At 37.7% G+C, this 114,633-nt stretch overlaps 1 protein-coding gene across 1 annotated transcript; it reads right to left on the bottom strand.

Moving 5' to 3' along the window:
* Positions 1-16,704: 16,704 nt before the first annotated feature.
* LOC117324285 (neuroglobin-like) lies at positions 16,705-108,568 on the bottom strand. Its single transcript, XM_033880066.1, has 3 exons — positions 107,841-108,568; positions 31,301-31,538; positions 16,705-19,552 (listed from the first exon to the last, which is right to left on the bottom strand). Exons 1-3 carry the CDS (start codon positions 107,990-107,992, stop codon positions 19,391-19,393), a joined length of 552 nt encoding a protein of 183 aa, XP_033735957.1. The 5' UTR covers positions 107,993-108,568; the 3' UTR covers positions 16,705-19,390.
* Between the last annotated feature and the right edge of the window lie 6,065 nt (positions 108,569-114,633).

The raw sequence follows: 114,633 nt of genomic DNA, 5'->3' as shown, positions 1-114,633 counted from the left end.
TGCAAATTGCTTGTTACTTGTCATGGAGCTTTTCAATTGAGCTTGGGAGCCTCTGTGAGCCATTTGGTTATAAACAATTGATTCATAATTTTAGATAATATTACAAACTATTCATACCTGATAAAAACTTTTTTTATTTATTTGAATATTATATATTGTGTTTTTAAAGATATATTTGATGAATTCTATTTTTTCTTTAGATATTTTTTTTTCTACAAAATGCACACAAATAACTATATGGGGCCGAAGTTTGTTGTACAAGTCATAAGAGTCCGTAGATCTGTGTCCTATATGATATGTACCTGGCGTGTAGATAACGTACGGGTAGTTGATTACTTACCTGTACAAGGAACCTTAGACAGGTTTGTCATACCAGACCAAATCTCGTCAACAAATCACTTCTCTTGTGAGTGGGGTCAAAATTGACTTTGAATTATAATATACACATTTCAAATAAACTGTGACAGGTATAGCAGTATTTTGTGTTGAATAGAAGAAACTTGTCCACTAGTACACCTATTGACAGGAGTTATGACGTCAGGTCAAAGAAACCAGACCGAAGATCAAATCGGTCATATCCATTCACTACTTTTTTTTTACCCAGAATTGCAAAAAAATGTTTTAGATCGATAGATAGTTTTTTTGTTAATGTGATTCGGTAAGGAGAGAATCGTGCGGTTTTACTGAATACTTTTAGTAGTAACACTGTGGTCCTTCATTAATTCAGGTTCTCAGACATACAAATGTTGGTCTATTTCTGTAAATTGTAGATGTCTGGAATGAAATAACGACGAGGAAATGCTAGGGCCTATAACAAGTAGATACATTATTAAAATGGGATATCGTGTCTCAACCTAACAGCCCGGATGTATTCAAATAATTGAAATAAATCCTATAACAAGTGTTGGACTCCATTATATAACGACTCTTGTTCAGTTCCGATATTTTTATTGATTTTAGATTGTTGGCCATGTGAATAAAGATCTGTCAATGAGTGCCGACTGTTTTGAAGAAAAACGTGCGTTTTACTACCGTTATGTTTTCTTTCTTCTTTATACGCTACAATATCTTTCTTCTTTATTTAAGACATGCAACAGTAAAGTATATGTCAACACACAAATACCATAATAAAGACGGCGTTTACGTTATTAGCGACTACCGATATGTTGGCCATGGTATAAAGACGGCGTTGTTAACGACTACCGATATGTTGGCCATGGTATAAAGACGGCGTTGTTAACGACTACCGATATGTTGGCCATGGTATAAAGACGGCGTTGTTATAACGACTACCGATATGTTGGCCATGGTATAAAGACGCGTGTAAGCTACGTGTGGCATGGTATAACGACGTGTTACGACCCGATATGTTGGCCATGGTATAAAGACGGCGTTGTTAACTTATCACGACTACCGATATGTTGGCCATGGTATAAAGACGGCGTTGTTATAACGACTACCGATATGTTGGCCATGGTATAAAGACGGCGTTGTTATAACGACTACCGATATGTTGGCCATGGTATAAAGACGGCGTTTACGTTGTTAACGACTACCGATATGTTGGCCATGGTATAAAGACGGCGTTGTTATAACGACTACCGATATGTTGGCCATGGTATAAAGACGGCGTTGTTATAACGACTACCGATATGTGGCCATGGTATAAAGACGGCGTTGTTAACGACTACCGATATGTTGGCCATGGTATAAAGACGGCGTTGTTATAACGACTACCGATATGTTGGCCATGGTATAAAGACGGCGTTGTTAACGACTACCGATATGTTGGCCATGGGTATAAAGACGGCGTTGTTAACGACTACCGATATGTTGGCCATGGTATAAAGACGGCGTTGTAAACGACTACCGATATGTTGGCCATGGTATAAAGACGGCGTTGTTAACGACTACCGATATGTTGGCTATGGTATAAAGACGGCGTTGTAGTATTAACGACTACCGATATGTTGGCCATGGTATAAAGACGGCGTTGTTAACGACTACCGATATGTTGGCCATGGTATAAAGACGGCGTTGTTAACGACTACCGATATGTTGGCCATGGTATAAAGACGGCGTTGTTAACGACTACCGATATGTTGGCCATGGTATAAAGACGGCGTTGTTAACGACTACCGATATGTTGGCCATGGTATAAAGACGGCGTTGTTAACGACTACCGATATGTTGGCCATGGTATAAAGACGGCGTTGTTAACGACTACCGATATGTTGGCCATGGTATAAAGACGGCGTTGTTAACGACTACCGATATGTTGGCCATGGTATAAAGACGGCGTTGTTAACGACTACCGATATGTTGGCCATGGTATAAAGACGGCGTTGTTAACGACTACCGATATGTTGGCCATGGTATAAAGACGGCGTTGTTAACGACTACCGATATGTTGGCCATGGTATAAAGACGGCGTTGTTAACGACTACCGATATGTTGGCCATGGTATAAAGACGGCGTTGTTAACGACTACCGATATGTTGGCCATGGTATAAAGACGGCGTTGTTAACGACTACCGATATGTTGGCCATGGTATAAAGACGGCGTTGTTAACGACTACCGATATGTTGGCCATGGTATAAAGACGGCGTTGTTAACGACTACCGATATGTTGGCCATGGTATAAAGACGGCGTTGTTAACGACTACCGATATGTTGGCCATGGTATAAAGACGGCGTTGTTAACGACTACCGATATGTTGGCCATGGTATAAAGACGGCGTTGTTAACGACTACCGATATGTTGGCCATGGTATAAAGACGGCGTTGTTAACGACTACCGATATGTTGGCCATGGTATAAAGACGGCGTTGTTAACGACTACCGATATGTTGGCCATGGTATAAAGACGGCGTTGTTAACGACTACCGATATGTTGGCTCATGGTATAAAGACGGCGTTGTTAACGACTACCGATATGTTGGCCATGGTATAAAGACGGCGTTGTTAACGACTACCGATATGTTGGCCATGGTATAAAGACGGCGTTGTTAACGACTACCGATATGTTGGCCATGGTATAAAGACGGCGTTGTTAACGACTACCGATATGTTGGCCATGGTATAAAGACGGCGTTGTTAACGACTACCGATATGTTGGCCATGGTATAAAGACGGCGTTGTTAACGACTACCGATATGTTGGCCATGGTATAAAGACGGCGTTGTTAACGACTACCGATATGTTGGCCATGGTATAAAGACGGCGTTGTTAACGACTACCGATATGTTGGCCATGGTATAAAGACGGCGTTGTTAACGACTACCGATATGTTGGCCATGGTATAAAGACGGCGTTGTTAACGACTACCGATATGTTGGCCATGGTATAAAGACGGCGTTGTTAACGACTACCGATATGTTGGCCATGGTATAAAGACGGCGTTGTTAACGACTACCGATATGTTGGCCATGGTATAAAGACGGCGTTGTTAACGACTACCGATATGTTGGCCATGGTATAAAGACGGCGTTGTTAACGACTACCGATATGTTGGCCATGGTATAAAGACGGCGTTGTTAACGACTACCGATATGTTGGCCATGGTATAAAGACGGCGTTGTTAACGACTACCGATATGTTGGCCATGGTATAAAGACGGCGTTGTTAACGACTACCGATATGTTGGCCATGGTATAAAGACGGCGTTGTTAACGACTACCGATATGTTGGCCATGGTATAAAGACGGCGTTGTTAACGACTACCGATATGTTGGCCATGGTATAAAGACGGCGTTGTTAACGACTACCGATATGTTGGCCATGGTATAAAGACGGCGTTGTTAACGACTACCGATATGTTGGCCATGGTATAAAGACGGCGTTGTTAACGACTACCGATATGTTGGCCATGGTATAAAGACGGCGTTGTTAACGACTACCGATATGTTGGCCATGGTATAAAGACGGCGTTGTTATAACGACTACCGATATGTTGGCCATGGTATAAAGACGGCGTTGTTAACGACTACCGATATGTTGGCCATGGTATAAAGACGGCGTTGTTAACGACTACCGATATGTTGGCCATGGTATAAAGACGGCGTTGTTAACGACTACCGATATGTTGGCCATGGTATAAGACGGCGTTGTTAACGACTACCGATATGTTGGCCATGGTATAAAGACGGCGTTGTTAACGACTACCGATATGTTGGCCATGGTATAAAGACGGCGTTGTTAACGACTACCGATATGTTGGCCATGGTATAAAGACGGCGTTGTTAACGACTACCGATATGTTGGTCATGGTATAAAGACGGCGTTGTTACCGACTACCGATATGTTGGCCATGGTAACACGTAATTCCACACGGGTACGCTGGCCCTTTGTATCGCTCGTCCTACGTTCTCTAATATAATCTGCCGTCTTGAATTGCCGCGTGTTCATGTCTGAAGAATACTGGTTAGATTTGTTTCTGTTGTTTATATATGTATTATTTACCCGGTATATAATTAACCCAGTTTTCCTGATATGACTTACACATCAATACACAAACAATGAGCATTACTAGTTACGAGCTACGGAGTTTGCGTAATTACATAAACGTAAATACTTCTGTATGACATGTTATCGGGATATGTAGGTTTCGCCCCACTAAGTGATAGTTTCCTACTTTGACTAAAAGCTCGTCTTTTTTTATCTTCTGAAGGAATTGAAAAGAAACCCGAATCATGTCGAAATATTAACAGACTTTTGCCTTTTTCTATGATAAGGTGAATTATACACCAAGGCGAAGTGATTTTTATATTTTTTAGTAATCATGTTGGCATATCTTGTTTCGGAATTGATGTAAAATTCATTAGTGTACAATTACCAACTATGCTAACTCTCTGATATTACATGTACGCATGTCTTCAAAGTGAGCTGATTTAAAATTTCACTTTACAATTTCTTAATTCTCATTTTCAAACAACTTGAATCGTAAACAGAATGTAACTTCACGTAAACGAATCTATATACAGCAAACATTCCATACATACTGTGGTATAGTAAATCTAGCTAGATATATAACTGCCACAGTTATTTTGTTTTAATCGGAACAGATCGGGCGTTATAAATCTATCAAAAGCTACGCCAAGAAGGATACTTGTCGTTTGAATAAACACCTGAACGATTTCTTTTTAGACATCCGTACACACGCACATACATATAGAACATACACAGACTTTGGAGACACGCTGGCCTAGTGGTAGGGCGCAGGGATACGGGATCGAAGGGTCACTGTTTCGAGTACCGCCAAGGGCGCTGTGTTGTATCCTTCAACAAGATATTTTTACTTCGTTGTGTTCCAGTCGACTCAGCTGTACATAAGTACGTGGTAGGTCAGTGCATGTTGCGTGTAAGCTGTTATCCCCGAAATGGCAGCTCCGGCGGTCTCCTCCCCGGGGAATTAAGAAAGGTATTGGCTGGTTTCGCAATGATAATAGCCACTTACAATAATTTGTGAACCGATTTGAGACGACTATTTTGTTATGTTAAGCGGTATATAAAACTACATATTATTAATTATACCATTATAATTATATGTAACTACTCCTAGATGGAACCCATTGAATCTATATCTATCAAAGCAGCCCAGAAAGCAATACTCGCTAGTGACAACCAATCGAGGCAATGGGACTTGACATGATCACGTGAGGTAATTGCGATGATTTGTTTCGTTTACATGTTATGCGTATTAACCAATCAGAAACGCTATTATAGAATTATTGCCCTTGTTCCGGGTGGACATGAATATTTGACCACCCGAGAGGTGTTATGTCACCCGAGCCCGAGGGTGACATGACACCTCAAGGGTGGGCAAATATTCATGTCCACCCGGAACAAGGGCAGTAATTGTTTTATTATACCGAAAAAAACATAAGTGAATCAATTTTGGTATCAATAAGTTTATTTATTACTGTCAACAGTTTTTAAGAAAATTTATTTCATTAATTCATCAACTATTCATAAAATTCTCCCAGTCGAACGTTCATTGTATGGACGTCGAAGTTTTCAAACTCCTTTGGTCTACCTGTTGCAGATAGGAAATGTATAAAGGAATCCACGGCCCCATTGATGAACCTTTTGGTGTTTTTAGAATCCTTTTCTTGCAATAATTTCGCCATTTTCTCCTCTGTTGGCAGACGATAGCGTCCGCCGCCAGCCATTGTTGTTATCAAGCAGAATACTCGGAACTCCTCTGATTCGACTACTTTTGAAGACGTTACGGAAGAGAGTTCCGAGTTGGGGCTCACGAGAGGGTGACATAACGATTTTGGAGGGCTCACGAGAGGGTGACATTATGATATTCAGAGGGTGACATGATGTTTCGAAAGCGACAGCAAGTAAATAGTGAATTATTTGGAAATTTGTGGTTGACATAACGAATGTTTTTAATCACGTGACATGGTTTTCACTAATCAGAAGCTGTGATACAAGTCTGAGGTATAATAAAACATAATGGAGTCTCGTATTAAGATCATGACAATGATCAGTAAGTAAACATGCCATGTCCTGCTGGATTTTAGGTAATATGAACACATTAAGTATAATCTGCTTCCCCCTATCGTCATCATTATGGATGACATATCATATCTGGTACGATCTATTGCTTCCGGAAGTGATAACGATGGATGTGAAATGACAGACTCAGAGATATGTGATTGTTAATTTTATATTTGATTATATTGTAGCGTGTTGCTCTGAAATTAAACCTTTACCGAACTTTGTAGATGGAATAATTACCTCTCCTACTAATAGTTACATTTGTATCTATTATTTACCAGTCCCAAGACCGTCTGAAGCACACCTCAGGGTCATTTCGTCTCCGTCACTGTGTAGTTCTCTGAACATATCAGAAAGAAATAGACTTATCAAGTTTGAAAAAAAGAAACGAAACATCATTATACACAGCCCTATATATCAATATTTCTCGGGCCTCTGCATACCTGTCATGTCTCTGGGTTTGGATTGGACCTCCGCTTTCCCCCCACATCGTTTGATCCAAAGCATCACTGACGCTATCTAGAGGAATGAAACAACTGTATTCTACTCTTTTATCGCGTACCAGACCAGTTATCCAATAGATTCACTGATGATATATATTTTTTACCTGTCACAATAGTAATAAACCCCGGGAGGTCTGTTTTTATTGACTGCGTCGGTAGGAAATCATGATGGTTTCATTTCATATGCGATTTGATTAAACTTGCATCCTAGTTTAACTAGTTTCTAATAATTTCATGTGACATGTTACAGTCATGTGAGTCATTTAAGACCATTGTTGATTACATTAGGATCACAACTATTTATTTCCCTTTCTTATTCATCTTACCATTCCCATACTCTCTCCTCACCATTCCATTTCCTTATCATATCCGGTGTACCCAGACATCCTTAGTCCACAATTCTCTCATTACAGACATGTTTAGGTCATGTACTCTTCCTTGTCACCTGACGCCCATAGAAAGCGGAAACATGCCCGCTTACAAGTGGTAAATGGAGCCGACACATCTTGTTATCTCCGAAGAAAGCTTTATTGCTATCATTTCAATTATTTTGTCTTGGTGTTGTCTTTCATCTCCATAGGATCATGGTGAAAGTGTCATCGTCCAAATAACTGAAACATACTGTCGTAGTGATGACTCTCTTATTTTGTTGTTACAGATGTTTTATTTTAGGGGTTACAAAGTACTTTGTTTTCCAAGAAACTGTACGAATATTAAACTGGCAGTACAAGTCTTGTCCCAACTTCTGTACTGATGTTATTGTTACCCTCCTGTTGTCCTAGTTACTGTACTGATGTTATTGTTACCCTCCTGTTGTCCTAGTTACTGTACTGATGTTATTGTTACACTCCTGTTGTCCTAGTTACTGTACTGTTGTTATTATTACCCTCCTGTTGTCCTAGTTACTGTACTGATGTTATTGTTACCCTCCTGTTGTCCTAGCTACTGTACTGATGTCATTGTTACCCTCCTGTTGTCCTAGTTACTGTACTGATGTTATTGTTACCCTCCTGTTGCCCTAGTTACTGTACTGATGTTGTTGTTACCCCCCTGTTGTCCTAGTTACTGTACTGATGTTATTGTTACACTCCTGTTGTCCTAGTTACTGTACTGATGTTATTGTTACCCTCCTGTTGTCCTAGTTCCTAGTTACTGTACTGATGTTATTGTTACCCTCCTGTTGTCCTAGTTACTGTACTGATGCTATTGTTACCCTCCTGTTGTCCTAGTTACTGTAATGATGTCATTGTTACCGTCCTGTTGTCCTAGTTACTGTACTGATGTTATTGTTACCCTCCTGTTGTCCTAGTTACTGTACTGATGTTATTGTTACACTCCTGTTGTCCTAGTTACTGTACTGTTGTTATTATTACCCTCCCGTTGTCCTAGTTACTGTACTGATGTTATTGTTACCCTCCTGTTGTCCTAGCTACTGTACTGATGTCATTGTTACCCTCCTGTTGTCCTAGTTACTGTACTGATGTTATTGTTACCCTCCTGTTGCCCTAGTTACTGTACTGATGTTATTGTTACCCCCCTGTTGTCCTAGTTACTGTACTGATGTTATTGTTACACTCCTGTTGTCCTAGTTACTGTACTGATGTTATTGTTACCCTCCTGTTGTCCTAGTTCCTAGTTACTGTACTGATGTTATTGTTACCCTCCTGTTGTCCTAGTTACTGTACTGATGCTATTGTTACCCTCCTGTTGTCCTAGTTACTGTAATGATGTCATTGTTACCGTCCTGTTGTCCTAGTTACTGTACTGATGTTATTGTTACCCTCCTGTTGTCCTAGTTACTGTACTGATGTCATTGTTACCCTCCTGTTGTCCTAGTTACTGTACAAGCCTAATGTTATTGTTACCGTCCTGTTGTCCTAGTTACTGTACTGATGTTATTGTTACCCTCCTGTTGTCCTAGTTACTGTACTGATGTTATTGTTACCCTCCTGTTGTCCTAGTTACTGTACTGATGTTATTGTTACCCTCCTGTTGTCCTAGTTACTGTACTGATGTTTTGTTACCCTCCTGTTGTCCTAGTTACTGTACTGATGTTATTGTTACCCTCCTGTTGTCCTAGTTACTGTACTGATGCTACAGTTACCCTCCTGTTGTCCTAGTTACTGTACTGATGTTATTGTTACCCTCCTGTTGTCCTAGTTACTGTACTGATGTTATTATTACCTTCCTGTTGTCCTAGTTACTGTACAAGCCTAATGTTATTGTTACCCTCCTGTTGTCCTAGTTACTGTACTGATGCTATTGTTACCCTCCTGTTGTCCTAGTTACTGTAATGATGTCATTGTTACCGTCCTGTTGTCCTAGTTACTGTACTGATGTTATTGTTACCCTCCTGTTGTCCTAGTTACTGTACTGATGTTATTGTTACACTCCTGTTGTCCTAGTTACTGTACTGTTGTTATTATTACCCTCCTGTTGTCCTAGTTACTGTACTGATGTTATTGTTACCCTCCTGTTGTCCTAGCTACTGTACTGATGTCATTGTTACCCTCCTGTTGTCCTAGTTACTGTACTGATGTTATTGTTACCCTCCTGTTGCCCTAGTTACTGTACTGATGTTATTGTTACCCCCCTGTTGTCCTAGTTACTGTACTGATGTTATTGTTACACTCCTGTTGTCCTAGTTACTGTACTGATGTTATTGTTACCCTCCTGTTGTCCTAGTTCCTAGTTACTGTACTGATGTTATTGTTACCCTCCTGTTGTCCTAGTTACTGTACTGATGCTATTGTTACCCTCCTGTTGTCCTAGTTACTGTAATGATGTCATTGTTACCGTCCTGTTGTCCTAGTTACTGTACTGATGTTATTGTTACCCTCCTGTTGTCCTAGTTACTGTACTGATGTCATTGTTACCCTCCTGTTGTCCTAGTTACTGTACAAGCCTAATGTTATTGTTATCGTCCTGTTGTCCTAGTTACTGTACTGATGTTATTGTTACACTCCTGTTGTCCTAGTTACTGTACTGATGTTATTGTTACCCTCCTGTTGTCCTAGTTACTGTACTGATGTCATTGTTACCCTCCTGTTGTCCTAGTTACTGTACAAGCCTAATGTTATTGTTACCGTCCTGTTGTCCTAGTTACTGTACTGATGTTATTGTTACCCTCCTGTTGTCCTAGCTACTGTACTGATGTTATTGTTACCCTCCTGTTGTCCTAGTTACTGTACTGATGCTACTGTTACCCTCCTGTTGTCCTAGTTACTGTACTGATGTTATTATTACCCTCCTGTTGTCCTAGTTACTGTACTGATGTTATTATTACCTTCCTGTTGTCCTAGTTACTGTACAAGCCTAATGTTATTGTTACCCTCCTGTTGTCCTAGTTACTGTACTGATGTTATTGTTACCCTCCTGTTGTCCTAGTTACTGTACTGATGTTATTATTACCTTCCTGTTGTCCTAGTTACTGTACAAGCCTAATGTTATTGTTACCCTCCTGTTGTCCTAGTTACTGTACTGATGTTATTGTTACCTCCTGTTGTCCTAGTTACTGTACTGATGTTATTGTTACCCTCCTGTTGTCCTAGTTACTGTACCAGACTGATGTTATTGTGACCCTGCTGTTGTCCTAGGTACTGTACTGATGTTATTGTTACCCTCCTGTTGTCCTAGTTACTGTACTGATGTTATTGTTACCCTCCTGTTGTCCTAGTTACTGTACTGATGTTATTGTTACCCTCCTGTTGTCCTAGTTACTGTACTGATGCTACTGTTACCCTCCTGTTGTCCTAGTTACTGTACCAGACTGATGTTATTGTTACCCTCCTGTTGTCCTAGGTACTGTACTGATGTCATTATTACCCTCCTGTTGTCCTAGTTACTGTACTGATGTTATTGTTACCCTCCTGTTGTCCTAGTTACTGTACGGATGTTATTGTTACCCCCCCCCCCCCCCCCCCCCCCCTGTTGTCCTAGTTACTGTACTGATGTTATTGTTACCCCCCTGTTGTCCTAGTTACTGTACTGATGTTATTGTTACCCTCCTCTTGTCCTAGTTACTGTACTGATGTTATTGTTACCCTCCTGTTGTCCTAGTTACTGTACTGATGTTATTGTTACCCTCCTGTTGTCCTAGTTACTGTACTGATGTTATTATTACCCTCCTGTTGTCCTAGTTACTGTACTGATGTCATTGTTACCCCCCTGTTGTCCTAGTTACTGTACTGATGTTATTGTTACCCTCCTGCTGTCCTAGTTACTGTACTGATGTTATTGTTACCCTCCTGTTGTCCTAGATACTGTACTGATGTTATTGTTACCCCCCTGTTGTCCTAGTTACTGTACTGATGTTATTGTTACCCCCCTGTTGTCCTAGTTACTGTTCTGATGTTATTGTTACCCCCCTGTTGTCCTAGTTACTGTACTGATGTTATTGTTACCCTCCTGTTGTCCTAGTTACTGTACTGATGTAATTGTTACCCTCCTGTTGTCCTAGTTACTGTACTGATGTTATTGTTACCCTCCTGTTGTCCTAGTTACTGTACTGATGTTATTGTTACCCTCCTGCTGTCATAGTTACTGTACCAGGAAATTAGCAGAAGTATAAGTTGCTGTGAAATCAAAAAATATTTTGACGTTATGAATTTTAAATAAAATAAGGGAGAGGTAGCGAGAACTGTCATCTAAATTGTTTGTGATATTAATATATAACAGGGTTAGTTCCAGGAGATGTGTATACGCCATTCCCATCTGACAGAATCCGCAGTACAATACGACAATGGTTAATACTGCACTTTATCTCCAGTCCATCAGAAACAAATATTACCTAGAGCCATAGCTGATTAGCAAAAGCTTGTAAAAATCGTTTTCTTGTTCTTAGTTTGTTTGTTTTTTTTGTTATGTATTTAAGCATGCATCTTGTAGTATAAAAATGTGAAGATATTTGCTTTTTTCAAAAGACATGTTGTTACATTATCATTTGATACTAAGTCAGTTGTCTGAAGGTCAATATTGTTTAACAAAAAAGTGTTTTAATAACTGTAAATTGCTCGAGACATGCTATGTATTGACAATGGTCTTCGCGTTTCAACACATATCATACGTTATACGGTTAACCCTGAGAGGGGCAAGGTTAACCTTGTCTCGGCGCCTTCTCTATAACTAGGCCACCTTTCAGTGATGGTAGGTTTAATTGGCAGTCTACATATTCGGGACAATTAGTTTACTACTAAGTCGTTAACGACCTTGTCATATTGGATATTAAATATTTACTATTAAGTATGATACCAACGAGGTGTAACGATAAGGCCACTTTAATTGAGTAATCTGCCATTTCATTCGTGTGATCCCATGACATGCTCAAATAAAAAACAATTCACTTTTTAGGGATGTAATTGTGTTATACAACGTCGCCGATAAATGTGAACCGACACCGAAAAAACGTATTTCAGAAAATAATAATATGGAATGAAAACTGACTGAACTCAAAATTAAACCAAAATATCGCAATATAGAGAGAGAGAGAGAGAGAGAGAGAGAGAGAGAGAGAGAGAGAGAGAGAGAGAGAGAGAGAGAGAGAGAGACACACACACACACACACACACACACACACACACTCACCCGCACACACACACACACACACACACACACACACACACACAAATATTTTGTAATGTTTACATGTAATAAGTATTAGCAGTGCTAGAAGAACAATATCATGTGATAAAATGCCTAAATAGGAACGGGATAGTAACCGGGGAAGGGCAGATCTTTCTTGTTAGCATGATTAGAACTTGAGAAATATCCTCGAATGAGATAATGATGACGACCATTCTATAGTTGTGGAGTATGTTCTTTCGTCAGCTGTTACATGTCTACATTTCATCAGGGCAATTGGCCCACTGCATACTTGAATATCGAATCGTCTATTTAAGCTGTTTGTTCATGATAGGTAAATCAAAATAGTAACGCTAACCATTCAGATTAGTGGTTAGCCGTCGTCGTTGATCAGAGGAAGAGTCTATATTGTGTTAAAAGTTCAAACAAAGGGAAGGTGCAGCGCCTTAGTCATCACATTTTTATTAAAATATCGTTGGTATGTTTGAAAATCAAACTGGATCCTGAAAGTAGGATATCTTTCCTGTTTCTTGGAATTAACTAAAACTTAACATTAATTTGGAAGGAAACAAATCATTTAATATAGCTGTACGCCTAACCATTGCCAAGAGTAGTGATGATGCTAGCCATCATCTTTGAAGTCACCCATGCTGCAAAGATGTATTGCATTGATGAATAAGCATCGTCTTGGTAAGCGTTCCGTTAACTGAGACATCAAAGAATATAAATTTATGACTTGGATGACCAAGCTTCCGAAATGTAGGAAAATAGATGACCAGATATTTGTGAGAATTAGATTCCCGTATGTGATCTATGTGTGTGATGTATTGTTCTCGACACTAAATACTAGACTGTGTTGTGACGTGCTGTCTCCGAAACTAGATTACAGTGTCAGTATATGCCTAGCAGTGCAAACCACTCAGGATAATACATTAGGTTAAAACGTGTTAGAGTTCGCTCCCCTCAGTTGTTGATAGATATATTGAACATGAACCCCGATTGTCTGACATTAATCTTAACGGTTGTCATTTTCTTCTAAAAATGGTTTGTGTTCTTTTGGATTATTTTACATGTTTTAACTGTCTACGCTTGTTTAAATATACACCACACCAACTAGATCAAATAAATCTCAAAATAACAAAATGTATTCTCTAATGCAACATGACGTTTATTCTGCTAGTTTTGTGATTCCTCATCCCAAAAACTCAAAGACCATTCGAGTAAAACGGTTTATAGATCATAATCAAATTGCTACTGTTCTTTTTCTGACGCTGCTTTCCGCCATAATGGAACCGTTTCTGTTTTCGAATGGCCCGTTTGTTTTCTATACCTTTCAATTTGTAACATGTTCTGAATTTGTTGTGCAAATTTTCAATGCAATATGACAAGTTGTTTTGTCTTTGCGTTCACATATTGTAGTGTATATTGAATTACTGTCTCACTTTAAACTCGTAATTTTTACACTATGTCATCATCAGTGCTTGGACGCAATCTGTTTTTGAATAAACAAAAAGAAATTATGTTTAGTTTAACACTTCACACGAATGCGCAGCTACGGATTGCACTTCCCTGTAATTACATTGGCGATGTTTTATTAGTTATATACGGAGGCAATGTTCTCTGGAACAACAATTAACTCAAACAATCGATACAGGTTTGTGTAATGTTTATATGATTTAATCTGTTTTGTTAGATCGTATAACATTTCTTTAAACTTTGTCGCGGCACGTTCGTCCCCAGTCGTGTACAGGTTGTCTTCCCTGGTATTATAGAGTTGTAAGTTACTTAATTTACAGACGGATAGTGAAATAGGAATTGTAAAACGGAGGATATGTGAATAACTCTTATGTCTGAAATCTCAGACCTAATACTCTACACTCTATCCTCAAATGAGGGTTGGGCATTAAAAAGTATCTGAGGGTTGGAGATTTTCCTGTCATGCCTAGTATGGAAACCCCCGATAGTAATCCTCCTAGGCCAATTCTTCTCTAGTGTAGACTTTACTACGTATTCTAACAAAATGTGCATCAGACTTTTATTTATTTACATGCCTAACATTAAACAGTGAGACACATTCTTTATTTATTTGTTAATTTATTCATTCATTCATTCATTCATTCATCTATCGACATCTCCGTCTGTCTGTAGCTTATTTGCTTGCTTGCTTAATATTTGGTTATTGTTTTTGTTTTTTTTGTACTAACATGAATACGCAAAGATTGTGTCTTGTAAATATAAATAAGCATTCCTGTGTGTAGCTTTTCCATTGCTAATTTGACAAAAAAAATGTAATGAGATAATGAGACGTTATGCCCGTTCTTTATATCTGTATTTAATGAATAATTTTTGTTTTGTTTCCTGGTGTGAACACTGCATTTTTTCACACATTCAGTGCGTCATGTTGAAATAGCTGTTAAAATGGAGTTTTCACACCAGTAATCGTAATATTACAACTATTATTCCGTATATTTACATTTTAACCTATGTTTTTTATTAAATTTTATCAAAAACAAATTTATTAATGGAATCGCTAAACAGCTTATTTAAATTTGGCGGGAAAGGTTGTCAAATACAGGAAGAAACAAAATATAGTTCCACAGAAACATCGTGTTTTTTATCGATTCTAGTAAGATATTTTATTTTTCATCATTATATCTAAGCTTATTCTGCCATATTCCATTCATATTTAATTGGAAAAAACATAAACGAAAATAGTAATTGCGCATTACCATTAATTGCGGATGTGTGCCGGTTCGGCTATAAACAATGAATTCCTTCGCGTCTAATATGTTGCTTACACTCTTGTAAACGATGTTTTCGTTAGTAAGGTGATATAACGAAAATACACCGGAAATGTAAAGTAACATCTTAACCGATTATTTTTGAATGAAGGTACTATTTATAAATTGTCAAATTGCATGTGCATTACTTATAATACCCTGACGTAATACAAAATGTACCCTATTTACATCATTCTAATTTTCTATTAAACATATTTTACATCTTTCCCGAGGTTACCTTTTCTTATCTGTTTTACAATTCCGTAGATTCATCTTCACTATGGAGCTTCAAAGTGTTATAATAGTAATATTGACGAAGTACCCCGTGCAGGCTTCTAAGTGCCAATACTGAAAAAAATTATTTTAGTGGCTTCACTATGATTAAAATTTAAAAAGATAAATAGAACACCGTATATACATGTAGCTGATGTCTAATTGCAATCCCGAAAGGGAAAATACCATGGAGCAGGTTTAGAAGTTTTCGTTTCCATTAAAATCTTGCATTGGATGTCTCAGTTTTATACATTTGTTGACTTGACGGTCACCGTGGATTATGATGTATTCGAGTTAGTGTACATACATTTGTTGACTTGACGGTCACTGTGAATTATGACGTATTCGAGTAAGTGTACATACATTTGTTGACCTGACAGTGGTTGTGAAGTATGATGCCTCTCAGTTATTTAATATGTTTACCCGACGAGACTGTGAAGCATGATGTCTCCTAATTAACCTGACGATCACTGTGAAGCATGATGTCTCTTGTCCACCTGACGATTGTTGTGAATTATGATGTCTCTCTGTTTTATACATTTGTTGACCTGACGATTACTGTGAAATATTATGATGTTAAAATCGACGTTTCCCAACTTCGATTTTTTGGTATATATACAACAGAAGTAATTTCTTGTGCGATTTTCTCAGATAGAATATTGTAACTAAAGTAGGCCGTATAGGATATAATTATTTGCATCCTAAATCATACAGAAGGCAAAGGTGATCTCTGATTAGCGCTAAAGGAGACTCGTGTTAAAGAGAAGAACATTTTATATCAGAAACACTATTACATACCATTAAAGCTACTTCTAATGCCACGTAAGGACATTCTAGAATTCTAGAATAATTAATCTAGCCCAAAGTGTACAATTTATGTTGTTCACCGTTTGTCTCGATATAAACTGCGTATAAAAAACAGAATGCTCTGTCTAATGCTCTATACCCACCTTCAACAATAAACGACATTACTAAGGTCTTTAAAGGTGATAATGAAATAGTGGATGTCCTTTGACATGCTTATTTCTAATTACATTAAACAAATACTACTAAACGTCAATGAGTGTTGATATCAATTTTATTTCATTTCCTGTAGACATCTTGTTAAATGTAAAGGTCGAGAGTAGATCCACAAACAGATCATGAGCCTATCACGTAATTCTTTACACTTATATAATACTAACGCATAATTCAATTTACTTGGAGGCGAATAACCAATCTGATTTATGCACAGATCATCAGTATATGATGCATTTAAACCAGATTAATTATTGACACCAAACCTGTTACGTATACAGTTTGTTTTTGTGTCATATATAAACTATTGTTTCAGCAAAACAACTATGTTATGAAATTGGTCGAGCTCAAATGTACTAAATAATGCACACCACTGCCTAGGTATCTGGTAGATGTAATTACATATTCTTAATATTGGAATAGTAAAATGAAGTAGATTCGAGTGTCGAATGTCCTATTGGATTCACTACATTTAAAAAATGGAGAAATGTAACCATAGATACTTAACCCTGGATCTGACAGGTGCTTTTAATTAACATAGCCTTCATATTTTGATACTCAGGATATTGTCACATTTCATAGTGAATTGAAGTGTTAATAATTAATTAGAAATGAAGTATTTTTAGATTTGAAAAAAATATATTAGTAGTCGAAATGTCCATCTTTTTTATAGGTAGTTAAATGTTTTTGTAGTTCATCACAATAAAGTCATTATTTACATTTTTTCGTTATGTAGTTCTGGTTTGACTACAACACAATGGTAGCATGTTGTGGTAGAATAAAAACAATAAAGTATTAACCTCTTGTGCAATTGTCTGATGATAACTTATTCAACAATAATGAAGTGTGATTCACTGTTAATAGTGCGATAAGTGTATTGACAATTAAACGAATAACATGAATTCTGTTTTGAACGTTAATAGTACACCCAATAGCATACGGTATTTGTAGATCCCATAGTCAATTGTAAGCATGTCATATTGCTTTCCAAATGCATGTCGAATTTCATTTTCTAACATAAAAAATATTAACTAATGAAATGACATGTTACGAAACAAGTTCAAACCATGTATCGGGTTGTGTACATGGCATAGGATATTACAATTTGCAGACAGTGTCTGTTGTAAAAATGATATTTTGATTGATAAAATATTGTGAAATGAAATATTGTTTCGACTAAAAGATATTACAAATGTTTAAATGATTTTAAATTGATACAAATATTACTCACAACAGTTATTGAAGCATAAATATAACTAAGTTACCAAACTGTTATTGAACCATAACGTATTTCTATTATTAACATTACACGTGGGTCAAAGCTTATCATAAAGATATGGATGAATATGGCTCGAAAAACCAAATATTGACAATAATACCAAACTGGCCAGGTTAGTTCAACACGACATCATACACATGTGTCATCCATTAAGACATATCACATAAGGTAGCAGACAATAGTTATATCAAATCTTACAAGTCAACCCTCTGATTGTGACCTCAAACCAAGCCATCGTAAAGTCTCAAAGCTTACAACGGGACGTTATAACCAATACATGAAAGACGGTCATGCCCTAACACACTTTCTAACCCGTTTGTATGGCTCTAACATACATGTACAACCAATAGTGGGCGATACAGGAAAGACGATCAGTTCATTACATTTTTTTTATAAAACATACAACAGCAACTTTATACAAAGTTCATGAAAACCTTAACCCCCGAAATCATTCCAATGATCTCGGCATTATTCCATGACCTTAAACTGTAAACATACACTGTTTTTGTGCGGTCAATGATGAATTAACACACGCAGAATCCTTGCCGTTTAATGTAAAGAAAGTGTAGTCAGCTCAATCATAAATGAGAGGCATACGTTTAAAATAAGATTACCGCTTAAATGTGTACTTTTACAGTAATAAAAACGCGGATCGTCCACGTGATCGATTCTGACTTCGAGAGATATACAAATGGTTTGGTACATTATGATCATTGATCTTGCTTATGTTATACATATATCAAGATATACCCACAGACAATGTAACCCAATAAGCACTAATATAATGCACGAGCGGAATACAATGAAGACAAACAATGTATTGTAGCAGACACTTGACGACCACTACGCGGGACACATATGATTCAATGATAATCTCGCTTTCTTAGTCGATGCTTTTCTGTACTAAAACATTCACATATACAATAACGTTTACCCAATACGACGATAGGACAATCTCTGGAAGCTAAGGGAGACAATATCTGGAAACTGACGGAGTTTATTATGATCCAGTTCCACGTTGTTTATATTGTTATGATGTTTTGAGCATAATTAGTATCCAGATGATAAACTAGAATGCTTTGCCTGAACACAGAGGTATTATTTTCTATAGGATCATATATCGATGGTGTCCGATATACAAGTTAATCTCCGCATACAATCTCATGCAATGGAATTCAAAATTCATTGTATTAATGTACATATAAACGACACCTTTGAAAACAATAGCCATTTTTAACTAACAATACTCATCGAATTTCATTGTCACTATATCTAACATCAAATGCTCTACGTCATTGTACGATTCTGTCTATGATGCTTCATAACGTTTGCCCGAGATCACGAGTCACGTAGCAGTCTTCTTTTACTCAAACCATACATACAAAACGTCATAAAACCTGTGACGATTTAAGTTCGATGATAGTTACACTAGGAGGTGCGCTGGGCCCCCTCATCTGGGGTCGTAGTCCATTTCGAGATCAGGATTCTCCATACCACGTTTCATATGCGCTATGATGTAAAGGTAGACCTTTTTCCAGGCCTCGTTCACCTCTTTATTGTATTTAGACTGCAAAACCTGTTTTAGACCGTAGTTCAGGGAAGGCCAAAGTCTCTGGAAAATTCAAAAGTATTCAAATATAATACAGACGTACAATAAGGCTACAGGTCAACATTAACCCTAATATATAAAACTGATTTAGGATGTACGACTATCATAAATACCAACCCAATACAATATCGGTATATACTTCTACCAGGGCATTGGTAAAACTAGTACCTAGGTGGTGGGCTGGAGGGTTCCCTGTACTGAAACTAATGTTGTAATGGGCCACAACAAATGCCAATATAAATATCATATCCCAACTATTTTATCTGATTCTATTTAGAAGAGAATGAACAGAGAGTCAATAATTTGTCCTATGCAATATCCTTTATTGTAAAACCAACTTGTTAACAGTACGCTGTTCAATATGTCTTATATACGATAACAGAATGCCATTCTTTAAACTCGGTTCCATGGTTCATTTCGTAAATGTACAATGGTAAGGAATGTTGAATAACATAATTGGGATGGGCACCGGTTTATTGTTGGCATTCAAATTGTCTTGGCACACGAGCACGACAGGGGATGGACTATAGGAATACCACGTGCTTTACGCTGATCCGGCTAAAAGGCATTTTATAACGCCTCGTTTATTTGCCTATGCAGGCATATTGTTTCTTATCTAAATCCCAGATATAATTTGCATATTGCAGCCTTATGAATTATTCATGATTAGACAGGGTTACAACGCACTATTGTCTATGTTCCTGTTTTATTCTACCACGAGAATCACATCTTTGATATGTAGTCTCCGAATCTTCCACATCGAATCTATTTGTGACGTCCCATATTTCAGACTAGTCTAGTTAAGGTTTGATTTCGATCTAGATAGCTTGGCTAGACAAATAGCCCGCATCGCTTCCAGGGGGACTACTACCAAAATCGTATTCTCATTACATCATTTAAAACACGAGGACGAAATACATACATGAGATAAGCAAACATAGAGGTTCGACACAGTGATGGCGATTCGGGTCCAAATCAGTCCCTGCTTACTGATGTCTTGAACCACAGCAAACAAAACATAAAGTCTGCAGTACGTATATTGTAAAACTTGTGTAGTATAAAAAGAGCAGAATTGTATTTGTTAACATGAATGACGTTTGTACGTGTGTACGTTTGTAGATAAGCCCATGTAGTTCTATAGACAACAAGAAGAAAGTATGTAAACTAAACCATAATTTTATCTCAAAATTGACAAAGCAAGGGCAAGATATGTAACAATGCAAATCATTTCTAGGGTTGTAATGATGATAAAACTCCGGAAGGGCATGTGTCGTCTGCTTTATAAACGATACCTGTCAGTCTCTAAAATAAACTCAATGCACATTCTCAAACTAAAAAATCGTGGTGGTGATCCACGGGGTTGTTGAAATTTGTAAACTGGGCTTACCAATTTGATTGTGTGTTTGTTTGCAGTCAGGGTCATAGGTCTCATTGTAGTAGTTTGTGACTACCCGACTGAACAACATACGGGAGGCCCGTCGCATGCCATTCAGAGCAAAATTAGGACAAAGTGTCTTACCCAAGGACATAGCCATGGCAGCACAGACCGGTCCGTTTCTCAGCTTCACGGGAAACACAAACCGACACTGGTTTGGAGTATCGAACCACCCATCTCGGATTTTTACCTGAGATTACGGGGGTTATAGAAAAATGTCAACAGGCCTACCAACCAGCGGACCAAAGGAATGTTAGAAATTTGTCAACAAGGCTAACCAACCAGCTGACCAAGGGGGCTATAGAAATCAGTAAACAGGGCTCACCAACCAGTGGAACAAAGGGGTTATAGAAATCTGTAAACAGGGCTCACCAACCAGTGGAACAAAGGGGTTATAGAAATCTGTAAACAGGGCTCACCAACCAGTGGCCAAAGAGATCAAAGAAATCTGGCAACAGGGCTCACCAACTAGTGGACCCCGGGGTTATAGAAATTTGTCAACATGGCTAACCAACCAGTGGACCAAAGGGGTTATAGAAATCTGTAAACAGGGCTAACCAACCAGCGGACCAAAGGGGTTATAGAAATCTGTCAACAGGGCTAACCAACCAGTGGACCAAAGGGGTTATAGAAATCTGTAAACAGGGCTAACCAACCAGCGGACCAAAGGGGTTATATAAATCTGTCAACAGGGCTAGCCAACCAGTGGACCAAAGGGGTTATAGAAATCTGTCAACAGGGCTAACCAACCAGTGGACCTCGGGGTTATAGAAATCTGTCAACAAGGCTAACCAACCAGTAGACCTCGGGGTTATAGAAATCTGTCAACAGGGCTAACCAACCAGTGGACCAAGGGGTTATATAAATCTGTCAACAGGGCTTACCAACCAGTGGACCAAAGGGGTTATAGAAATCTGTGAACAGGGCTTACCAATCAGCGGACCAAAGGGGTTATAGAAATCTGTCAACAGGGCTAATCAACTAGTGGACCAAAGGGGTTATAGAAATCTGCCAACAGGGCTAACCAACCAGTGGACCAAAGGGGTTATAAAAATCTGTCAACAGGGCTAACCAACCAGTGGACCAAGGGGTTATAGAAATCTGTCAACAGGGCTAACCAACCAGTGGACCAATGGGGTTATAGAAATCTGTAAACGGGGCTAACCAACCAGCGGACCAAAGGGGTTATAGAAATCTGTCAACAGGGCTAACCAACAAGTGGACCAAAGGGGTTATAGAAATATGTACGCAGGGCTCACCAACTAGTGGACCAAAGGAGTTATAGAAATCTGTCAACAGGCCTAACCAACCAGTGGACCAAAGGGGTTATAGAAATCTGTCAACAGGGCTAACCAACCAGTGGACCAAAGGGGTTATAGAAATCTGTCAACAGGGCTAACCAACCAGTGGACCAAAGGGGTTATAGAAATCTGTAAACAGGGCTCACCAACCAGTGGACCAAAGGGGTTATAGAAATATGTAAGCAGGGCTCACCAACCAGTGGCCAAAGAGATCAAAGAAATCTGTCATCAGGACTCACCAACTAGTGGACCGCGGGGTTATAGAAATTTGTCAACATGGCTAACCAACCAGTGGACCAAAGGGTTTATAGAAATCTGTAAACAGGGCTAACCAACCAGCGGACCAAAGGGGTTATAGAAATCTGTCAACAGGGCAAACCAACCAGTGCACCAAAGGAGTTATAGAAATCTGTAAACAGGGCATACCAACCAGTGGACCAAAGGGTTTAAAGAAATCTGTCAACAGGGCTCACCAACCAGTGGACCGCGGGGTTATAGAAATCTGTCAACAGGGCTTACCAACCAGCGGACCAAAGGGGTTATAGAAATCTGTCAACAGGGCTAACCAACCAGTGGACCAAAGGGGTTATAAAAATCTGTAAACAAGGCTAACCAACCATTGGACCAAAGGGGTTATAGAAATCTGTCAACAAGGCTAACCAACCAGTAGACCTCGGGGTTATAGAAATCTGTCAACAGGGCTAACCAACCAGTGGACCAAGGGGTTATAGAAATCTGTCAACAGGGCTAACCAACCAGTGAACCAAAGGGGTTATAGAAATCTGTAAACAGGGCTTACCAATCAGCGGACCAAAGGGGTTATAGAAATCTGTAAACAGGGCTTACCAATCAGCGGACCAAAGGGATTATAGAAATCTTTCAACAGGGCTTACCAACCAGTAGACCAAAGGGTTTATAGAAATCTGTCAACAGGGCTTACCAACCAGTAGACCAAAGGGGTTATAGAAATCTGTCGACAGGGTTTACCAACCAGAAGACCAAAGGGGTTATAGAAATCTGTCGACAGGGTTTACCATATGGCGAACCAAACGCTTGTATAAAAGAAGCACCATTTATCAAATTTTAAAAATATAGATACGCGGTTCAAGAATACAACCTAATATCTCAATCAATGCCTTTTGGGACTGATAAGTCACATTTACTTTGTTTTATTTTGTTCAATCCAGTATTTCAGCGAATGGCTTTGTTTAATCTCATTTGTCCTGGTTTTTATGGCAGTTGCTTTTCTGTATTTCTTTCGTAGATAGTGGCTACCACATATAGTCACATTTCAGCTGTCGGATCACTGTTCTGGCAAAACGCTAATCATTATTTATGAACAAATCAATTCTCGAAAGAAAATTGCAGTACATGAATAACGTTACCTCGTATGAGGTTTCATCGAAGAAACACTGCAAAATAACTACTTCAGATATTCCTAGAAGCGGAAGAGAACTTTGTTTCAACTCCATTATAACAACAGTATAAGCGAGGGGCCAATAGTGACTTTATTTACGCCTTTCAACGTTTTCTAGGATGTTGCCTACAAATTTTTTTTCGTTGGTAATATCCTTCTCAAAATCCCGCTTAAGCTTCAGATTATGCTGGTATGGGGACATTAAAATTCTATCCTCGTCTTTGGAATCGGATTTAAAACCTCTGTAATCATTTGATCTGGCCTAGATTTGAGATCTCGAGCAGAACTTTAAATTTTACATACCCACCTTACATACATATGATCGGCTGTATTAATCTATCATGAGTATTATCGTATTAGGGACTGAACATGCTCTGTGCAATAGCGCTGCTGTCTTTATTTAATATTTCCTCTCGTTATTCAGATATCGTGGCAAATTGCAAACGAAAAAAATGGTTTGTACATTGATTTTTAGATTAATGATGTTACGCAAAGGAAACACATTCAATACAGGGGATTTGGTAGCCGAAATATTTGCTATAATGTTAAATGATGTTTAAACCCCTTTAACGCAATAATGCCACCGTTGTCAGTTGCATGTAAAACAAACAAATACACAGATAATACAGCCCACGCTAGATCTGCCATCTGATTCAAAGACGGCATGCTTATTACCAACAGAAACGAAATGTTATCAAATCCTTAAAAATGCATGACATTATTGGCATCAGACAGAGGGGAGTTGAAGTTATATCATTGGTAAAGCAAATCTATTTAATTAACTGTCAAGGTCTGGCATAGCAGTGCGTTACTGAAATAGAATTCACCATTACTATATACAACATCCGTCAACATGGTACCCATTGAAGGCCAATACTTGCTGAATCACGCCATACTTTGACACCTTACTGTGTTCCCCATAAATACGACGGAAGTGTGTTGGTATCATTAGCAGGTATTGCTGTACTAATTTATAGTCAAATACATTTAATGTAATCCTTGTGTTCTCTTACAACGCATACGATTATATTTAACTTGTTCTTCGGTTGTCCGATGTGTTTCCTGTTCGTGACTAGCAAAGGAAGGTTGTACATAAACTGGAAAAATGGAATTTCCCTCTTCTTTGTGTTCAATGGTCGCCTTACATGTATCTTATCAAGTCTTAATTTACGAGGGAGTTCGTAGGACATATTTATTTGGTTTAGTACATTTTGTCCTTGGACAATTGTTGTTTTTATGTATACAACCCTATCCTGCGCGTGACATTATCTTTGTGTAGTTTATCTCAATGCATTTAACACCACTACTGAACATAAACGGTTGCAGGTTTTATGTAAACATGCACATGATTTAAATTTATAACGTCGTGAAAACTGTTAACTTTACACGTGGTATATATTGATACGTATGTTACACGTGAAGTAGATCTTAACGTGTTGCATACCATTATTTGTCACGTGCTAACTATTTCTCCTTACACGCTATGTGTGATGATAAAGCTATTTATTTTACACGTACATTTTATAACTACACGTCCTCCGATATCATGACAATGCACATATCATTAAAAACAAGAACAATGCATTATTTTATCTATCAAATCCCTCTTTGGCGCGTACATCACGCCAACACGAGATGGCTGTAATCAGCCACCATAGTTTCGCGTTATACCGCCGTCTCCCAATACACAAGGACAAACACTACATGCATATTTCTCGCACACAAGGGAAAACGATAGGACGTTAAACAATTATATATGCTACTGCTCGTGCTGAAATGTTCCAATATTTTAATGATTTAAATATACATGTAAATTTAAATTTGTTATTATATGGTAATGAAAACTTGGCTTTGGAAGTAAATAGTTATGTATTTGGATATGTGCAGTCTTTCATAAAGTCCAGCAGAAGATTTTGAATATATATACTTGTATCTCTTTATTATGTAAATGTATATTGTATGTTAAATTATCCATTTTTCCTCCTAATTGTTACATGATTTACTATATATTATACCTATGTCATTACTTGTAAATATTAACATGTTGAGTGGAGAAGGCTTCATAAGTTGTAATAACTTGTGCCTAATCCTATTGTTCTTGTTTAGACAATAAAATATGTTTAAAGTCAAACAATTCAAAATCAAACCAAACCTCTTTCCACTAGTGGCCAGTACTGGATGTATTACCAACCTCGATCAAGTGAGCATACAAGTGAAAACCTGTAAAAGGACAATTTACTTGGGTCTAGTATCCCAACATCCCTAGAAGTAACAAATAAACTGAAGATTAAGAATACACCATAAATCATCAATCCGGGTTTACTCGCGTACTGTTTCTGGTCATTTCTTATAGTATTTACACGGTCTTAATGAGTGGGTAATAACTCGATGTGTATGCTACAAACTATATATCAGATGGACACGCCGGCACACAATGTGTGTACATTTCACCTCTCAGCTTGTGGACATCAACAAATCAATACCCTATAACAAGATATTTATACTACACTGGTCAGTTCTGGTCACGACACAAAAAGGAAATTCGAGTAAAATTCAAAGACGTTTAGCAGGAAAGACAGCTCCCGTAAAATGTCTCGGTTGATTTCGCCCGATAGGAGAACATATCGATTTGCCCTGCTTATTTAGCAGAAGAAAAATCGGTATGTTTTGTGTCACTGGTGTTAAGGTATTTAGTCAGATACACCCAGGATTGTGACTAATCAGCGAGGTCTCATATCAAATAATCAAAGCGGTGTTATATACATTTCATGTGTCCAGGTAAGCATTATTTATTGTGACGTATGCTAAAGGAGATTGGCCATTATGGATGGAATTGAATATGAGTGACAGTTAATGCACGTGTAATGTATATACAGAAATGCTATTGGATTGGCAGAGTATGCAGTATATGTATTTATGCTATTTATGATACATACACATTGAAGGAAGGATAACGAAACCAATTTTCTAACGCTTTCCATATCTTATTTTTACATTATTATTAATAACAGCTACATTCAATTTATTTTTAAAATTGAAAACTAATTAAGAAGCAGAAAATTATTACATTTTATAAAAAATAACTGAAGTTTAATTATTTCTATTTAATTACATAGAATTTACCGACATGACATGCGTGAATGTTGGCGCATAACGTGTAATTATGTATTATAGAAGCAGCGTCACATTCCTTTCAATCTAGTCGACTGCATGGTCGCCATCTATCACAAACATACATAAAAAAAAGGCCATTGTAGTCCTGTACTGCCGCGCGCAGTAATCACTAGTTCTAGGAGTACATCTCTGGTCACTAACCACCAAAATATCTATTAATATTATTTAGCTTATTCTGGTATTGGATTTCTTTATCGAGTTCTATCAGGCTATTTTTGTAAAGCTGGTTAGTGTCGAGACATTTACATGTACCTCGCTGACCATTTAGAAATAAGGACTCCTTTAACAATATATATACCTACCATTCATTATGGAGTCATATTTTCTATCGTATCTATTCATATTCTGTCGGTTTGAGTTTCTCGGGAAGTTGGGAAACGGGCCGGTCTGTGTAGTCGTGGCTGGGCAAGACACCTTACCCTAATTGACAGGACGGCATGCGACGGATCACCGAGTTGTTGTTCAGTGAGTTAGTCACGAACTACTACAAGGATTCCCAAAAATGGCCTGGCTGTTCACTGGGCTATAAACCATGGCCAGCGTTCATATTCTCCACTTACAAGAGATTCGTAGGTGGTTTACATGTAGTGAAATTCGCTCAGACACTCTGGTCAATCCATGTCAATGACTGGCGAATTCAGCACTTTAATAGGACCATGGGTAAAAAACATCTGTAATGAACGTTACGGTCCCAACGGCATAACATTATTTTAATGTATGTACATTACTTTTTCTGATACGTATGGCACATCTCCTGACACGTTCATAACGTTTTCTGATACGTATGTCACATCTTCTGACACGTTCATCACGTTTTCCAATACGTATGTCACATATTCTGACACGTTCATCACGTTTTCCAATACGTATGTCACATATTCTGACACGTTCATCACGTTTTCCAATACGTTTGTCACATCTTCTGACACCTTCATCACGTTTTCTGATGCGTATTTCACATCTTCTTACACGTTCATCACGTTTTCTGATGCGTATTTCACATCTTCTAACACGTTCATCACGTTTTCTGATACGTTTGTCACATATTCTGATACGTGTATCATGTTTTCTGACACGTACCCCACATCTGACATGTACAACACATCCCAATAAGGATATATCTAAAATCCTTATAACGATATCCTTCCTTTTGACCATCTTTAGGTTGGTGTTCATAACAACATGCCATTGAGAATGATTTTGCTAACAGAAAATAGTCATTGGATTTAGGTATATTCATTAGAGAGACACTGGGATTAATCTAAGTTGATAGGGAAAAGCAGGATTTTCTGGTCAAGATGAAGTATGTGATTGGTCAATGTACCGGTAAATGCAAAATGCAGATATGCAGTTAAAGACGAAACAAAATTAAGATTGAATGCAAGCTGAATAAGTGGATGTATCTATTCAAATGAAACATTAATAAAATTATATTCTTGATTCAAATGCAGTCTTATTGTCACCAAAAATGATTCAAACTGATACAATGTTGTTATCCGTGCTGAAATGCATTTATTGATTAGTTTGTTAATTTATTTCACCAGCAGTTTTACACTATAACCACCAGCATTAAAACTATGCCGTTTATCTTTTTTGAATGATATTTCTTTTTATTGACATTTTGACGTTTGGATTCAAATAACAATTCCACTGCAGCAGTGCATTGGGGATTCAGTAACATCTAAGTCTTTTTCTTATAATATGTTATTGGGAAGCGGATTCTTTATTCGAATCCCCAATAACGAATAACGAATCCGTTGCTAACTTCAGCCCGCTTAAGATATAAGTCCTTTCCTAAAACTTAACGCTTGGGTAATCAGCAATTTAGTTTTTTTTTTTATTTCCAGCAGTATCCGTAGCATTTCTCTAACCTTTGCTATTTATGTAGCTTTCAGAGAGTAAAAATGAGGGAATAAATTCACATTAAGACATCCGCTAGTAACTTAATCATTAGGTAAACCGATCGTAATTTAATTGAATCCTAAGTAAAACAGGAAAGGATGTTCGCCTATTGGTAATGTGTTAGAAAGTCGTAAATACCTGTACTTTGTCAATTGAAAGTCCTGGGTGATAAACTTTGCTGTTTTTTTTTAGGCCTAGAGATAGGCCTTAATCCTGCATACATGTACATGTCCAAAAGCAGGTTCAGAATACACTCTGTCTTTTGTGTTCTTTATGGGGTTCTGTAATTTTACTTTTGTTTTTATCGATCTAATCACTAGATAACTTATCGTCGTACTATTTCGCGCACTCAATCTTAACTTTAGAGAATGTGACATGCATGCATTTGCATGTATTAATTGTTACATTTACTTGTAAACATATTGGGGTGGAAATGACTATCTTATCGTTGCTTCAGTGTATATTTAGTTTATTATAATTTATCCTATTGTTTCAATTATTGTTTGTTGGTTACACAGCAGTATCTTTGGGTTATTATGAATAATTATACCATAATTATCATATAAGACAGAGTAACTTTGGTTTTGTAGCTATTTAAGATGATATCTGTTATTGTAGTTAGATCCGGTCATGGTGACCAGATAGTCTGTCATGCTGAAGATTGTGTACCTTGACCAGTCATGCCTCTGATCGACTGTTTGCGTCAGGACACGTGGTGATGGGGGCGGGTCATGGTGTGATAGGACATGTGGTGGTGGAGGCGGATTAACGCGTGACAGGACACGTGATGATGGAGGCGGGACATGGAGTGACAGGACACGTGGTGATGAAGGCCGGTAATGGTGTGACACGACACGTGGTGATGGGGGCGGGACATGGTGTGACATGACACGTGGTGATGGGGGCGGTTCATGATCAATGTGACGGGACAAATGCTGATGGGGGCGGGCCATGGAGTGACAGGACACGTGGTGATGGAGGCGGGTCATGGTATGATAGGACACGCGGTGATGGAGGCCGGTCATGGTGTGACACGACACGTGGTGATGGGGGCGGGACATGGTGTGACAGGACACGTAGTGATGGGGACGGGTCATGTTTTGACAGGACACGTGGTTATAGGGGCGGGCCATGGTGTGACAGGACACGTGGTTATAGGGGCGGGCCATGGTGTGACAGGACACGTAGTGGTGGGGACGGGTCATGGTGTGATAGGACACGTGGTGATGGGATCAGGTCATGGTGTGACAGGACACGTGGTGATGGGGCGGGACATGGTGTGACAGGACGCGTAGAGATGGGACTGGTCATGTTGTGACACGACACGTGGTGATGGAGGCGGGACATGATGTGACATGATACGTGGTGATGGGGGCGGGCCATGATCTGACATGACACGTGGTGATGGGGGCGGGCCATGATGTAACAGGACACGTGGTGATGGGGCGGGCCATGGTGTGACAGGACACGTAGTGATGGGGACGGGTCATGGTGTGATAGGACACGTGGTGATGGGATCAGGTCATGGTGTGACAGGACACGTTGTGATGGGGGCGGGACATGGTGTGACAGGACACGTAGTGATGGGGGTGGGTCATGGTGTGACAGGACACGTAGTGATGGGGGCGGGCCATGGTGTGACTGGACGCGTAGAGATGGGACGGGTCATGTTGTGACACGACACGTGGTGATGGGGGCGGGACATGATGTGACATGACACGTGGTGATGGGGGCGGGACATGATCTGACATGACACGTGGTGATGGGGCGGGTCATGGTGTGACAGGACACGTGGTGATGGGGGCGGGTCAAGGTGTGACAGACACGTGGTGATGGGGGCGGGTCATGGTGTGACACGACACGTGGTGATGGGGGCGGGTCATGGTGTGACACGACACGTGGTGATGGGGGCGGGACATGGTTTGATACGACACGTGGTGATGGGGGCGGGACATGGTGTGACACGACACGTGGTGATGGGAGCGGGTCATTTTGTGAGTGGAAGGTTGACTCAGTCTCAGTTATGACTTCTTGAAAGATAGTGGATGGCAGACCACAATAGTAGGAACGTTTATGAAAGGTTTTTGTCATTCAACAATTCCATTGCGCTAGTATCGTATATGATAGAAGCTTACACGGCGACTTTGGGTATTGAAATTTCACTGAGTAGAACACTAAATACTCTGTGATTATTTACTTTAATAAACAGTGGTGGAGTACAGTCTTACGTAATACAATTGTGTATGGTCGTGTAATCCATGTGTATTGTTGTAAAGATTGTAAATGTGTGAGATTGATATGTCTTCTATTGTTTGTTTTTCTGAGAATCAGCAATTTGCTCCTCCCGTTACAATTGACAACTGTCACTAAGTAAATACCAACAACTAGTAACGGGTGAGGCAGCGCTACCCTCTAGGGGTACTCAGCTTTAACAATCTTGACTTTCACATGTTAGTCTGTCATTTAGAGATACTGCCCCCTCCTCACATCATAGACTTCCCTCTAGAAATGGTGAGAATTACCTTTAACATCTGGGGCTTTACTTGTCGCTTAACATGTGTCTGTCCTATAGAGATGAGGACACTGTTGAGGAACTCGGACTCGTCCAAGCTCTCCACGGCCGCGCCAAGTCCCTCCATCACAGAGACTGCGTGCTTTGTAAGCATTTCCCGGTCAATGTCCCACTCTAGCTTATTCTGCTCGTTCATTTGGACGATCTTCGGGAAAAGGTGCTTCAGGTCCGGCTCCGTCTCAAACAGCCTAAAACATAGAACATAGAGAGCTATATTAGTCCGCTTTAGGTACGGCGATATAGTATCTCGACTCAGCATACGCAGATCTAATACAAGATGAAATGTCTCAGTTTATCCAGGAAACCATATAGGAAGAAACTGATATACCGGGAGGGGGTATATTAAACATTTTCGGGGGTGGGGGGTGGGGGTGGGGGTGTACTATTAAATATGTATTTTATTTAGTTAGCTACTGCACCTAAAGTTATATGGATGATATGTATATCATTATTTGGGATAAACACTCTAGATTATACATACATATTCGTACACCATAATTGATATTTTGTACCTTTACTACAGGTACATATAATTACCTCTTATCGGGAAATGTTTAGAAATAAGAGTGCGTCGGCAAGGTTGTAAACAATACATCCCGTTCTATATATATATATATGTATATAAAAGGAATTATAAGACCAGCAATTTTATCCAACAAAATGACCGATTGTTTGAATATACACAATATACGGGGTACAGAAGTCGAATAATAAGTTACAAAAATCCACCACATACACATATAAAATGTAGCCTATTTTATGATAATCCACAGACTAGGTAATACATGAGTCGGCTTCGGGATCGTCTTCATGACATCTTTAAAACGAAACTTCTTATTGGTACGTTGTTTTATTTTGACAGCATACATTAATTGGAGACTAAAAGTTTATAAAAATAGTATTTAATAATGTATATACTTGTTTTTTGTGTTTTTTTGTGTTTTTTTTTTTTTTTTTTTGTTTAACGTCCTATTAACAGCCAGGGTCATTTAAGGACGTGCCAGGTTTGGAGGTGGAGGAAAGCCGGAGTACCCGGAGAAAAACCACCGGCCTACGGTCAGTACCTGGCAACTGCCCCACGTAGGTTTCGAACTCGCAACCCAGTGGTGGAGGGCTAGTGTTAAAGTGTCGATACAATGTATATACACAAGCACAAATGATGCTATATACTTTATCTGACCGTATTATATATTTTTTTAAACTACAAAAGACAATATGTTCAACTAGAAAAAAAGTGACTAATAGCTGCCATTTGTCTTCTCATTGGAGTTTTGGAAAACTATTGCAGCACTTTGGTCGCCATCCCTGAACCTAGAACTTTCTGTGTTCAGTGTTAAATCCGATTACATAAGAATAAGTTCTTATTCTCTGATTTTGCCATTTTTGGACAAAATGACTGGTTTAATGGTAAAGTTCTGACTGTGATATCGGTGTGACCCGGATATAGCACTGTGGTTACAAAGGGGTGTCAGTGTAGTGTAATTAGAGATGTATGAACAGGTGTTGATTGGAGCAGGGAGTGCTGAGGTATATATGATGTGTGGCTAAGAAGGTGTGAGCTGAAATGTTTTATCGGCGGCCTATCTTCCGGTCGCTGCTCAAGAGTACAAAACACTACGTACACAGTCATTAAATATATTCCGTAAATTCTCCGGGCTTTCCGCAGACATCGTCATTTAATTATCTCCGGATCCGGATCCAAATCACGACTTCCACTTCCTTTAGTGGAGACACGGAAAATTGACAAGATGCAATTTCTCCCGAACAAATTCTTGGTGGGAGACAATAACGGTGTCCGAAAGTTATAATATCCCTGGATTTAATTTGAACCAAAAAACTAATCAAAAAGGCGCCAAAACGAAGCTTATTGGCGCGATTAATCTGGTGGTGAGTTCAGGTGACTCCGACCTAACCGCTGCGGTTTGGTAGATAGGCATGCAATGTGATGTTTATTTAGTTATATTCGTCATCGCTATGACAGGACCGAAGGGCATGCGGTCAGTTCGCTACTATAACTAGACCTACACGCGCCGAGGCTTCACTAGACCGAGTATTTATTCCCCGATCACGTCCATCATTCACCTATCTTTCATACTGAACACAACTTCACTTTGGTCCATTCCGGTCAGAAACTGCTGATAATCATAACATAATCGATCCTTCAGTATTCAATATGTGTCAGTTATTATTTTAATCTCTTACAAAATGCATCTTAGACTTTAAAAATATGTGTATCGAAGACAGCAATCCCTCATCCTTATTCAGCACACGAATGAATCACTTCAAATTAGGCGAGGGGATTATCATTACATAAAATCTTCATTTCCTTCGAATTAAAAGTATATATACAGTAAGTAAACATCTACTTGTAAATAGCAAAACAAAAGCTTTTTACTGTTTTTACGTGTTAATGAAATAATGATTGTGTATTATATGCATAAAAAGAATATTCGTAATAACATTGTTTGTACTTCTCAATTGTTTAATTTAATATCACGGTAAAGATGCTGTTCACTTAGGTGTCTTTTGTACACTGAGGGGGCGGTCAGGACGTCATCTATATAGTAAAACAAACGAAACTACATTCTAACATTATACAGTCACCGATAAAATAAAATTATATTCCAACAGTATATACAATCATTGATATAATGATTTTTGACTCACTGCCGTAATGCAGACATATAGTTGGTCCGTCCGTAATGTCGCCGATCACGTGGTGCAGTAGACGATATAATTGATTGGGACGTTTGTGTACGCATCATTGCACCTGGTATGATTAAGTACCTAACAGACATACGGTAAGCTATCTTTTTGTGTTCATACCTGAGGGTAACGCCGTCATGTCCCCGTTGCGATTGATAGCTTGAGTGTATAATATCACCAAAATCAGCCATGAATTCTGGTCTTAATCGAATCTCACTCGAACGTCTACGAGTTAATCGGAGTGGAAAGCGTGGGTGATGTAATTAAGGTCTGCAATATGAGGGAAAACAACACTGGTCACCATACCGTACAATATCCGGTTTTCTCGTCTGGTGCTTCCGCCAAACATGTTGCACTCCATAGCGGCACTGATAAAACATGGCACCCGTATTAGGCATGCGCTAGGAGTGATGTTCAAAGATCTTCGACATTGGGAATCTGACTACTTTACGCTAGCTTAATCGGACATTCACACCTGTATGTGAAGATAACAACTGACGTATGAAACTGTGTGATATCGGCTTACATTGTTCAAGCAGTATATCATTATGCCTCTTTATGTTCCTCAAACTTAAGAATAACACAATACATACATACATTGAAAATGGTCATCATAGGTGACATTTGATTATAATTATAGACAAATAAAAAAAGTCTGACACAACAAAGCATTTTTTAAAGTAAAGATTTTCCACAAGTAAGATAAAAAAAAAAACCCACATTAGTTTGATGTAAAAATTCGCCAATAACTAAAACACAAATCAAAGCATTAATAAAACAATGTTCAATGTAATGTAAAGTAGTTTGCAAGGGAAAGGTTTATACAATTGAGTTTGACCAATCAGATTAGCCAGAATTATATATATCTATGTTTATAACTAATCTCATGTTAAAGATGCTTACCTCTTACTTAGAATCGCAACGCAAGAACAAAAATTAGAACTGGTGAAACTGGGGAAACGTTATAAGATGGAACAATAATAAAAGTACACTAAATTATTATTATTATTCTCGAGTTTTTTTATTAGTCATTATTCGTAAGTTTTCATAAGCTTAAATTAAATAAATTAATTAGCTGCCTTTTATGTATTCTCTACGATGTAGTAACACGGGTAATGATATACCATAGAACTGGTATCAAGGAGGATACATCAATTTATTTATCATGGTCTCCCAGTTTACCGTATTTGTCTAAGTGTGTGATATATCCACTGATTGTACAATGGAAAGTCGTCGCCTGTGTTTTATATCGTATACGTGTACATCCTAAGAAGGACACCTTCCCAAACGTTTTGTTGCTGTAGTTCTCACCAATCCACACTACTTAATCAGAACCTAGTATTGGAGGGGGAAAATTGGAAAGTCAGTGTCTTAGGATTGCTCTTACACTGTGACATACATCATGACATACACTATAGTGAATCCGTGATGAGGTTAAAAGGTCATACTCAGTGATTTACATCGCCCCGAGCATCGGAAGTAAGTTAAGGGGACGTAATCGATTGTGTCACTCATTCTCGAACAATGGAAATCGAGAAAGATCCCCAGCCTTCTTTAAGATCCCAAACCACTGATATCAACTATCTATAACTTTATTCCACATAGATGATACAGAGAAAATGTAACTTTCCTGCGTTCCGCAGTATAGCAAGCAATATATGCCCGAGAGTTTCGTAAGTAAGTTGAAAATGGCATGCATGAATAGTCACCGATATGTCGGATGACGGAAACGGTAGGTATGTGGTTGAGAAAGGAAATTAGACATGGTAGATCCAATGGTCAAAAATCGAAAAAGAGAAGAGTTCCGGTCGGAGTATCATACAGAAGGGCAGCACGTGAGCTGATTTACACGGAAAGACCATCGCGATATAGCAATAGGTGCTATATAAATCCGGTATGGATGAGCAGAGACAGAAATATAAATTCAGATGGTCTGAGCAGGTGTTCAGACAGCGATGACTGTTGCTTAAATTACAAAACGTTTAAAACACTGGATTATAATTGGGGTAAGCAAATTTGACAGGTTTTCAAATTACAATATTAATTGTGAAAAGCTTAATTCAAGATGTTGGTGTTCAGACACACCTGCATTTGTGGGTTCCACCTCCTCGTTTGATTTTCAAAATAATTAATAACATAAGGAAAGATAAATACAATGGGAATGTTAATCTCTTTGCAACAGTCAGCTCCTTTTTGGGTAAAAGTACACTGTTAGACTGGTGATGTTGACTTTGTAAAAAATTTCCTGGTATTGGATTCTGAAGTATCAAAGAAGGGAAAAGGCAACGACGGAAGTTATGGCCATATCAAATTGAAATTCAATTGCGTGGTTTTCTGTATTAAAACCTATAATTTCATTACGATTTCAGACTGAAACCCGAAGGAAGCTGTTAAACGGACATATCTAAACCTTGCGTGGTCACAGATAACTTGATTGGCCAGCAGCATGTCCAAACACATGAAATCGAGGAGCGTTTCATAAATACTGAAGGAGGTAAAGCTATACCAGCTAACCCTGTGCATGTGGCCTTGTATCGGACAGATTTGACAGACAAGAAGTGTTCAGTAAGTGTTATACAGTCAGCGGTTTATGGCAGTATTAAGTAGGCTGACAAAGTCAGAGAGATGTGTCAATCATTAGATAACCAATTTACTGGAATCATGTAAAAGAAAGAACAGTGTGCTTGTAGTGAGAAGAGATATTGTGACGTCTAGGTCGATTGTAAATTTATGTGAGAAATATGAAAACTGGAGTGATATTTTAGTCTTGAGAGATTTAACCATGAACTTCTTAAGTTTCATTTGGTTTTTATTTCTAGATTTGATGAGGTGAGCAGTTGCATTGATGTTTCCCTTTACGAATATATTTTGTTACTGTTTCCTATCAAGTTAAAAACTGAAGGAATAACAACATCAGCATCCGATCAGTATTCCGAAGCGATATATTTCAGTAGAAAATGTAGATTGATTTGAAGTCGGGGGACTTTTCCTTATTGAAACCAGCTTATAGGTCTAAGGATTAGTATGATTTAGTACTAACGATAAACCGATTATACACACAAGGACCAGAGAAATAATTTTGTACAGGGGTTGTGTGGAAATGTAAATATGAGCTTGCAGTCATTGAGAACATTAGGTGCAGTAATGGCGGCAAGGTTCACAGTGATTGAGCGATGTTGGAAGAGGCATGGACTTTGGAGAGACAACAAATCTTATTTTTAACCCCCTTTTTTTTTTATAAAACAAGTCATATTTTTAAATGTCAGGATGAATCTCAGAATACCACCCTTTCCTTGTTGTATTCTGTCAAGTCTATCGGGTAGGTCACCCTCAAAAAGTATTTTGGTGTTCGAGTTATGTATTGTCCGACGAGAAAAGAGGTTTCTTCATTAAGCATTTCACAGACTGTAACTTTCCTGCGTTAAGCAGTATAGCAGGATAGATATGTCAGAGAGTTTCGTAAGTTGAGGTTATCGACAAGGTAGATGGACTTTGTGTGAATGTACACGTGATGTATAGGAATGCAGGTGTGATGAAGGGTCATTATTGCGACAGATCGGCATGGTAGAACATCGTTTGTTTTTTATCAATAGTAAAGGGAAAAGTATTGTCTGTAAAAGATAGTCGAGGTAGAAACAACAAAAGTGTTCTTGTTATAATTGTCCTTGTGACAGGTTTCCACAAGGTCTAGTCTTATCGAGTTTCATCTCTCGTTTTTAACTCTGGATGTTGTATAAACATAGGCTGTATGCATGTGTTTATTAAAGATAAATAGATAATGTGTTATACTAATAGCGCGATATGAGAGAGGAGTTGATCTATACATTTGTGAATGTATACATCACATTCACATGCATCAAAACTAGGCTGAAAATAAAACTCGGTCCATCAACTATGCCGGGCAGGCTACTTCCAAAAGTATTTTGGTGTTCTAGTTATATATTGGTCGAGAAAAGAAGTTTTCCTCATTAAGTATATCACAGACCTTGTAGTATTTGTCTGTAATAATTATGTATTCCTGTGATCACCTAGGTCACTCATACAAGAACCTACAGTGCGAAACACACTGACTACAAATGGATCAGAAAAGCGATGACTAGAATGTATATTAATGGCATCAGTTCCCGTGGGACGCACTTATCAGCTTAATGCTGTTATATATTCACAACCAAAGCCCTCTGTCAGAAGATTCGCGTCTTGAAGAGCTAATTGAAAAGATCATCTTGATCATAATACATGTACCGGCGCAAATCCCTGTCGAAAATAAACCCGCCTTTGATATCTACGTATATATAAACGGTGACTTTATATGCTATTTTTATTACCAGTGTGATGATACATGCCCATGCTCTGCTCTTTGAAGAAATACAGCCTGAATGAAAGGAACAATGATATGAAACATCTACCTGATATCAGACAAAGTTAGTGTTTTCATCCATCTGTTGGTATACTGTTCTTGTTTTTATAAGGACTTATAAGAACAGGAATAAGACATATGCTAGTAGCATATCGACCACTGTGAACAGAAGGAACGGCTAAACTGAATGGGTCTTCATTGGTCCAATCAGAGACATATATACAGAGAGATTGGCAGCTCTCTATTTGCCCTTGTGTTTACATAGTGGCCCCTGACCTTCCCACAATCCTTTACGGTCGCTCGGTTCAGTCTTCACTAGACGCCATATTGGAGAAAACTTGAAAACCAGACACATAATTATCGATTATTTCTATTTGAAATCATCACCAAGATCCAATTATGTGCTTTAATTTTATTAATATCAAAGTGCAGAAGTGTCATCAATATGAAATATATCACAATTTGCTGTCCAAGTGTTTGTATTTTGAGTATGAAAGTCAAGCACAACGCAGGAAAGATCGGCGGGAATCTCCAATTTTCGAAAAGTCCCTATGGGGTTTTGGAGAATACGGATAAATGACAACAATGTGCATGATAATCAAGACTATATCCCATAAGTATGATAGTTTTTGGTTAATGTGGTAACTTTTGTAGTGGCCTAAATAAAACAATGTGTTTTTTGTGTGCGTTTAAAATTGACGATGTTTTGGTCTGACGTAATGGCGGCTATTTACAAACTTGGACATGTCGAAAGGACCCAATGGATTTTAGAAAATACGGATAAATGGCAACAATGTGCATGACCAATAAGAGTATATCCCATAAGTTAGATAGTTTTTGGTTAATGTGGTAACTTTTGTAGTGGCCAAAATAAAACGATGTGCTTTTTGTGTGCGTTTAAAATTGACGATGTTTTGGTCTGACGGAATGGCGGCTATTTACAAACTTGGACATGTCGAACAGGACCCAATGGATTTTAGAAAATACGGATAAATGGCAACTATGTGCATGATCAATAAGACTATATCCCATAAGTATGATAGTTTTTGGTTAATGTGGTAACTTTTGTAGTGGCCTAAATAAAACGATGTGCTTTTTGTGTGCGTTTAAAATTGACGATGTTTTGGTCTGACGTAATGTCGGCTATTTACAAACTTGGACATGTCGAAAGGACCCAATGGATTTTAGAAAATACGGATAAATGGCAACAATGTGCATGACCAATAAGACTATATCCCATAAGTTAGATAGTTTTTGGTTAATGTGGTAACTTTTGTAGTGGCCAAAATAAAACGATGTGCTTTCTGTGTGTATTTAAAATGACGATGTTTTGGTCTGACGTAATGGCGGATTAACAAGAACATGTCGAATAAGTTCCAATACTACGATACACACATGCGCATAGCCCGATTTACCTGCGCTCGCGTGTGTTTGATAGGAGACAGGACGCTCTCGATAAGGGATATGCTTGAGTGGTCACGAATAAAGGGAGCCACTACGTGTACGGGGAAATAGCGATGTTACTAATCTCTCTGTATATATGTCTCTGGTCCAATATCAAACCCAAATAATGTGACATTAACACATTTAGAAGTATAGTTATGTTCTTAATGAAATGATAAAAGTTTCAATCTAGAGTATCAAACCGCATCAACACCATTTATATAGTAAGCATGTCGACTTTAGTATATATACATTAACATTTTAATGTATAATGAGATTCCTGTATCAGGATATAATGGGTATAGATCCTGTCACCGGGCTATCATTGGTGTGTGGAATATTGATATCATCTAGGCGGTAAAATGATATTTGTCATGGCCATATACATTTTTCTAACATTGTTAGTTCACGCTTTATGAAGTCCCACGTGTTTGATTTTTGTGAATATGCTTGTTGGTGCCATTGTAACCAATTTTATTTTCATTTTGAGAACGTTGTTTGAATTCAAGCTAAATTTCCATGTCGAGTTATCTAATCGAAACACATTGTCTTATTTAAAGTGAGCTGACTCTTACACCATTATATGTTCATAATTTCTATTGCTCCATCGATTTTCAGTTGTAATTTTGATTTTGTTTACAATTTGATAACCTTTTATTGCTTTAATATGACATCGCGACATGTTAATAACAAACCCATCCATTGGTGCCTGATTGTCATCTAAAGAGAACCCAAACTATAATGATTTCAATATGAACAAACATATATGTAACGAGCACCAGGTTGACAGCCGGTAACAGATTAATCTAGTCAACGTACATCTGCACATATATTGACATTGTAAGGGCGGAGTGAATTAAACTGATGATCTATGGAACTCGGATGATGAGTTAGTGAGATCGTAATGTCGCCATGAAAATCGAGATGAATTCCAAATTAAGTATGGTAGCGTTACATATTTGCCATACAATGATGTCATTCAATGATATTATCATCGCAACTTATTTCGGATCTGTTATGAAATCATCATCGGATATCATTTAAATAACGACATGCGCTAATAGATAGGGCATTCTTTACCGACACATCCACTGTTGTCCATATCGTTCTGTAAATATGTAATGTTTCCCTACTGGCTTTGTCTATTTGTTTCTACGATTGTGGCAACCGAGATAATTTACATGCACAGCAAACAGCAAGAGCTTGTGCAAGCAAATCGAAATATAGATTCAGTTCAATTGTCGAAAGTTTCTCTATTCATTGTATGCGTCAAAAAGATATCAAAACCCGTCCTAATTCAGTACACCTGAAAAAGGTATCAAGCCCCGTCCTAATTCAATACACCTGAACAAAGATGATCCTATATTCATCATCGAAGAGTTATCACACATCAATTGTTTGATAACAGATGTTGTGTTTACTGTTATGTTAAAACAAAGATTCCCCTGTATCTGTTGTTCTGCTTGTATTAAGATTTCTTATAGACTTGTTACTCTGTCCATTATTGAAATATTAATGTACAAAATCAAATTCGAAAATCTCTTATTGATCGTAAAATATTCTGAAAAATAACATACTTTATTTGGTTATCTTCCTCGCTGGTTTTACAGTAATTCGTATTAGCTGTACGCTATTTTGCCATATGTGCATGTACAGTTAATACCGGCAGTGTAATAGCTAATGATGGAAATACTCCTGATATTCAACGGGGAACTCATATTGACATTGCCATAAATTCTAATCATACTTCTACAAGGAATCCTCACTTAATATTGACACAGCCAACGAAAAAACGAAATTCAATTTGAAAGAGAGTTATGAACGTCTTCAATATGAAAACGCCCGAGGCAAGTATTGCATCAGTATAAATAGGGAAAGTTGGCCAAACTACTTCATAAATGACGGATATTGAAGACCCTCTGATCAAAGATTTACCACTCGGCAGGACTATAATGAATATACATTACTCTGAGCTCTGGAATAGTAAATTTAATTTGTCCGCCGCAGCACACGGTTGTCGACAAAAACATACAAATGAAACATTTTCACTGCATAGACTAAGAGTGTCATTTTTTTAGCAGAAGTGCAGGTTTGTAAAGCAGGATCTGAATCACATAAATTGCCTCTGACACGTAATGTGCATATTGATCTATACTCAGTCAAAAGTCTATCTGACCAGCGATAACGGCTACATTATCAGTATCAGAGGGAGCAAACCAATATAGCCATATGTCTCCGATTTGTTCTGAAGTAGGTATCATCTGTTTTAGTGATAACTTAAAGACATTACAGAACAATGGGAAGTCAGGTATTGATGGTAGTTAAATATTACAAATTCCTCAGTCATATAACAGGGTTACAGTCCACAAAATTATCAATATGAATTACAGAATCACATCTACACGGTACAGCAACTCCAAACAATTTAATATACGGCGGAGGTTGCTTCTATTTTACGCAAACATGCGAGAACAGAGAACACCGACATACAATGTAATAACGAAACTGTAGTTCAAAATAGATAAAACAAGGGTAAAATATTAACAGAACATATCAAATTACATGGAGGCAATTGCAAACGGACTAAGGGAATAAGACCAGGTATATCTATGTCAAATCCGGATTACGCTGAATTCTAAAAATGAGAAATACGGCCGTGAAAAGAGAACCACTTGGCATATCGACAAGCATAAAAGAGAGCAAGATAGACATTAAAAATGAAATACATCGCTAAAATTATTGCCCATCTCATAACTTCCGTTAATGTTTAGTATACCGACGAACATTTGAACAGAATTTAGAAGATGCAAATGAAACCAACCCAGGGAATATTTTATTACGTGTAAACTAGAATCGTTGTTGAGGGAAGCAAGAAAGAGAAGGAGTGGCATTAAGTCATCTATACAGGCAATCTGTCACTGGGGTAAAAATAGCGAGGCGGTTTGTTGAGAGATTAATGCAGTAATACTTCCGGATATCTGTTGGACGTTGACGTATCTTTTTGAACTTCCTCTTCTTTGCTCTTCGTGAGGTTATATAACTGATCTCGATAGGAACATCGATTTATAGAATCTGTATAGCCCACAATGTCACATACTGCATAAACAAGGTAAGTGGTGGTAGTCTTGGCAAACAGGGCTGAAAATAAGCGCTATAAAAATTGATGATTGATCAGGGAATAAGGAATATGTCAATAGAAATAGATGGAAGGCGTGTATATCGATGCAGACCTAAATCTCTGATCGTATTCGAATGACTAGTACAACGCCAGCAAAATGGTTCAGACAATCTAATACCTAGGAAGGGCGCCTAAACAATCTCCGCGTTTGTAAAAGGAATGCTTAACTTCACCATAAAAAACTGTTGGTAATCGGACAGTCATGCAATTTATAACCAAAAAAATCATCAGGATTTTCTGCAAAAGGGAAATGGATTTGTAAACAGTTACCAAATTGTCATTCTTCAATTAGTTACAATGAATCAAATGTTTACCAAATATGTTTTTACTTCCTTGTCATTTTGTAAAAGGGTTATCGGATCATGTGTGGCTTCATTTAGGATAATTTCAAGACTAGAGATATGGCACTGTGATCGATAAACTTCCGACAAACTGTATCAAATCATGTGATTCATAACGTGACAAAGGCAAATAAGGGTTCAGTATGGATGATATGGCATCCAGAAAGTAGCAGTGCCCAATATCATAGCTAATGTATATAATTTTTTTATACTGCAACCATAGATATGTGGCGCACCATACCACATATTCTGATTGATGTATCGTAACCCGGGCCATATCTGGCGTAGAAAATGTCTCTGTATGCTACATTTATTGTTCGGCGGCAGTAAAACGTATATACTCTTAAACAGTTCTATAAAAAATGCGCTGATAAGTCGGGCTCCAATAATAAAAACATCTTTTTTTGAAAATTAATATCATTAATGTATTGATGGTACACACAATCTTCAGACATCACGTGTGATCATATAACTAACTGGTAGTGACCATCGGTGCTTTTTTACAACATTGCAACCTGCCGATTGTTTTCCCCAGTTACAGCATGAAGCAAAGTTGGAGTAAGTGGTACCTTTGCCGTATCTTTGCTGTATACACTAGGTTTGCATGCAAATCCTGCTTGTGTGGGGTTAAACTAGTAGTACAAGTCAAGTGGGGATGCCCAATGCCAGTGAGAAAGACGTATGTTGTTCTCTCGCTCTCATCCTAACAAGGCTATTCATTTTTAAAACATATCGGTGATAAATTGAACAGACCGATGCATCAAGTTATTTAATGTAATATTGATATGGAAATTTTCTATTTATAGATGGAGGTTTGAGTTTGTGGCATTTATATATAGCTACACGCCAATGCGTTATTAATGCGTCTACATTGTACTAATACGCCCATATAAGGTAATATTCATATACATTTACATGACAGTGCCCTTATATAAACCTTGCCGACTGTAGGTGAGATTACTCGTCATTATTAGTCAGAGTTATATATCTAGGGATATCTACAACTTATGCTTTCCCAGTTTAATTGTAAGAGACTATGTTGATAGTAATTAATCTTTTTTGTTTACCTCGAAATATTATCTTCATCAACAATAAATGTGTAGGAAATGTAAATACACATATTGGAATGTTTCGCATGCCAACTACAATTTATATTATGTAACAGTTTTGCAGGAAAACACCTGTTTCGTTTTGAATACAAACAGCATATTACTTACAAGGTATCTAATCATAAGCTGTATAATAAGCTAACCATTGCATTTAGTGCATTTATATTGAATTCAAACACAATTACATCATAACTCATACAGTATATATCATTCATCTTTCTACGTATTACAAGTACTCAAAGCATGCTTGTTGCGTTTGACCTGTCTTAATTCCTAATTTTTTTATCAGTATCTTATCGTATCATTTCCGTTTCATTCTACTTAGTCTCGTAAGTCATATGGTACATGAAAAAACGATTTATTGAATTTAACTTGGTATACATTGTAATACCTCCTGAGCCCAAAGAAGAATGCTCCGTCAGCTGAGTGGCAGAGAATCAACTTAAAAATGTGCAAGCCACACGCCAAAGCCCCCACCCCCTTTCCCCACAAAAAGTCAACCGAGACTCTCTATACCAAAAAAAAAAATACTTAAGTGAAGTGTTTTGATGATATACTAGTACTCACGTGCCGATTGGAACGCTATATAAGGTACCTGTGTTATACATGTAATATTGGGCCATTTCATTCTACTACACTTACACCATAGAGTTCACTCTAAATGGACAGCTGATGTTGATTGTTATCATTCTGTAACGTTCTGGTCTGTCCAATGACAACTGTTGGTTTCAAACGTCCTATGTGTAAAATACAAAATAATGTAAAGGCCGATCTGGTTATGAACTGCTGGTGTTAATTGCTATCCTCCAGTATGAGATGGACTTTGCTTGCTTTCTGATATCAACAAGGGTCCTTCAGTGATGCAAATTCATGTGCTGATGGTTTATTCTTTGTATAACATGAGACACCCGCGCCGTTCCCTGATGACATTTCCGTACATCTTTTCTAGATACAGGTGTGTTATAGTATTACAGCCTGATTACTACTGGACTCAATGAGTCGGCACAAACAAATCTGGATTTGTGTTGGATTGGTGATCGTTAGAAAGCAGGTTCCACAATGTGAAATCCGTCTACCATGTGTTAAGTTAAGATTAGTTTCCCAAAGTATTTTGTAATTGCAAGTCTTAAAACACATGGTTTGTGGTGAACAACCTCTTATAGCAAAATCGAAAGAAAATTAATTTCAATTTAACAGGTTTGCTTCTTGTGCTACTGTCAGTATGTACTAATTAATTTGTGTCGTTGAATGTCGCGGCGGAGACATGATGATCACTAATATCGATTCTTAAACACTGGATTCAGATTGAGCAATTATCTTGAATTCTAACAAGTGAAAAACAAAACAATGTGATGGACACATTGATTTAATCTTCGGATTGATTGATGAGTCTGCAAATCGGCATCCATATCTGTAAGGAACCTTCCGCTTTGATAACATGAAGGAATGTCGCTACTTTCAGCGCGGCGTGTATATCAGTACTGTCTTCCGTATGATGTATAACGACTGTCTAACTGGCCTTAACAGGCAAAAATCCGCCTAATAAAAAAAATATACTACTGTATCACTTGATGAATATCTACCCGTGTTGATTCTGTTACACGCCTTGAACAGGGCCTGACTAGAGTAAGGGGATAGACTGACTAGAGTAAGGGGTTAGACTGACTAGAGTAAGGGGATAGACTGACTAGAGTAATGAGGGGATAGACTGACTAGAGTAAGGGGATAGACTGACTAGAGTAAGGGGATAGACTGACTAGAGTAATGAGGGGATAGACTGACTAGAGTAATGAGGGGATAGACTGACTAGAGTAAGGGGATAGACTGACTAGAGTAATGAGGGGATAGACTGACTAGAGTAAGGGGATAGACTGACTAGAGTAATGAGGGGATAGACTGACTAGAGTAATGAGGGGATAGACTGACTAGAGTACTGAGGGGATAAACTGACTAGAGTAATGAGGGGATAGACTGACTAGTGTAATGAGGGGATAGACTGACTAGAGTGATGAGGGGATAGACTGACTAGTGTAATGAGGGGATAAACTGACTAGAGTAATGAGGGGATAGACTGACTAGTGTAATGAGGGGATAGACTGACTAGAGTGATGAGGGGATAGACTGACTAGTGTAATGAGGGGATAGACTGACTAGGGTAAGGGGATAGACTGACTAGAGTAATGAGGGGATAGACTGACTAGAGTAAGGGGATAGACTGACTAGAGTAATGAGGGGATAGACTGACTAGAGTAAGGGGATAGACTGACTAGAGTAATGAGGGGATAGACTGACTAGAGTAAGGGGATAGACTGACTAGAGTAATGAGGAGATAGACTGACTAGAGTAAGGGGATAGACTGACTAGAGTAAGGGGATATACTGACTAGAGTAAGGGGATAGAATGACTAGAGTAATGAGGGGATATACTGACTAGAGTAAGGGGATAGACTGACTAGAGTAATGAGGGGACAGACTGACTAGAGTAATGAGGGGATAGACTGACTAGAGTAAGGGGATAGACTGACTAGTGTAATGAGGGGACAGACTGACTAGAGTAAGGGGATAGAGTGACTAGAGTAATGAGGGGATAAACTAACTAGAGTAATGAGGAGATAGACTGACTAGAGTAATGAGGAGATAGACTGACTAGAGTAATGAGGGGATAGACTGACTAGAGTAAGGGGATAGACTGACTAGAGTAAGGTGATAGACTGACTAGAGTAATGCGGGGATAGACTGACTAGAGTAAGGGGATAGACTGATTAGAGTAAGGGGATTGACTGACTAGAGTAATGAGGGGATAGACTGACTAGAGTAATGAGGGGATAGACTGACTAGAGTAATGAGGGGATAGACTGACTAGAGTAAGGGGATAGAATGACTAGAGTAAGGGGATAGACTGACTAGAGTAATGAGGGGATAGACTGACTAGAGTAAGGGGATAGACTGACTAGCGTAATGAGGGGATAGACTGACTAGAGTAATGAGGGGATAGACTGACTAGAGTAAGGGGATAGACTGACTAGAGTAAGGGGATAGACTGACTAGAGTAAGGGGATAGACTGACTAGAGTAATGAGGGGATAGACTGACTAGAGTAATGAGGGGATAGACTGACTAGAGTAATGAGGGGATAGACTGACTAGAGTAATGGGGGGATAGACTGACTAGAGTAAGGGGATAGACTGACTAGAGTAAGGGGATAGACTGACTAGAGTAATGAGGGGATAGACTGACTAGAGTAAGGGGATAGACTGACTAGAGTAATGAGGGGATAGACTGACTAGAGTAATGAGGGGATAGACTGACTAGAGTAAGGGGATAGACTGACTAGAGTAATGAGGGGATAGACTGACTAGAGTAATGAGGGGATAGACTGACTAGAGTAAGGGGATAGACTGACTAGAGTAAGGGGATAGACTGACTAGAGTAAGGGGATAGACTGACTAGAGTAAGGGGATAGACTGACTAGAGTAATGAGGGGATAGACTGATTAGAGTAAGGGGATAGACTGACTAAAATAATGGGGGGATAGACTGACTAGAGTAAGGGGATAGACTGACTAGAGTAATGAGGGGATAGACTGACTAGTGTAATGAGGGGATAGACTGACTAGAGTAAGGGGATAGACTGACAAGAATAATGAGGGGATAGACTGACTAGAGTAAGGGGATAGACTGACTAGCGTAATGAGGGGATAGACTGACTAGAGTAAGGGGATAGACTGACTAGCGTAAGGGGATAGACTGACTAGAGTAAGGGGATAGACTGACTAGAGTAAGGGGATAGACTGACTAGAGTAATGAGGGGATAGACTGACTAGAGTAATGAGGGGATAGACTGACTAGAGTAATGAGGGGATAGACTGACTAGAGTAATGGGGGATAGACTGACTAGCGTAATGAGGGGATAGACTGACTAGAGTAATGAGGGGATAGACTGACTAGAGTAAGGGGATAGACAGACTAGAGTAAGGGGATAGACTGACTAGAGTAAGGGGATAGACTGACTAGAGTAATGAGGGGATAGACTGATTAGAGTAAGGGGATAGACTGACTAGCGTAATGAGGGGATAGACTGACTAGAGTAATGAGGGGATAGACTGACTACAGTAAGGGGATAGACTGACTACAGTAAGGGGATAGACTGACTAGAGTAAGGGGATAGACTGACTAGAGTAAGGGGATAGACTGACTAGAGTAATGAGGGGATAGACTGACTAGAGTAATGAGGGGATAGACTGACTAAAGTAATGGGGGGATAGACTGACTAGAGTAAGGGGATAGACTGACTAGAGTAAGGGGATAGACTGACTAGTGTAATGAGGGGATAGACTGACTAGAGTAAGGGGATAGACTGACAAGAATAATGAGAAGATAGACCGACTAGAGTAAGGGGATAGACTGACTAGAGTAATGAGGGGATAGACTGACTGGAGTAAGGGGATATACTGACTAGAGTAATGAGGGGATAGACTGACTAGAGTAATAAGGGGATAGACTGACTAGAGTAAGCGGATAGACTTACTAGTGTAATGAGGGGATAGACTGACTAGAGTTAGGGGATAGACTGACTAGAGTAAGGGGATAGACTGACTAGAGTGATGAGGGGATAGACTGACTAGAGTAAGGGGATAGACTGATTGGAGTAAGGGGATAGACTTACTAGTGTAATGAGGGGATAGACTGACTAGAGTAATGAGGGGATAGACTGACTAGAGTAATGAGGGGATATACTGACTAGAGTAAGGGGATAGACTGACTAGAGTAATGAGGGGATAGACTGACTAGAGTAATGAGGGGATAGACTTACTAGTGTAATGAGGGGATAGACTGACTAGAGTAATGAGGGGATAGACTGACTAGTGTAATGAGGGGATAGACTGACTAGAGTAAGGGGATAGACTGACTAGAGTAATGAGGGGATAGACTGACTAGAGTAATGAGGGGATAGATTGACTAGAGTAATGAGGGGATAAACTGACTAGAGTAATGAGGGGATAGACTGACTAGAGTAATGAGGGGATAGACTGACTAGAGTAATGAGGGGATAGACTGACTAGAGTAAGGGATAGACTGACTAGAGTAATGAGGGGATAGACTGACTAGAGTAAGGGATAGACTGACTAGAGTAATGAGGGGATAGACTGACTAGAGTGATGAGGGGATAGACTTACTAGAGTAATGAGGGGATAGACTGACTAGAGTAATGGGGGGATATACTGACTAGAGTAAGGGGATAGACTGACTAGAGTAATAAGGGGATAGACTGACTAGAGTAAGGGGATAGACTGACTAGAGTAAGGGGATAGACTGACTAGAGTAAGGGGATAGACTGACTAGAGTAAGGGGATAGACTGACTAGAGTAATGAGGGGATAGACTGACTAGAGTAATGAGGGGATAGACTGACTAGAGTAATGAGGGGATAGGCTACAAGGGTTGTATGACGTAGGATAAAATGAACGATTTTTACAATTTGTGATTTTCGTTATCTTTCTTTCAGTATTTCAGGAAAGGTCTCAAAAGAATATTACAGTGAAAGAATCTTTTTAAAACTCCAGAAAATAAAGAGAAAGTTAGTTAATTTACTATACTTCTGCTAAAGAACCATATACAACATTTTAAACATGATTTTTTTTTTCTATAGGAATGATCGCGTTTCTCTCTTACTTAAGGGTAAGTTTTCTTTATTTTAGACTATTTCCTTTGATCTAACTAACTTCTTTACCAACAAAACGCAGTTACTTGTTTAGACTGTCTGGCTGTGTCAATTTTTGTTGAAATGGAAAAAAAATGGCTAATAATTGTAAAATTTTGTATTTGAAATTTTGAAATCCCACACCAACGAGTAGGCTCGCCATATCTTTACTATCAAATATTATAAACCATGTTTATTCTCTCTTCTTTAATGATAATTTGTTTACCTAATAACGCAGACAGTTTCCCACGTTTCCGAATGACACCAGATTCCCCTATCTATCCATCTTTCATCAGGACCACGACAGCATGGTGTATCAGAAGCTGCTTATTTGTACACACGCCGTCCTAACCTGCAGCGTGTTTCTCGGTTCTTTAGTGGGTAAAATGTTTTCATGTAAAGAATAATAAAATATTACTGATCTAAGGTATGTGCAAGTGTGTCGTTGTTTTCTTATTGTCGTGAATAACAATAAATAATTCTGAACGAAAAAAAAAGACAAAAATTAAGATTTATGTTTTATTTGTTTGTGACCTTCAATAACAAAGTACCCTGTCATGATGTATACATTTGTTTTATGTTTTAATCAACCTCTCTATGAAAACCTGTGTAATATGAAACCTGGATTTCGGGCTCTCGAGGATACCTTTTGAATTTTGTCATCAAATTATCTCAAGACGCTGGGGTCTTTTGTCACTTCATGAAAGAGCAATACATGATGTATTTTGTTTAAATTAAAGTCAAGAATAACTTCAGGTAATAAAATATGCGCAACAGTGGAATATGTAAGGTAGCCTTACATCATACTATGTGTTTGCCAATTCATCGATGAGCTAGTTGGTATCACCGTGATAATGGATAATACATCATTACTAACCAGAATACACCTCGCCAGATTCAGATTCGACCTTGTAAGAAGAATACATCCACTGATTATGATACCCAATTATCTTTCTGAAATTTTAATTTCCCTTTTGTTTTACAGAAAATTCCATTTTTTGTTATTGATTATTAAAGAAAATGGAAATGAACAGAATGAAAGAAACCATTATATCAGTTTCGGTATATTCTGAACACACAATCTCCATGATGTTTTTAACAGTTTTTCTGAACCAAATAATTATAACACGTTCTAACTATTGTAAAAAATATAGGACTAAGGTATCTTAATGTAATCTTAAGTACCGAAATACTAGTCAGTTATTGTAAGCAGTGCTTGCCAAATGCCACGGAGGGTTAGCGGGGGACCTCCGGGCATTCCCTTCCGCACGCATTGCTACCATCCGACCCATCACCTTCATATATACCATGCACAGTTTAATGGCATTTTAATCCCCTTTTCTCATAACTCTTACTGAGCATTCCATTGTGAATACAATGCTGTTTATCCGATCAGCATATGCGTGTACTATAGAATTAGAGAGAGCTTCTTCTCTGTACACCCCTCACACTGAGTAACCAACGAAACAATGTGCAAACGTTGCTTTGTGTTTAGAAGGGACACTCATTGCCGTGTTATCAATTTTAAATGTTTCTAAAAACAAGTTAAACTCTCTGCAATAATATCAAAGTACACTATTTATTCTTCATTTCAATCTTCAGTTAAATCTTTTGTTGTATATTTGATAAAATGATCAAGTTTGGAGATATGTTACAAAGCCTTGCTAACCTTTCTGTATCAGTCTATCGTAACCAGGAATGAAGGCCATATGTTCATGCACGTGCCAAGGAGAAGAGACCACTTCACCAAGTTTGTCAATTTCACTCCAAATATTTTGCTTGTTTTAAATAATCTAGCTGCCAAAACACAACGAAATCTTAAACGATGTGCTCTTTGTACATAAAGTTGGAGTGGATTTCAAGTGAAGAAATTTGTTTTGGTACTACTGCACGTGTTAAAACCTAACAGTCATCTTACTGGTTCTATAATGTGTTGTAAGCCTATCCCAAAAATGCCACCAAACGCGCCCTCTCAGATATTTCCCATAGCAACAGAAACAGATCGGGTAGTGTTGACTGAAGATGTCAGCGGCCGTCATTTACAAAGTACCGTCTTGATGTATATCAATATTTGTTTCATGTTGTCAGTTTCAATCAAACGCTCTATGAAATTAGACAACATTGCCACAAGAGCTGCAGGTTTATTGCGTTGTGGAACACACTACCAGCCTTGTTTATCAATGTTTGTAGTTTAATGATCACTTCCGATAACACTAATTTCTCTTTCACTTGTCTTTGCCATATACCATTAAGTGAATCGGCATCAAACTATCTAATATTGCATGATGTGTTATTTGGAGAAAAAAACATCATGATTCGGGATGTGGGTGGTCAAACCCGCCAGTGTATCAACGTCGTACATTATAAAATGTTTGCTATTGATAAATCTGAAGTACAATGTGATCGAAAAAGAATCTCATACATTTGTAACAGGTCAGTCTCGTGTTTGTGAGTTAACCTACATTCTCTCAATTTCATGTATTTGCTGTGGAGACGATTCTCTGTTTCAAACTGCTTAAAACAAATACCCCGGCAGTGCCTACACGTCCAAGTAGCACGTCAGAACAACTTTAAACTGCATCGTTTTAATTTCACTTGTATTTTCCGACTAGACAGATTATGCTATCAGCAATGAAACAGTGTTAGGTGCATTTCTACCGGAAGTTTTAAATGTGTGGAATTGACATTATCACAAGAGGTTCGTGCTATCACCCCATTTGTTCGATTTCATATAATATTCTCGCCAAATACAAATCTGTAACGTGATCATGTACCATAGACATGATGGCCTATATGGACATTTCCAGTATTAAACAACCGATCCCAGTTATTAATTTCATTAGTCAGGGGGAACAGTACATGATATTGCACTTCTGTGTTTTGTATAGTATAAAGACATTGCTGTTTTTGCTATCTTGTCGGACTTGCATACCATTTAAATCATATATATATATATATACAATGTATATATATATATATATATATCATGTCTGTGATTATATTATGTATAATATCGCGACCCTGCTCATTTAAATTTAAGAAATTCACCCTGTTTTTTAAGCTAAGCACATTGTGTTCAATACGTACATGAACAACGATATTACAACGAAGTAATCACTTAGTCAAGCCATATCACAGGTATTATATTAGCGATGGTTACCAAAATGTCGAAGCATATCAACGTCCATTTTGAAAGCATTCCTATCGCACTTCCCAGATAGTTCCGCTATGGCTCACTTTTACTAAAATGATTATGTATTGCGACTATGACGCTTTCGTTGGGGAGAGTACGGCATTCGTCGCATCGAATTCTCAAAAGTGCAAACCAAATTTAATGAATAGACCTAGAGATAGATAAGGTTATGGTTGTATGGACCAACAGTCGGGTGAATTAACACCAGAGGAAATCTCCTATATTATACAGATAGGTATGACCATGAATCCAAGTCATCATGACAGCTTATAACACGTGTCGAGGCCAGAATCTTGTACAAATATTCTGCGCGTGGTTCCCGGATGACTTATGCGGATCACTGTTGGTAAAACAGTTCCGTCTTCTGACCATTCTTTAAAACACAATCAAACAGCTTTTTTAATTCTAAATCGAGGGACAGTTAACAAGTTAACATTTCACACATTCCACACCATAATTAGTACATATATTTTATCCTTTAATCTTATAAGAGGTGAAAACAAATACAGGAAACATGAAACTGATCTGTTGATTATTTTAGAAACAAAAGATAATCCAATTCATTCCTCGCCACACTGAAGGTCTCTGCTATATTTTGTGAAGTTCATTAATTCCAAAAGCGGGCTTGTTCAATTAATCGAAAAGACTAATAAGGACATAGTCCTTGAATTTAAATATCTAGGATTTTTATTTTTTTATTAAGGCCCCACCAGTCTAAATATTCATTCTTAGATTCAATATTAACGAGATTCAGAGATGAAAACGCCAGCAACTAGTCATTAGCAAAGGACATGATAAAGAGAAAAGCTCTTCCGAAACATCATAAATTATTAGACAGTGTTATTGCAGACCTTATACATAACTTTGAGGAACACTACAGATGTGTTTCTACAAAAGAAAACGACTCAGCTGCAAACACTGTTTGTGATATTTATGAGGCAATCCGTTATCCATAAGTACATTTCTGTAGGTTACCAGATGTTTTATGTTGTTTATGTCCAGAAATGAACATTTATCAGAGATATAAATGCGTTGTAAAATACAAACGAGATGTAATTTGGTTTCAAAGGACAAGATAGACGATGATGATACTCTTTAATGAAGGGGAACACTGATTAGTTGTGAAGTCAAGACACTGTACTGATAACATAGTATTTCAAGATGTACATGTACATATACAACAGGTTACTTTTATAAGCATAATGAAAGCGTCTATAAGGCTATGTTACCTTTGCTCACCATTTCTCAGTAGATACAAATGTACAATTCTTTTTTCTGAGGGAACACACAAACACGTAATATGTCGTTTAGGAAAAGGTAGAATATATTGGAGGCGAGCAAAGAAACACGTGATATGACGTTTAGGAAAAGGTAGAATCTATTGGAGGCGAACAAAACATTGAGAGTAGGAACAGTCACGTGACTGTGCAATAGACGCAAGTGAATAATAACCATACGATCAAGGACTGACGACATCGACGATACATATCATTCAGTCTCTACATTAAGTATCAACGCCCAGCATTTTATATATACAACAGATGGAATGCAGTCCACATAACGACAGTGTTGGCTCAGCATGGATTAAGGTGATAATTACTATGGGTCAATGCAGGGTTAACACACTAGAAAATAGCGACATTAAACACCGCCTTGTCTATATGTTCTTTGGAAGGACACCTAGTCTTACAGATACATATACCGGTAGGTCATATGAGGGTAATGACCAGAGATTCCATTGGTGATTCCACAAACATAACACCTTGATAGTGGTACTGACCCCGACAGATTTCTCTATCTCAATACCAAAGTACAGTTATTTAATGTAAAGGAGTGGTAAAAACATGTTTTGCAGAAGAATCGTATCGCTATATAATTATGTGGATTTGTGTGAAGCCGTGAAGTTATACAAGTCAAATAACAATGCCCGTTTTTGTCGAGTACATTTGAACGCGGAGTTTTTAATGGGAATAAGGGTAGATGACCAATGTTTACCGGTGATTATTGCCTGCTTCTTATAGCCTTTAAGGCATGACTTGCTCTATTTGATAACAAGCGACTCGTTAAAGCTCATGTTGTATTCCCTTGTGGTGGTATTATTCAGTTATGCTACTACAGTAACAAGACATCATCAGAAATGGACTGCCAGTGTAGGTCTTTACTGAACATTCTAACAGAATATAACAATAGAAATGGACTGTCGTTGTAGGTCTTTACTGAACATTCTAACAGAATATAACAACAGAAATGGACTGTCGGTGTAGGTCTTTACTGAACATTCTAACAGAATATAACAATAGAAATGGACTGTCGTTGAAGGTCTTTACTGAACATTCTAACAGAATATAACAATAGAAATGGACTGTCAGTGTAGGTCTTTACTGAACATTCTAACAGAATATAACAACAGAAATGGACTGTCGGTGTAGGTCTTTACTGAACATTCTAACAGAATATAACAATAGAAATGGACTGTCGTTGTAGGTCTTTACTGAACATTCTAACAGAATATAACAATAGAAATGGACTGTCAGTGTAGGTCTTTACTGAACAATGGACTGTCAGTGTAGGTCTTTACTGAACATTCTAACAGAATATAACAACAGAAATGGACTGTCAGTGGAGGTCTTTACTGAACCTTCTAACAGAATATAACAATAGAAATGGACTGGCAGTGTAGGTCTTTACTGAACATTCTAACAGAATATAACAATAGAAATGGACTGTCGGTGTAGATCTTTACTGAACATTCTAACAGAATATAACAATAGAAATGGACTGTCAGTGTAGGTCTTTACTGAACATTCTAACAGAATATAACAATAGAAATGGACTGTCAGTATAGGTCTTTACTGAACATTCTAACAGAATATAACAATAGAAATGGACTGTCAGTGTAGGTCTTTACTGAACATTCTAACAGAATATACAAACTTTTATACTGAGTGACTACAATTGTAGTAATATGGTTTTTAGGTCACACAATAGGTTACTGTTGAAGTGTAGTACCACTAGGTATATTATGTCGATTGGGAGCAACATGTGAATTAATAAATTCGGGTAGATTTTAAACATTTACGTCTGAGGTAGAATCTAATTAAGAGTAATTCGTTAGATTTTGTTTATAGATGTCAAAGACGTTTATACGATGGTGTGAATTTGATAACCATGTTGGTTTTTTCTAAATTATTATTCTGAACGATCTCCATAATTTTCGATATATCAAGTCCACAGGTAATGTGTTTCCAGTGCAAGATACGTACAACAAGTAGCAATAGATGAAATTATGTTGTTGTTGTTACTGGTAAATTCGCCAGGATGAATCAATAATAATCTTTATATCTGATTCCACGTCAGTCGGGCGCGGTTTAATTGAAGCGATAGATAACACTTCTAAACTCAAATCGTACTTGGGGCGTCCGCACAAATATCATATCATCGTACGTTTATTTCTAAACTTGTTGTGAGAAATAGTTTAGACTGTTACGAATATTGATGATTAATTGGATTTCTCAAAACATAATAGTGGATTTCATGAACTTTAGCGAAACACTTACTTTTGAAAAATTCGATGACCTCCTGATATGTTTTTGTTTAACGTTCTATTAACAGCCAGGGTCATTTAAAGACATGCCTGGTTTGGGAGGCGGAGGAAAGCCGGAGTACCCGGAGAAAAACCACCGGTCTACGGTCAGTACCAGACACCTTAACCACTCGGCAACCGTGGTCCCTTTCTTGATACCGGGGTATGTAATTCTCCATACCTAATATTACTGTGGTTCGATACATGAAGCAGTGTTTAATTACTCTAAATGTTAAATGTAAATGTATTTTACAACAGTGAAATTATACCAGTTTATATTAATTACTTGTGTTGGCCTGGATTGAAGCGCGCGAAGGATTTTATTATGGGAGGAAAATCGAGTATCCGGAGAAAACTCACGTGGTCGGGCAGGTGACCCTATGCCTTTTTCACATCCGATTGGAGAATTGTATTCTGGCTGCCGTGATTAAAGGCGTAACAACAGTGCCAGCTGACCACCCTTTCGATGTTAGTCTCAGCACAATGTTGCAAGGAGAAGCGTTTGTATTCGACAGCTGAAAAAAAAAACATGAGACAAAATATCGACTCGCGGGCGTATTACGCCGAGACACAGACGACCTAATATTTCTACAGGAAGCACAGGAATTGAGGCTACTGTATGATTTATCAGCCAATATAGACAATTTATATCTAGCTGACCATTCAGAGGCGGCTAACACTACTACGTCACTTCCCGTTTGTTACCTCGAACATACATAGCCTTTCCATAATCAATCAACTTTCCAACCCGAATAATTCCGTCATTATTGAAAATGCGGAGTCAAGATGGTGCGTTCGCTAATGTATCATTACAATCTAAACGGGTAAACTATTTTGTGTAAGATGGTTTCCTTTTGAGAGCGGTATGTATGCGACATACAGACAGTACGAGGTGAATTAGGAGAACCAGACCGTCCTTTTTTCCTGGGATTCTAGGTCGTCCCCTAGACTAATGGCCGAACTTGATTTTATTTACGCCGTTGATTACGATGACCCCGAGATTGGGTTCGTATTCCAGTTTAGAGTCCCTATCCTTTAACGTGTGCTGCTGTGATTTGGATGAAGGTGAATTAGAATACGTCATTTTTCCTATTGAATCTCCGAATCGATATTTCCAGTAAGACCTTTAATGAAAAGTTATATACCAGGAAACCGGAATAAACTAAAACGTATTACGAATTATGTAAATGTTTTCATTTTCAGATTGAATTTCATATATCATGAGTTGGCATATTGAACATTGACACGCTGTTTAATTTCATGGGTCTAATATATCGAAGTTTTCCTTGTCGGACGCAAATAGAGGATAATTAACCGTATAAATTTATACGACCACGTATAAAATATGTATTCATAATACATGCATGGTTTAAAGTTTCGCTTGGTATCTATTGTTGATCTGTATCAGTGCCAACTACATGTATACCGTAGAAAGTAATGCCATATATATGTACATTTTTATTCTGTTTTACCGAATATCGAAACATTCCCTGTATAACTGAAAGGAAATCCTGTTTCCAGTGTTGAACTTGACCTTCTAAAAGTAGTACCCATGCTTTCCTCAATCACTGTATTTGGATATCGAAATTCAAAGGCTTGATTCCAAACATCACGGGAGACTATGAGTGAAGTCGATGGTCACAATCCTGGTTGCATAGGAAATTTCATTTGATGATCGTCAGACCTGCAGTCCTTTCCGCTTTGTCATTACCATCCCACCTCTAACTTAAAACTCGACATTACTTACATTCTTATTTTACCAAAGACCCGAAAAGACTTAACTTGTTTAAGCGTACAAATGCCTTTATTGTATCATCAGTATTCTCTTTCTTTTAAAACAACGTACAATACATACTGTGACAGGATATCATTTGAGTATCTATCGGCCTTCGGTAGTGATCACGTGACATTTCCGCATGTTTGCATCACCAATGAAAGTAAATGTCCAGACTCTGAGATACTCTGGAAGTCTTGCCACACTGTCCAGAGTATCTCAGAGTCTGGACATTACTGGACAGTGTGCATGACTTCCAGACTATCTCAGAGTCTGGACATTGCTGGACAGTGTGGCTTGACTTCCAGACTATCTCAGAGTCTGGCCAGTACTGGACAGTGTGGCATGACTTCCAGACTATCTTAGAGTATTGACATTACTGGACAAGAAATCACTGTGATATTTTACACGGTTAGTTTATGCATCGACCCTATCAATATTACTATATTCTAACAACGATTAAATATAGATTGTAAACTACAATTGCAATATATTTGAGGACAAAGGTCATATTTCATTGTCATCAATGATTACGTAAATGGAGGATTATCCAATCAATCACCTTACGCAAATTCAAATTTTCAAGCAGAAGTATTGAGCGTTCCGTTTTTGTTGCGTGTTTTATTCTGTTTTTGCTGATGTTGCCCGGCCGTATTCAGTGACAGGATGAGACAAATTGTTTAATCAGTTTGGGTTGATTGATTTGCGTCCGAGATGTCAACTGAAATCCATTATAACATAACGTAATAGGAAGAAATAGATGTTAACGTGAAAATGTTCACGTACTTCACTCCTGGGTTTCAGACCGCCTGATCAGTGTTATGTAAGCTGGTCGGATAACGACTTGGAGTAGTCATAAGCCCGAGGGTTATCTGATTCATTTGAACAACCCAACCTTTTTTTTACAATAACTGTGGTAAAAATACGAAAAATGCATTAGCGTTTACAAGGTTAGGACATTGCTCTGTCTTTGAAATGTTTAAGCGATTTTTTTTCACTATCAAGTGGTGCCTTACCAATATAACATCAATATAGTGACATAAAGAATGTAATAGGCCACAGAGTCAGCCATGTTAACTGGTGCAAATATCCAAATACGCATGGGCAATGTGTCAGCCCTGATATAATGAAGACAAGCCAATGCACTAGTTTACATATCCCAAACCTTATTTCGTTAATGTTAATTAAACTTATGTGGTTTTATTGTAATTAAATACACGCCGAGAATTATATTTAACACAAACATTCCATACAAATATCGGACACACTTAAAACTCACTAGGAGACGGGAAACTGCTTTACGGTTTTACCTGTTAATGTAGGATTTGATAAACAAATCATCTTTGATGTTGGTAGTCAGCGCTGTAGTCGAGTTATCTGACTTACAAGATCCGTAGATATGCTTCTGCATTAAAACAAACCTCAAACCTCAAACGCTATTTAGGAATCTCATTTCATTTAATCAGAGATGTTTTAACATCTTGTATTACCTACAAGGAAATGGCCTACATTATAATTTAATGTAGTTTACAACGACGGCAACATACTGGTCAGACATCAAGTCTAAATTACCTACTTAACAATGTATGAAATCTGGTCTTTTGTGCTTAATACTCCCAATAGGTAAAAAGTGGCATACGAGATCCACTCATTTCATAAAATAATGAAATTTCACACAGTATATGACTGAACTCGTAATCAATCACAAGGCTGAAACGACATTTTGGCTCAATTGTTAGTGTAATGACCCTAGAACTAGACAAAACGATTTAATTTGAAATCATAAGCCTGCGCTATTTCATTCAGGCTTACGAAAGCAATGCATAATGAAAGATTTGAAAAAGTAATAAAAATATAGGCTTTACACTGAAGATATTCTCATTGTCAGACCATGTGGTTCCTGATACAACCCTGAACTATGTGATGTACACAGTCCTTTGCACCTTTCCGTCTACCCTAGGTATTACTTGCCCGAAATTACAACCCCAGAGTTTGCTTTTTAGATCATCTGCCAACGTAAGTTTTCGCCCGGTACGTTTCCGTCCCCTCTAGGTAGAAGACGTACATATTCGATGTGTTCCCTGTAATGGAGTTGTATACAAGTCCACATGTTTTGACTATGTTGAAATGAAGCCATATCTTATACGTGTTAGTTCCCTGCAGGACATGAACGACGGTGTCTTCAATACAACGCGTATGAGGTCCGTCTAGATGATAACTTAACAAAACATCGCCTCAGTTTAATTGGTCCCCGTGTGTTTGAGATCTTAGTAACAATATAAGTCTAAGGAAAAAAACTTTGCGACCATTATGAATCAGCTTCAATTGGTAAGTTCATATTAATCTAAGATTTCCCGGGAGATTTTGTCTGCGGAAGAATTATGTCCGAGTCCATAGACGAACCTCCAAAGAAGGCCTGAATGAGAAGAGACATAGTACATCACTTGACAATAAACCTTTCACAGGCAATCTGATGGCGTTCGAATAACTAGAATATATGTGTCTTTCACTTTGTTTACTTTATTCTAGAATAAAGATTTGTTATCAGTTATGTCCAGACATATATATCAAGAATCAATTATCTTCTCTAAGTACTTTTCCTCCTTGTATAATGCAAATCCTGGCGCCTAATTTCGTATTTGATATGATTCTTCTTTTATGTTTGAATACTTGTTCTAAATTGCAAATGCCCTGAAAGGCATTTTTGACAAGGTTGGTAATTTACGGTTCCTTTCTTTCTGCAAAATGAAATTATATCTAGTTGTCAAAGAAAGCATATACTTTTTTCGTTATACTTAATTCGTAATTAACCAAACATTGATTTATTACTTCCTAAGTTATGATTACTACATGGTGTTATCTATTTTTTTTTATTAAGAGAAACGCAGGAAAAGAGAAAATGCCCCACTTTAGAGATCTCAAATTATAAATCTTTCTGGAATCCCGCAAAGGGCATCAAGGACAAAACAAGTTATGCACTATTTATTTTAGGAGGTTATATCTACGCTCTATCAAATGATAATTACTTATTTCTAATTTCTTTATAAAAAAAATACTGTTTTATTATCCACTCTTTATAGTAGATCGAGTAGTTTAAGAACTCAAAAGAGTTATATCCGTCAATGTTTCGGTAGGGTAGCAGAACGCGTACGTAAAGTGCATATTTTAAATAGGCATTGGAAGCATATGGTATCTTTGGGCGATGGCGAGGGCCAGAACAATGTTCTTGGTTGTTCTCGACCACCGGACCAATGTTCTTATTGTCCTACCATCGAGAACAAAGTAGAGAGCATATTCCAGGGACAGGAATATCATACCACCTCCACAGCAAGAACAGAGCAAAGATGGCGGCGATGTGTCAATGTCAACTGCCAAAGGATAAGTGTATGTCATTCATATTGTTTTCAATATACATTGTTAATTTGGGAAATTGCTTTTCTGATATTAAATGATATCTGGTACGCAAAGATTAATTGAAATTGGAAATTGACAGGGATAGCCATGGCTTAGCGTTTGTGTCTTGTTGTCTTTTACTTAGGGGAACTCATAGAGTCATATCACCCCTTCATACAATTCTGGCTACGAAGAGGACGTAAAAACATCATAGAACAAATAAAAAAAATTTTTTTTAAAGACAAAAATTCAAAGTACTGAAAATACAACTGACAATGTTTAAGTCTTTTTTTCTGTCGAAACTGCATCACACGCAGGATTTGTCTTATTTTTGAGCTAGTCAATATTCTGTTCTCTCATTCGTTCATTAATCTACTTCGAATGATACCATATTTGGACCTGACCGGATGTCATTGAAAAAAACCATGTTAATTTGTTTCATCAACAACTAATACAACCGGCATTATAATACATTTTTTCATATAAGCATCAACAGCTGATGTAACGGACGTAGTACATGTTACTTTGGTTCGTTTCATCTACATGTATATCTTATACAACTGGCATTAAAATGATGGTTTCATCGTTACATCAATAGCTGATGTCACTGGCATCTGATGAAACCGGACCCAGAGACCGATTTAAATCCAGAAATACATTCATTTAATTACCTGACTCGTAAAGCCGCTGATGATGCATTTATGCATCACCCGGCCGGGGTCGAATAATGCATTAACGAAAGTAGATTTTTATTTGCATGGAATTTTAAAACCAGAAACAAAACAAAAAACAAAACAAAAACGAAAAAGATGCTCGACTCGCGTGGGTTGAACCCCGGCCTCCGCTTCTGCTTATCTTTTTAATCTACTACGCTAAGTTCACCGTTTTGAAGGTGGAGATGTTATATATATACGACGCTTTTGAGTCAAACATTAGTACTCTCAAAATGTATCTTTATGCTATAATTTTATTGCAAAATAAGTTTACAAAATAATTACACACTTGACCGTCTTGCATATTTGTGCAATATTGCTACCATCACAAAGCGCTAAACAAAACAAAAGAAAAATGGCGAGCAGATAGTAATTAATGATGAATAGACAGGGATAAAAAGAGTGTTCGAATTTTTCCAGCCATGTCTGGTGGGTGCCATGTCTGTGTCTGTGTCACGTACCTGATGAAAGGATGCAAATTTACAGGAACATGTTCAATATTGTTCACAAATCAACAAGAATCATGGGGTGTTTTTTTACAAAGACGAGCTAACCACCATAGTCGATTTAGCACTAAGACGACCTGTAGCGATAAAATGCCGACTGCATGATAACTATCTCTCGACATTGAAAGCTGAATAAGTGAGATAATTTTGATGACAAGTCTTCTGGGTGATCACGATAATTCAATTTAGTTATAACGACAAATCGACTCATCGTGACAATTCCGACGAGATCATTATTTCGATAGAAGTGAGATTGTGCTAGGAATATGCAGCCATGGCATCGGTTTCCATTTGTCTTAATTGTTACAGATCAATAGCAAACATAGGTCGAACGTACATGTGTGCATCTGAAACGCATTTCCAGATTCAGAGCTTGAATCATTATATAATGTTGTCATTAGACAGATTTAACCTAGTTTTTTGTCCTGTTTTTATGCTTACAAACACTTGTCCCTCGGGTCTTCCGACTCATTCCTACAGTCAAATTCTTTGAAGGCAAAAGCAGTTCTAATCATAAACGATTTCCGAACTTTAAAGGCGGCACATAGTACCTTACCTTTTTGATATGACAATAAAACTACGAACATACCTTAGAAAGAAATCAAAAATGCGCGAGCAATTTAATTACTTTGATATTTGATCTACACTTTGCCTATATTGCATTGTTTGATATGATTAACTCGGATAAACAGCAATACATGATATGGTTTAGCGCTGTGTGGTCTATAGCCACCGTCCGCAAACGACACATGACACGTGGAATTCAAACGCGCGCAAACAGTTACGCTCGAACGCAACCAAGATAAGACCTCGCATGAAATTACAAATTGTGTCTTAATGAACGGCTTTGTAACCAATAATGATATGGCTTCATTCTTGTGTTTAGATTTAAAACTAAAGTACTAAACTCTAAATCAAAAGGTAGCATTCAACGGACTCAGAATTATCATTGACCTATCAAAATAGGAAGATTTTTTAGTGGTGACCTAAAAAAAATATTGATCTGAAACTGACCTGAAATTGATATGGAAATGAACTTGAAAATGAGGTCAGTTTCATATGAAGACATTTTCAGGTCAATTTCCTGACATGAATTGATTATTTTGTTCTTTTCGATCAATTTGAACAGAAAATGTTCACATGAAATTTATCTGAATTTGATCTGAATGAAGACATTTTACCTGTGTACCAATGACATTTGCCATTGATTACTGATATACTGGTGTTTTGTCGGTGTGCATAAGGTTTCATTAGAGGATATATACTGCCCCCGTGTAACAGACATTCCAAGGACCTAAGTGCACTGGGTTTGTCATGAGAATATCATTTTGTTTTGAAGAATGTGCTTATGCACTATTTAAGGTTTCCGTACGTTGTTCATGAAAGCAAACACTTTTTTATGTTATATGATAAGATATCACCATTTAGTTGTTCTAGTGATATTTTGCTGGTGTTGTTGATGTCATATTGTTCCTAACTTGATATAGCAGATGTAATATGCGATTGAATAAAAACCCTTCAGATTGTCTGCTGCTTCTGTCGCATGGGAATCAAGTGAGTACATGACGGAACGAGAGGAGTGAACTACATGACACTCATAGGAAGGAAACATGCGTTTATTTGACGTCTAAGAACAGTATTAGATAAAATGTGAAAGATCTTCAGACGACCAAAGAGGCCTCATGGTGACAAACAATCAATGTTTGAAACGTCGGTTCCTGAATTAAATTATGTTTATATCCTTTAAAATGTGTAGAGTGCATCCGGGGATCGATTCGACTGTCATGCTAACTGAATTTGCCTTTAACGACAATTAACAAAGCGAGAATGATGCGAATTATCACAAGTTCAAACAAAAACTTCAAAATTGATTCAATGAATAAACATTACATTTGGCGTTCATTTGCAAAAAAAGTCGTACTTCTAGGAATTATTAAGTGTCATTAAAGGACAGTGTAATTGCGATCCTACGGTGTATTGGAGATTGATGAAAACGTATGGTTCACTAAACACTTCTCTGAAACATTCAATATCTCATCGTAACATTGCAAGTGAGGCTATAAAACTAAATCTATTTTCTGTTTATTCCAATTTGTTGAAAGTAGTAATGTTACGGTATACTTAAAATGGTGATAGGCATTTGATTTATCAAACAGCTTAATAGCTATTTGTAAAATACATATACAGTTAAAGATACATCAGTCTGTTTTTCAACCGTATGTTAATTAATTGAAATGTATAGTAAATTAGATGTATCACTTGAATAGCGAGAACATACATTATTTTATTCTGTAATATTTCAAAAGTCTTTTATTGGATTTGGCATAGTTTTCACAAGCATGGAATTGGGGAAGTGTAATTGATCTGTTTACAGGGTTCTGTACGTCAAAGACAACAAAAACGTATAAAGTATTACGTCGTTTTCATAGTTAGGCTCTTTTGATGAATGAATTTCCATGTTTTGGTCGAAGTTATTTATTTTTGATATTTTTTCGTTGACTCAGCCTTTTCTATTTCCATGAATGGCACTTTTGTTCCCTTTATCATTTTGTTTGAAAAAATAAATATAATAAAACATATGGGACAGAATCAGCCGCTAGTTATGCACGTAATAAAGACAAAACTGAAATAACATTTATTGGAAATGAATGATATTATGTTAGCTATTCGGGAACTCGAAGGTGGACTCACGGTACATGTTTTTCATCAGGATACAAAATCCTGTATCCTATCACATGCATTCCGAATGTTTCGAGATCCTGGCCGCTAAAACGAACATTATGGAAGTGTCATGTTGATAACGTTGCCTAACGGTTTCTACACCCCCACTGTTAAATTTTTTAGTGTATGTTGTGAGACACTTTTCAGTCGTTGTCTGTCCTGGAAGGACTTCTTTTTCACTATTTTCCTCCGCCCATACTATCTCAGTCGTTATATCGTGCGTTAGCTTTGGGTTGTCTACACAATATTTCTTAAATTGTTCGTCAAATGTTGAAGCAGATTAAGTGCATCATGTATTTTATAATTTGGCAATGTTGGAACCAAAGGCCTTGTGTTTTATCTAACCAAGTCAAAGACCTGGAGGAGGAGCAGTCTGCTGATAATGTACATAATGCATACACATGGATATTCCATTAATTGTTAACTCTATTGATCATATAGGTTTTTAAATAAGATAGTTAGATGAAATAATAAAATTGGAATATGATGGAAATATCATCTAAACCTTAAAGATAGCCATCATGATTTAGATGTTATATTAAGTGAAATTTGAATTTCCTCGTGTTCCATATTTCTTTATGAAGATAGTTCTGTACTCCATTTCGACAATTAAAATATTAGCGAAGGCTGTCAGCCAAATACCTAGACATGCTTTAGGTTTTGTCTACAAACGCTGACTACGTGTCATCTACTTTTTCTCACGCATAAAATGTTAATAGTATAATATAACTATTATCAATTCTACTTAAATAGCATGCTCCCATCGTCTGCAAAAATGATTTAGTTTACATTTAAACATACTGATATCGTATCTATTTTAGGTTAACATACTGATATCGTTTCTTTTTAAGTTGAAACATACAGATGTCGTGTTTATTTCAGGTTAAACATGTTGATATCGTATATATTTAGGTTAGACATACTGATATCGTGTTTATTTTAGGTTAAACATGCTGATATAGCATATATTTAAGGTTAAGCTTACTGATATAGTATCTATTTTAGGTTAGACATACTGATATAGTATCTGTTTTAGGTTAATCATACTGATATCGTATCTATTTCCACTTGCTACATGTTCAGTATTAACTGCTTTAGTTCCAAGCCGGGGCCTTCTTTCACGGATTCTACCGTCCGTTACCTGCACAGACTGATCTTATTCGTAAATCAGTTTTTGTTTAAAAAATGTACAAATGTTGAACTGATCAACGACTTTCCCAGGAAAAAAACACAAAACAGTGGGTTTTAGGTTTCAAAGCACTTCTTTTAGACTGATATTCCCCCGCTTTATCTGGTAGTTCAGACATCGCGAGGGAAACATACAGTACCTTTACTACCTGATAGACACCATATCGATGTCTGTGTCATGATGGTGATTTCGTTATAATGTTCTGTCCCTGTATTGAGATCGTTCCGACGTGAGGGAGGTCATACCAGAATGTATGCATCACGATGATGAAGATCCTCAGGACTTTTTCTGTCCGAGAGCGATTTCATTCCGATACACGTTAACGCCGACGCGAGGGATACTCTGCAGATGTTTACGGTCCCTGACCTTTGTGGATGTGTGTCAGTGTAATATTATAAAGCTGTCTATGACATTTTGTAGTCTGGGGATCGTAAACAAAAAATAAAACCGGAACAAGATCTGGTGACATGAAAGGCCGCATATTTTCATCAATAGTTGATGATATATGTCAAAGAAATTATAGGATCATTTCCCAAGTTTTCCTTTACGACAGAGGCGCGTGCGTTGGGCCAGAGATAGCGGGCGACATAGGGTGGTCTATTGATAACGTGATCTGGTATCGCTGCAGGGTAGTCCGATTAAGTTTCTGAATCACTCTGACGCCGGGTAGTAAAAAAGATTTAGTGGTGCAATAAACACTAGCTTATTTGTTTGGGCGTAATTCAACCAAAGAAAAAGAAAGTAAGGATGGAAGATGGACGGAAATAGGAACTCTTATCTACTGATTTATACTAGTTAGTTACTGTTTAATTGTCCGGCCGCGCACAGTGCAGGTGATAGGTTCTAGTACAGATGATGTATCGAGGCGGAGAATCACTTAATCCGATAACTATATTTTCACGGTAAAGATTCAATATAATTTTATGTTTGATTCCACCGAGATATTTCTGTCAAAGAGCGCGGTTTTAGGGGGAAATAATCCTATATCCCCGTCGACATTACACATGATTGATCTGCATAAGAAAGATAGCCCGTGTTACTCCTTCTGGATATCTGTAATCAGTCGTCTCGGAATTAAATTGAATAAGCTTTCTTACATCAGTTCTTTATTATGAAATTGTCATATATCGATTATGTTCATCTCATTTTCAAATGTTGCACAGTACTTAAAATATCTCCATTCGATAAAAACGCACACGAAGCTGATTGTCCCGCGAGCTACAATTCACTAGGTTAATATAAAATATATCACATCAATAAAAACTACGTAATTATGAAAAGATCTATAATGAGTGTTTGGAGGGTTACGTGGGATGTCTATCAAGAATCGTGTTATCTCAAAATGATGTCAGCAAATACGTAATAAAGCTCCGAACAAAGATAATAGAGGTGGGTTATAGAATTATCGTGAGAGATCTAGGTATCAGACGGCCAATTATTGACAACCATGCTAATCAGTAATGGCGAAAGGACATATATAGCTAGCTCGGTACTTGATGATATCGGCACGATCCACTTGGCGAGTTAAATGAATGAATGTTTATAAGTGCAGATATGAACACTTCCGGTGAAAGAATACGATTTTGATCTTTCGGAAGTTTGATATCGTTGATCAAAACGCTTGAAATTCGTTTTACTAATGAATCATCTCATGCATCCTTATCCATCAGTTTATTTGGTATTATGTATACACTATTTGTAAAATACGCCCAGTTGATTAGCTAGCTGTAAGATTTGCGACATTGCATCGCCGTAATATTTTTGTCAATTACTTTTTCGCAGGCAACAGTTGTCTGTCTAAATTAAAGACGGCTGATTCTATGGTCACGGTCAAGGTCAAGTGCGTACTAGAGCGTGATCTAACATCTCATACAAGCTTTAGTGTCTTGTTTCCTTCTTCGTTGACATCAATTAATTTTCATATTACAAATGTATATAGTAATTGATTTTTATTCGTTAGTGCCATTTCGATTTTTCCACTCATTCAGTGCGTAGTCTATATAAAAAATTTCCATTTTATCTCATTTTTAAGATGAAAAAGTATAGTAAAAAATCACCGGAATCATAAGTAGTTTTGGCACCATATTCTTATGGCGCCCCCTTAATAAGAAGACATCGCAATTTCATTTGGATGCTCAACACAATTCCAACGTGGAAGTAAAACAATAACCTCTGAATTCCTATTACATGTAATTTCTTTAACATAATTGTCTGCCGTATCAAATGATTCAGATCTAGGAAGTGTTTTCTGCAAGGTTGATTAAAATGCATATTTTAAACTAGCCCATATTTCGTCACTGGCTAAACATAGTTCGTAATTGTACAGCGTGAGAAGACATGACTGTACATATATTTTTTCATTGTTCTCAGTAGTAACATGAAGAGACCACAATTCGTCTCAAGTATCGCGATAGCCTTCTGGAACAGATACAATATACCAAATGACGATTTCATTTCATAAACGCTTACGTTATTGGGTAATGGCGTGAAGTTAAACCCACGACTTTTTGGCCTACAGAAGAACGGCATTATTTCCCAAAGATATTTCCCTGATAAAATAAATCATATATTTTGTTAGTAGTAAATTGAGGATATATTTTATAGCCAATCAACTCTCGGATAACGGCTACCAAACGTCTAGATGACGTGGATTTATCTTATTAAATCTTTGGTGATTCGAGGTTGTATTTCGATCGATCAGTAACGATACGATTGCACCGTTTCTTTGCTCCACTTCGTACGTGATCCACTACACTTTCGGGGATCCGATCGCTGTCCAAATCATATGTACGTACAAACAATCCAAGTGTCTGCAGCGGAAATGCTGTCCTTGGCCTTCCTAAATTCGGACGATTGTCAAACAATATTACTATTCACTAGATAAATTCAACAGTGTCGTATCTCTACAGGAAAGATTTTCCGGGACTGCATGCTATCGTATTAAAAGTTGACAAGTGTATTACTGGGCATTAAGCTGTCCTGACACTGTATCTGTTTGTGGTCAGTGCTCTCGGTATGCTCGCTTTATTCATTAATAAATACATATCATCGATCATCGCGTGTTACTGTATATAGGACGCTATTACTGTAACACTATTAGACCTAAGCTTGACCACCTATAATAGCCGCGACTGGTTTCAAGACGATCGTGTCCACAGATATAGAAACTTAATTTTCTTCCCTCTTCTTCGGAGGTCAATCAATCCCCTACTTCTGTCCAACAAACAGATGAAAGCAATAACCTTGTACAGCTGTAGACTTACAGTCTTTACACGCAACATCGACCAGTTTCTCCTGTAAATACCGAAAACCGCAGTTCGTGAAAGGACCAATATTTCAAATGCTGAGTTATTGCTATTGTTATTGTGTAGGTTTCTCTGTTTCCTGTCATAAACGATCGATCAATCTTTGCTATGGTAATGTATTTGGTTTCTGATTACACATAATTAATTGTTGGTTTTCAGCTGTTGTACGTACGACTTCTTCACATTCAATCACGCTATCACGGGATTTCATAACATCAGCGATCTCCAAAACAATATTACTTAAACTTTACATTTATATAAGTTGTATTAGTATAAGCATATATTTAGAAAAGATACAGTATATACATGTGTATGTTTACCTTTAATGTAACTATGAGAGAAACAAAAAAGTAGTAAAAGTGTATGATCGAATGACTAAAACCAGGTCACACACATCTAAAAATTAGCTTGAGCTCATTAAATTGTGCTTCTGTATTTCTATGTCACAGATTTTCGTAGAATGACCGGCCATTAACTCACGTTAAGCGCTCGTCAAAGTCTCGTACTGCGCAAACTTCCGGTTGACTTCCGTCCGGAATCGTACAAGTATTTATTTAGTGAAATGGCAGATGATAGGAAAAGTGTAGGCTAAAGATTAAGAGCGTGCCATTGAAGTGTGGTTACAATTCACTCAGAAGTCAGCACCAGACCAATGTATCATCAGCTTAACAAGGCTTTATCGCATCAAAATTTCTGGACGGTTCTGATTGAACCATTGTCAACAAACAGTGTATAGGTTACATCATATATCAATGTTATTGATCGTAAGTCGTATAAAGACTTTCTTTGTCAAAATTGTGATACTAGATTAATGAAATATTCCCTATAATTAAGCCGAGAGAGTGACCTAGAGAGTTAGACCAACAAGTCTGGCTGTACGGTTTAAGACCGCAGAGAGCAGTGATAGGAAGGATAACATGTGCTCTAAGTAGTCCTCGACGTCCACGTGGTAAACCATATCGATAAAGACTTAAACAAACAAACAAATGCGAAAAAGCAATAGAGAAGGATGCATGTACGACCGTAGGACTGGATTATTACCTTGATCCGTGGACTTTGGTAATGCAGTACTTGTCTATGTGATTCTAGGTCCTGGAAACGTTTGATCCAGTTAGCAGGCGTTGGTATGGTAACGATCTGGTTGATCAAATCTACAACATTTGATTGGCTTATTATCGACATGGAAGTCAAGTGGAAAACCATACCCCTTTTTAAATGACAGAGAGAAGGTGGCCATGTAATGAACCTAAATCGGATATACGGCGTTCTGTCGGCACGATCGACCAGAGAGGAATGACGGCAACAAATGCCAATGACAAGGAGCAATGACAAGTTCGGAATCTCGGCGGGGATTTATCGTGATCTCGATCTTATTGAGTCCATGTTACTGAACGCCACACTGACAGTTTTAGGTCGTTTGGGCTTTCAGTTCAAATCTATGTCATTGGAGTGTTTGTGGATCCCTGTGTGAATTACCGATTACGGCGTTCTTCTTCTTACAACTCATGGGTATATCAATCAATTGTAGTAAAAAAAAACGGAAAAAAAGTAAAAGCAAATGAAAATAGAGAATGAAAATTAAAAAAACAAACAAACAATAAAATAAACACTATTTTCAGAGGAGCAATATATTTGAAACTTCTGTCTTTACAAAGGGGCATTTCTTCATGGAGCATATACATGTAGCACTACTTGGCAACAGCCTACCTCATATCACGGTTAATAACTATGGTATTAGTTCGTGTGTACAACACTGTACATAAAGTTATGATGCATAAAAGAAGCAGTTGATACAGGGTGACCTGCTGAGTGTGTCGGTAAACAGTCGTACATGCATTGCTTTAGTTGCTGTTAGTAATGTAAACACAAGGTTCAAGTCAGATCCGTCGTCACTGAAACCAGCAGGAGTAAAAAGCATTCGTCTAACAATAAATGTCGAGGCATGGTAGGAGCAACGCAGTGAAAACAAGTAAAAACGTGTCAGACTTCTCAAAACTATCTTTTCTAAACGACTTCATTGATAGCACATAACCATAATTCAAGGAATGGCAAATGGTTTTATTATGTAAGGAAATGTCTAATTCACACTGACAAATGTGTTTCAGAAGTAGAACTTTGGTCGATAGATAGAAACACTATGATTACTGTTAGTATATATCTGAGGTCGACATACAATAGCATCACGTATTTCAAAAATAGTAGAAACAGGTTCGTCGAATGTCCTCAAATATATACAATATAAAAACTTATGATTATATATTCTTGTCGCAGTGTTGGAAAATCAGTGAAAATACTTGATAGGGAAGACAAGCATTAAAAAAGCCGAAATAAAGTATTGTCGAGGTCAGATGATGTGAAGTACTGGATTAATTAAGGTGATCGGGTGGCAGAGTGGTAATATGCTTGCCTTTCACCTAGGCGGTACAAAAAGTTTGTACCTGCCCGATCGCGTGGTTCTTACACGGTTACTCCGGTTTCCTCCAACAGTAAAACCCCTTACGCACTTCCATCCGGGCCAATCAGAGTGATTAATATCTGTTGATATAACTTGTTTCGCAATTATTGTAAATAAAATAAAGTTGTTCCTTTTTTTTTTTTTTTTAATCTGGAGTAGTTGCACGCCATAGGTCTCTTAACCATCCAGCAATATTCGTACCTGTAAAATAAATTGCACGCGATGCATACCCAAAACAGTGGACCCTGAACAGAGTAAGCGGGGATAGGCGGTAATGTAGTGTACAAGTGATAACACCTGGGTAATGGTCTTGTTTGAAACGCCAACTTGAATGGTGAATTCATTGATGATTTTCATTCTTTAAGTAATCATTTCAAATCATCAAGGTATTCAGCTCAGTCCATGGATATTGGTAATGTTATATATAGCGCATGCATGTTGTGTAACCCTATTTAGCAATGTGAAGAACAGTAGACACTACGGGGTATATTACTTTAAATTTGTTCGCATCTGTGTGTCTGGAAAACGAAGATCAGACACCTTGAGAACACAGTTAACAATATAATGTCTGGAGGATAGTTACAGGTAATCTATTATTATCCTGAACGTCCGTGGAAACACGAGGCCTATGTATCATGGTTAGTGATATTGCTCGTCCCAGCGATGCCGATACCCTAGCATGGCTCGTTCGTCATTGTCTATATGTATAATGAATGTCACGCGTGTTTCAAGCTTTTATTGACGGGGAATTATTGACTTAATGAGCAGTACTTAATTACGTAACGATTATACGTTAATTATCGTGGTACATTTGGAAAGGGACATTCTGTCGCAACGTGCCTTGGTTTCCTTCCATCAAGACATCATTGAGATTTTGACTAACTGTAACTGTATATAATGTATAATTTTGCAAAGATGCCAAGCCAATCTTCAGCTATAAAACGAAGCTACATGAAACTGGAACATAGGAGACACAGTTGACGCATGTATTTATATGGTAAGAAGCGGGGACGAACCAAAGGAGTAAAGCGTTTCCAAATACGGAAACGCCATAAGTAAAGGAAAGGAACAATTTATTTTTATTTACCTATGTCCGATTTTTTTTTTTTTTTTTAAACTTATCTTATATTTGGAAGGTGTCCTCACACTAATGCCCCTATTGGAAATACCATGTTAAAGTGAGACTACATATATATGTCTACACAGTCAAGTATACCATTGAAAATCGTATTGATTTCCTCATTATCGATTCTAGAGTTCCGTTTTTGGCCGCTACCTAAGACAATATTCATTGTAACGTAGACGGGATGACCAGACACGTGGGACTGGACACAACTCCATCACGCTGTAATCAGATAATCGGCGTCTATAGATGGAACTGTCTTCGCATTGTGATGGTATCAATTATTCAGGTCACTCAGTACCAAATTGAATGTCCGAAATGATGAATGGAGTTTGCCAAGGCCGATTGACCATTGAGAATGATTGCACTATGATGTATAAGGACGCTGCTCTTGACCATTAAAACAATACCACTGTAAACTCTGGTATCTCACATATCAAAATTGACTTATTGTAAATAATGGCACTTTGATTAATAATTATGTTAAGGCTAAACATACAGCTTTAGAATTCAGCATTCGTGTTATAATAAAAAAGAAATACCATACTGTTAAGAACTATAAAGCTCGTCTTGCTAAGGCTTGCAAAAACAAAAATTCCTAAGAGTGGTTCCATAAAAAATAGTAAATTAAAATCCTATGTATATTCAGTACCAAGTTTGTACCATGAAACTTTCCAAGTATCTGGAAACCTCGAAAGAAAGTACAAACGAATAGTTCAAATGAGTTTTGCTACATTTGACCAGGTAGCAAGATGTTCGCCTCCTACTTTTGAGTATGATACCGTCTATGCATTTTATTGCCAACAGGAAAAGTTTTTACGGTATTGAAATCTGTGTCCGTCTAGCCCTCCGTTAAAAAAATTGGACCGCCCTGAGGTCACACTCAAACGACTGCATGAAGTGCAAATGCAGCGATACAAAAAAGTGTTAAAGCATTTTTTTTAAATGTTGATGAAACGTGTCGCCATTATTGGTGTAATAGTGTAATATATGAAATTGTCCAGCACACAGACATGCTGATCTTCCGATTTAGACCTTTCTCTATAGAACGATGTAGACAGATTTTTTTCTCTTTTCATAGATTTGTATTCCGTTTTACCTGTTTACGGTTCCTCTGTCACCCCTAGGGTGCGATTTATCTGTCAACCTCTCGGGTATTACAGATTGCCCGTACAGGCAACAATAAAATGTCGTCATGGCATCAATACATTTATGTCTCCAAAACATTGTGTTCAATTGCAAAATTTTGTTTAATATTTGAACAACTGGAACCAATGTAAATAATATAGTATGGTTGGAGAAAATAATCACCTCTACCTTGAGGACGTGACGGAGAAATGTCCATCCCTCGCGGTGAAATTCTGGATTGTCTACTCATTAATAATGCCTGGGGTTAGAAAACCAACACTATCTCTCCCCGTATAGGATATTTTTCTATCACACCCTCAAGGAAGAAGGGGAAAATTCTAGAAAAGAACAACCGGGATCAAATAATTAAGCGTACCCAAAAATGTATACGGAGAAATCTTAACCAAGAGAATGAGATAATTTTGATACTCCCAAAAGCACCGTAAAACAAAATAGTCAAGGGAAAGTTGTGTTGTACTTGAATAGCCGACGAAGCACACCGCGGGCTTTTTTCTAACATCATCATGATGCAATTCTTTATCACATAAACAGAAGTAAGCGCAATATGGCCTTATGTTGTAACGCCATTAGGTATTTAAGCCTCGTATACATTGGGGGTAGTAACCCAATTGTGCTGAATAGGCCACAGCGTCATGCCATGTAACAATTGAGTTAAAGTTGATGACATACCTAAATCAATGCAGCAGGGACAACAGCTTTTATGTGCATTGTCGCTAGGATGATACATGTTACATGGACCACCAACATCTAACTAAAGCTTTTCCATTTATCGTAGGCAATTTTGCCAATGTAGAAACAACGACAACAGCTGTATTTAATCCCTGTGGGTTTTAAATAATTCGATATTTCGTAACGAAAAATGCACTTAAAGTGTTGATGTATACATACATATTGGACTCGAGTGTTGCTAGCCCCTGGTCATCCATATACATATCGAGCTATTAGTGGTATTACTGTCTGGCCATCCATACCCATATGACTGGCCCCACTATCACAAATGTCTATTCATACCCATGTAGTTGTATACATTTTGGGTCTCACGTGTTGTTACTCCCTTACCATCCATATACATAGCGTGATTTATAGTATTTCTTCCTTGCCATACATATCGGTGGTATTTGTAGTATTTCTTCCTTGCCATACATATCGGTGGTATTTGTAGTATTTCTTCCTTGCCATACATATCGGTGGTATTTGTAGTATTTCTTCCTTGCCATACATATCGGGGTATTTATAGTATTTGTTCCTTGCCTTACATATCGGGGTATTTATAGTATTTGTTCCTTGCCATACATATCGGTGGTATTTGTAGTATTTGTTCCTTGCCATACATATCGGTGGTATTTGTAGTATTTGTTCCTTGCCTTACATATCGGTGGTATTTGTAGTATTTCTTCCTTGCCATACATATCGGGGTATTTATAGTATTTGTTCCTTGCCTTACATATCGGGGTATTTATAGTATTTGTTCCTTGCCATACATATCGGTGGTATTTGTAGTATTTCTTCCTTGCCATACATATCGGGGTATTTATAGTATTTGTTCCTTGCCATATATATCGGTGGTATTTGTAGTATTTCTTCCTTGCCTTACATATCGGGGTATTTATAGTATTTGTTCCTTGCCATACATATCGGTGGTATTTGTAGTATTTGTTCCTTGCCATACATATCGGTGGTATTTGTAGTATTTGTTCCTTGCCATACATATAGGGGTATTTGTAGTATTTGTTCCTTGCCATACATATCGGGGTATTTATAGTATTTGTTCCTTGCCTTACATATCGGTGGTATTTGTAGTATTTCTTCCTTGCCTTACATATCGGTGGTATTTGTAGTATTTCTTCCTTGCCTTACATATCGGTGGTATTTGTAGTATTTCTTCCTTGCCTTACATATCGGGGTATTTATAGTATTTGTTCCTTGCCATACATATCGGTGGTATTTGTAGTATTTCTTCCTTGCCTTACATATCGGGGTATTTATAGTATTTGTTCCTTGCCATATATATCGGTGGTATTTATAGTATTTCTTCCTTGCCATACATATACATAATCGGGGTGTTTGTAGTATTTCTCTCTGGCCGTCCAAGCCCATGTGACTTTCCCCACTCAGACTCGTTTGACGTCAATGCGAAATTATACGCTTCAACTCTAAATAGAAAGCAGACTGACAAAAACGAATTCAATAGTACCAAACCAAACATAACATTTAATGCATTTGCTTTTTACAAAAGTTTCAAATGGATTTGATTATATAGGTGGTGTTATTGATACAATCATTCCCGAATGACTGTCGCCGAAAGCCAACGAGTCGGATACCAAGCTGAATTATCGTTGATAGGTCGCGGCGCCTTCTAAAAGCTCAATTCCCGTTTCTACAGTGCGCGAGTGGACAAGTCTGCATTACGTTGCAGCTCGCAATTCAATATCAAAAGCAAATATCATAGTTTTTGAAAAGCTACAAAGTCATACATTGAAACGGTTCTGCAACCATATTCAGCTAACCGAAGAACTTAGAATGTAAAACATGTTTTATAGTGTTAAGTTGGAATATTATAACGTACCATGGGTAGGTAGTTGGAACAATTGTGTTATCCTGTTTATTTCGCCTAAATACTCTTTCTATAAATAATGAAATAGTAGGAAACAATTTCACCAGACAATTTCCTGTAGCTATTACCGACTATCGTGTCACGACCATGTTGATATTAAGCTCATTTTCCGAGATAAGCTTGTGTAACTGAGCGTTCGTAAGATATTGTAGAAACACTCGTGTAGCGTACAGAAGGAAAATCTTGTACTAATCTTGCTTTATTCTTCTCTAAATCAACAAAATATAGAAATATAAAATAGAAATCAACACAATGTCAACATTGTCGAGCAGAAAAAAAGTTGCAGATGGATTTATTCTCATATAATTCACAGGGTTATCCCTTTTGTGTGGTTGCTAGGGATGGGTTTATCCCTTTGGGGTGAGACAGGGGAATATCAACCCGAGGAGAAGATCCTTAAGTTACCAAACACTACGAAGCTTACCTCGTGTTTGGACAGCTTAACATCTTTCCTTGAGGACTCAGATCCTACTATCTCAATTATGTTCTCTTCCTTTGTTATCCGGTTATGTATGTTATTTTGACGTTACATCAATGCAAACAATGTTGACTCGACGTGACGCCATGGTTTTGTGGCCGTGACGTTATACAATTGTTTAGAGCGTGTAAAGACCATATGTAGCATCACACCGGTAATGTTGTGATATTCCTGCCTAGGGTAAAAGAAAACTACATCACACGGAGTAGGGAAAGACAGCTGACAGGCGCTATAAAGTATTCAGAATAAGATTGCATCATGATTTTGTGTGGCGAAACCATGTCGCAGATTGGTAACGTCATCAATGTTGACACACATCTCGTGGGGCATTGGTGATGGCGCGTCAGGATTCACAAGAACTTACAATTTAAAACATTAAGGTTTTATTAGTAAGTGAGGAAAATTATCACACGGGTCGGATGTACGATTATATTATTCTCTTGCTGACCTTTCCTATCGCTACTGCTGACACAAGTGGAGATCTGAAGAAATAAGACACAATTTGCTGGGAGACAGAATCCTCATTTCCGACGTCCTATGGGTAGGTGTGGTTGATTACGGACTCGTCGATGGGACTGGAGGGATCAGGGATTGTAGACTATTGGGTAGACAGGTGAACTAATACATGGACACCGACACGTCCACTCGATTACAGCTGGTCACCGTGCGCTGACACCGGATTCAATATCGCCCGCTATATCCGGACTTCACCCCTCAATTCTAGTTATTTCCCAATTAAAGACCGGTCGTGTAAATCCAATATCAGGATCTTATAGTGACACGTGAAATACAAGTCGATCACTTGACCAAGAAACGTGATATAGTAAGCTGTTAACATTGATCTTTTGCGGAATAGTAGATAAACTCGCTACCATAGAATGATGCCCATCAGACGCCTACATTAAAGGCTGTAGTGTTCTAGTTGTCATCATTATACATTGTACTAATTTAACATATAAAATGAACGTCTGTCATCAACAGAAGATCGGCATTCCAGAGGCTGAGAAAGAATTTGAAAAACTCATTTGGAAAAAAAAATCATTGATTTTTGCCATTATCTACTTATAATAAAGTTTATGCACTGTTTTCCATACAAACACAATTTTAATGAAGCAAACATTGTATTGTGTATAAAAATATTATAGCATTGTACTGATACATGTTAATTCAACACAAATAATTTACACCAAGGAATGATGATGGAAGGCAATACTGACGGTGTCTAAGTTGGACGTGTCCCTTTAAGAATACCTACCTTATATTTGTGAGAAAATAAAGTACACGTGCCCCGAATGAGCCCCGAATGAGCCCCGAATAAAGTGGAACGAACCGAAATAAAAAGCAAAGACAAACCTACCCATACACGAATAACAACCCTGTATCCGATAGGGACCATACTAACTCCATCGCCACATCCTCCGGACATCATCCACGATAAATATATTGGGAAACTAAACACGCAGGTGGCCCTTCTACATTTCAATTTCTTGAATAAATTGAACAAAATGTAAGCAAACAACATCGGATGGATTGAATGACTGATAAGTTCAGTAAGCCATAATTTGGAGTTGTTTTGCAACCGTTGGCAAATATTGCCCCATACCCCCTTGGCCACGTAGCTATCTCTATGCATACAAAAGTGTGATTAGAACGTGTAATGCGTTCTGCGTAAAACTTCCCTACGGCAAATCATGGTTTATTCGGGACTGTATAAATCATTTGATCGAGTTTTGTTCAGATATCTTCGATAATTTAGTTCAAACAAAATAGACTTGTCCATTCTTTAAATCGACTGGAATGTGTATTTGAATTGAATCATTTTATTCAAACACTTACACAAGAATGGTATGTCATGCGGTGATATTGATGTATTAATAATTGGCCCAAGAGGGTTTCGGGACTCTTTCCAACCTAGATATTTCGCTTACACAATAATCTTAAATTGTTCTGCTGACTCCGATTTAGCGATGTTGCTGGGCCGGATGCGTGGTATAAAATAATTAGATACGTAGGAAACTTGATTGAGACTCACAAACAGTACATTCCACATCAATGTCCCTATCCCGTCAGAACCCCGAGGAGAGTGGTACTTTATGTATCTACGGTTCGTTGTGTCATCAATGTCCCTATCCCGTCAGATCCCGAGGAGAGTGGTACTTTATGTATCTACGGTTCGTTGTGTCATTAATGTCCCTATCCCATCAGATTCCCGAGGGAGTTACATTGTATGTATCTACGGTTCGTTGTGTCATCCATGTCCCTATCCCGTCAGATTCCCGAGGGAGTTACATTTTATGTATTTACGTTTCGTTGTGTCATTAATGTCCCTATCCCGTCAGATCCCCGAGGAGAGTGGTACTTTATGTATCTACGGTTCGTTGTGTCATCCATGTCCCTATCCCGTCAGATCCCCGAGGGAGTTACATGTTATGTATTTACGTTTCGTTGTGACATCAATGTCCCTATCCCATCAGATCCCGAGGGAGTTACATTGTATGTATCTACGGTTCGTTGTGTCATCAATGTCCCTATCCCGTCAGATCCCCGAGGGAGTTACATTTTATGTATCTACGGTTCGTTGTGTTATCAATGTCCCTATCCCGTCAGATCCCCGAGGGAGTTACATTTTATGTATTTACGTTTCGTTGTGACATCAATGTCCCTATCCCGTCAGATCCCCGAGGAGAGTGGTACTTTATGTATCTACGGTTCGTTGTGTTATCCAGTGTCCCGATCCCGTCAGATTCCCGAGGGCAGTTACAGTTATTTATGTATCCTACGGTTCGTTGTGTCATCAATGTCCCTATCCCGTCAGATCCCCGAGGGGAAGTTATACATTTTATGTATTCTCACGTGCCGGTGTGTCATCAATGTCCCTATCCCGGTCAGATCCCCGAGGGAGTTACATATTTATGTTCTACGGTTTCGTTGTGTTATCCTGTCCTATCCCGTCAGATCCCCGATGGAGTTACATTTTAATGTATCTACGGTTCGTTGTGTCATCAATGTCCCTAGCCCCGTCAGATCCCCGAGGAGTTACCATTTTCATGTATCTACGGTCGTTGTGTTATCAATGTCCCTATCCCGTCAGATCCCCGAGGGAGTTACATTTTATGTATTTACGTTTCGTTGTGACATCAATGTCCCTATCCCGTCAGATCCCCGAGGAGAGTGGTACTTTATGTATCTACGGTTCGTTGTGTCATCAATGTCCCTATCCCGTCAGATCCCCGAGGGAGTTACATTTTATGTATCTACGGTTCGTTGTGTTATCAATGTCCCTATCCCGTCAGAACCCCGAGGAGAGTGGTACTTTATGTATCTACGGTTCGTTGTGTCATCAATGTCTCTATCCCGTCAGATCCCCGAGGGAGTTACATTTTATGTATCTACGGTTCGTTGTGTCATCAATGTCCCTATCCCGTCAGATCCCCGAGGGAGTTACATTTTATGTATCCACGGTTCGTTGTGTCATCAATGTCCCTATCCCGTCAGATCCCCGAGGGAGTTACATTTTATGTATCCACGGTTCGTTGTGTCATCAATGTCCCTATCCCGTCAGATCCCCGAGGGAGTGTCCTTTTATGTATCTACGGTTCGTTGTGTCATCAATGTCCCTATCCCGTCAGATCCCGAGGGAGTTACATTTTATGTATCTACGGTTCGTTGTGTCATCAATGTCCCTATCCCGTCAGATCCCGAGGGAGTGTCATTTTATGTATCTACGGTTCGTTGTGACATCAATGTCCCTATCCCGTCAGATCCCCGAGGGAGCTACATTTTATGTATCTACGGTTCGTTGTGTCATCAATGTCCCTATCCCGTCAGATCCCCGAGGGAGTTACATTTTATGTATCTACGGTTCGTTGTGTCATCAATGTCCCTATCCCGTCAGATCCCCGAGGAAAGTGACACGTATGTATCAACGGCTCGTTGTGTCATCAATGTCCCTATCCCGTCAGATCCTCGAGGAGAGTGGTACTTTATGTATCTACGGTTCGTTGTGTTATCAATGTCCCTATCCCATCAGATCCCGAGGGAGTTACATTTTATGTATCTACGGTTCGTTGTGACATCAATGTCCCTATCCCATCAGATCCCGAGGGAGTTACATTTTATGTATCTACGGTTCGTTGTGACATCAATGTCCCTATCCCGTCAGATCCCCGAGGGAGTGTCATTTTATGTATCTACGGTTCGTTGTGTCATCAATGTCTCAATCCCGTCAGATCCCCGAGGAAAGTGACACGTATGTATCAACGGTTCGCTTTATTATCCTTCAGTATTTAGTGGTCGGACTCGGTCGTCTAAAGACAACCGACAGTGAATGGTTGATAATCTGTCGATCACCCGCTGTCCAATGTTGCGCTTGTTTACAAATGGAAGGTTTGAGTCGACCTAATGTCTCCTGGGTAATGTATGATTCGCAATCATCTTCTTGACTGTGATCCCAATGGTAAAGCGAGAACGTAACTGGGATAGATTTACGCATCTCGCTCCCAATTAGACCATATTGTATCGATAAGGTTCTCTCTTGGTACCATTTATCTGTAGAGCTATTGTATCAGACAAATAAGGTGGCACAGAGTTCATTTGTATTTGCGTGACATAACGAGAGTCATAGATAAGAAACACAAGGCTTTCGTTCAGGAATCCAATTGAGATGAATAACGATGACTTGTTAACTGACTGACAGCTTCCCCGAATTTGTCAGAAATACCAACAGCTCGAATGATGATTGTCCATAATCAGAATAAAGTCGTGTAAACGAGACGGGTGATGCTGCCATGGTTTTATTCAGGAAATGGATTGCAGATCACAAAACATGGTAAATTAAAGCAGTTATATAAAGAAAATATGTTCATCAAATATCCCAGTCCTTTCTCTGGTTCAAGGACAGGTCCCCGAAAATGCTCAGGGATTTTGCCAAACTAGTACAGAAAAAAGTTCAAACAATTGTCAATGGAGTTTCCCCTTATTTGTGTCCTACACTAGTAGAAAAGATGTCCTCTATGGCAACCAAGTTTGCGCCATACCGGTCAATTCAATATTTCGTTGTACGACATAATCTGTGATTGCCGATTTATTGACCTCGGATTCGGATAATTTTCATTCCGCCATATGAGGTTTCCGCGTCTTTCTGGTTTTCAAAAAGACGGATCCTAAGTTCCCTCCCAGTTCTGCGATATCTGATGCATCGCCGGTATTTCGAATTTGTACATGTATTCTACAACATACTCTTTAAATGGCACATCATTACGACATACAAGGATACTTTGGAGGTTCTTGTTGGGTTTCACGGTCATTCCAATACCGTGTCCGCGATGGATCGACTGGATTTCGGAAAATCCATTTTATGTTGAGAATGACTACCTGCTCTTTCAACCATTGACTTTTAATAGTAGTCCTTCTCTTGGTTTTTCTCTTTGTTTACATAAAATATTGTCTTAACAGCTTGGGTGCCCAAACAGAATACCCATAGCAGGATGGACATGACTCTGCTCTTGAATTGTAGTCTGTTGTTCTGGTAAATTTTATTACATATTTTGAGTAACGTTCGTACAACGCCCAACATCTGGTTTTGCGGATGTTGAGTCTGGAAGATGAAGTGTTGGTCCGTGTGAGTTGGGTTTTTTGTTCAAAAGAGGCCTGTCAGGGAGAGGGCATACTGCTAATTATTTTCTTCTCGCGAATTGTTTAAGTTGGTGGTGGTATGTAAGCTAGGTTAGTACTCTGGAGGAAATAGGCGTTGGCTGCAAATGTTCCACAAATGAGTTGGCCACGATAAAAGACACTGTACTGGAAAAGAGTGACACCGCGTCAATTGAAATAAATTCTTCATTCTTTTTGAACAGGACTCTGGACATGCTTTCCGTCAGAGTTTTTTTTTTTACTCCGATGCTTTATAATTTGATTACGCTTGTATATGAATCACCCGGCCTAGACGCAGATATTATTCACACTGGCATACTACATTTCTCATACTAGTACAGAGAGAGAGAGAGAGAAGTTCCCCGCACAAATGCATATTGGTACAGGGAATTCCCCTAAAAATACATAGAAGTACAAGGACATATTGGCAAAGGGATTTTCATTTTTTTTTTTTAAATGACAGAAATGTTCCCAACGACTTTCCGTTCATACCAGCATCTGAATGTTATAACTGTTACATTTGCTGCGTTATTGCCTGCATGTAAAAACTGAAAGATGCACTGTGATATCTTCGACACTTTGTCACTATCCTCTTATCTCTGTTGGTCCATTACAGCTGCCGTCTAATTGACTGTGAAATAAGAACAAAGGCCGGTGCATGTTATACGGCCGTACGTCAGAGGAGTATCTGCAATAGGCGATATACTCCAGGCAGGCGACACTATCTCCCACGAGACAAATTCCCCGTGACGATCCGTTTTTTGCATTAACTTGTCAACAGGGTCGTTATAAATCCTGAAGGTGGTATAAGTTCGAAATGGTGATACATTCCAGTCTTATCGAAATGTGCAGAGCGCAGTTATGAATAAAGACGTATATCAGAAATGAAGGAGCTTCTTGTTCTCAATTTGGTAAAGGAACCACTTAATGGAAATGGAGTTGGCTCCATTAAATTACGAATATGCTTCTTTTCAATTACCGCAATTAATGACACTTTATATTCAGAAAAACATCACAGGATATAGCATTACCAATACAAACGATATGCGATGGTCAAGTTAGCCAATTCGTCAATGATAAAGTGTATACTTGATCAGGATAAGAAAAGGCAGTACAAAAAAAAAGAAGTATGTGTAGAGTAAACGACGAATAATGAATCTGCATCACACCACTGATTGGTCCTTTTACGACTTTTTAAATCTAAAGTTTTCCTTTTATTTTCCAACAATTGCGAAACACGTTATATCGACTTAATCACGCTGGTTGGATCGGATTGAAGAGTGTGGGAGTTTTACTGTGAAAGGAATTCGGGGTACCCTGTTATGGCAGGTGACCTAATAATGTTCGCTTCCAATTGTGGAATCGAATTCCGACCGCCTAGGTAAAAGGCAAGTGAGTCGAAACTGCCATCCGACTACCCATAGGGCTTGTTAGTGACGTTAAGGACCTAGAGCTCCAGAAATAAATTCAGGGAAATAAAAATGGGCCTTGCCATATGATAGTATAGAGGAAATAGAGGTTCCACAACAAGTAACGGTTGTATATCATGTTAATCTAAAGCTCGTTAGTTAATCATTAAACTGTAAAAAGTCACGAGCTTTAGCGAATTATAATTTTCAAAGATGACGCCGGGAAGCCGACCTTCACAGTTGAATATTAGAATAATCACTGTCAGACTGAATTATCAGTACTTTCCCAGACTTGGTAAGTAGCTATCATTGTTTATAGTGATGTTAACAGTTCAACCTAAGATTTCTTCATTCAAGACACCGCGCATTTCAACAAATATTCTGGAAATCGAGCTGCAGAGCAGTGCAATGTGTATTTCTCATGTGCCAGTCCATTTACTGACAAGAGACAAGTGCTGTGAAATGGAAGTAGCCGCTATGATCAATGCGATATCTCGATTCGTGAAGGCTGTTTCACCTTTAAATTCTATTATATAACACAGGATTAATCGACCGCTCCATGAAAACACCCCCTCACACCCAGTCATGCCAAAGGTAACCCCGGTAATTCCACAAAAGATAGGAAAAATCGCATTTCATCCTATAAAAACAGAATTCTATTGTATCAGGAATGCTATTTAAGATTATTGGAATTTTCTTAGAAATCGAGGTGCTACTATTATACTTCCATATTGTTCTGTCTATTTGCATCGTGTTTTAACAAACAAGAAACGTAGACTCTTTGTATATAAACTCTTTATTAAACAGCTAAATATAATTACTATATATCAAAAAAGGTCAGCTTATCATGATGTACAAAACCACGAGTTTGGGTGGAAATGAATTAACGCAATCGTGGTAAAACCAGCATCTGATTCCAAACTCCAATGGTTTCAATATAGTATTGCACACAGAATAACAACTACAAAAATATTTTTGCGCAATAAAGATTAATATTAACCCTTACTCTCTTCATTCTGTAATAGAAATGTTGAATTAATTGTTCAATTCTTTTGAGATTGTAAGTAGAACAATATTTAACTTCTAGGAAAAATAAGCTTCATAGATAGAAACCCTCACAAGTGTTGTTATATACTTAAACAATATTAGTGTAATCTTCGGTTTTCTTGACCACAAAATTAAACACAAGCATATCAATAATTTTATCAAAGTCTCATACATACATAAAGAAACTCAAATATACACTGCCTTCTATTAACGGCTATGGGAAGAAATTTGAAATACTACTTTACAAAACTTCTTTAAGAAATGGCCTCAATCAAGTGATCTTATTGGTCGATTAACCTTATAACCTAAAGGGCCTAAATATATGATGTAATAGAGGAAAATGTATCGACCCTATAACCCAATGACTGAATAAAACATATTATGAAATACTATGTACATTTCAAGTGTAACGAATAACCACCAAGAATCTGAACTGATTCTGAACTGATAACACAAAAGACACACTCACTAGTGTCACCTTTAATTGTAAACATTGCAATGGATACATTGTAACGTGATTGTCAATAAACTAGCATGTCAACAGTGTCTGATTATCAAGGACTTGGATACGTTAACTACAAATACGGCACACACCATGTTTACTGCTGCGCCCTTAACATCTTCCTATCTTTCTCTTTTCGCCAGGTAATCGTGCAATACGGAGAGTATGCCACACGACTGAGCATCTTTCTCCCATACACAAGTGATTAATTCAAAACGATATTAGAGCACAAATACTTTCGGTTCTAATTAAATTTTCCGAAATCGTGTAGAGGAGACCTTCCTCCGTATTTACACATAATTACGTTTTGTTCATTATATTATAAGCTTCGATGGCGTGTGTAGCAAGCTTCAAAGCTTTCGTGTCAGCATTTCTGATTTGTATTTTTGATATGAAAAGATTGCAAAAAAAAGAAGATTTTTTATTTGAAAATCAGTTAATTTCTTAGAAGTGTTCGCACAATAAAGTTTATTCAAACAACAATCCTCCGTCAGCCGTTGCTGATAAGAGACTATAGGATATTACTAGAGACAAATGAATCAAATATCTGTAAATGAGATGTGTATTTTACCGACATACACAAGTTCTAACTGGCAGGGCTCACTTTGTCACAGACTACTTCACTTAACATCCGCGGTACATTTTACCTACTAACCGGAAGATCAAACTACAGATTAGAATAGGAGCAAATGGCCGAGTAGGATTTGAAACAAAATACATACAACTATCACGATAAGTGTAATGGAGTGTACAAGATGTATATAAGATCAGTTCAGGATCGGTACTAAGTAGTTGTTGATCAGATTAGACATGTATCTTTATTCATTACAGTTTTCTCGAGATGCAGAATGCAGCATGCGATTACCGTTCAGTAGAAATCAACTGTGTTTTTTTTAATATATTCATTGAGAACGGAAAACACGACCGCATTTGAAAAGTCCGTTTAAAAGTATTTAAAAAACGGAATTTTAACTAAATGCCTTTTTTGGATAATACATATAAATTTCCATTTTTATTGTTTTACACAAAAATACGAAGTAATCATATCAACATAGTATTTAGAATTGTTCGTACGTATTTGTATAGTTACTTTAGATGGTAAGAGCATGGGGCACGTGCAAACATGTGCTTGTCTCGACACTAAGTTGACTAGAAGTGTAGCTGGGCGGTATATAAACTGCTAGCTGGGTTTTCAATCAGTGTCATAACACATGATATATACTGCTGTCTTATCTAGGGTAACGACTATGGCACATTTTATCAATATCTTTCTCTCGTATTCTTAAAATTTAAACAAAACCATTTATTTTTGTCCAAGCAAGTTTTTCTTTTCGTATTTTGGAATGTAAAAGTATGTACATGTCTTTTGTTGGAACAAATCCCCGGATGTAAAAACGACATTTTTCAAAAATGGCATATTTATAAGTAACTATATCGCTATTTAACAAAGACAGTAATCGTGTATTCCAAACAACGTTGATAAATAAAAATGTGTCCCTCGACATACATGTCGGTTCTAATTAAGACCAATGATTAACGTTCCTGAGAGCAACACTTTGTCTATAAATTACACAAATCATAACACTAGAGGTTGAGGTAGGCGAGTGGAGTAAAATGTGAGTGAGTTGAGACTGTTTTACGTCAGACAGGTATGGGAGTTGGCCATGGAATGCCTGTTTTGACAGCAGCTGTGATGTATAGCTTAGATCAGAAGATAGAATCAGAACTACGTTAACAGTTTGAGAACATGCATAGAAATGCATGCAGAATGCATGTTCTTCACACCAACACGTCAAAAGTACAAATCGTGTCCTACATGTTCACATACAATGTGTCTCACGTGCAGCTTGGGTGGTAGGTAGGAGCTATACACGAATTATTAAGATTGTAGTCAGGAACAACTCGAGTAAAGGCAAACGCGAAAGCCGAAAAAAGACGAAATACCGCCAAAGCTAAATAGTGAAATAGACGGCAAACCGTAGTAAAAACAACAACAAAACGTTCAAGTGCCATTTTGTCAAACCTTCAAAATATAATAATTTATTATACAGATGATATGTTAGAAAAGAGTAAAGAGATTGTCTTCCGAACAAAAATAGTAGACCTATTAAAATATTTACATGGATACTTGTGATGAATAAGATGGATAAGAAAGTGATCATAATTTCACGATAACTTTCTTATCAAATTGTTTATGTTATATAAGAAATTGTATGGCCTGTAGTTGGTAAGTACGAGATGTCTGTATCGGTAAGTACCGAGGTAGGCAAAACCCTTGTCTGATACCTCCAGTCATGGTCATTCTGTTTAATAATGCAAAGTTATGCAAATAGCATGTATTGATATAATAAAGAAAAAGAAATATATATAACCAAAGAGGCATATGTGGAGATTAAGAATCAAACAATCAATTAAGTGAAATAATTATAGAAAATGTAACATGTGTAGGAGGGTAACATTTTAAAGACAAACTGATGCAGTTTTTGTCAGTCGAGTTGTGACCAATCTATAAACATCTGGTCTAAGTTGGAAATAGATAAGATGTTATCTCTTGATTCAGGAGCGAATGATATAACTAATTTGGCTACATATATTTGCTCCCTGTCAATTAAACACTTCGCCAGTCTCTGATAACGACATTCATATGTATATAAACCCGTATGGAAATAGCATAACGACTTGGCCGTGCCGGCTCTCAGTGGTATATAACTTAACATATCACTCATTAAGCCAAGATGAGATACGTGCGCAGGGAATTAACTTGATTGTTTTATGTATAATGCATTACTCTAATGTAGCACTCAGTTTATTTGTAATTCAATTAATATTACTGATGTGTTTGATTAATATCCAACGTCGATCTGACTATACTGCGTTAGACCAATTATTGAGGCTCCGATATTTCATATAATTAGTTTCCATTTAACCAAACGCAGCGCCCGCTCAAACCTCACATCAATAATGTCCAGAAACGTATGTATTCGTTAATTTCTTTCTCGTGTTTTACACCTATAATCTCGCGAGAGATAGAAAAGCATACACTTTGGACGCAAATTTAAAATGCTGATACCTGTATGTTGGATCAATCATCACTACTAAATCAATGGAGCAGATATATAGTGGAGTTGTGTGTTCATTACACGACATGTCCTGTATCTAATACTAAACTCCCGTATAATGGTACTATATGCCTGTGTGTCTTTTGTAGGGTCAAATAAGAGGCCTAATGATAATTCAGGTTCGTGAAGTACATACGTTTGTAGAAAATATTGGATGGGTATTTAGTCCGACTTTGCCTTATTCGCATTTGATTCCAGGAGAAAATAGAGAAAGGTGGTTGATACTCCATCCATTCAATAGAAGGACATTCTAACTTCAACGTGCATGGAAAGGCCAATACAAGTCGGTGTCCATGATACGTGGTTAGCATACAGTTAAAGTATGTGGTTGAGGGATATAGCAAGTTTCTGGTGTCCCGAGACCATGTCTATTTCCCTAGGCGAAGTCGAGGGAAATAGGCATGGTCTAGGGACACCAGAAACTTGCTATATCTCTCAACCACATACTTTAACCATTTTATTATACCGATACAAACTGGAAACACTATTTCAGCAGATTTTCTTTTAAACCATAAGCTGTGAAACAAGCTTCCATGTGATTGTCCCAGCCACCATTTTGATACACTGTAGCAAAGTGGCCAAGGGATAATATGCCTTTTTTCAAAGCAGGGAACATGATTTCAAATATTTCCCATAACAAAACTTAATTTTCATTGAGGTAGCCATCATCTGCTACATGGGATATACCACCTGAAATTCAGCGTAAAATTTTCTTTACATCTGATCGTATTCGGCAGACTGACAACTGTCAATCTCCTCAATTGTTTTGTCCCTTGCCTCCAAATAATGCCCAAACTTGACCACAAAGGCCTTCACTGTTTTCCTAGTTCTTTTAGAATCTTTTTATTCAAGTAGGGACTTCAAATTACTTTCATCTAGCTCCAAAAATCTTGACAGCGCCATTTCAGTTGACCGGCCGTCTGCAAGTAGGCGGCGCTTCCAGCAGCAAACTCCGCCCACTTGGCTACGCTTGTTACTAACGTCATCTTCGGAAACAAGCTCCGCCTACCTCGTGTCTGATTGGCTCGGCGGAAATATCCTGAAGATGCAGGTGTGTGTTAGCTCAGGGGTGAGCTACATGTAGTTTTCAGAACTAAGTCACAGGACTAGCGCACAGCAAAGCGAGATTAAACAAAAAGGACGGAATTAGTCTATTTAACCAGTTAACTTTTATATGGAGTAAATAAAATAGAGGTATGATAATCAACAATAAAATATCGTCTAAGGATTTATGGGTCAATGGCCGCTCCACATTGTACATATATTTTGCTTTCAAAATAACACGTATCAAAGGTTTTATTGTTACAGTGTATTTTTCAAACAAGTGATTGGTTTATACATTAATAAATACATTTTAAAACGTTTATTTCTATCACTAGTTGTTTGTCATTAGTATTGTTTAAAGGCTGGAGCAGGTTTCGTTTTGTTCAGTAGCTCATTAATTACTAAAACAATCAATTACCCGACTATGCGACCTCTATCGTCGTTTTTCATAGCATTCCATGGCTTCCTTTACCTCACTTCACACTAAAAGCAGGTATATCTACAACGTTTTACATGAATCAATGGTACATGTAATAGTCAGAGGTTATTTATATATACATGTACTTTATAACTAACGTCTTCGTTCTTATGGCATCCTGTAAGAGCGTTATCTTTACTATCTCTGTCATATCACGTAATGTCTAATATTGTAGGTATCCGGCATCATTTCCTGGTTTTAAAAGAACAGCTATTTTGTAGTTATAATAATCATTCAAGAAGTCTTAGGATCCGTATATATAGTAACCAATCAGAACCGTCATAAGGCCATGCCACGTCACGTGATTGGCAACACGCACAATTTGTGATAAATTCCCGTGATAAATACCAATCGTAGTATCCTATTTTCCAAGTAATTAATTAGCGCATCATGGCAGTGCTTGTGTGATTCTGGACAATCAGTCCGTAAATCGGATCGTCCTCATCGATAGCTAGTTGGTATTGCCGCTGATTCTGAGATTTCATGAGGTCTTCCAATTTGCTACCATTTACTTGGCAGGTTCGTGATCGGTTTCCTAACACATATTTTCTAAACGTGCAAGATATATATCAAAGCGTATAACGTTACTACTTGTGACTTATTAACACACGGCATACGTAGGTAAGTCATCCACAAACGTCGTAAATCAGTCAGTAAATCATCGATACCAATCGTACATAAGTAAGTTATCGAGACGTCATGTTGTACATCAATAAGTCATCGACACATGTCACGTTATACATTAGTAAGTCATCGACACATGCCATGTTGTACATCAGTGAGTCATCGACACATGCCATGTTATACATCAGTGAGTCATCGACACATTCTATGTTGTATATCAGTGAGTCATCGACACATGCCATGTTATACATCAATAAGTCATCGACACATGCCATGATATACATTAGTAAGTCATCGACACATGTCATGTTATACATTAGTAAGTCATCGACACATGTCATGTTATACATTAGTAAGTCAGCGACACATGTCATGTTATACATCAATAAGTCATCAACACATGTCATGTTATACATTAGTAAGTCAGCGACACATTCTATGTTGTACATCAGTGAGTTCTCGACACATGTCATATTATTCATCAGTGTATCATCAACACACGTCGTATTTTACATAATTTACTCCTCGACACATGTATGTTGTACATCAGTGAGTCTTCGACACACGTCACATTGTACATCGGTAAATCATCGACACGCTTCGCTAATCAGTAATGCATCCACATTCGTCGTACATTTGTAAATCATCGATACATATCACACATCTATTCGTCCCCGACACTTCTTACTTCAGCATAATGCTAACTCTCTTTGTAGCCCATTACAAAAGGTTGTGTGGTACAACACCTGCCATTTCCTGCCTTCCTGACATATATGACAATACCAGTCACATACTCATCAATTTAACAATAACAGGCAAGACATGTCCTACGTCCATAGTCAATTTCGGCTAATGTTCAATCTATATAGCAACAGGAGACACTATCTTCTATGACAATGTCAATCATCTCTATAGCAACGCTGATGGTGTGCAGATGGCTATGGATAAGACAATTACCCGTGAATACTGTCTTATAAATGTTGACCTCTTCTTCACAATCTATCATGTCCGTTAGCAAAGCTTTTCGTGTACCCTACTTTAAAAGAATATGAATCTAACCTCTGTGACAAGCATTAAGGCATATCACCCGAAATTTTATAGAAGGTATTCATGGATGACATTCCGTAGAAGAATCAATTAAATTAGGATTATCAAAGCATATGAAGTGCTTCAAAATATATCATATTCATTATCATTGCTCATACTCAAAGCCTATAGAAACCTCTCGCTGATACATTGCTTGTGTCATCAAAGATGGTTCCATTGGCTTTACATTTTACCCAAATTAACCTGAATTAATTACTAAACGAAGAAAGCAGATTGTGAAAAAAAAATCAGATTCAAAATAATTATTTATTTTAACGAAGTTTGAACCATAAGCTAAATAACAAAATTATAAAACAGTATGTATACCGCCAATATAATTCATTTAAAGCATTTTGTAAGTGAAAGGTCAAAGTTGTGTGAATAACTGAAATTTTGAATGCCTTCCATATTCAGTCAATTCAAAATTGTTTAGCACATAGAGAGCTTTATCACTTACTCGACCCCCAAAGAGTTGATTTTTGACTTTGTTGTGTGTCACCCAAATGACTTGCTGAACGATAGTGGACATAGTAGACAATACTGTTACACTCCTAACCTTAATGTACACATTTCTGTTACCTAATATAACAATATAACAAGCCTTAACACGCATACAAGTAATGCCGACAGTGTAGACCACGTCCTTAAATGACCATCGCTGTTAATTATAATTAGGACGTTAAATACGATATACTGCATGACTGTTAGTGACTAAACCAATCATGCAACAATATACCTCATATACACCAATCTCATCTTTCTTTTGACCTTAGTGAAAAGCCCATGTCGATCATTTGAAATAATATATTAAAGCGGTTATATCCTATTCTTAAAATCGCGTCTGACGGAGACGCTAAACAATAATACAGTTCCGTTCTAACATTGAGGGATAAGTGTTTAGGTTCGGGTCGTAAAATTGTCTTTAGGAGAGACATTCAAACCCATAAGATTTCCCCAGCACATTTGGTTGCTTGATGTTTTAAAAGCAGATGGCAATAACGTTACTGGTGATCAAGATATTGACATGAGTGCTTCAATAATTATCAGAAACGAAAGCCACAACTTAAAGATCAAAACGTTGGTATTGATGTTGATACGTGGCGGAACATCACATTATTATCCATAGAGGATCTATTTTATGGCCAGTTTTCCCACGCCAAATCCATACCATGTATGAAGAGTTTCAATCAATCTTCGACCATTTTACCCAAGTACCCAAGCGGGCAAATCACTAACTTTCACCACAAACTGTGGTGTCCTTGCTCCTCACGAATTGTTCACATCATCTCATTTGGAAAGATCTTTATCCTAACATTGAAATTCACACTGATAAATGATAAATGTTGACTTCCCAGCTACCCTCCAGATCAAAGGAAATAATCTATGGTGTTTTGGAATTATCACATATGCTATCAAAGCAGGAGTCTTCATTTACTCTGGGTTTCTTTTGTTCTGGGTAAAAAAGAAGACGGGCATATCGTTGAAACAGTGTTAAACCCTTTTTAACATGTTAGTTTCCAGTATCTCGAAAACATTTCATTTCATAGTAAAATCATTAAACATGGTTTTGTTCCATTGTTACTTGGACGTGAACATCTTACAAGAGAAATCTTTCTGGAGCACAACACATTGTTCTCCGAAGCATTTTTTTGGTGGGCAAGCGACTGTCATACTTTCTACTGTGACTAGAAGAAGCGGAACTATTTGAAGTTCATAAGCCTAGTCCTGACTGACGATTACATTCTGTACATAACAGGACCTTTTCCTAGAAGCGATAATGATATGAAGATTACAAAAGCAATCGAAGTTATTCCCTCCTTGCTGGGTAAAAAATACAATGTTGTTGTTGATCGAGGGCGTAGGGATGTGTTGCCAGATTTAGAAGCATATGGTTTGACAACAAAGATGCCGTCTTGTCTAAGACCTGGGCAGACTCAGCATGACGACCTACAAGCTAACCTCGATAGATCCATATCTAAATCCAAAATGGAAGTGGAGTCACATCACGGACGATTCAAGCAATGACTGTTTCAAAACACTGGCCTCAAATTATTTCATTGGTGTCAGATGCTAGAATAGTAACAGTCCAATCGGTCTCAGTGGAATCCGAGGACCTATATGTTAGAACACCTAGTTCGGTGTGTTAAAGATGAGCCAGATCTTACCAGAAGTCACTCTTTGTCCAACTAGATGCGACTGCCGATAATTGTGACTTGCCAAAGATTGTCATGGAATACAATGTACCTTCGAATAATACCCTGCTGCACATACCAAATAGCACTGGTAGCTGTCAACATCAGTGAACACCTCAGTGATGATGGTGACTACGAGATCTGAATACATCGGGACATTGTGAGATCCACTCGAGGCATAAAGACAGTGTAAAGTACAGTGTTTGGATGGAGCATGAGAGTTCCGAATATAGCTTAGGGGTTACTATTATCAGTGTCCTACTGGTCAGAAAACCATGGGGTATGTGCCAAACTAACCAGTATCCTGTACTATTTGGGATACCGCATGCATCTGGAAACCATTAGGCCTTTGCATTTAAAAATCAAAAGGTTTAAGACAAACCTCAAAGTAATGTAGCTTTTCGCTACCAACATCTTCCGACTGCCAGTTGTGAAATTTATAAATGACAGTTTAGTTGACAGCACAGACGAATTGCATATACTCTCCAAGAATCCTGATATCACACTAAACAAAGCACCCACATCTCAGATGACATAACCATGAATTATAAATGAAGTCCGTCCGTAGACTCGAATCTGTAAAGAATCTCTAAATCAGCAGAATATTAATAATAATATTAGTATCAAGCCTCAAGCCACTGGCACCTAACGTCTAAAACGTCTGAATATTTATAAAAGAGGTCATTCAGAGCAAAAATGAATTTGGTTTGATATCGCTGTACTATTAACACAATAAGAACGGTGCAAAATACGGGTTTCAATAGACGATGACTTAAATTAATGCTAAGAGGGTAATAGATTAAGACCTATCTACAACCTTAAGAGAGCCTCATAAGCAAGCGTGATTTTCATTTGTATTGGACGCAAATAAATCTTAAATTACCGGCACGATTTTCAATTTATTTATTTGTCACAATACAATTTAAAATGTTCGTACATATATTTAATAACCAGCAAATTAGGGTGAGTTTTAAAACTTTTTATTATTATTATTACATATCTGCTGGATTGATCATCTTTATGTGAAATTGAGAAAAAAACTGATATGATAGGACGGGGTGTCTGATACTGGAACATCAATGGTGATGACGGTGTGTAATCATTTTATGCCTGAATCGAATCAATGTTTCAAAGCAATATTTTGATGTCGATTTCTACTTAGCAAGAATTACAAAAAACATATCTTTAAAAAGTTAAGACTTATTCCGATTTTACACCTGCGACAATACGGGCTGCTTCACGTTTGACTTTTAAGCATTGCCTTTTCCCTGGGTAGAACGGAATAAGCCTAGAAATGGAAATGAGGTAAATCTATCTCTGAATAGATAGATGTGAAGCTTATATTTCACATGAAAACAGACAAAGCAATATTTTTGGCATGTAATTTGCAAAACAATGAGGTAAATAGTGTTGTATTCAATGGAAAAGAGATCCATTCGGTTGAACATTACACTGCTAGACTAGCATATAAACAGAAAATAGTTTTAAACTAATTGTGTATTCAAACAATAAATGACTGCTCAATTGAAGGAGACGTGTTTTGACAGACTATCTATATGCCAGTAAGGATTACTAATGCACTACTTCTATCTAAACTTCCTGAAGAATTGTGTTCCAACGTACTGGATTTATATAGTGTTTACTTAAAATGTGCCTTTATTCTGATACAATGTTTGTACGTTATTTTAATGGTTGCCATAATGTTAATTGTTTAATTGGTAAATCACTAAGATGCATGTTTTAAAATAAGTTGTCATAGGTTATGCTTATTAAAATACCTTATTGTTTACCAGGACATATCTGCGGCCTCGAAAAACAGTTCATCGGGTTGGCCCCAAAACCTCGGTAAAGTAATGTTGACTGTTGACTAACACGGCGTAAACAACTTTAGGAATAATCCAAAATAATCAGATATGGGCCTTTTAAGAAGTGCATCGTTTGATATCTGAATCGTCCTGAAGCAGTCATATCGATCACAATCAGAAAGACGTTTCACCATGTCAAATCGATCACAATCAGAAAGACGTTTCATCATATTCATTTAAAAGGTTAGGCGCGTTCGGATGTTCAACGTCAATAAACATGTTTAACAGGTGACCGCTTTGTTACAATTTTTAGCAATTTTACTGGAAAATAGTCGACAATATTCAACTTACATAACAAAGAGTGAGTCCGGTAACAATGTAAGTTGTGTCCTGCCTTATAAGTTAACATTTTAAAATTGTCATTTCAATGATTGGGCGCGTGCAGGTGTTACGCACCGGTTTCCATTTTTGACTGTTGACCGGTTGTCATTTTTGAATGGTGACCAGCTTGTTACGATTTTTTAGCAATTTTACTGAGAAACAGTCGAAAAATATGTTATATGCATTGACATAGAGTGACAGGTTTTAATAATATAAAAGATGCTTAGTAAAATGCTCTGCTGCTAACCAGATCCACATGTTCATGTACCCGTATATATAACTGGCATTGCCATTAATAATTCAAAAGATACATACAAAAGGGTACACCAGATTCTCACAATAGATGTGTTAATAGTGCAAAACACCTCATTAGTCCGTGAGTCACTTCATGTTTAGGTACGTTACATACGTAATGGGGACGATACATAACTATTAATTAGCCATACTAGTCCGAACACAACGCAGATACAACAAAAACGCGAGTGAGCGCTAATTTGTGTTACATCAAATTATTTGTTGGCACCACCAACATGAGCCGGAAACAGCAACATGATTTCAGCTAGTGAAACTCGTCTTTCTTCCTAACTGTAGTGTTATGTCGTTAGTGTCTTCAAATGTTCATCTTGGTTACGACGAAGAAAGAAAGATAAACGTTTGTACATTTATATAAAGATGATAACCATATATTAACCCTGCAATGTCTTAGTAGCGCGTAGATAACGAAGATGCCATCTCATGACAACAGATCCCGAAAAAGATGTTTCGGTCTTCAGTCTGGCTACCTCGATGGAAGTAAAGTGAAATCTAATTTGTGTCATACAAACTAGTTGTCACTCTTATTATGTCACTTTTATGACTTATAACGGATTGTTTCTATCAACATACATAACCTGAAACCACGCACTACATTTTTTATCCGTTACCATATCATGCAAATTGTAATCAAACTCGATTTTTTCATTATCATCTGCAACAAGTAAATACTTTAACACCATTAGATGGTACAATAGAAATGCTACTCTTAAAAAAGTATATCTTTATGATTATAACATGAAGTTTGAAAACGTCACGTTTATTGCACAGTTAAGCTGTCGGTGAAGTTCATGTTTTAAGTAATTACCGAGGTAGGCAGGCGGTGTAAAGTAATATGTCATTAATTTCCTCCTGTGGGTATTGATACGGTTAACGAATATCTTATTATTTAGAGACAAAAAATCATCTAGTCAAAATAGCTAGTTACAGCACGTACTATGATATTGTAAACCAGGACGGACCTTTGTTTTTTTTCTATTCAAAAAGCATGCACACATAATAATTGCAAATTATATTTGTTTAAAAATCAATCTTCTCTTGGAAGAGACACCTATTAGGAAAGTTAGAAAATAGCGCCACATTTCTTCGTTCAGTCTTTGGGTAACACATGGTAATGCATGGTTGGAACCAAGTGAAGCTAAGAACAGAAGGTAAAAAGGTTAAGTAGTGACTTCAACAGATTTAAGGTATAATTTCCATATTATATATTGTAGAACAGCACAATGGATATATACTTATTCGTCTTTACTGAATAACACATTTAAATAGTTCAGTTATTTAAACTGTAAATAGCGTATACTGTGTATAAAGCTACGCCAAAGGACTCGTCAGTGATGGTAGGGACATCATACAGTTGGTTCTGCCTTCTATGACTCGTCAGTGACGGTAGGGACATCATGCAGTTAGTTCGGCCTTCTAGGACTCGTCAGTGATGGTAGGGACATCATACAGTTGGTTCGGCCTTCTAGGACTCGTCAGTGATGGTAGGGACATCATACAGTTAGTTCGGCCTTCTAGGACTCGCCAGTGATGGTAGTGACATCATACAGTTGTTCCGTCCATTTAGGATTCGTCAGTGACGGTAGGGACATCATACAGTTAGTTCGGCCTTCTAGAACTCGTCAGTGATGGTAGTGACATCATACAGTTAGTTCGGCCTTCTATGACTCGTCAGTGACGGTAGGGACATCATACAGTTGGTTCGGCCTTCTAGGACTCGTCAGTGATGGTAGGGACATCATACAGTTAGTTCGGCCTTCTATGACTCGTCAGTGATGGTAGGGACATCATACAGTAAGTTCGGCATTCTATGACTCGTCAGTGATGGTAGGGACATCATACAGTTAGTTCGGCCTTCTAGGACTCGTCAGTGATGGTAGGGACATCATACAGTTAGTTCGGCATTCTATGACTCGTCAGTGATGATAGGGACATCATACAGTTGGTTCGGCCTTCTAGGACTCGCCAGTGATGGTAGGAACATCATACAGTTGTTTCGGCCTTCTTGGACTCGTCAGTGACGGTAGGGACATCATACAGTTGTTTCGGCCTTCTTGGACTCGTCAGTGACGGTAGGGACATCATACAGTTGTTTCGGCCTTCTATGACTCGTCAGTGATGGTAGGGACATCATACAGATGTTTCAGCCTTGTAGGACTCGTCAGTGACGGTAGGGCCAGCATACAGTTGTTTCGGCCTTGTAGGACTCGTCAGTGACGGTAGGGACACCATACATTTGTTCCGTCCTTTTAGGATTCGTCAGTGACGGTAGGGACACCATACAGTTGTTTCGGCCTTCTAGGACTCGTCAGTGATGGTAGGGACATCATACAGTTTTTTCGACCTTCTAGGAGACTCCTACGGAATGCTAGGGCTAGCACAGCTGTTTCGTCCTAAGCAATGGTAGGAATATCATGCTGCTGGTCTGTCCTTCAAAGAATCGTCAGTGTTACTAAGGACATCAATCAGCTGTTTCGTCCTTCTAGGACTCGTCAGTGGTGTTATGGACCAAATCCAAATGGAGAGTCATTTTAATGATATATAAAGGGGAAGAGTATATTGTAGAGAGAAAAAAAGGAAAATCATGGATCCCGATGTAAGAGTACGGAACGTTTTGCATGTGTAACAAACGAACTACATGGTAAGCCGCCATAGTTGGTTATTGTGGTGTGTGTCTTAGTTACAAATGAGCGAGTGTTACATGTAGTATTGTAAATCGTGGAGTGTTCCGGTTAATGGTCGACATCGTGATCTAATTAGAAATACTTCTAATGCTACCTTTGTTATCATCCGCATTTGCATTTTAAGAACGTACCATAACCTGAATATTTGTAATTGGGTGTCGATTACTTATAAAGTGATGACGTCATAAATCATGTACGCTTTTACTAAGATGTTAGAGCTCTCTGGGAGAGTCGAATGATTTATAATGTAACGAGGTGTATTTTTGCTGTTGTGTCATTCTGATGAATTTTAATAACGTGTCATTCCGATGAAAGACAGAGCACGAAATGACGTATTAAAAATCAAACAAGAATAAAATATCACATGTTTACTTAAATCATCCTTCAACATGTAATTGGATATTACCATATTTCTATGCTTAAGGAGTTGTATATCCCATCTTAAACATATTTGTTTAATCAGTCATGGACTAGTCCCTGAATTCGTACTCCTCAAAACGTATCCAATTCCATCGCTGTCACTTGGGATGATAGCCAAAGCACGTACATGTCACAAAATACACAAAAACACAAATAAATATTCATACCTAATTAAAGCCTGCAAACCCAATGATTTAAGTAATCATTGTGATATTTCTTTCGTATGACCGACTAGACATATAACATATTGCCACCAGCCTGGGTACCGATTGCCCTCTGTAATGGTTACAAGAACACATGTCCTTTTACGGAAGCAATACAGGGTGGCGGCCAGAGTATTATATGACTTCCCCACGGCTTGGGATGGATCACAAAATACAGAAGAAAGGATAAAAAGCTTTCAACAAACTGTCCAACTTGTGACATGCTCACTTTTACAGACCCCATCATTATGACTTGGATTTGCCAAAATACAGTGTGCCTGATATGACAAGCATCATAGGGCCTCCGACTGGCTGAACAAATGCTGATATATATTGATTTCTGATTGTGGCAGACGGACTTTTTTCTGTCCTTTCTTTGTTTGATATCGTCATGATGATTTTTCTTTGTCGCAAGTTATTTGTTTCTATAAAATAACGTATACTTATTACTGTTAACATGATATATTAAATGGTAAAACAATGGTTTCTTCCATATATAACGATTTTCCAGATAAAGGTCTATCGCAGACGGAAAGGCACAAGATTACCAGGGATATAAGTTGATGAAGATACTGATAAGTTTTATCCACATCATCTTGATTTCAATGAGACGTGTGGTATTCCTTTGCGCGATATCAAGCTTGACATGTTTTATGCTAATTTGTATCTGTTGTGGCCACCTCATGTAGTGAACTCGACATGCCCTAGATTTCAACTAGACGTCATTGCGTGTGTAATTTCTTGTACCCGTTAAGTTCGGATAACTGGTTTGTGTACCCACGAGTATATTGTATATTTTGTATGTTTTATAATTAAACATGTTTGCAAGTGTATGCCTTATCATTAAGCATTGGATTAGATGTGATATCATAGTTGTCACTACAATGAAGCATCAATAAATTATTACAGTCACTGCATTTCAACATCATTTCAATCATGTTCACGTCTTAATTATAATGTAGATATATACTGTATGCTTAATGATTCAATATCTAGTCAATCGTGCCCATTGTGTTTATACATGATTTTATGCAAATCAATGAAATTACTTGAAATGTATCGCATGTTAAATAAAAAATAAAACGACGCGTTGTGATGACATTAATGATGATTTTAGTTATTTCAATATCATCTGAGGTATCCCATCTATTTGAATAAACTGCCAAATGAATTCCTACCATTGGTGCCATTTCTACCAGAAATGTGCACATATGTCACAAGCTAATGCTATATGTCACCAGAGAAAACTATCAGAAAATCACAAAACATTTTCCAGCGTTAGATGATCACAGATTGGTCTTCCTATCAGGTAAACCTGCAGTAAATTATTATTATAATTCAGTTTCGTTTTAACATTCACTTTTTTGAGAATCATATCAAGTATCAAGTAATCCATTTTACATTGCCTCACAGCAGTATAGCAGCTCTGAAAACATGAAGTCTGTCTGGCGATCAGGTACACTCGATGGATAGAGTGATTTCAAAATTTATATTGGTGAAAACAATCAAAACATCTGCTGCAACGAATAATCATCGATTCGTTTTATACAGGAATTACTTTCTTGTTTACAGTTTTGACGCCAATCCTCTCCTCAGTGCAGGGATGGTGTCCCAATAGTTCTGATTTATGGTCCAGTGTATTATAATGTACCCATTAAGGGTACAAGGATTGTTAGGCCATCCTTCTTTGTGTAACTAGGGGAAGAAGTCTGTATCAGGCGTGTGACACACACGTAAGGTTAATAGTCGGTCGAGATTGCTTTACAGTCTCGGGAGCAACTTTATATGAGGTTACATTTAGAAGCAATATTTAACTCTATGACCGAAGTGTCGTTTTACATTGCTATCCTAATCGTTTATAGAACGTTTCTACATCGTGGCCTGGGGCTGTATGATCCTTATCGAATGCCTGATCAGGTTATTGTCATTGGTAAACTATATGATATTACCATACACGTCTTCCCAGCGGCATCTGTACAATTTGTTCTAGTTCACCATTACTGAAGTGACAAGGATCAAGATTTCTGTACAATGTGCAGCATTTTATCGAGGCATTATGGAGTAACACTGTACACATCACTGGCCTATACTACGGAGTCATAAGTACAATAGTCACAAAAGCCAGTGTAATCAGTCATCGTATGCAGCAGGCAATACCATTGTGATCTGTACGGAATATACCGCTCTTTCTGAACGAAGTACCGCTCTTGAAAAAGGCACAAGTGCGTTCTACATATACATGGTTGTCTATCTATCTATGAACATTCAGATGCCAGCACTCGGCAGCATAAATGAAACATCGAAAAAGCGTATAGGCAGTAAGGATACACATATACGTGTACGTCTACGAAGACGATGACACAAATCTCAAACAAAAGTAACAAGTACTATTTATTAGTCATTTTATTCAAACATAGTGTTTTTCGAGTCTTGATTGATTTGAACGACGTACATGTTCGATATGTACGCGTATTATCTGACTCGTAGCAATATGAGTAAGAACTTTACATGCTGATTCTAGAGAGTAAGTGGCAACAGACAGAAGTATAGCTCAAGGGGATAGACCGCGAGCAAGTGTATCTAGATATGACAGATCTTGACCAGGAAATAAACCAAAGCTGACATCGCTTTAAGAAATTATGAACTCTACAATTTCCATATGGACAATTCCAAATAACAATCGATAGAACCCGGCAGAACTTCCTAAGAACGACCTCTGCCCACAGCCTCCCTCAGAGCAAAATATTCAATACCACAACGCTTTATGAATTTATCGCAGGTTTAATAGCACACAGAATATGTAGATTTCTCTCGTTGTTCAATGCATGAACGCTTTAAAGATTGATCACACTGTTCAATAACGCACAAATTTATAGATATATAGCACTGTTCAATAACACATCGCTCTATAGATGTTTAACATTGTTCAATAACACACCGCTCTATAGATGTTTCACAGCGTTCAATAACACACCGCTTTATAAATGTATCACACTGTTCAATACGACACCGCTCTGTGGATCTATCATACTGTTCAATAACACACAGCTCTATAAACGTATCACACTATTCAATACCACACAGCTCTATAGATGTGTCTCACTATTCAATACGACACAGCTCTGTAGATCTATCATACTGTTCAATAGCACACAGCTCTATAAACGTATCACACTGTTCAATAGCACACAGCTCTGTATATGTATCACACTGTTCAATAGCACACCGCTCTATAGATGTATCACACTGTTCAATACGACACAGCTCTATAGATCTATCATACTGTTCAATAGCACACAGCTCTGTAGATCTATCATACTGTTCAATAACACACCGCTCTATAGATGTATCACACTGTTCAATACCACACCGCTCTGTAGATCTATCACACTGTTCAATAACACATTGTACTTTAAATTCATCACACTGTTCAATAACACACCGCTCTATAGATGTATCACACTGTTCAATACCACACAGCTCTATAAACGTATCACACTGTTCAATACCACACCGCTCTGTAGATCTATCACACTGTTCAATACCACACCGATCTTTAGATGTATCACACTGTTCAATAACACACCGCTCTTTATATGTATCACACTATTCAATACCTCAATGCTTTAAAGATGTATAACACCGTTCAACAACACACTGTTTTTTTTAGATATATCACACCGCTCTGTAGATGTATCATACTGTTCAATAAGACACCGCTCTGTAGATGTATCACACTGTTCAATTCATCACTGCTTTAAAGATGTATAACACCGTTCAACACACACCGTCCTTTAGATATATCACACCGCTCTAGAAGATGTATCACACTGTTCAATACAATGTAACACAAAAGTATAAAATGTACCACACTGTTCAATAACACACCGCTCTTTAGATGTATCACACTGTTCAATACCACACCGCTCTTTAGATATATCACACTGTTCAATAACACACCGATCTTTTGATTTATCACACTGTTCAATACAATGTAACACAAAAGTATCAAATGTATCACACTGTTCAATAACACACCACTGTATAGATTTATCACACCGTTCTATAGATTTAAAACACTGTTCAATAAAGTAGCGTTCTATAGAATTCATCACACTGTTCAATAAAACACCGCTTTATAGATGCTTCACACTGTTTTTATAACATACCGCTATATATATGTATCACACTGTTCAATTACACATTGTACTAAAGATTTATCACATATCTTAATAAAACACCGCAATATAGATTAATCGCACAGTTCATTAATACATTTCTCTTTAGATTTATCACACTGTTCAATAACACATTTCTCTATAGATTTATCACACTGTTCAATAACACATTGCTAATGGTTTCTGTATAAGTGTAAAACTGTAAAAGATTTAGTAGTTTCTGTATTTAGTGAAAAACTGTAGAAAGCCCTGCGGTTTTTGTACAAGTGTAAAACTGCTGAAGGTCTTGTGGTTTTTGTACAAGTGTAAAACTGTAGAAGGTCTTGTGGTTTTTGTACAAGTGTAAAACTGTAGAAGGTCTTGTGGTTTCTGTATAAGTGTAAAACTGTAGAAGGTCTTGTGGTTTCTGTATAAGTGTAAAACTGTAGAAGGTCTTGTGGTTTTTGTTTAAGTGTAAAACTGTAGGTCTTGTGGTTTCTGTAGAAGTGTAAAACTGTAGAAGGTCTAGTGGTTTCTGTATAAGTATAAATATATTTAAGTTCTAGTTGTTTCTGTATAAGTATAAAACTGAAGAAGGTCTTGTGGTTTCTGTATAAGTGTAAAACTGTAGAAGGTCTAGTGGTTTCTGTACCAATGCTAAACTATAGAAAGTCTAGTATTTGTGTATAAGTGTAAAGGTCTGGTTTATTTAGACTCGTCTGTACAATATAGTAAAATGTTTTCTAGCGCATGTATGTAAAATGTTTTCTAGCGCATGTATGTAAAACTGTGAAGTGTCGAGTATTGTCTGAAGCAGTGTAAAACAAAAGAGTGTATAATTTCCAAATTTTGTGGTAAATAATTTATGATACTTCTCTACAGATACACATCGGGGGGGGGGGGGGGGGGGGGGGATATACCGGGGATGGTACCCTGTGGCTTCTTTAATGATTCCAAAGAGAAAAAGTACGTAACTTAAACATTACAAAACCAAACATATCTCTAACTACAGTACGTGTAATTATACCTAAAAATAACACATGTGTTTCCACTAACATGCAAGAAAAATAGGTTATATTTAGATTGTGTTTTATTTTTTAACAGTTTTCTTGACTTTAATAGTCTTTCCTTGAAAATGACAGAAAAAACAAACAAACAAACAAACAAAAAAAGCCCTCATCATAAGAATGAAAATGTAGGGTTAGTAGGGTTAGCGGAAACACGGGTATTTTTAAGCTTCATATCAGCATTATTTTTGCAAACGTTATAAGCGTAATGTACGAGTACATCGCTGGATCAGCGGTACCACTAAACAGTTTAGTAAATATCAAGATGAAATACTTCGTTCATTTATACTAGAAAAGGTTAAAGTTTTATTTCGGATTTATTGCCAAATAGGGATGAGTTGATATTGTGTTTAAGTTCCACTTCAACACCCCCGTAAACATATGTCCTCTCTTTACTGATACACACAGAAGTGTCTACGTAAGAGCGAAAGCAGGTCCATTTGCCACACAAAACTCAGAACACGTACCATTATATAGTACAATCTTCACGTTTTGTCACCTCTTATCTTATAACAGTATTGATAAAAAGGACTTTCTGAAGTTCAACAACCTGTAGCATCGTAACGTTGTATATATATACTTTTCAATTAGTGGCGTTTTATCATTTTGTAAGAAACAATTGGTGGCATCTTTTGACTAGTAATAAACCCGCTTCCATCTCAAATGAATAAAACGTGTGTATACGTTTATGATGTACTAATTCAACCGAACCTGACGGGGAGTGAAGACGTCTGATACCCTGATAATGGTAGTCTGTGTATTATTACGGCGGCTGTGTGTTATTGTAGAGTGTCGGTCCACCTGCCCCTCCGCCGGGAGGGAAAAGCAAAGACATGGCGGGCTTCCATTACAAAGGTAAACAGTATACGGAAGGATCGGGAGAGAAATCGACTTGGTAGATAAATATACATTTATATAAATATCTTATGAAAATATCTTCAGTAGGCGGAAATAGTGGCATACGGTACATTGTGTGTAGTACTACTCTTGAGAGTTAAGGTGGTAAAGTAAGCTATACCTACCTAGCTGATAAGTTTATTAAGTACTAAAACGTTTAATTACATTGGCACGTAGAGGATGTGTGATGCACTATTAATACTTCATCAACTTTAAACGAAGCATAAATTTCATTTGAATACTTCCAATAAAATAAAGCAAGTATCCCCGTGAAAATTAATATAATTAACGAGATCAGATTAAAAAAGTGTACACATCATTTTTTGCTGAAGACGCCTTTTGTGTTCTGTGGGTAAAGCTTGAATGACAAGTTAGCATACATACCTGAGGAAGACGATAACACCAAGTTTGGACAGGTCATCCTTAATGATGTCCCAGGTGTCCTGTACGAGATGAATTTGGCGGGGTGTCAGGTAGGTGTTCAGTTGAGTGTCCCCAGTAGCAGCTGAGGGACAGTTCAAAGCTTGGTTACCCATAATGCGATTTTTTAAAGAAACAGTATGTCTTTAGTAACAGTCAACACATCAGAAAGTACAATCTATACAGCAACACTTTGGGGGATCATCTTAATAATCCATTGTCCAAACGTATTTATTGTGAAGCACGGCCGACGCTTGAATCAACACTAAACAGTTCGAATGCTAACCAAAAGTCACTCATCTGTAAGTCATATGAATCGTGAAACGTACACTACAGGAACCATATGTTTTATACATACATCAGTCCGAGACCTTTATCATCATTCGTATAAAAAACAGCAATGTCAATTACCTTAACCTTGCATGTAGAGTTCATCAAAAGCACGTGTAAATTGATGTCGTAACAAATATGCATTCAGCACGTGTGTAGTGTAAACGCTGTCGAGAGAGAGATGTCGATGGAGCAGGGATAATCAGGTTCCGCAATCAAGCGCTGACACAACGAGATAAGGACTGACGCATCGAACTACAGATAGAGGGGTGTCATTTAGTCGATCACTCAGATGGCAGAGTTGTAGACGGTGTGTTAAAAGTCGAAGGCATAACATCACTAAACACTAACATAGTGTTGGATCGTTGTAAATAAACACGCACGTGGTCGCTGAAATCCTAGTCGATAATGAAAACAAATAGCACCGGAAACATCAGCACGAGCCAATGGAGATGAGTGGGCGTGGCCAAGTGACAGCTACACTCGTGGATCTGGTGGGGATCTAATTAGTGAGCTGTGTGATATTCCGTCACAGGGAGGGCTCCACTAACTCGTTATTACATCAGTGCCAAGAGGTACGACTACATCGGGTACATTCCGGACGACACACAGAGAGAAGGCCTACCAACCTAGTGAAGCGGTAATTTGATTATGTAAAGAGTGAATTCACAAATGATATTAATTATACATAGACAGTTTATATGTAATTCATTTTGTAACTGATATTTCAAATCTTTCTTGCATAATTTGCTAAAGTGATCACATGCATGTTTTAATTAAATATTTTTTATGTGATCTGCCATAACATATTTCTAGTTATTTCATTTAGTGAATCGCATAGTTCTAACTAAATTAAGCATATGCATTATAGTAGTTCACCATATGCGCACTCACATACAAGCCACAATTTCACACTAGCACAAAGTTCACGATTGACCTTTCTTTAGATCGATAGTGTTGGAACTTGAGACCTAGAACTATCGTTAGATTGGGTCACCGTTGACAATGAGCCTAAATATGATGTAATACGGTCATTCTAATACCATTATTTCAGAATTCTCTACTATCGGACGAACAACTAGTCTCCCGTACTGTGTTATTACCTCTACAGCGACGAATGTCAGTGAAATACATTGTACACTGACAACAACATATATATCATACTGGAGATTATTTACAAAGATGGCTGATGTTCCAACAACGCACGATGACTCGTGTCATAGTGGAACTCTTCAGGCATGCAAAAGTGTCATCTGTTTCCACTCTCCCCGCATATTACTGTGCGTGATCCCCACTCCCTGATAACACAGGCTTATGTCCGACCCATATAGCCCACTAGGACCAGAGAAGTACAAAGCAGTAGATGCCCTTACCGAACCTTGTAAAATTGGCTCAATATCTATTTCCTTCTCGACAAGAGGAACCATTTGCATATACATGGCAATATAGTTGCATCGAATTCAATAAAGTTGTTATGATTGAAGTATTGACTTGGTATAAAAAGCTGATATATGTCAACAAACAATCCCCTAGGTAACCAACCACGAGGTTAATACTTGTATACATGTATAATATTATAATTTTGTTTACTTACAAACACCAAACCAAAAAAATAGCCCTGATTGATAAACAATAGCTTTAAACAAAGCAGTTTGGATTGAAGAAAGGGTGTCAATTTGTGTCGTTGTGCGACTCCGAAGTAAGTAGTACAAGATTTCGGCCAAAAGACACATTTAGGTATCTGCACTTCAGGAGCTATAAAATAAGATTTTGTGTGGTTTAATATGTGGGATTCAATTAGGAGAAAGGGGAGCTATCTTTTTGTTGAATTATAGCTTTTGTATTTTCCGCTAAATTGGTATCAGATTTTAAAAAATCAGTTAAAAAGTTGAAGAAATACCTGAAAACTAGATAGCATTGACCTTGTATAGATCTGATAGATTTTTATATCAAAGAATTTTATCATAAAAAACGCTACCGAACCGCATTAAGTAACCCTAACATAACCTATCAACACCACATGACTCTCAATCTCTTTAACAAGTAAAATTTCTTCAAACACCCAAAATCTGATTGTTTAAATAACATATTATATGCAATCTTTAACGCAAAATATCATGCTTATCTCGCCATTAATTGACACTAATCCGAACCTAACCCCTTTTGTTACATTATCAGCGTGTTATCCAATGAATTCCCCTGTGTAATATATTTGCTTATGTGAATATTGCAATATATCCAGGAATTTTTTTAATTGGTTGTTGGTTAATTGTGAGGTCATAATATGTAAAATTATGAGGCGTCAGGAATTGTAAATGGCACAACAAAATGGCTGTCTCTGTTTGATTAAGTCCTCCACATATTGATTTTAAAACTTGTCAAAATATCAGTTTTCTAAGTTTTCTGATAAAAAAGTATTTGCTTTGATTTCCAAGTAAACAAATAAAAGCATAACACAAATATATTCTCTGAGCAGGCTGGCTATTGTTTGTCCAATGTTTTATACTGCGCAATATTACTCCTGGTTCAGACTAATTCAAACAGCGCTTTTTACAACGGAAACTTATTATTTTAAGCTGGTCAGTCAATCAACTTGTTGTTAATAATCATGTTTATTTTTTTCAACGAACCTTTTTAAACGTTTTATGTATTCAGTGTAGTGGAATTAATTTTAATACATTCCATTAGCGTATTGATGAAAAGATAGCAAACTCATCAAAAATGATTATTAAGTGTATTGACAATGCTACAATGCATCCCTAGCTAAATATGGCTAGTCAATTTACCCTGGACATGCTTTTGAAAACATGTTGTATGCGCCGAGAATACTGTGTCACAAAAGATGTCAGGCCTAGTCATTACTATGTTGATGTGAGACAATATTGGAAATGACAGGCATTTTTCCAAACCCTTGCACTGTATAGACCGATCTCTTTTATCAGAGATGCATTTAATTTCTGAATAAATACACAATTCTATATCTACGATTTACTCGCAATACATTTTATGTAAAACTACAATCTATCTATATCGTGGATAGAACGTACTCACCGATAGCTTATATTTAGGAACATGCTACCAAACAGAGCATTGCTAGATTACAGCATTAGGAGGACATTTGCCGTTGAGGTATCTGCAAAAATATGTTGTCGAAGACAGACTCAAATATGCATTGTTGATATCTTACGAGTACCACAATGAACAAATCTGACAATGTAGATATCATTTCCACCACGTGAATCGGTGCTATTACATAAGGGAAAACATGAAAACTTTTATCTGATAAAGAATGGAAATAAATTCAATATGGCTATCTTTAAGGTGTCATAACAAAAGATAACGAACCAATCTTAATAAATTATTTTTGAAAGAGGTAAACACCATAAAGCTTGTCCTTTAATATGTGACGACCAGCTTACAACATTGGGAAACAATACCTTCTTGAAGGGAACAATGAGACAAATCCTTCGCATGCTTACGATCCAAACAACAGGATATACATATCAATCTAAAAGAAAAGAAGTTAACCATTATATACCATTATAGGAAGGTGAAGAGAACGGTAGAGAAAATTTGTACTACGTCATAGAGTCAATGGCCGCGGCATCTGTAGTAGTCATATAGTCAATGGCCGCGGCATCTGTAGTACGTCATAGAGTCCATGGCCGCGGCATCTGTACTACGTCATAAAGTCAATGGCCGCGGCATCTGTAGTAGTCATATAGTCCATGGCCGCGGCATTTGTACTACGTCATAGAGTCAACGGCCGCGGCATCTGTACTATGTTATACATTCAATGGCCGCGGCATCTGTAGTAGTCATAGAGTCCATGGCCGCGGCATCTGTAGTACTCATAGAGGCAATGGCCGCGGTATCTGTAGTTGTCATAGAGTCAATGGTCGCGGCATCTGTAGTAGTCATATAGTCCATGGCCGCGACATCTGTAGTACTCATAGAGGCAATGGCCGCGGTATCTGTAGTTGTCATAGAGGCAATGGTCGCGGTATCTGTAGTTGTCATAGAGTCAATGGTCGCGGCATCAGTAGTAGTCATAGAGTCCATGGCCGCGGCATCTGTAGTACTCATAGAGGCAATGGCCGCGGTATCTGTAGTTGTCATAGAGTCAATGGTCGCGGCATCTGTAGTAGCCATAGACCTAATGGCCGCGACATCAGTAGTATGTCATCGAGTCCATGGCCGCGGCATCTGTACTATGTTATAGATTCAATGGCCGCGGCATCTGTAGAACGCCATACAGTCCATTGCTGCGGCATCTGTAGTACGTCATAGAGTCAATGGCCGCGGTATATGTGGTACATCATAGAGTCAATGTCATACAGCACAGAGGTAAACTGGTGTGCAGGAGAGTACGCAGTTGGCCACATTCAAGACCGTGTCATTCTCAAAATGGACACTTTGATGATGGATATCACATGTAAAACACAATCATCACTGAAAATGAAAAAGTCAACAAACCGGCGGGTAATGATGTCGTTATCAACTTTTGAAGAAGAGAACAGTCATACAAAAGAAAACAGGAGAAACCAAAATAACTCGAGCATGATGTAGTTACGTATAATCGAAATGGAAGTTTCTCAGTTAATAGAATTTGATATATAAATCACTTTACAACGAATATTTTCCAACACTTTAATTCATCTTGACACATTCACAATAGAAAGTACAGAGCTGTTACAATCACTTTTGTAAAGATAGAACAGTCACAGTAAGCTATATTGCCAAACTCGAGGGAAGTAAAGGAAACATTCATTTGGATACAAAAATAACAATAATTCGCCCACAGGAATGTAATATATGTGTTTAACACGTGTATCAAAGCATTATTACTTAGCGCACTGATTAGACACCTAGCGGTAAGTGTCAAACTGAAATCCACCAATTACCAGTCAGGAGTTTGCCAAGTAGGATTCATTTCAATCAAAAGCTATAAACATTCCGGCAGTCCTGTTTCATGGAGCGAATATTGCAAACTAAAGTTTACTATATAAACTAGAATTTGTACATAAATTAAGATCTCACAAAGATTTCGCTCATTCGAAGGCACATTTTATAACATTCCCGGACATGACAGTAAATACAGCAGTAATCGAGAGATGTTATCGCACTACATCAAGATCCCTATCAACATCCTGATTTCACCCCACAAGGACATTGAACGCCCGCTTCGTTGAATGTTGATGTGAATAGTCTAGCACATTATCAAACAACATCATTTGCGCCATGACCTACCTACAACCTTATAAAAGACAATCATTGGTGAACATTCTCATGGAGGAGGACATCACCTTTTCTTTGCTGTATTGTCTGACGTATGTACCCAACGCTAAAGCAAATCCAATTACTCGGGAGTATTAAAGGTCTCTAGAATTGTACAAAATATATTTAAACCCTATTTCATAATTAGGTAAGATATAGTAGAGACAAAATGAATTAAACTGAATAATGCAGTCCTCTCGTTATTATGGGACTTGCCAGTGATGCTGAGAGCCAAAAGTATTGATACCTTCAGATCTTTATTATTACATCGAAAACCAAAGCACATTTTTAGTTGCCTCCTAAATTGTAGTTTTGTGACTGTTTGCTTGTTTGTTGTTATGTTTTATGTCATTTCTTCCTTTCAATATTATCCATTTAACGATAAAAATGACAGTATTTACTAGAATGGTGAAATATTTTCTCCTAGATAGCCAGAGTTACATTTTCCTCTTTATTGAGTATTTCCGTGGTATCACCTGGTACAGTATCCTTTATTATAGTTTATACAGATTTCAAAGTAATCTTAGTGTATTGACATCTAAAGAACAAATGGTATGTATACTCTTTTTCAAATTTGCATTAATGCCATTTTTCGTCAGAGTTTTCAAATTTGATTATTATCATTTCTGTATATATTTAGGCCTGAAAACGTAAGCAAAACACAACATTTGTCGTGTTGAATTTATATTTTTCAAATTTTTATAGATTTACAAATGTATGTACTTTCATTGAAATTTCTTTATTTCCCTACCGGTTCATATTGTAAAACAGCTTAGCTAACTCAACAAATATTAGTTTCCGTAAATGTTTTCCTATTTACTTAAAACTTTCGGTTCATTACACCCATTTAATTTCACGCTTATTATCTTTAACTTAAGTATTTTATGCTCGATGTTTCCATTGTTTCGAATGTTAAAGGCCGGATCTAAGCGTGGGTAAACATCCTCATTAATCATTCCGTGTCAAATGTATTGCTCTCTAACATGGTAAGTTATGTGTCCATCTTCCAAGATAGATACCGGCGGATTAGGTTGACTTTTGATTCAGAGGCTTTTTCATATTTATCTTGAAGTTTAAAAGATTCAACAAGTAAAATTTCATCTTTCATGAAAATCTTAGTGTCATCAGCATACACATTTATCCTTGTTTC

Source organism: Pecten maximus, chromosome 3 (assembly GCF_902652985.1).
Source record: "Pecten maximus chromosome 3, xPecMax1.1, whole genome shotgun sequence".
In the NCBI taxonomy this organism is placed as follows: Eukaryota; Metazoa; Mollusca; class Bivalvia; order Pectinida; family Pectinidae; genus Pecten; species Pecten maximus.
Note: the sequence above shows the minus strand (reverse complement) of the source record. Positions and strands in the feature narration are given on the sequence as shown.

What these genes read in the sequence shown, in the direction of transcription:
- LOC117324285 (XM_033880066.1), bottom strand. Translation starts at nt 107,992, where the DNA reads ATGGGTAACCAAGCTTTGAACTGTCCCTCAGCTGCTACTGGGGACACT. An exon ending in GGTGTTATCGTCTTCCTCAG is followed by an intron (nt 31,539 to 107,840) that starts GTATGTATGCTA and finishes TCTATGTTTTAG; the next exon opens with GCTGTTTGAGACGGAGCCGG. An exon ending in TAAAGCCCCAGATGTTAAAG is followed by an intron (nt 19,553 to 31,300) that starts GTAATTCTCACC and finishes TGAATTTTCCAG; the next exon opens with AGACTTTGGCCTTCCCTGAA.